The sequence below is a fragment of the Scyliorhinus torazame genome, chromosome 4 (genome assembly GCF_047496885.1).
Source record: "Scyliorhinus torazame isolate Kashiwa2021f chromosome 4, sScyTor2.1, whole genome shotgun sequence".
Lineage (NCBI taxonomy): Eukaryota > Metazoa > Chordata > Chondrichthyes > Carcharhiniformes > Scyliorhinidae > Scyliorhinus > Scyliorhinus torazame.
In genome coordinates this window covers 46,875,123-47,007,731 of record NC_092710.1, presented here as the reverse complement: position 1 = coordinate 47,007,731, position 132,609 = coordinate 46,875,123, and the positions used below count along the sequence as shown (strand labels likewise).

Sequence of the window (132,609 nt, the reverse complement as noted above, 5' to 3'; positions counted from 1 at the left end):
ATGTTCCCCCTCCCTGATGTGCCGCAGTGTGTGCAGCTCGGTCTCCAGCTCATCAATTCTGAGTCGTAATTCCTCGAGCAGCCAACACTGCAGATGTGGTCACTGACGGTCTCAATGGGATCCACCAGTTCCATCATCATACAGCAACAGCACATCACCTGTCCAGCCATATTCAACTAGTTAATTAATTTAAATATTTAAAAAAAAAAACATTTTTTGTCGAACCTCAAGGATAAACCCGAACACCAACAAAAACATAGCCCTCTCTGGCCACTCACCCGAACTCACTCACTCACCTAAACTCAGATGCACTCTGTTCCAATCAGCACTCCGTGACTAAAGGCACTCCTGCCACACCTTTTGTGCACTCACCTCTCCCAACACTGTCCCGGCTCTCTCCTCCAGCGCTTTTTAAATCTCCCGGCTCTCTCCTCCCGTGCTTTTTAAATCTCCCGGCTCTCTCCTCCCGCCCTTTTTAAATCTCCCGGCTCTCTCCTCCGGCGCTGTTTTCGCTGTCCCGGCTCTCTCTGCTCCCGCGCTGTTTTCGCTGTCCCGGCTCTCTCCTCCCGCGCTTTTTAAATCTCCCGGCTCTCTCCTCCGGCGCTGTTTTCGCTGTCCCGGCTCTCTCTGCTCCCGCGCTGTTTTCGCTGTGCAGCGGGACCTGGGTGTCCCTGTGCACCAGTCGCTGAAGGTAAGCATGCAGGTGCAGCAGGTGGTAAAGTGGTATGTTGGCCTTCATTGCGAGGTGTTTCGAGTATAGAAGGAGGGATGTGTTGCTGCAATTATACAGGGCCATGGTGAGGCCACACCTGGAGTATTGCGTGCAGTTTTGGTCTCCTCCTCTGTGGAAGGATGTTCTTGCTCTCGAGGGAGTGCAGCGAAGGTTTACCAGACTGATTCCAGGGATGGCTGGACTATCATATGAGGAGAGATTGACTAGGTTAGGATTATTCTCGCTGGAGTTCAGAAGAATGAGGGGGATCTCATAGAGACTTATAAAATTCTGACAGGACTAGACAGGGTAAATGCGGGGAAGATGTTACCAATGTGGGTGTGTCCAGAGCAAGGGGTCACAGTCTGAGGATTCAGGGTAAACCATTTTGGACAGAGATGAGGAGATATTTTTTCACCCAAAGAGTGGTGAGCCTGTGGAATTCATTACCACAGGAAGTAGTTGATGCTAAAACATTGAATATATTCAAGAGGCGGCTAGATATAGCACTTGGGGTGAATGGGATCAAAGGCTATGGGGAGACAGCAGGATTAGGCTTTTGAGGTGGATGATCAGTCATGATCGCGATGAATGGCGGAGCAGGCTCGAAGGGCAGAAAGACTTCCTCCTGCTCCTATGTTCCACAAAAGGCCACCAGTGAGTCTGCACCGGCCCTTGGAAAGAGCACCCTACTTAAGCCCCACGCCTCCACCCTATCCCCTTTATCCCCGTAACCCAGTATCCCCACCGAAACGGTTTGGATACTGAGGGCAATTTAGGGTGTCCAATCCACCTAACCTGCACATCTTTGGACTGTGGGAGGAAGCCGGAGCACCCGGAGAAAACCCCCACACACACAGAGAACGTGCAGACTCTGCACAGACAGTGACCCAAACCAGAAATCGAACCTGGAACGCTGGAGCTGTGAAGTAACTGTGCTAAGCACTGCGCTAACGTGCTGCCTGAAGGCCATTGTCTGCAGGGGGTAAAAGTCAGACATGTTAGCATGGTGCGTACTCGCAAGCCCAGCCAGGTCCAACAGGCTGTACTACAGACCGTGCCCCCACTTGTCCTGCTCCCCCCACCCCCCCCCCCCCCCCGCCCCCCCCCCCCCCCCCCCCGGCCACTCCTCCAGCACTCTGCGCTCCACAACCCTGGCTCCATCGGTGCCCTGTGCCTTGGGGACCTATGGCCCTGGGGCCCATCACAATGCAGCATGAAGTAGACCGCTTGGACGCTCTCAAACAGCTCCCCATGAACTAAAAATGTCCAGATATCTGGGGGCCATTTTAGCTGCCCTCCTATTTTCTAAAAGAACAAAAATGGCTTCACATCATTCTCTTCAAATTTGGAAAGGAATCTCACAAACTTGATGGTCTCAGAAAGTAGTCCCACGTGAGAGGGATGGTGAGGGGGATGGGGTGGGTATTTCCTCATCGAGAGAGATATTAACTTGCAGCGATGCCGTCTATACTCTCCTTACCTTTGAGTTGCCAGCTCCATTTCCAATATTCGGAAAAAGCAAATTCTCTTTCCTTTTCTTGATCCCTTCCTCTCCCTTCCTTCTCTTTCTCACTTTCCCTCTCTTTAACATTCCCCACGCTCTCATTCCCTCTCATGAGCTTCTTCCTCTCTCTCCACCTCCTCGTAATTGTAGCTGCAATTAAATTAACGAGGCCATAGATTTGGAGTCACCATTGAGCTATTGATCCGAGTGCTCAACGGGAGACGCGAGATCCAGATGTTCCACTGACGACTGGATCAGCCCATTTTGTTTGATTTTACTGGAAAATGTTCACTGCTGGGAGCTGGGACCCCAACCAGAGGCGGTAAACGGGTGAGGGTGTCGGCGGACATCTTTCCCCAGCAAACATTTTCAACTGATCCGTTTTAAGGACACCAAGGTTTCCCCATTTAAATTCTTTCTCTGAAAAAATATTTGGCCATTTTCTTTGCGTTACAATGAGGAATTCGCTGTGCAAATGTGTTTGCTTTGAAATTGGTTCCATTTGAACATACAAAACTGGAGCAGAAGAAGGTGACTGGGCCTCTCAAGACAGCACCAACATTCAATAAGATTATGGATGTTTTGATTGTGTTTCGATTTTTAAATTCCCAACGACTCTCAAAAACCTTTGCTGCCCAACAAGATCAATTTATCTCTGATTTAACAATATTCAGTGACCCCGCTTCCATTGCTTTCTGAGGTAAAGCCTCAAAGTTGGACAACCCATGGACAGAGAAAAATCAATCTTCTCTATCCCATAAGGGTGCCTGGATGTTAAAAACAGCGCCCCCTAGATCTCAGCTCAAAAGAGGAAACATCTTTCCACACAGACCTTGTCGATACCATTCAGGCTTTTATATACTTCAAAATTATGCCAAACTAAATTTATATAAGAGAGCTGAATTTCTGACACAGGCACCATGCCACCTGGATTATACACCCAGGTAGGGCAAGATTTATGATGATCAGTCTTTCAGATCTCAATTTAGCATCTTTGCTCCACCTGCGGGAGTCTGCAGGCAGATTCGGTTTATCACTATGCCTGGTGGCATCGAGCTGCCTGCTCCTGTGCTTACACTGCACCCTTACATGGTGCCACCTTCTTCAACATCTGTTGCCAGTTGAATAGGGGAAGAGGAAGAGGGAGCAAGCTTTCCATCTCCAAATGGTTCAGCGACCAGAGGTTGGCTCCAGGCAATGGAGTATTTGAAAATGAAGAGGAAAGCTCTTTCCATCATTTTACAGGGGACAGGGGTGGCAATTTGTGTCGTAGGCGATTTTGCTATGAGGGGTACTCACTTAGAAAGAATGGACATAAAGTCCTTGCTCTCTGTCTCGGTCTGAAGCCTGAATAAGCAAAACTACACGAAACCCAGGGCAATATGAAGCTACAATTTGAGAAAGGAATCCAGTCCCTCCTACTTTTTGATCAATGATCTTTGTTGCATCACAACATCATCTATCATTGTTCCATTGTCCTGTCAGTTAGAATGATCTACCTGCAGGAGTTGCTGCTTCAGACACTGACCATCCCGACTGACATGGCCAAGGATCTCTGCTCCCCATCCCCAAGACCTCCCCACCCCGTCCTCCCACAGCCACCCCACAAGGAAAATGGGTCCTGGTGGTGACGACCAACCTCCACACCGCTCTGCCAGAGTCTAGGCTTGACCACCCCCCACCTTGCACATCCAGCAAATTCACCATCCCCATCTTCCCCACCCCCCACCTTCTGTGTATTCCACATTCCTCATTCCCAACATTCCCCATCCCTGATGTACCACATTCCATACCTTCTCCTGTCGCCACCTTCCCAATCATGAATGTTCCACAAAGGACACCTTTGCCATCCCAACCACCCCATCCCCTAACTTTCCCACCCTCACCATGCCAATACCCCACTCCACCCCCATGCCACCAATTTCGCACCCACCTGCCCCAACAAAACATTCCCAACCCCACCCCCTTCCTCGTCACCCAACTTTCCCAATGCCCATTTTCCCATCCCCCAACTTAGCCATTCCTCAACTTGCCCCAACCCACATTTTCAATCCTCCACAATCCGCATCCACTACATTTTCCATCCTCCACATTCTCCACCCTCTCACCTTCCCATTTCCCACAAATTCCAGTCCCACCTGCTCCATCCCGCATGTTCATTAAGCCCATCTTCCACATCACCTAGTCAACCTTCCCACTCCACACACCACCTTTCCCAAACCCTATCTTCCCCATCACCCACCTTCCACAAACTCCCATATGCCACATTCCCCATCTTCCCATTCCCCACCTTCCCAATTACCCAGCCAGGCGTTACGAAAGCTCGGGACTCAGATTTAATAAAGTGTTTATTGATGAAATGAATATATTGATAAATAAATAAGAATAATGCATTGTCACAGTAATATTTCTAATATGCGAACAATTTTGTTTTTCTGTGAACCCGCTAAGTTTTACTTTTGGGAAAATGCAAGGAAATGGGAAATCAAGCAGAGGAGGTAAAGGAACGATGGTGTTTGCTGATTTATTTCCAGCACACCAGGAAATCATCTGACTCCTCTCCTGAATCATTCATATTCACCCTTGCCCATCCCTAACAGTTATTTTGTTTTCCCCACTCCTCCTGGCCTTTCCTTTCCGAGCTACCTGCTTTACCCTCTTGCATTTCAGCACTGCCTCACCATCTGATTGGTCTCAGATGTGTTGTTTACTAATTAATTTAATAATTGATATAACTGGGTATTTCAGCATGCTCTTCAATTGCTCTCTGAAGTTAGACTGAGTCAGGACATAAATCAGGGTGTTTGTGCAGCAACTTAAGTTCCGCAACATATAGGCAACATTTTCAAAGATGTAAAATGAATCTGCATCAAAGAGGTCATTTACATCAAAGAAATACAAAACATAAACAAACCACAGGAGGATGAAGCTGCAGGATATGGAGAAGAGTAAAATCATCGTCTTCCTTCTGCTCTCCATCTCCGGGTCACTGTGATTATCCCCCACGCTCTGACCTCTCAGTTGCTTACGGACCCGGCTGGTCACCAAAATGTGTCTGACTGTCAGTACGTTCAGCAGCAAAATTAAAGCGAATGGTATCAGTGGCGTTAGAACTTTTTCAAATTTTCTGAATCCAATCCAAACAGGGTCAGTAAAATAGCTCCGCTTATTTAAACACATCCAAGGTACATTGTCGATAATCCTTCGAGGTTTAAATCGAAAGTAGATGGGGATGTTTTTCACAGTGAACAGAATGTCGATAATTGCTAGGACCACAGCTGCAGTTCTCTTGGTGCAATATTTAGATTTCAGCTTCTGACAACAAATGACGACAAATCGATCAAAAGTGAAAGCGACAGTGAACCAGACAGAACAGTCTGTGGCTATACGGAGCAGGACGTAGCGAACACTACACACAGGGGTGATTCTTAGGAAATTCAATGGGAAATAATAATCATTGATTCGGTTCAGTATGACCTCAGTGATAATGACCAGAAGATCCGCTGTTGCCATAGCCACCAAGTAGCGTGTGGTGCAGGTGGAGAGGCTGCACTTTCCACGGGAAAGAATCAAAATTGACACCAAATTCACTGTAACACATAAAAAGGAAAAGAGAGTGGAATTACAGAAAATATTGCCTATTCCTGAGACCAGGCAGGAAGCATTAGCCAGATAATATGTGTGGCTTACAATTGGGTCATAGCTCAATAAATCCAACCATGACTCTTGCACTGTTTTTCAAGCGGACATGAGAATAATCTTCAGACACTCAGCTTCTAATTATGTGCCGCTGTGGGCACGCTCTGAAATGCAAAGAGCTGATATCTTCAAGCGCCCAGTTGATCCTTCTCCTTTCTTCCAGATGTCAAGATCCCGGTCCAGAACACAACATTGTATTGGTACGGGATGAGAGTGGCAAATTTAAACAAAGAAGTAACCGCATTAACATCAAGGAAAATAACAGCAATTATCGGGTAAACAGTGTTTTAACACAAGGAAAAACTTCAACTCATGCCTCACACCTTCCCGATTTCTCTATTCCAACAAAGCAACACAATAAAGTTAAAATTCTACTGATAAATAAAGTTAGCAGAACATGATTACTTGCTTATTTGTGCAGACCTTTGGAGAGAGATTGCCTTTCAGGAACAAACTGAAAATTCTTCTGTCTTGTCAGAATTCTCCTCCCAAGCTGACCACATTTGGCAAAAGTGCTGTTCAACTTAAAATTTATAGCAGACAGCAAAACTACAGATATACCTAGCCTGCATTCATTATATCCTTGTATCCCACTAAGTTCCATGGCCTGCTTAGCTTGGATTTAGCACCACTCGCCCATAAATTACCGACACTCTGGGGAATCTCCAGCAATCGGATCACAAGTTAATAGCCCATTTATCTGTAAAAAGAAGTGAATGGTCGGGATCAAGCATTTCCCACCATTTGCCACTCTTAATTACAGCTTTAACAGACATACAGTCTGGATATCACAACATAGATTCTGTAATAATATTACTGCAACAAATATATACCTCATCCAGGCTATTAAAACATTACTGCCACAAATATAATTATTATATGTAATATATAACAATTTCTACTTACATCAGACCTTCCCCCTAACTAGCAATATGAAGAGATTGTTTATTTTTTAAAGCCAAACTTGCAACTGCCAGTGTAAAAAAATCATCCGAGCCTATGTTGAAATCATTGCATTCAACTGATCAACAGGACTCTATGCGAATGAATATGCCGCTTCCCAACAATTTCACGCAAAAGCTGCGTTTGTCCAAAAAGACACCTTTTATCAGCAGATTTATGAACTTTCAGTCAGCTCTTACAAAATGTTGTTTAAAACTAATACTATTGGGGAAACGGACAGGCCCCAAATTTTCTTTGAATAGCAGACGGGAACCCAGAGCTCTTTTTCTATTTGTAAAACTGTAAGGAAGGGTACTTCACCCCAGGAATGATAACTCTGACCAATAATTATAATCTATGTCAAAACACATGTTAATTTAAACACAGAATTAACAAGCTTAGCATCAAATAAATAACTTTGTTAACAGGTCTTAAATAAAATTTTAAAACGTGTACTTACTGTCTGCACCTAACTCACTCATTCCAATTAAACAACCCAATACAGTTCAAATATCATTTCTACGTAAAGTTGACAAAATAGGTTACTTGCTTATCTCGGTGTAGACCTTTTGGAGAAAGAGAGACTTTTTGAACAGCAGATCCAATACACTGCATCTTAATAGGCCCTGGCAGAATTTGCATAACTGCTGTTCAACATAAAAGCTGATTACACACTGCAAAACTACAGCAATACAAGGCTCGTCCCATTAATTTCATCATTGCATCCCACTATAATGTCCCGTCACTTAATCAGCTAGCACAAAATACAATCTCTCATAAATGATCTATTACCCAGGGGATTTCCAGAAACAATAACAATGTTTCATTAGCTTTCTGTATGAAAAGACATAAATAGATAGAAACAACGTTTACCTAATGTTTTACTTATCTTAAAATAAGTTTTAACAGAAACACAGTCTGGGTATCATAATCAAGGTTCTTTAATAATATGACTGCAACAGATATTACCTTAACCAGGCTTTGAAGAGCATTCCTGCAACAGATATGAAAAGCAATGGAAATATACCAATTCTGTACATTCCTCACACTTAACCCCTTAACAGAATGAACTAGCAATATGAAAATATGGCTTCATTTTGCATAACATTTTCAATTTTAAACACTACTTATTACTATACACTCACATTGCTCTATATGATACATATCCCCTCATATTTATGCATGAACATTTAAACAGCAGTATAGTACATTTAAGTCTGTCTTTCCCAATTTTGACGTTCCATTCTTCTTTCATCTCAAATGATGATAAAATATCGGCATTCACATTCTCTCTTCCTGCCACATGTATAACTTTCAAGTTAAATTGTTGTAGCAATAAATTCCATCCAATAAGTATTTTGTTTCAATCTTTAAACTTCACCAAATACTTCAATGGATTATGGTTTGTGTAAACAATTATCGCTGATGAATTTGTAGCAACATCAATGCCAAAAGGTTGCAAAGCCAATGCCAAACCCAACGCCTCCTTCTCAATGGTCGAATACATCCTTTGACGAGTATTTGGCTTTTGGGGGGTGGGGGAGCAAACAAGTCTTTCCATAGCTTCTTCATTTCTTGTAACATAACAGCACCAAGGCCCACATCACTGGCATCAATGGCCACCTGAAATTGCTTGTGGTAATTCGGTGTGATTCAAACTGATGCGACAGCTAGCATAGTTTTCAGTTTGTCAGTACCTCCAAATGGTCAGCCATCCAAAGGAATTTCTAGTTCTGTCTTCCAAGGTCAGTCAGTTGTAAGGTGCCTTTTGTGGTGATTCCTTTATTTCCCATTCCTTTTACTTGGTGGTTATCATTTTGATCATGGATATTTTCTGGACATATACCTTTAAGGCGAAAGAGCAAGCAAGGAACTCAAACGTTGTAAAATAATGAACTGTGGAGTTTTTGAACAGCAGAACTCAGACTTTGTGGCACCCGAGAGATCGGAGGTAGGCGGTTCAATTGGTTGGCTGGTAGCCAATGAATTGGCAAAGGGCCATATTCTGCCCGGTGACAGGCAATAATGGGTCCTACCTGAGTGGAATTGTTTTCAGATCACCATAGAAAGGACATTCGGAGCCTGGACGCTGAGTTGAGCAGCTGTGAATGTGTATCTTTCTCTTTCACATTCTCTCTCTCGCTCTCTCTTCCTCCATTAATGCTGCCTAATGAGGATGTCTGTACCTGCGGAGAGCTTCTTTAGACTTGGATGAATCTGTATTGAAAACCATTATGGACTGAAAACAAAAACCTCGAACTGAAGGGCTAGACTGTAGAAAGGAGTACGAGAAGGCTAACGTATGAAAAAGCTGAACTATAATACAACCATTTGAAACAAAGACCCTTATCCTTTTACTTCCATCATTGTATTTACACCTTTTTCCCCTCTGTGTTTGTTTGTCAGTCTTGCGTTTGTGTGTACAGAGAGTGGGGGTGAGATAACGAGGTAGGTTAGTAATTAGATAATAGTTAACCACTTTCATCTACTGCATAGTTAATTATAGTTATTGTTATTAATTTTTCAAAATGTGTTTACATTTACATACCTGATGACTGTCGTCTTTTGTCAGCGAAAGTCCAGAGCCCGCGGATATTTTCGAAGAATTAATTGTCAATTTAAATTGTGCTGCGACTCAGGGTAAAGTGAGGCTGGAATTGACCGCGCACTAGCCCAGGGTGGCGGAACACAGTGGAACAACCATCATGGTGAAATGTGGCGTGGGGTTTCTGCCAAAAGGGACACAATATCAGAAATCTCAGAACTTCTCTTCTCGTCGATGGCATTGTGAAGTGCCCAATCGCTTTAAGTTTCTCATTCCATGCGTTAATCTGACCATGACCAACAATGTGGCTTCATAATGTGATTTAGCTTTGGTAAACAGACGTTGAGTCAGGTTTACCACCAAATCATCCCACTGTGGACAATCGAGCAAATCCTTCAGATGTTCCAAAAGCTCCTTTCGCAGTGACCTGAACACCACCAAACCTGCAGTGTACACTGCACAATTGTGTAGTCCAGTTAGTCTTCACAATGTTGCTCACGCATTATTCATTCCAAATGGCACCAATTTAAACTGATGCAGGCCATTTGGTGATACAAAAGCCAGAATCTCCTTCACCCTTTCTGTTAAAGGTACTGCTCAGTATACTTTTAGTAAATAAACTTTAGTATTACAGTTTGCTTGTCCAACACACAATCGTTTCATTCCATCTGGTTTTGGTACCATCAGAATAGTTGATCTCCAATCATTGTAAATGACTTCAATGATATTCTTAAGCATGCTTGCAATCTCCATTTTTGTATCTGCGCGATCTTTGTATCTGTAGCCATCTAAAATGGCCACCTGCAAAAGATCATGGGAATTGTGGTCAGCTTGAACACAGACAGGAACACAGCCTCTGTGTATTGTGCAAAGAAGCCAGGCCTGACTGAAACTTGTACCCATAAAGAGTCAATCACCATTTCCGCCAGGACAATCAAGTTTGAATCATGGAGTTGCAACAGTAGCAGACAAACCGGCGCCACTTGCCATTAGTTGTAAAGGCTGTTGTGCCTATGACAGTGGTAGCTAGGACCCGCCCAGCCACTGAGGTATCCGCCCCTAATTGGCCAGGATCAATGAGGGTGATCGGAACTCTATCGATCTATTGGATCTGGAGTTCGGACCACCCCAAAGGGCGCGAAAGCCCAGGGGGATAAGAAGAACTGCAAACCGAAAGATCGGCCTCTTTTGGACCAGCCTGTGTGAGACCAATTGCAGCATATCAACTAGCCAAGTTCAAGGACCCACGATCACTACCTGAAGGACGAGCCCGGCCGCGACAAACCTGAAGACTTCCAACCGACCCACGTGGACATAGTTAAAGGCCTGATCTCTTGCACAGAGCCGGTCACCCCGAAGTGAAGTAAAGGTCATCTTAGTGATTAGGTCTAGTTTAGTGCGTAAACTAAATATCATTGCATATAGAAATAAGTCTTGTCTTATTAATAAACTGTCTTTGAACTAGTACACCAGTCGTGTGGTCATTCAGTCAATATAGGAAACAGCTTGTGGTTCACAGAGAAATAAAGAAGACAACACAGTCAAAATGTTGGCAGCACGGTAGCCTTGTGGACAGCGCAATTGCTTCACAGCTCCAGGTTCGATTCCGGCTTGGGTCACTGTCTGTGCGGAATCTGCACATCCTCCCCGTGTGTGCGTGGGTTTCCTCCGGGTGCTCTGGTTTCCTCCCACAGTCCAAAGATGTGCAGATTAGGTGGATTGGCCATGACAAATTGCCCTTAATGTCCAAAATTGCTCTTAGTGTTGGGTGGGGTTACTGGGTTATGGGGATAGGGTGGCGGTGTAGACCTTGGGTAGGGTGCTCTTTCCAAGAGTCGGTGCAGACTCGATGGGCCGAATGGCCTCCTTCAGCACTGTAAATTCTATGATAATATGAATGTTGTCTTTAAAGTCTGATTCCACTTATCAAAGGCCACCTTTCTAAAGCTCCTTCTGATGCTGGATGATGCACTTTATTCCTCAGCTATTAATAACTTCCCTGAATAACGTTGCGATAAAATTGGATCCCTGATCCGACTAGATATCTTTTGTTAGCCCGTATGTGGCTAAAACAAAGTTAAGTCCACTACAACCTTCTTTGCTGCAATATTTTGCAACAGAATTGCTTCCGGAAATCTAGCAACCACACCCATTATTGTCAACAAACATTGATTACTTTTTATCATCTTAACAATTGAGGCCTCAACAAATGTTTCCTCAAATGCAAGAATGGGTATTAAGGTAGCTGGCTTGCTTGTTGTTTAAGATTTTCCAATACCAATCAAGTATGACATGTATGGCAAAGTTCAACTACATCCCGCTGCAGGACAGGCCAATGAAAATGTTTTTGTATATTTACTGGAGTTGTCCTTACTCCTAAATGACCCCCTACAGGAATCTCATGTGCTACCCACAGAACTTCATTTCTATAACGCACTGTTAATACCATGTGATCAAGTGCTGACCTTTTATCATCAACCTGAACATTTAAAGGGCTTCACTTCCTTATTAATATATTATTTATTGTGTAATAACACTCCTGGCTACTCAGATTCTATCTCTGTGTATGCTTTCTGATCAACTTTATCTCTGAATTCCTCTGTTGTAATTCTCCTAATTTTCTGGAACTAAAGATATGCGGAATTTTGCGGTCCACCAGTCCTGCACGTCGCACCCCCGTCGGCAGCAGGATTCCCCATTCCCGTAGCTGGCCAATGGAGTACCCGATTGTGGGCCGACCCTCGCCGTCAGCAAACGTGGTGTGGGTGTGCTACCGGCGGGCCGGAGGATCCGCTGACAGAGAATTCCACAGCTGACCTCCACCCTCCACTTGCTCTTGTTCTTTATCAGTCATCTGGTTAAAGGCTGGACCTGATAAATGAACCTCAATCTCGCTATCCGTACTCCTTGTTTTCTCCGCCTCATGTCTCAACCTGTGATTTTGTGATTTTATTCCCACACAATCTAGTAACACCACTCGGATATGATTCTTGAAACACCTCAGTCGCTTCACTTTCCACTGCCTTTCAACCACAGTAGGCATCACTCGCTATATAATTACCCACGAAGGACTGGACCTGCCTGTAAAAGATAATTACACTGCAGCCACTTCACCAGTTTTACATAATGGAATACGACACACTTCATTGTGATCCCACATTTTACCACTTTATCGGGCAATTTTAATCTGAACTACATACCTCTGTCTCTCACCCATTAAAGATTGACTTCCTCCTGTATGCCTGAAGGTCTTAATCTCTTTACATACCCGCCTTGTCGACATGTGTAAACCCTACCCCACATCTAAAATATTTAAACAAACCAGACACCTTCCTAACATGCACCCTCTGAGCCAGTGTGCAGTATTGTGCACCTCTTGAGAGGTAACCACATTTTTTTCCCATTTTAATAAACCCTGTTAGTTTATCCTGTTTGTCTTCCTAGTTTTTATCTTAAGACATCAACACCGTGACTTGGTGGATCCAAACTTATTACAATGAAAACATTGAACTTTTCTTCAATCTCTTCCACACCCAGACGATTCCTTTCTGACCTGAGCTGAAAAGTCATCAATATCTCCGAGACTTGCTTTGCCTTCACAACCTGCAGTCTTCTCATTTCCCCAGCTCATATCCTTCACAGTTTAAAATTGATGTTGAACTACAAACCTTGATTTATGAACTAATTGACAGTGCTCTGCTACCAGTCGAGTAATTTTAACCCTTTGCTCTTTCACAGCAGTTCTCACTACTCTAGGAAGTGAATCTTCACATTGGTCAACAAATAACTATGTCCCCATGGGTTTCATGCGTTCGGTCAATTTTTAATTCTCTTAACCACATATCAAAATTATTTTGTTTAATTCTTTCAAATTCCATATACATCTGACATGATTCCTTCCATAGATTTCTAAACTTTCATCCATAGGAATCTGGCACTAGTCCATATGCATTTAATTGGCTTTTATCACCTCATCATAATCCCTAGATAGCTCCTCTGCTAACAATGCAAACACTTCACTCGCTCCATCTAACAATTTTGTTTGAACCAACAATACCCACATGGTATTTGGCTAATTTCTCAACGAGACAAAAGACGTTTTTCGACATCTTTCTCGTCAACCGTCGGAAGTTCATGAATATATTCAAACATTTTCACTCGAGGCTTTTGACAAAGAGGGGTCCTGCCTTCCTCTGAACTTGCCTCTGTAGTGATCTCTGTATATGTATATACATAAAGAGTTAATGGTTAGTCAGTACAGTCAACTGATCACTAGAGGACAACACTAATAGGGGGTATAAATACAGGCTCAATCTGTTTCCCCGTTCTCTTTGGGTGTGTTGTGACTAGAGAACAGAAGCGTAGAGGTAGCTCAGAGAACAAGTATAATATTCATAGTTAATCCAATCCTATCTTGTTTAATTTAACTGCTAGTAAAAGTATTGATAAAAGTATTGAAGAATCAAACTCACAAGTTAATTGATTAGTTACTCAATAAATTATTCGCTATCACGAGATGACTTTGAGTATTCATCATCATCAAAGTTAAGAACTTCTCGGCATAAACAAATGTGTAACACGCATTACTTCAAGTAATATAACATGCTACCAGGAGAAGTAATATAATACAACAGCCTCAATGTCCGCATTTAACTGCAAACTTTTCAGTTTGTAATCTATTTGCAGATTCATTTTCCGAACTTCAAAATCTCTCTGCTTGTCTTTTCCCTCTACCGTTGCTGCTCTTTCCTTTACCTTTTCTTCTTCGTTTGCCTCTTTCCTTTTCATCCCTTGCTCATCTTTCCATTTCCACAATAAGTTTCCTCATTTCAATTTTCTTTTGAGGAGCTCAAGCTTTTCCTCCATTTCAAAATGTTTCACTCGTAATTAAATTTTAGCTAGTTCTAGTGATTCCGAATGATGCCTTTGGTGAATTTAAATGCTGAGCTATCACTTTAATTATCTCCAACGTCTGCACCCCTTCAGGTAAAGTCAATTGCAGTTTGACCGCCAAAGCCAAAAGTTTTGTTTTAACCACTCTTTGCAAAACAACTAGAGTAACCTCTTCCACACCCAGGAAACTCGTCCTCACTGAAAGAGTAATCTTACCAGTAAATTCCCACTTAAACTGAGTGATCACTCTGATTAATAAGTATCCTTTATTTCAAACAAGCTTTAATTTAAGAATAGAATTACCCACATTTAGAGCAAAGAAGCTAGTTTTACAATTATCAGTTAAAGAGCTCTTAAACATAAGGGAAATCTCAAACTGATGCCTTACACCATCGCCATATATATTCCAACTAAGCAACCCAAGATGGTTCAAATGCCACTTAGAAGTAAAGTTAACACAACGCTTTCCCTGCTTATTTGTGCAGACCATTGGAGAGAGTTCCCTTTCAGGAAGTCTGAAAATCCTTCTGTCTTATCAGACTCTTGTGCCCAGCCAGACTGCATTTGGCAAGCCTGCTATTCAACTCAAACCTTCTGGCAGACTGAAAAACTGCACACAGATCTGGCTTCTCCCATTGATTATATAATCTGTAGCCCACTAGGTTCCATGACCTGCTTAGCTAGGACTGACCACCACTCCTTGTAAAATTATCTGTACTCCAGTGAATCTCCAGCAATCAAAACACATTTCCATTGGTTGCTTGAATTTTAAATAATCAAGTGGTTGTCATCAATAATGGCCACGCCTTTTACAACACAGAAGCACAGCTTTAGCTGATATAGAGACTGGACACCTTAACATAGATTAGTTAGTCACATTAGTGCCACGAACATAAAATATATTATGTAACAATTTCTGCATTCAGCACGCAGACCAAAACCAAAAAACAGCTTGTAAGCCGTTTTCCAGGCACTTTTTAAAATGCTGTGATTTCCAGGAACAGCAACAACCAGTGTCCTTGAATTCAACAATAATGTTCTTAATCCTTCGTGATGAAAGATTTTCTGTGACTAAAGCAGCCATGAGGAGGTGAATTCCGGAAACCAGCACATGTGCATAATTTCAGAACTTCATTTGTTATAAACCCTTACCTGGAACACCAATTATGGCAAGTATCAAGTAGTATATTTTCCTGACCATCTGAATTGGTCGATGCATTTTCTGTGTGGAGTGAATCTCTTCCGTTGATAAGCAACCAATGTCTCTCAATTAAACTGCATTCATTTTATACTCTCCAGGATCTCTCCAGGGAAGCTGAGGTTAGAAAACGGTTCAAGTTTTTTTTTGTAATTTCCCACAAACAAGTTTCGACAGCTGAATGAATTCCCTTGTAGAAACTCTGTGATGCAATTGTACTCCATCCACCTCCTTACCACAAGAGTGTACAAGTCCCATCACATGTAATAAAAAACAATTGGAAGCTATATTAACCAGCATTAGAATCGTTCCTGTAAACAGCATGATTCCCATATTTAGATTTCATATCATTTCACCCAATGGCCTTTGTCTTTATTATTTTTTACATTATTTTTATTCAAAATTTTTGTCAAATACATAATTTTTGCATAACCGTGCGCAACCATTAACATAACAAAATGAAGTAAAAGTTAATCATATATACAAAGAAAAGAACAATACAACATAACAATTCTCCTCCCCCCCCCTCCCCGGGATGCCGCTGCTGCTGAACATTACTGCTCTCCTAGAAAGTCGAGGAATGGCTGCCACCTCCGAGAGAACCCCCTCAAGGCAAACTTTATTTTCTCGAGACTGAGAAAGCCAGCCATGTCACTAACCCAGGTCTCTACACTCGGGGGCTTCGAGTCCTCCCACATTAAAAGGATGCGTCTCTGGGCTACCAGGGAGGCAAAGGCCAATACGACGGCCTGTTTCGCTTCCTGAACTCCCGGGACGTCTGACACACCAAAGATCGCTATCACTGGACTCGGCACCACCCGCGTGTTTAAGATCTTGGACATTGCCAGAGCAAAACCCTGCCAGAAACTCTCAAGAGCCGGCCATGCCCTGAAGATATGGACATGATCTGCAGGGCTTCCCGCACACCTCGCACATTTATCCTCAACCCCAAAGAGCTTGCTCATCCTGGTTGCCGTCATGTGTGCCCGGTGGACCGCCTTAAACTGGATTAAGCTAAGCCTGGATCATGATGATGAAGAATTAACCCTGTTTAGGGCATCCGTCCACAGGCCCGCATCTAGCTCCCCACCTAGCTTCTTCTCCTATTTACCATTAAGTTCCTCCACTGGGGCTTCCTCCGCCTCCTGAAATTCCTGGTAGATGTCCGACACCTTCCCCTCCCCTACCCAGGTGCCGGAGACCGCCCTATCCTGTATCCTGTGTGGGGGTAGCAGCGGAAATGACACCACCTGTTTTTTTAGAAAGGCGCGTACCTGAAGGTATCTGAAAGCATTTCCAGGGGGCAAACTGAATTTCTCCTCCAGCGCTTTCAGGCTGGGAAAGGTCCCGTCTATGAACAGGTCCCCCATCCTTTTAATGCCTGCCCTATGCCAGCTTTGAAACCCTCCGTCTATCTTGCTCTGGACAAATCTGTGATTGTTGCGTTGCCTTTGTCTTTATTTACCATTCAGTAATGCTAACGTCAGCGTGCCCAGTTTGGGCAGTTCCTTTACACTCTCGCATATGGCGGCTCTCTTTCACCAGTTGAAATTCAATTGGAGAAATCTTCGAGTCCAAGGCAGATTATCGATGGGTAACACACAGCTGCTGTTGGCCATTTGGCACATGTTTCTCTTTCACACTCTCTGGAAGATCAGTTCAGCTAATCTCACTCCCCTTTATCCTCATCATTGGCGGGATTCTCCCCAGGCCGACTGGGAAATCGGGAAAGGAGATTGGGGGGAGAATTGGTCGTGAAGCCAAAATCATGGTGGGTGCCGGGCGCGCACCAATTTGTAATGTCCGGCACCTCAACAGCAGCATCAATGCGTTCTCCTCCGCATGTACAGTAAACGATGTTTCCATATCATTAACGGTGTGGGACTGCGAGGGGCAGGATGGGAGAGGGGGACATGCGGGGGCAGGGTCTTCAATGCAGGCCGGAACCACCGTGTATCCCTTTGGATCTGGTTGAGCACAGAGGTATGCACCATGCTACATGTCTGACCTTCAACCCTGCAGACAATGGGCAATGGGATTCAACCTTGAATGGTGGCCTTGTGCGTAGTCACGGCAGCCCTGGAATGCACAGGCTGTGCTATCTGGTGGTGATTGAGGAGGACGTTTCAGTCGCGAAGCCTGCCCCAGAGGCACGGGAGTCAGTCGCTTAGGATGGAAGGCATTCGCCCAACAGGCCGAGGAGGAGGAGGTGCAAAGGAGGTTCCGCATAAAGCCTCATGTGTACCGGCAGCACATGTGATCCCAGGACCTGCCGGATCGAGCATGCCGTCTAAGACATATCCACCAGATCATGGTGCATCTGGCACCCCGGGGGAATGGGGGAGTACACCCGTTCCCATTGGCCATCAAGGTGATGGTCGCCCGGATCCTTTATGAAACGGGAAACTTCCAAGCGCTGAGTGGGGGCTTATCGGGAATCTCACAGAGCTCGGTGATTGATGGGATACATGTCACCCTACGAGCTCCGGTACAGGACAGGCTGGTCTTCACAAACTGAAAGGGGTTCCTCTCGATGAACGTGCAGCTGGTGTGTGACCATGAGATGTGCATCATGCACCTCTTCACCCGAAACCTGGGCATTATGCACATCTGCGCCCGAAACCCAGGTAGTGCGCGCGGCGCCTTTACCTTGGCGCACTTGGCGGTTCATGAACTCTTTGAGGCGCCCAGACCAAGGTCGCAATGCTCGCAGCCATGGAGGGCAGGGAGTGGAACTCATCCCTCTAGGACTGCGCCATTTCACCCAGGGACTGGGCCACCACATTCTGGGTCTGTGCTACATCGGACAGTGACTGTGCCACCTCCCTCTGGGTCTGTGGCATGGTGGCCAGCACCCGGGCAATGCTGCCCTCAGTCATGGTCCCCCTGTGACTGGGCCATGCCCAGGAGTGCTGCTGCAAAATCCAGGTGGCCCTGGCACATGGCTGCCTGTGAGAGGGTAGCCCTGACCTGGGCCTTGGCCACTGACAGTGCAGAGTGGCCCAGGCCTTGGACATCTTGACCCATGGCCGAAACCTTTGCCCTCAAGGCTTCCATTGCAGATACTGCACGTACGGTGTTGACCTCAGTAGTACGCATGTTCGGCACCACCTCCTGCCCTACAGCAGGTTCACCAGCTCTAACTGCACCTTCAGGCGATGGGTGGTTGCCGACTCCCCTCATGTAGTCCCTGGCTCTGAGACTGCATCTCCACAATAGATGGGACCGCCCTTTCCTGAATGCCGAAACTTGCCCACAAGGCAGCTGGTCCATGGGAAAGGGTCACCGTCCCACCGTCCACCCCTTCGGGGGATCCTCCCTCCACCTGCTGTACTGCTCCACGTGAGTGATGTGCACCAGATCCTGCCACAAGGCCCACTTCACTGAATTGCCCAGCCCAGGTGAGTGTCTCTGGGATGGTGGAGGGTGTTGGAGACAGCTCTGATGGGAAGTCAATTTCATCCCCAGACTGGTGCTCTGGGGTACCTCTGGCTGCAGGTCGAGGGCGCCCACCCGTGCCCGTGTCTGCATCCTCCTCGCTGCTCTCCTGGTATTGGGGTTGGGGACACCAGAAGGGCCCGCATCATCGCCCGGTGATCCTGTAAGACACAATTCGTGACCCATGATTGGAGGGTGATGGTGAGAGGAGGGTGTTGCGGTGGTGAGAGGGTGGTGAGGGGGTGGTGGGAGAGAGGGGTGGTGTGGGGGTGGGGTGGGGTGATGAGGGAGTGGTGTGGGGGTGGGCCGGGGTGCTGTGGGGGTGGTGTGAGGGTGGGGTGGGATGGTGTGGGGGTGGTATGCGGATGGTGTGGGGGTGGGGTGGGGTGGTGTGGTGTGGGGTGGGGTGAGGGAGGGATGGTGTGGGTGTGGGGCGAGGCGGTGTGTGGGTGGTGTGGGTGTGGGGTGGGGTGGTGGTGGGGTGGGTGTGGTGCCCATGCGTGCCATGGGAATCCACCATGCAGCGAGGAGCTCACTTGGTTGCCCGATTCAGATCTCCGTCTCGGTGACTGCCCTCTCTCCGAGCCAACCTACAAAGTCCAGTGCCCGCTGTTCCGCAACTGCTGAGGTCAAGCGGTCCCGCTGCGGTCCCCTCTCTCACTGTGGTTATTCGCCATCTTCTCCTGCGGGAGGGAGGAGACAGAAAGTGGACAGTGTTCGGCAGTCAGACCCGTGCCACACTCGGTGGAGCAGCTGGTGGCGTCCGTGGTCAGGGCACCAGCCATGGTGGCCGATATGGGTGTTGACATTTGTTGCAGTGCGGGGTGCGTGCACACCGCCGGCGGGTGGGGTTTGGTGTGGGGGAGGGGGGTTACAGGTGTTTTGGATGGGCGTTAGTGCCAGGGGCACAATTCTGCCTACTCACCCTGACTGCGCTGAGAAACTGGTGCAGCGTCTTCCAGCATTGCTGTCCAGTCCTGATGGTGGTGCCCACGGCACTCACAGCCTCTGCCACCAACGCCCAGGCCCATTGTATGATGGCAGTTGGCATCCTCCTTCCCACCTTGGGGAACAGGGTGTCCCACCTTTCTTCCATGGCGTCCAGCAGGGACCTGAGCTCTGCATCTATGAATCGGCTTCCGCTCTCTGTGCTGTCGTCTTCCTGGCTGGAATGAGTGCGTGTGGGGATTGGAGAACTAACCTGCGGCTGAAGTTTGTCAGTCTCCTGTTGTGCAAAATCGCTCTATTTACTTATTGAGCCTTCATCACATTGCTGGCAGTCCCTCTGAGCTACAGAGGAAGGGTTCCTGGCCTCATCCTCATGCACACTTCTAAATGGGCCTCCACCAAGACAAGCATCTGCTGGGTGGCACCCTGCGTCTCCTCCTCTTTATTTCCCCTCGGTTAAAATGTTTGTGCAGGAGACAGTCACAAATGCTTCTCTCCATCTCTGGGAGGAAGCCATGGGAGTCACTGGGACGGAATGACAAGATCACGAGGCTGCAAACCTTTCTCCGCCCATTTAAACCTGGGGAATAGGCACAGACACAGATTAATAATGTGAGGATCTACATCTCGTCCAGCCATAACTCCTCTTATTTAGGTGTGATAGTAATTCCACTCCGTGCCCAGGGTAACTCCAGGTAATGAATTGTAACTAGGGGCTGATTCCCGTCTCCAGCTGACATCACAAATGGAGCCGAGGACCAAACAATGAATCTTTGAGACACAAACCCTCGCATATTGATGGACCCTTAACTGCAACAATGAAAGGCCCCTCACATTTGTATTGTCTAAAACATTGATCCTTAGTAACCTAACCTTACATGCCCGCCACATCACATGGGAAACCTTCTACTTTTGGCTTGTTCTACGCCTCACTGACCCAGGGTCTGAGTTTAGGTGGGAACCGGATTAATCGGCAGCACGGGAGCACAGTGGTTAGCACTGTTGCTTCACAGCTCCAGGGTCCCAGGTTCAATTCCCGGCTTGGGTCATTGTCTGCGTGGAGGCTGCACTGTCTTTCTGTGTTTGTGTGGGTTTCCTCCGGGTGCCCCGGTTTCTTCCCACAAGTCCAAATATGTGCAGGTTAGGTGGATTGGCCGTAGGGAGATACGGCAGAGGTGTGGGCTTAAGTAGGGTGCTTTTTCCAAGGTGCAGACCCGACGGGCCAAATCACTGTAAATTCTATGTAATATGTTACTCTCACTGGAAGTGTGTGCACCGTGTTATACAGTCACTTCTAGGATCTCTGCACTGGAGTCATCTGTTCCGATTTTTGGTTTAATGTCGTGACAGAAAAAATGTTCCCTGAACATGCAGAACATGCTCAAGGAATTTGACCACAAAGAGGCAATGTGGGCGTCGAGAAAAGTGGTGTCGAGGCAGAGTCAGGAATGTGTATGTGAAATCTGATCAGGTGTTTCTCAATATCTTCGCCAAGGTTAGCCTGGACAATGAAGAATAACAAGGTGAGCGGGACAACCAGTGGAAAGGGCGGAGGTAGCAGTGCCAGCACTCGATGGTGAATCATTCCAGGATATTCTCTCTGTATCTGACTGTCAAATCCCAAATTTCTTTACCCGTCAGTCTGGCCTCAATAAAAGTCGAGATGGGTTTGCAGGTACAGCATTAGTTATTTTATTTAGCTTGCAAGCTTGATTCATTTCACAGAGGTATAAGACACATCCCGTCTCCTACACCCCGGAAAGCGAATGAACAAAGAGACAAAGGGATCTCTGCAAATCAATTCAAATGGTATCAAGTTTCACATACACGATTCCCATTGGTCATCCTATACCCCTCTTGACCTAGTCAGACATTCTGATTGGCTCACTTCCAATCCCTTCCTCTGGCCCCTATTACCCAGCATCCTTTTCTCCTCCTTTGGTGGACACACCTCCTCCTTGCTTTGCCATGCGGTCTGAAATCATTTGTCTGTGAACTCACCAGAATGAGACTGGCCTATCTCTACATTACAGTAACTAATATCTCTAAAGTAAATATTTTATATCACATTCGTCATTCCCTCCTTTTATCATTCCATGATAACCGAACTATCCAATCCATAGCTACGGTCCCTCACCTAAAAAGATCTGTCACTGAATTTCCAATTCCTGGCGTAGCCCCCCTTCATCTGCTGCACCCTCATGGATTTTGACAGCTAAGATGTTAGGGGCGTTGATCTGTTCCAGTGTAACCCGCATTCTACCCATCACACATTTAAGGATGACTGGACCCACAAAGATGCAGCCGATAGCCACCACTAAATACATGACCATATTTATCAACCAGTCCTTCCAACCTCCAAAACCCCAGTTACCCCAAGCGCCAGGATCCTGCATTCCGTCCAGGTGATCCCGTATGTGATCCATAAATTTAGTGATGTTAGCGGTCAAGTCCTGAGCTCCCATGATACACTTGCCCTGCACTATGGTGCATACCCCACCCTCACGGGCCAGAAGATAGTCAAGAGCATACCGGTTCTGCATTGCAAACAACCGTAGCTGAGACAATTCCTTGGTTATTGCCCCGAGGGCTCCCAAGGTTTCATTTCCCAAGATGGTAAGGCCACAAATGAAATAATTCCTATTGCTGACAGCCAAGGAACCCCCCAGTAGCCCAGTTTACCTAGCTTCGAAACGCCCATTCAGGCCGCCTAGCAATGCGGAAAGCCCTCGTCCCAACAGTGATATGAGAGACATTCCCTCAGACACAAAGGAGCTGGAGGCCGGCGTTCAATGGAATGCAAGTGTTGTTGTAACAAACGCATTGGCCAGACGCCTGGGTGATATGGCACCTCCTGTCTGTACATGTGGGGAACAGACATGTTATATTCGTTTCCACCTCTACCAGCAAACAGCCGTATCCTTCACTGCTGAAACAATTCTCGTACGACCGGGAATCCCTATTGGGAGTGAAGTGGCTAGGTATATATGCCCTCCACCGTTGCCGCCTATCATACTGTGAATGGGAATTATCCCAAGGAAAGGGAAGGCAAATAGCCGGTGGTGCTGAACCCGGATCGTAAGGAAGAGTGACTTGCTCGGGCGGTGGCTCGGAACGCTGACAATGAACCACCGTTTGGGGAGTTCCCCAAAGCGGTGAAACAGAAAATAACCTAGACACAGCTGCGGGGTTCGGGTAGCAGACAACCCGTCCGTGGCCATACAAGCGGTGGTAAATCTGGTAGAAGAGATTCATACTACCCAGGTTTTCCTCAGTTTGGCTTTTAACTAACTTAAGTGTATCTCCCGATAACCTACGTTCTAGCTGTACTTCCCTTCTCACACGCCCCGTCCTCTCTCTCGTCCCTCTCTCTCTCTCACAATCTCTTCCTACGCTCTCCTGACGGTCTGATGTTACCTTTATCGCACCAATCTTAACACATCCAAAATCAAATTTACATGTACTCCAAAAACAAGGCAATGTCCATATAATGTTCCCTTCCCATCGCCGGGACCGGTGCAATTGCTTCATGACTCCTGCATTCTCCTTAACTTTGACGACCTTCCATGAGTCGATACCATGTCTTCGTATATGGGGGCAGCGAAGACCATCACCTTTGCATAACTGAACTGTCCTTGTAGCTTGGTTGGGGTTACAAATGTAGATAATATTCCCCTTTTCTATGTCCGTCGCCAATAACACTCCAAGCGAGGTGAGGCCAAATATCACACAGATGGTGCGTAGCCACACCATCATGCTCCACACCTGTAAAATAGCACTGGAGAAGGGAGGCAGGTTAATCTGTCCAAGAAAATGAGGCCCGTTATCAGAACTCAACTGAGCTGGTCTACTGTACCGGGGAATGATTTCCCGCATCAGAACTTTAACCACAGTAGCAGCTTTATTATCGGTAGTCGGATACGCCTCAACCCATCTGCTGAACCCATCCACAATGACCAAAACATATTTATAACATTGACACCTTTCCAACTCAATGTAATCCATTTGGAGCGTCTCAAAGGGACCACTGGGCAACGGGGTTTGCCCCATCCCACAAGGGATACCTTTGCCGGTGTTATATTGCTGACAAATCAAACACCGATTACTGATACTTTGGGCCAACCCCTGCATTTTAGGGTGCCACCAAGTGTCCAGTTACAAATCACTAGTCCCCCGAGCCCCACAATGAGTGCAAAGTGTACACATTCGATGACCCATAAAGCCAGTACATCAGACATATAAGTCTGATGTGCTGGCGTTGTCCATAAAGAGGAAACAGAATCATATGTACAACCTAACCGTTTCCACATTTGTTTATCACTCTCAGGAGCGTCCTCCTGTAACCTTATGACGTCTTGGATGGTTGGCATTGACTTGTCAGAAGCAGACATATTTATAGTAGATCGTTTAGTCTGACTTAACATTTAAGGCACCATCACTTGCTGAATTTGCGTGGCTGTCCGCGGTGCACAATCTGCTTGTTCATTACCAATGTCAACTGGGGTCTAACCATTTGTGTGGGCAGCGCATTTAATAACGGAAATCTGCGCGGGCATAAGAAGGGCCTGCAGTAAGTCATTAACTAAACCCCGGTGGAATATTTGACCACACATAATCATGTCAGGTTGTTCTGACGAAATGTTACTCAAATCGTCCCTTATTGTGGTAGTTTCCTGAATCAAGGCTAAACAGTCGTGGCCAGGTGCGTCTTCATGGACAGGGGGACCACTAAGAAAACAGGCTGGATTGATAGTGGTACAGTGTTTAAATGTCAGACGTGGATTGTTCAAAAGGTATACTTCATACCTATTCTGACGAGCTGCGGTAAGATGCTGAATCTGCAGTTGCCTCAGTAGTGCGATGACCGAGTGGGAGCTATACACCGTAATATCCTGTTGGAGGGTGAGAGCATGTAACGGCTATGCGATGGCATTGATTGAACGTAAATCCTGTACTAATCGGTACTGGTCTGGTTTGGCTGGTTTAGGCACAGCAAGTATGGGGGTGTTACATTCTGATTGGCAAGGGACCAAAATACCCTGTTACAACAGCTCTCGAATTAATTTGTCTATTGACGGAGCAGCTTGGGATTTCAGGGGGTATTGCCGAATGGAAGGTAGCTTTACATGATCCTTAATCGTTACCTTTATAGGTGTAACATTTGTCTTTCCCACTTGTGATGGGTATTTCGCCCAGACCTGTGGATTGACATATTCCAAAACATCATGTCCCCAGTGATGCTGCAGTCGAGTGTTAATTGTTTCAGGGACCTCAAAATATTTTATGGCAGTGCCGTCCGGCATGACTTGAAGTGCGTACTCTGTTGGATCCGAATGATCCACTGCCCTCCTCACCATTTGCCCCAGATTCCTGGCATGGTACTGGTCGTGGACCTGACGTGTAATATGAGGGCTTACCGAAGCTGACTGTGGGCATAAATGTATGGTATTGCAACAAAATCAGCTGTACCTTCTGTTCCCGTGACTGTGGCTGTACCTTTGACTGGCCATTCGGTCCCAATTAATGGCCGGTATTTGTCCTCCAACTCCCTGTTTTGTCCGGTTCTGTCATAGGCCAGGATAACGTGATGCAATGAATGTTCAATGTCTAACGTCCACCACTGGGGAGTGATAGAAATATAGCACTGTTGTATCATCCTCCATGATTGGACCGTTACCCCTTCGTCTCCGTACTCTAGCTGTAGCTGGAAGATACACAGTAATTCTCGGGCCAACAAATTACAGTCCAATCCAGTAGTCACTACAAACTGATGATCTGCAGACTTATTCTCGTAAGTGACTGTCACAGGTTCAGAAATAGGATACTGACACTCCTGTCCTTGGAACCCTGACAATTGCTGGGTGTGGTCGGATAATGGTAGTCGAAGTTCTGATTGCACAGAAGACATGGCTGCTCCAGTGTCGTTTACAAATGAGTGCTGTTAATCTCCTATCTGCAGAGAGATAATAGGTTCCCGGTCTGATTGGAGAGTCCTTATGACTAAATTAGCTAGTCAATCCTGTGTTGGGAACGGGTTTGCCTGGGAGAAGTCAGTGTATCTCGTCTGTCCTCCCCTTGGTGGGTACCCCCTCCTTTGGGTCGGATAATCTCCTTCTGCTGCCTGTCTTTTAAAGGGGCATTCCTGTTGCCAGTGATCTGCACGGCTGCTATTAAAACATGCATTGCTCCCTCTATATCTGCCCCGTCCTCTTCTCCCAGTAGACCAATGGCCCCTCAGAGGGGGCGGCGGTTGTAAAGCTGTTGGTGCATACGGTGGGCCATAAAAAGGAGCTGAGGGTCCCTTTGGGTGCATTTGATAGCCTCCCCCTCGCTGATCCACCCACCCAAAGTCACAATATTGGGGCTCCTGCTGGTAAACTACCATTTCTGCCGCTTGTTAGGGTCGCAGATCATCCTTTTTCATTACATACTCAGTCTTAACCTTTGTAACTGAGCCTCCTTCCTGGCCTACACCCTCCTTCCAATAAAATCTGACTGCCCTTGCCATCTGGGAAGGGTCGTTCTCTGTCCAATTATGTTATTACATTTCGCAGCAGTAGCCACAGAAGGTGGTAGGCAATGCATTAACATAGCACAATATTGAGGGGAATTCTGACCATTTTGATATGGCAAGTCGCCTGACTGCCCACGGTAGATTTCATTAAAACGCTCCAGAAATTCCTCTGGCTCTTCAGTCTTCTTAGGTTTTAGGTCTAAGATAGCAGAAATATTTATGGGCTTTTGAAATGTGCTACTCAACGCATTCAGGATCTGTGTCCGTCTATCGTCGTCTCACGCATGGGCTTGCTGAAGTGCGGCGTGGCTAGCATAATTCAGGTGATTGGTATCTTCCTAATCGGCAACTGTCTCCGAGTCTCACCAGGGGGCACTCTAGCTATTTCCTCTGGTACTTCCAAGACTTCGACGTCCCTCCCTGTCACTAGAGGGAGTTCTTTCTCTTCAAAATCATCTGTTGCAGCTCCCTTTGTTCTGAAATTTGCGGTTTCTCCTTGGTTTGAAGGGATTTAGGTGGTATGCTTATTTGTTTCTGGTTAGGATCAAGCCTTCTCTTGCTGTCCGAGATCTGGTCCTAGAGCTAACTGGGCTTGGGGAACAGAGCTCCTCTTTCTCTACTAATCGTGAAGATGGTAAATCGGAACCCGCACTATCATCCAACAGGGCTGGAGTTACTGGCAGGATTGGAATATGGGGAGCAGTGACTGGATATAAATTATTATACTCTGGTGGTTCTGGAATTAGTGCAGACAATGCTACAGGTGCAGTCAAAACTTTTACTGACATTTTTTAATTATTGAATTAATCATTTTCTGTCAATTCAAGGCCAGCCATTGAACTACGTAGCTCATCTTTTGTTTGACCGGAGACTTTCCTGTCTCTACTTGCGCATTTTTGTTTTTTTTTCTTGGCAAAACGATTGAAAAGGTTCTAACAGTGTTCTTTTAAAACTTAAAAATGTTTGAAAATTCAAATTGAATTACTGCAACTTGCAAGCTTAGCTCTGATCTCAACTCAGAACTAAATTTACGATTTGCTTAACACAACTTGTATAACATTTACAACTTAATTAATTCTTTATCTTAACAATTTTTCTTTTAACAAGTTTTTCTTACATTCACAAAAATGTTGGCAAAGTCAACTATCATCTCCAGATTTACAGTTTTTAAAATGGTGTCAGTGATCTTCTTTAAGTTTCTATTAATTCACAAATAAAATGAGACAAACATTATTTCAAGTAAGTAAAACTTAAGATTCTGGCAATTTCAATCAATTGCTTTCGAAAATAATAACTTTTATCAAAGAGGTGGAGAAACCCACTGGTTTCCTTTAATTAATTCAAAACGTAACTTTGCTGGTGTTCACTGACTCAAAGGAAAGGTATCCGATTACACTACAGGCTGCTGCTGTTATCTCAAGGCCTGAGTGAGATGCACTGTCTGTCGTCTTTAACTTTGGCTGCTGCTGTTAACCCTTTGAGAGACTTCTGCTTCAACCAATATGCAGCATCCAGTTCTATGGATGTTCTTGTCTTGAAATTTATCCAAGCAATTCCCCACAATCTCAACTAGTCCTCAGAACTGCGTTTTTCGCCACTACAGTCCAAAGGTACAATTTCTTTTTAGCTTAATCAACTATAGATTTAAAACACTCACACATGGAATTGAATCATCTTCAGATTTAAAAACACTCATTGAACTGAACCCTCATCCTGAGGTCACATCAGCCATAAAGACACTTATACTTGACTGAACCTCCATCTACTGAAGTCACATCAGCCATAAAAACACTTATACTTGACTGAACCTCCATCTACTGAAGTCACATCAGCCATAAAAACACTTATACTTGGAATTGAATCATCTTTTAGATGTCCCATCAACCCAAAACCTAACCCAAGCCGAATCAACAATATGAAATCCCATCAATTACATTTCTAATCCCCCGACTGACCTTTGATTTCGTCGAGACGATCTTGCCGTACCAACCACGAGTGACCAGACTAATCAGACGATAAGAAGAGGTGAAAAATCAATGCGCGGTCATTTTCCAGCTGTACATTGTGGGCCCTTTTTCCCCATCCTCCTGTTCATAATCAGTCTAATTCTGATTTCGCAGTTGGTCAGAACCGTCTTGAGAAATCCCGGGTTTTCGGCACCAATTGTCAAATCCCAAATTGCTTTACCCGTCAGTCTGGCCTCAATAAAAGTCGAGATGGATTTGCAGGTACAGCAATAGTTATTTTATTTAGCTTGCAAGCTTGATTCATTTCACAGAGGCATAAGACATATCCAGTCTCCTACACCCTGGAAAGCGAATGAACAAAGAGACAAAGGGATCTCTGCAAATCAATTCAAATGGTATCAAGTTTCACATACACGATTCCCATAGGTCATCCTATACCCCTCCTGACCTAGTCAGACATTCTGATTGGCTCACTTCCAATCCCTTCCTCTGGCCCCTATTACCCAGCATCCTTTTCTCCTCCTTCGGTGGACACACCTCCTCCTTGCTTTGCCATGCGGTCTGAAATCCTTTGTCTGTGAACTCACCAGAATGAGACTGGCCTAGCTCTACATTACAGTAACTAATATCTCTAAAGTAACTATTTTATATCACATTCGTCATGACCACAGAGGTGAGAGTGGGACCAGGCGAGGGCAGTCCCACCCATCTGCGAACTGGAGCCTTGAGTTTAGAGTGGAAGGCGCGCTCCAACCATGTCAAAGACAGGATGAATGACACCATCGCCTTTTCCAAACTTTGTGAAAGGTTATTTCACTGCTGTGTCAAAGGCACAAAACTGAAACCTCAGGCGGATGAGAGGTTTGGGCAGACGAGAAAACATTGAAGGATTCTGGAGAGGGAATGCAGGATGGAGCTGGGCTAGTAGATTAGAACCACAGGACCCAAAAGTGTATTTGGTCGGAGCTACGAGATTTTGGCTAATTGAAAAGGGAGACGGATATAATAAACCATTCATATTATCAGCGAGCCTGCAGTTCGGAACGATCAACAGGTGAATCGGGTTAAGAGGTCACGAGTTGGATAGAATTCGCAGTAATGAGCTTAAAGAATTAAGACCGGAAATAGAGAAAACAGAGGGGAGCTGGTGATACAGGAGCTCCTTGAAGAGAGAGGGAAGTGAATTGAGGGGAATTGCTTAATTACAATGGGAATAAAGGAAGTTCAAAATTGGTAAGTCGTAAACTGTAACTGGGGGATATTGGAATTTTGAGGAATGCAACAATAATGTAATTTGTCAAAGCAAAGTGGATTTAATGGGACAAAGTGACTTATTATGAGAATAGAATAAAAATAACTTGAATGAAGTGCTGTGATGTTTAATTAGGAATAGAGAAGAAGGGAACTTAATGGAACATATTGATTGTTAGGTAAGAAATAGGATAGAGGAGAGTTGTGTAAAAGGTTAAACTATAGGATGTATGCAATGTTTGTAGGTAAATGACGGGGAAGGCATTCAGTGTTTAAGAAGAAATAGATGGTGCAGAATGCCAGAGAAAAACTTACCGTGGAATTGGAAAAGAAAAACTCAAGACTTGAGGCAAAAAACAATAAAAGAGGGTATGGGAAATCTCTCCGCTATCTGGCTGTGATTGAGACGGAAATGTAACAGTTATTACATGAGTAATCAGTCAGTCACAATTGTCGCTGCGGGTCGATAAATCATTGACTGGTGAACACCTTTCTCCAAATTCCCCACTGATCAGAATAAAGATTGATGAAATATACATCAATGACCTCTGTTCATTCCATCGCTTGTCATTTCACTCTGAAACTGACCTTGGCTGCCAGGAGAGCCCACTCGCGTTCTCCTGAGACACATTTTATGCAATAAATTGACACTGTAACAACCCATATTCTGGACTCATCTTCAGAGAGTCTAAATCATGTACATAACATGATTCAGATGTGACACATTCCTTATGTCCACCTGGAACGCTAGTACAGTGGTTAAATTACTGGGGTAATAATTCGGAGTCCTGGAGTGAAAGTTCCACCAGCTGGGGGAATATATTTGACTAAAGAAATAAATCGGGAACAAAATTGAGTCTCAATAATAGTGAGCGTATCATCACAGGAGTATGACAACAAAGGCAGAGATTAGCATTGTTTTACAGGGTGGTGGCTGGGGAAGCTCGAAAATTATGTTACAGTTATACAAAACATTGGGGAGGCCACATTTGGAATACTGTGTCCAATTTTGATCACCACACTACCAGAAGGACGTGGAGGCTTTGGCGAGAGTAGAAAAAAGGCTTACCAGGATGTTGCCTGGTATGGAGGGCATTAGCTATGAGGAGAGATTGAATAAACTGGGATTGTTTTCCCTCGAGAGATGGAGGCTGAGGGGTGACCTGAAAAAAGTTTATAAAATTATTAGTGGTATAGATAGGGTGAACAGTTGGAGACTTTTCCCCAGGGCACAATTGAAAATTACAAGGGGGCACAAGTTCAAGATGAGGGGGGATAGGTTCGGTGGTGATGTGCGGGGGAAGGTTTTTACACAGAGGGCGGTGTTGCCTGCAATGCATTGCCAAGTGAGGTGGTTGAGGCAGATACGTTAGTGACCTTTAAGACTTATCTGGATAGGCACATGAACAGACGGGGTATAGAAGGATACAGGCGGTTAGTCTAGATAGGACACGTGATCGGCGCAGTCTTGGAGGACCGAAGGGCCTGTTCCTGTGCTGTATTGTTCTTTGTTCTTTGTTCTATTAGTTCTTTGATATGAACACTGTTACAAAAGAGTGGGCGTTGGAGACGCTGTTTTTATGGTGATATTTTGGGAAATGTGGATGTACAAAGTGTTTCCTTATAAACAAAAGTGAAGAGGCAGATGCAGCAAACAATTAGAAAGACAAATGGCAAGTTAGCCTTCATCGCAAGAGGATTTGAGTTCAGAAGTACACATATCTTAGTGTAGTAACACAGGGCCTTGGTAAGACCACAGCTGGAGTACTGTGTTCAGTTTTTGGCTCCCTACCTGACAACGGATATAACTACCAAGGAGAGCATGTAGCACAGGCTCAGTACACTGATATCAGGATTGCAGCAACTGTCCTTTGAGGAGAGTTGGTTTGATTGGGCCTGTATTCGAGATAAAATTAATGAGGTTTCCGAAATCAGAATGAAAGAATGAATTGAAACAAACGCAGTCATCACTGTATAGGATAAAGATGTTAAACAGGTACCCTGAGAATTCCAGAGACGGAGTGATAGAGAGAGATTTACACCTGAGGAACAATGTGAACACATTTCAAAAGTCGCAAAACGGGCGTGAGATTTTTCCAGGTTTGAGGAACTTCCGTCTTGCAGATAGATTAGAGAAACTGCATTTGTTTTCTCAGGGAAGGGAAGTTTGAGAGTAAATTGAATTGTGCTGAAAATCAGGATGGGGTCGGGGTTGGAGGACTCACTTTAAAATGGGTAGATAGAGAATAACAGAAAATACTGGGCAATCTCAGCAGGTCTGGCAGCATCTGTGGAGAGAGAAGGGAGTTAACATTTCCAGTCGGGATGACACTTTGTCAAATCTTTTGATTGTCCAGTATTTTCTGTTTTTGTTTCAGATTCCAGCAGCCGCAGTAATTTGCTTTGATCTCAGATAGAGAATAAATGTCAAAGACCATAGGACACAGGTTTCAGACGATTAACAATGTAACCAGGGGCTGGTTTAGCACAGGGCTAAATAGCTGGCTTTTAAAGCAAGCCAGCCGCACGGTTCAATTCCCGTACCAGCCTCCCGAACAGGTGCTGGAATGGGGCGACTAGGGGCTTTTCACAGTAACTTGATTTGAAGCCTACTTGTGACAATAAGCAAATTTCATTTCATTTTTTAATCAACAGTGACATTAAGGAAATTATATTCTAAGTTATCCTTTCACAGGATCTGGACACCGCAGGGGAGGCCAACAATTATTGCCCATCCCGAATTGCGGTTGAGATATTGGTGCGGAAGCAATTTCTTGCACCTCTGCAGTACAAGTGTAACAGGGACACCCATAGTCCAGTTACAGAGGAGTTCCAGAATATTGATCCAGTGACAATGATGGAATGGCGATAGATATCCAAGACAGCATGGTATGTAGCGGTGCTGTTGACGGAATCTTGGTGATTTTCTGCAGTGCATCTTGTAAATGGTTCACACTGCTGCCACTGAGTGTTGATGGTGGAGGGACCGGATGTTAAAGTTGGTGAATGGAGTGCCAGTCCAGCGGGCTGCTTTTTCCTGGGCAGTGTCAATCTTCTTGATTGTTATTGGATCTGCACTCATCCAGGCAAGTGGAGAGTGTGCCAAGACACCCCTGGTGTGTACTTTGCAGATTTTGGCCAGAGCTTGGGGACTCAGGACGTGAGTTACTCACTGCAGAATTCCCAGCATCCAACCTGTTCTTGTAGACTCGATATTTATATCATTAGTCCAGTTCAGTTTTTGGTCTATGGCAACTATCAGGATGTTGATCATGAAATATTCAATGATGGAAACGTTATTATATGTCAAGGTAATATGAGTAGATTATCTCTCGCTCCGTATACTAATTGCCCAGCACTTATGTCATTGTCATTGTTTAAGAAGGGAGGGAGGCAGAAGACGGGAGATTATAGGCCGGTTAGCCTGACTTCGGTCATTGGTAAGATTTTAGAGTCTGTTATTAAAGATGAGACCGTGAAGCAGTTGGAAGTGCATGGTAAAATAGGACTGAGTCAGCACGGCTTCGTCAAAGGGAGGTCGTGTCTGACAAATCTGTTAGAGTTCTTTGAGGTGGTAACAAGGAAGTTAGACAAAGGAGAACCAGTAGACGTGATATATTTAGATTTCCAGAAGGCCTTTGACAAGGTGCCGCACAGGAGACTGTTAAATAAGTTAAGAGCTCATGGTGTTCAGGGTAAGATCCTGGCATAGATAGAGGATTGGCTGACTGGCAGAAGGCAAAGAGTGGGGATAAAGGGGTCTTTTTCAGGGTGGCAGCCGGTGACTAGTGGTGTGCCTCAGGGGTCTGTGCTGGGACCACAACTTTTTACAATATACATTAATGATCTGGAAGAAGGTACTGAAGGCACTTTTGCTACGTTTGCAGATGAGACAAAGATCTGTAGAGGGACAGGTAGTATTGAGGAAGCAAGGGGGCTGCAGAAGGAATTGGACAAGCTAGGAGAGTGGGCAATGAAGTGGAAAATGAAATACAACGTGGAAAAGTGTGAGGTTATGCACTTTGGAAGGAGGAATCTCGGCATAGACTATTTTCTAAATGAGAAAAGCTTCGGAAAGCACAAAGGGACTTGGGAGTCCTTGTTCATGGCTCTCTTAAGGTTAATGTGCAGGTTCAGTCGGCAGTTAAGAAGGCAAATGCAATGTTAGCATTCATGTTGAGAGGGCTAGAATACAAGACCAGGGATGTACTTCTGAGGCTGTATAAGGCTCTAATCAGACCCCATTTAGAGTATTGTGAGCAGTTCTGGACCCCATATATAAGGAAGGATGTGCTGGCCTTGGAAAGGGTCCAGAGGAGGTTCACAAGAATTGTCCCTGGAATGAACAACTTGTCGTATGAGGAACGTTTGGGGACTCTGTGTCTGTACTCATTGGGAGTTTAGAAGGATGTGAGGGGACCTTATTGAAACGTACAAGATACTGCAAGGCCTGAATAGAATGGACATGGAGAGGATGTTTCCACTTGTAGGAAAAACTAGAAGCAGAGGACACCATCTCAGATTAAAGGGACGATCCTTTAAAACAGAGATGAGGAGGAATTTCTTCAGCCAGAGGGTAGTGAATCTGTGAAACTCTTTGCCGCAGAAGGGTGTGGAGGCCAAATCACTGAGTATCTCTAAGTCAGAGATAGATAGGTTTTTGATCAATAAGGGGATCAGGGGTTATGGTGAGAAGACAGGAGAATGGGAATTAGAAAAATATCAGCCACGATTGAATGGTGGATCAGACTTGATGGGCCAAGTGGCCTAATTCTGCTCCTATGTCTTATGGTCTTATGGTCTATGGTGACAAAAATATTGTTTGTACTTGTCAACCCAAGACTGAATACCGTCCAAGTATTGCATCAGATGGTCACGCACTGCTTGCGTATCTGTGGAGCCGCGGGTGATGTGGAACATTGCGCAATTATCAGTGAAAATGCCAATTCTGACCTTATGGTTGAGGGAATGTCATTGGTGAAGCACCTGAAGGCGGTTGGACTGAGACCAATACAGTGAGACTCTCCTGCAGTGAAGCACCGGGTCGCAGAGGTTTGATGTCCAACCACTGCCACCATTTTCCTTTGTAACCGGTCCAACTGGTAGTTTGCTGTTTCTCGTAACCCTCATTGACTTCAGGTTTGCTCGGGCTCCTTGATGCCACATATGGTCAAACACTGCCTTGAGATCAGCTGAGGATCAGGGAGGAAGTTATTGCTGTGTAAGTGCCTTATTGTGGCACTATCGATGACACATTCCATCACTTAACTGATGATCGCGAGTAGAGTGATGAGGCGTAATTAGACTGCTTGGATTTTATCCAGTTTCTGTGGACTGTGCATAACTGGGCAATTTCCCAAAATGCTCGGCAGATGTCAGGGTTGTAGCGTGAGAAACGTGACTAGTGGTGCGACTAGTTCTGGAGACCAAGAATTGCGCAGAATAGTGTCAGGGCCCGTAACTTTTGCAGTATCCCTTGTTTGGATATCACACAGAGTGAATCGAATGGGCTGTGGACTGGCATCTGTGATTAAGGGGACCCCCGGAGGAGGTCGAGTTGGATTATTCACATGAAACCTTTGTTTGATTTTCTTTTGCAAAGGGTTCAGTACCGTCTTTTGCAATGACTGGCTCTGACATCACAGCGCATGGGGATATTGTCGATGCCTCCTCCTCCAGTTCAGTGTTTAATTGTCCACCGCCATTCAAGACTTGATCTTGAATTTAAATCTCAACCATCGTTTGTGGACTGGTTCATCTTTGGACAGTCCATGGTTAGGGTCTGAAATGAACTGCCTGAAAGGGTGGAGAATCCAGGCTTAATCAGGAGAGAACTGGATAAGCAACTGAAGAGAAAATAAAACAAGGAGATTATGAGGAGACTTGAAAATGAGAGGTGGTGTTCGTGCAGCGCGCCGATACGGACAGACGAGTCCCAATACCCAACTGCTGGATTGCAACCATTCTATGATATTTTGGTCTCACTGATGTTTCCCAACAAATTACCATGGTGAAAGAGAGCAATCATGTCCATGAGTATGACTGAACATCACCAATATCAGTAAGACTAGGAACTTAATTTCTGAGGAACATGAAGGGTGCAGGCCATTCACTGGACCAATATGAGAACCAGGGATGGGATGTCTAATGTTTGAAGGAAGACTTCCTTGGTTGTTTAGCACATCTTCCAATGATGATTTGCTATTCTGCATAATCAGACTTGTCCTGACTTGAGGTTCCAATTAACTCTCAGCTTTGATTACATTTCAACCACAGGGAATTAACATAGTTGTCGTCATCTGTTTAAGCAAACTTCAAAAAACACATTTGGAATAATTCTTCAACCTCAATATCCCCGTGGGGATCGTCGGGGTATAAAGTAAGTGGACTTGTAATGCCTAACCTGAGTTTATTTCAGAGATATTGTCTCCTGCACGGAAGAGAAGATTTCCTACGCACAGGAAAATGCACCGTATAATGATACCGGTCAGGAAAATATACTATACGATTCTTGCGATAATTGGTGCACCTGGTAAGTGTCTCTAAATAATAATAATTAAATAAACAAATTGCATTCACCTGAGGAAGAAGCTGTGCTCCAAAAGCTCGTGATTCGAAACAAACCTGTTGGACTCTAACCTGGTGTTGTCAGACTTCTTACTGTGCTGGCCCCAGTCCAACGCCGGCATCTCCACATTATAAATAATGAAGTTGTGTAAACCTTTGTTTGAAATGATTTCTGTTATTACGCTGTGAACGATAATGTCCCAGCGGATTAAATTCTCACAGTTATAAGGCACACACTCAGTAATATAATAACGTTAATTAAATGACCAGAATTACCTGAGCTGTTTTATTCTGTTGTCTCAATTGTTTCTAGTTCACAGGCACTCCACAGTATAAAGTAACTGCATTCAGTGAAATATTCTTTAATGTTGAAACAAATTTTAAGCAGGAAACCCTGTGAGTTGTAAGTATTACTGGGATTATTTATAGTTGTTGAATTTTGGATTCAGTGGGTGAATTATTGCAGTGGAACATTTCACCCTTGTAAACGTGTTATACTGAGAGTATCTGTGAATGCAGAATTATACTGATTTCTGTCACTAACCAGGGGCGTCATTCTCCGACCCCCCAGCGGGTCGGAGAATGGCCGTTGGCCGCCGTGAATCCCGCCCCAGCCGGTTGCCGAAGTCTCCGGTATCAGATATTCGGCGGGGGCGGGAATCGGGAAACTGTCAGCGGCCGGGCGAAATTCTCCCCAAACGGCGCGATGTCCACCGACTGGGGCCCAAAACGGCGCCAATCAGACGGGCATCGCGCCGCCCCAGCGGTGCGGAATGCTCCGCATCTTTGGGGGCCGAGCCCCAACATTGAGGGGCCAGGCCGGCGCCGGAGGGATTTCCGCCCCGCCAGCTGGCGGAAACAGCCTATGTTGCCCGTCATCTGGCGCGGAAATGACATCTCCGGGCGGTGCATGCGCTGGAGTGTCAGCGGCCGCTGACAGTTTCCCATGCATGTACAGTGGGGAGAGCCTCTTCCGCCTCCGCCATGGTGGAGGCCGTGGCGGAGGCGGAAGGGAAAAAGTGCACCCTCGGCACAAGCCCGCCCGCGGATCGGTGGGCCCCGATCGCGGGCCAGGCCACCGTGGGGACACCCCCCGGGGTCAGATCGCCCCGCGCCCCCCCCGGGACCCCGGAGCCCGCCCACGCCGCCTTGTCCCGCCGGTAAATAGCTACTCTAATTTATGCCGGCGGGACAGCCAATTTATTGGCGGGACTTCGGCCCATCCGGGCCGGAGAATCGAGCGGGGGGGCCCGCCAACCGGCGCAGCCCGATTCCCGCCCCCGCCCAATCTCCGGTACCGGAGACTTCGGCAACCGGCGGGGGCGGGATTCACGGCGGCCAACGGCCATTCTCCGACCCGCTGGGGGGTCCGAGAATGACGCCCCTGATCTCAATGACCCTGTGTTACTGTGGCTATTTTTGGGAGCAGAATTGTACAGATTGCGGGTCACTAACAACAGTGCCTCCCTGACCCCATATGTTTCTGGGTTCACCTGTCAGTGTAGAATTGTACTCAGTGTGGGTCACGAACAAGAGTGGATTACATGACCCCGGTTGCCATGTGTTACTGGGAGCAGCTGTCAGTGTAGAATTGTACCGAGTGTGAGACACGAACTATAGTGTAATACCGGTCCCCAGTTAGCATGTGTTACTGGGAGCACCTAAATTTTGTTGACTGTAAGGCACTAATACAAGTGGAATAGGGTGACCCTATTTTGAAATGACACTTTATTTGGAGAGTATCTCTCCAATTAATGGAGCTCCATCTGTGTTTCACCAATACAATAGTTTAAAAACAGGATGAGCTTTTCTGTTGGCTCGTGATGTGTGGCAGTGCACGTATAAAGAGAAATGTCTTGATATTTTCCTATTTCCCATTGTTGATGTAGAATTGTCTTGACTGTGAATCATGAGTAATAGTGGAAGACCTGACCCTACTGATGATGTATTACTGAGATTTACTGTCTGTCTAGAATGTGGGCCACTGATCAGAATGAATACCTGACAGTAGTGACCATTTATTACTGGGAGTTCCTTCAGGGAATAATTCAACTGTGTTTGTCGCTATTCAGAGTGGAATACCTGACTCCAGTGAAAATGTATCATTGGGACTATCTGTCCGTGTAGAATTGGACTGTGTGTGGATCATTAACCAGAGTGGAATATCTGACCGCAGTTAGTGTATGCTACCGGGAGTATCTGTCAATGTTACAAAGCACAGAGTGTGGATCACTAACTGGTGTGTAACACCTCACCACGGTTAGGATATTGTTCCTGCAGAATCTTCCATTGTTCAATTACGTTCGGTGTGGGGAACCATCTTATTCTTACTCTGGGTAGGGTTAATGACAGCACCTTTTGCAACTGAATAATTGCCTTCTTCAGTCCAGAGAGTGGCTGAGTCAGGAATGAACTGTATTAAATTTTAAATGACTTCAACATTATGAAGTTAAAACTCTGATGATTATGAAGTTACAGATGTTACAGCAGAGAAACTCGGCATTTGTGCCAACTGAGTTCCATCTGACTTTGTGCTGCGCACCTGCCTCCTCTGTTCCAGCTCTTCGAATCCCATCAGAATGCATTTCCATCCCTGTCTCCTTCATGCACTGAGCTCACGTCCTTTAAAAGTTTCGATTCTGAACTATTCCGTTTCCCAAGAATTCCCCATTCTCACCACTCGGAACAAACAGTTCCGCCTTTACTTTCTAAATAGACACGCTCACATGTGGAAATAACTTCTACATATGCCCCTCTCAAACCAGTCTATAATTTTAGGGTAATCTATTGGGTCATCACGCAGTCTTCTCCCATCCTTAGAATAGTGCCTCAGTCGGTTCAATATTTCACCACACCTATCATTTCCAATGGTGGCATTATTACTGAAAATACCGTGTGTCCCTGCTTCAATGCCTCGACATTCACTTCATGATTTGTAGACTAGAACCGTATATACTGTGCTAAATGTGCTATAACCTTGGTTTTACATAAGCTAATATGACCTTGTTTCTTTTAATGGTCTTCTTGTAGGCATGCACCCAGTGCTTTGAGCATATTAACATAATCAAAATAAACTCGCTTTCATTTCAATAATTGATGCATTTGCAACCCCGGTATCCTAATAATAGTCAGTGATTCAAATGAGAGTCCACTGTCTAACTGAATGATTTGAGCCAGGGAGGAATGTCTCCTATTCCGGGGACTGATCCGAATCCTGGATGGGTTGCAACCTCGGGAGTGACCGAAGTCCAGAGAAGGGTTTGCCAACCGATCAGTTTCTTTGTTTCATGATTAGAATATTAAACATGCCTCACAGAATCACAGAAAAATACAGTGTAGAAAAGGCCCTTCGGCCCATCGAGTCTGCACCGCCGCATGGTCTGCCCATCCTAATCCCATTTACCAGCACTTGGCTCATAGCCTCGAATGTTAAGAGATGCCAAGTGCTCATCCCGGTAGTTTTGAAGGATGTGAGGCAACCTGCCTCTACTACTCTCCCAGGCAGTGCATTCCAGACCGTCATCACCCTCTGGGTAAAAAGGTTTTTCCTCAAACCCTCCCTGAACCATCTGCTCCTCACCTTGAACTTGTGTCCCCTCGTAACCAAGCCTTCAGCTACGGGGAACAGCTGTTCTCAACCACCCTGTCCATGCGCCTCATAATCTTGTACACCTTGATTAGGTCACCCCTCAGTATTCTCTGCTCTAGTGAACACAATCCAAACCTATCCAACCTCTCTTCATAACTAAAATGTCCCATCCCAGGCAACATCTGTTGAAACGCCTCTTCAGGCGCTCCAGTGCAAACACATACTTACTATAATGCGATGACTAGAACTGCACACAGTATTCCAGCTGTGGCATCACCAATGCTCTACATAACTCCAACATGACTTCCGTGCTTTTACTATCTATGCCTCGATTGATAATTGCAAGTGTACCATATGCCTTTTTCACCACCCTATTAACCTGCCCTTCTGCCTTCAGAGATCTAATTACAAACACGCCAAGGTCTCCTTGTTCCACAGGACTTCCCAGTGTGGTGTCATTCATTGAATATTTCCTTGTCAACTTGCTCCTTCCAAAATGTAACGCCTCACACTTTCCGATAACTTTCCCTCCCTGTGACAACTTGCTCAATAACCTCACAATCTCTCTCCCAGAGTTCCATAGCTGCCTCCTCATTCTCCTGGGTGAAGATAAATGTGAAATATTAATTTAACACACTACCAATCCCTCTGGCTCCACCACAGATTCCCCCCTTGGTCCCGAATGGACCCTACTGTTTCTCTAGTTATCCTCTTCCCTTTGATATACTTAGAGAATATCCTGGGATTTTCCCTACTTTTACCAGCTAGAGATTTCTCATATCCCCTCTTTGCATTCTTAAGCTCAATCCTGCCCTTTCTGTACTCCACGAATGTGTATGTTGATTTGTTTCCCTTGTACTTATGAAGGGCCTCTCTCTTCCTTCTCATTGTATCCTGAATATCTCTGGCCATCCATGCTTCTCTGGGCTTGTTACTCCTTCCTGTTACCCTAAAGGGAACATGTTGGGCCTGTACCCTCCCCATTTCGTCTTTGAAACCCCCCCCCCTCCCCCCCCCCCCCCCCCACTGCTCTTCCATAGATCTCCCCGCCAGTAACTTTTCCCAATCTACCTTGGCCAGATCCGGCCTTATTTTATTAAAGTCTGCTCTTCCCCAATCCAAAAGGATTTTCTGCAATTTGCTTATTTCCTTGTACATAATAAATTGACATTGCACCATGTTGAGGTCGCTATCACAAAAATGCTCCCCCGCCATCACGTCTACCACTCTGTCTGGCTTCATTCCCCAGCATTAGGTCCAGCACTGCAACATCACTTGTTGGACCCTCCACACATAAGTTTTATGAACTCTGCTCCATCTAAGCCCTTAACACAATGACTACGCCAGTTAATGTTGGGAAAGTTGAATTCACCCCCGTATAATTACTCTGTTATTTTTACATCTGCATATTACGCCCATATTTGCTTCTCAATTTCCCTCTGGCTATTCGGGGGTCTATAATAAACACCTAGCAATGTGGCTGTCCCTTTTTTATTCTAAGCTCTACCCACAAAGCTTCAATTAATGCAACCCCCAAGATGCAACCCTAGGCAGCACGGTATCAGAAGTGGATAGCTCTGTGGCTTCGCAGCACCAGGGTCCCAGATTCGATTCCCCACTGGGTCACTTTCTGTACGGAGTCTGCACCTTCTTCCCGTGTCCGTGTAAGTTTACTCCGGTTCCCTCCCACAGTCCGAAGACGTGCAGCTTGGATGGATTGGCCATGATAAATTGCCCTTAGTGACCAAAAAAGGTTCGGGAGGTTATTGGGTTACGGGGATAGGGTGGAAGTGAGGGCTTACGTGGGTCAGTGCAGACTCGATGGGCCGAATGGCCTCCTTCTGCACTGTATGTTCTCTCTCATCTCTCCTTACTGCAGTAATTGTCTTCGTAACTAATAGTGCAAATCCTCCCCCTCTTTTGCCCCCTCCCTTGTCCGTCCTGAAGATTCTGTATCCCGGGAGGTTAAGCTGCCAATCCTGCCCCTCTCTCAACCACGTGTCTGCGATGGCTACTATATCATAATTCCACGTGTCAATCCTCGCCCTTAACTCATCCGTTTTACCTGTAATACTCCGTTAATAAAGCAGAGGCCATTCAGCCTTCTCTTACTCTCCTGCAACTTACTGCCACTGTATTCCCTCTGACTTGATTGTTTTTCTGTGATACACTCTGTCCCTATTCTGGTAACAGTCTGCGTCCCCTTCCCCTGCCACCTGCAAGTGATCTGCTGCATGTCCCAGCTGCTTATCTGTTCAGCCTGGAGGTTTAGATCGGAGACAAGGTGAGGTCATTATTGCGATTTTTTTACCTCTTAAGCAATCCCAAATCCAATGTTTGCGTGACAAAAGCAGTCCTTACTACATGGGCTCAGAAACCAGGAATGTTTATTGGTAATTTTCAGTCTTCTCTCTTTCTCTGACAGCAAATTTAATGGTAATTGTGGTCGTGTCGCAGGGAAAGTGTGGCCTCTCCGCTGGTACCGTTCGTTACCTGGTAGCCATGGCAATGGCAGATCTCCTGTCAATTATCACTGAGGTCATACTCAACCGAATCAATAATTATTATTTCCCAATGGTTTTAATGGAATTCACCCCTGCGTGTCGAGTGCGATATGTCCTGCTCCGTATAGGCATCGACTGTTCTGTATGGTTCACCGTCACCTTCACTTTTGATCGATTTGTCCTTATTTGTTGTCAGAAGCTGAAATCTAAATATTGCACCAAGACAACTGCGGAGGTGATACTAGCAACAACCGGCATTTTTCTCTGTTTAAAAAACATTCCCCTGTACTTCAGATTTGAACCCAGCAGGATAGTTAACAATGTTGAAATCAGATGTTCTAATAAGCCAAGCTACTTTACTGACCCGGTTTGGATTGGATTCAGAATGTTTGATAAGGTTTTAACTCCTTTGCTGCCATTCGGTTTAATTCTGCTGCTCAACGCTCTGACAGTCAGACACATTTTAGTGGCCAGTCGAGCCCGGAAGGCACTAAGGGGTCAGAGGAAGAGAGAGAATGTCAGTGACCCAGAGATGGAGAGCAGAAGGAAATCTATGATATTACTCTTCACTCTATCGGGCAGCTTCATACTCCTGTGGTTTATGTATATTTTATATTTTTTTGATGTCGATGGATATTTAGATAATAGTTCTTCTTATATCTTTGAAAAAGTCTCATACATGCTGCGGAATTTAAATTGCTGCACCAATGCGTTTATTTATGTGTTGACTCAGTCCAAATTTAGAGAACAGGCTGTGAAGTTAGTGAGATATCCGGCTGTGTCAATTATTAAATTAATGAAGAAACAGAAACACTGAGAGGAGCTCAATGGCCCAGTGCTCAAGGGTAACAGAGGAATGCAGGAGGACTGGAAGGAAACCCCCCGAGGAGGGAATACGACAGATCGGGTCACGATGGATAAGCGCTGACATTCAGAGGAGCGGCTGTAAAGGGGCCAGGAGGGCAGACAGCACAGTCTCTGAATATCAGGAAATACTGATGTGGAGATGCTGGCGTTGGACTGGGGTGGGCACAGTAAGAAGTCTGACAACACCAGGTTAAATCCAACAGGTTTGTTTCGAATCACTAGCTTTCAGAGCACTGCTCCTTCAGCAGGTGAGTGAAGAGGTGGGTTCCACAACCCATACATTGACAAAATCACTCGACACCAGCATCCCCCATGACGACGGCATTGCTGCAACAGCCTGAGTCCTCAACACCAACAACTACCAATCTCCAGACGCAATTCTGCAACTCATCCGCTTCATCCTGGATCACAACGTCTTCACCATCGACAACAAGTTCTTCGTCCAGACTCACGGAACAGCCATGGGGATCAGATTTGCATCCCAATACGCCAACATCATCACGCACAAGTTCGAACAAGACCTCCTCACTGCACAGGACCTTCAACACCAGACACATTGATGACATTTTTTTCCTTTGGACCCACAGCGATGAATCACTGAAATGACAACACAATGACATTAATAAGTTCCATCCCACCATCAGACTCATCATGGACTACTCTCCAGAATCAGTTGCATTCTTGGACACATGCTTCTCCATCAAGGACGGTCACCTCAGCACTTCCCGCAAGCCCAAGGACAATCTCACGATGCTCCACTTCTCCAGCTTCCACCCTAAACACATTAAAGAAGCCATCCCCTATGGACAAGCCCTCCATATGCACAGGATCTGTTCAGTCAAGGAGGAACGTAACAGACATCTATAGACACTGAAAGACGCACTCGTAAGAACAGGATATGGTGCACGACTCATCGATCAACAGTTCCAACGTGCCACAGCAAAAAACCGCACCAAGCTCCACAGAAGACAAACATGGGACACAACCGACAGAGTACCGTTCACCGTCCAGTACTTCCCCAGGGCAGAGAAACTACGACATATTCTTCGCAGCCTTTAACATGCCATCAATGGAGACGAACATCTTGACAAGGCCATCCCCATACCCCACTGCTTGCCTTCAGACAACCACACAGCCTCTAACAGGCCAACGTTGTCTACCTCGTACGCTGCAGGAAAGGATGTCCCGAAGCGTGGCACATTGGCGAGACCATGCAGACGCTGCGACAAATAATGATCGGACATCGTGCGACAATCACCAGGCAGAAATGTTCCCTTCCAGTCGGGGAACACTTCAGCAGTCAAGGGTATTTAACCTTTGATCTTCGGGTAAGCGTTCTCCAAGGCGGTCTTCAGGATGCACGACAATGCAGAATCGCCGAGCAGAAACTGATAGCCAGGTTCTGCACTACAGCCTCAACCGAAACCTTGGACTCATGTTGCATTACATTCATCCCCCACCATCTGGCCTGGGCTTGCAAACTCCTACCAACTGTCCTGGCTTGAGACAATTGACACCTGTTTAACCTGCGATGATACTTCTCCCCAGTTGCTCCATCTGAACCTGTAAAGACATAATTACCTGCAAAGACTCGCATTCAAAGTATCGTCTTGCATCATTGACTTTGTCTGTATATGTGGATGTGGAACTCACCTCTTCATTCACCAAAAGCTACTGATTTGAAACAAACCTGTTGGGCTTTAACCTGGACTTCTTGATGCATCAGGAAATACAACAGCAGGCCCGTGCCTCCTCCACCTCCTCTGTCTCGATTCTCAACACCTTCAGTCGTCTCAGAAGAAAGAATAGAGCTTTCACAAATACAACAGGCTGCCCATTGTGGAAACCTTGTGTGAATACATTTTATTTATTTATTATTCTATTTATTTATATGTGCCACTTTCATTCGCCCGCCTGATCATTGCGAACTCTCTCTCTCTCTTTCTATCCCTCCTCTCCCCTGGATAGACAGACAGTGGGTGGAGGGGGGGGGTTATAAGGACCTCAGTGGGGAGCTGAGAACAGTAAGGGATGCGAGGGCAGTGAATGGATTGGCAAACGGTACTGACAACCCTTAGACTTAGCTTGGGGCTTTCTTGACGACTCCATCCCTCTTCCAGGGAACTGTCTGCAGCTGGCGCTGCCTGTTTGCAGACTGTTCATATCTGACATCAGACAAGTTTCTAACCAGATATCCACCACTCTCCTTCTCACTGCCAACACCAATATGTCTCTTCACAGTCCATTGTTCCCACCTTCAACCCTCAGGCTCCACTTTTGCTTTCTGCCTCCTGCTCAATACTCACTCTCCTACTTTATCTCTCACTCAACATCACACTGAATTCTTCTCCCACTACCTTTCCTCACTCTCCAGCATAATCAGTCCCTCTCGCCTCCCTATAATCATTTCCACACATTTTATTTTATTTCGCTCTCCCACTCTCTATTTATCAACCATACTGCTTGCTCCCCTTTCTCTCAGTCTCACCCTCTGTCTCTCCCCTTCCTTGCAATCTGTCCACACCCATTGCGTTTCTTCCAATGCAGGCCCCTGAATGGGTCTAACGAAAATGTGTAGAGACCCTTATTCTGCATCTAATGGGCACTTTAATTGCCCTGGAAATGTTGATGGGACAATCTAAAGGGGCATTTACTCTTCAATTACATCTTGATACACCTGCCCAGGACGTCGTTTTTGGACAGTTTCGGGGACTGCAATCTCTAGAGAACCATTTGATGGGAGTGCTTGACAGGGACAATATCGAGGGAGCTTTGGATGTATCTAGCTCCATGTTCCCTGGGAGGGACATTGTAGAGCTAGCTTTACTTTGTATCGAACCCTGTGTTTGGGGGCATTTGATAAGTGCGGTGCAGAAGGAGATTTATTCTGTGGATAATCGAGTGTAAATACATCCCGTGAGTATTCAATGTCAACACTGCGGACATATTTGTACTCAGCGTTCCATCCAAATTCTTCCCCTTCCAATAAATAACAATAAAACCTAAGGAGCATTCTCTGACCTGTGATATATTTAGTCATGGCTTACTTTTCTGCATGTTATTATCATCACAATCTCAGCTGGGACAGCACGTGACACGTGAACAGGAGAACACATGAACATGATATTTGAGGCATGCACTTTCAGCCACACTTGAACCTGGTTCAGGGGAACCACCTGTGCAAAGTAAAGCTCGCCGTGGACCCCTAGATGTGGGACGAGGAACAACAAATATCTGTGCAGAGCGGAGGGGCGACAGGGAAGGTCATGATGAGGAGGAGAATACACCAAATCCTACAGAATCTTACATACAGGGTCACAGAGTTGCTCACTTGGACAGGGACTGCAGAAGAGCAGAACTAGATTGACATGGGTGAGCAGTATGTTTGCAGTGTACATGACTCACAAAATGCAAATCGGATGCTCAACTTTATTACAAGTATAAAAGATGAGATTTCTTGATGTACATGGCATTGGAGAGAACACAGTGTTTGTCAGCTCCAATTAGATGACACTCAGAATCGTTTCACTTGGCTTTTTCCTGTTATGAAGGTGTTGGTTAGGAGGAGACTTTGCCCATGTTGGGCAATACTCATTAAATCTTTGAAGAATGAGAGGTGATCCTCGTGAAACATGTCCCATTCCGAGGAGGCGTGGCAGGCAAGATTAGGAGAAGATGTTCCTCTCATTTCAGTAATCTGGAGCTTCGTGAACATTAAAAGCGGGGCGAGGTTAAATTTAAGATGGAGCGGAGTGGGAATTGGTTCAACCTGAGGGTCGCTGGTATTTCCATTCCCTTTCCCAGCCAGCAGTGGAAGCTCTGACCAGAGGGACTGTCAGGAAAGTGGAACTAAGATCACAATCAGGCCATCCACGGTTTCGCTGCTCGATGGGCCGAATCGCCTATTGCTGATCCTGTGTATTACTATATTCATGATGCCAATTATTCTTAATTTATTTTAATTTATTCAAGATAATATTCGAGGTTGGAGTACATACTCCCAGTTCAGCCATTTTAACCATTGTGTTATTAAATCAATCTGCACATCACAGCCCGTTTCTAGCATCAGAACCGTGTGAGTTCAAGTCAGCATTGAAGAGCGGCCGCATTGTCAGATCGTAATACTTGGGATAGTTCCACATAACAAGAGGTTTAGTACTGTGAATAACAACTCACAGTCTGAGGCTCAGTGCTGGGGACAGGGCCACACAGACAGAGGCTCAGTGCTGGGGATAGTGCCACACAGTCAGAGGCTCAGTACTGGGGATAGTGTCACACAGTCAGAGGCTCAGTACTGGGCGTAGAGCCACACAGTCAGAGGCTCAGTACTGGGGATAGTGCCACACAGTCAGAGGCTCAGTACTGGGGATAGTGCCACACAGTCAGAGGTTCAGTACTGGGGATAGTGCCACACAGTCAGAGGCTCAGTACTGGGGTTAGTGCCACACAGTCAGAGGCTCAGTACTGGGGATAGAGCCACACAGTCAGAGGCTCAGTACTGGGGATAGGGCCACACAGTCAGAGGCTCAGTACTGGGGATAGTGCCACACAGTCAGAGGCTCAGTACTGGGCATAGTGCCACACAGTCAGAGGCTCAGTACTGGGGATAGTGCCACACAGTCAGAGGCTCAGTACTGGGGATAGTGCCACACAGTCAGAAGCTCACTACTGGGGATAGAGCTACACAGTCAGAGGCTCAGTACTGGGGATAGTGCCACACGGTCAGAGGCTCAGTACTGGGGATAGTGCCACACAGTCAGAGGCTCAGTACTGGGGATAGTGCCACAGTCAGAGGCTCAGTACTGAGGATAGTGCCACACGGTCAGAGGCTCAGTACTGGGGATAGTGCCACACAGTCAGAGGCTCAGTACCGGGGATAGTGCCACACAGTCAGAGGCTCAGTACTGGGCATAGTGCCACACAGTCAGAGGCTCAGTACTGGGGATAGTGCCACACAGTCAGAGGCTCAGTACTGGGGATAGAGCCACACAGTCAGAGGCTCAGTACTGGGGATAGTTACACACAGTCAGAGGCTCAGTACTGGTTTTATTGAAATTTTTTTTCCCTGAGCAACATTTTTCCCGCTTACAAAACAAACGAAACGATAACAATAACAAAACAGAATTTTTTTTTAACTTTTTAACAATAATAATAATAATATACAAGTAACAAAACCTCGTACTCTATTGACCTATACTCAACTAAGCCTCCTCCCCCCCTCCCCTCCCCCTCCCCCTGGGTTGCTGCTGCTGGTCATCTGTCTTCCCTCTAACGTTCCCCTCGGTAGTCGAGAAATGGCTGCCACCGCCTGGTGAACCCTTGAGCCGATCCTCTCAGGGCAAACTTTATCTGCTCCAGTTTAATAAACCCCGCCATATCGTTTATCCAGGCCTCCAGTCCGGGGGGTTTCGCCTCCTTCCACATGAGTAGGATCCTGCGCCAGGCTACGAGGGACGCAAAGGCCACGACATCGGCCTCTTTCGCCTCCTGCACTCCCGGCTCTTCCGCAACTCCAAATAGAGCTAACCCCCAGCCTGGTTTGACCCGGGCCTTCACCACCTGCGAAATCACTCCCGTCACTCCCTTCCAATACCCTTCCAGTGCTGGGCACGCCCAAAACATATGTGCGTGGTTTGCCGGGCTCCCGCCACACCTCCCACATTTGTCCTCCACTCCAAAGAACCTGCTCAATCTTGCCCCCGTTATGTGTGCTCTATGTAGCACCTTAAATTGAATCAGGCTAAGCCTGGCGCATGAGGAAGAGGAATTTACCCTGCTTAGGGCATCAGCCCACATACCCTCCTCTATCTCCTCCCCTAATTCTTCTTCCCACTTTCTTTTTAGTTCGCCCACTGACTCCTCCCCCTCTTCCCTCATCTCTCTATAAATCTCTGACACCTTGCCCTCTCCGACCCACACCCCTGAAAGCACCCTGTCCTGTATCCCCTGTGTCGGGAGCCGCGGAAATTCCCTCGCCTGTTGTCTAGTAAACGCCCTCACCTGCATATATCTCAAGAAATTCCCCCGGGGTAACTTATACTTTTCCTCCAGTGCTCCCAAGCTCGCAAAAGTCCCATCTATGAATAAATCTCCCACCTTCCTAATTCCCAACTGGTACCAGCTCTGAAATCCTCCATCCATTCTTCCTGGGGCGAACCTATGGTTGTTCCTGATAGGGGACCCCACCAGGGCTCCCCGCACCCCTCTCTGCCGCCTCCACTGTCCCCATATGTTCAGTGTTGCCGCCACCACCGGGTTCGTGGTGTACTTTTTCGGTGAGAACGGTAGCGGCGCCGTCACCAGCGCCTCGAGACTCGTCCCTTTACAGGACCTTCTCTCCAGCCTTTTCCATGCCGCTCCCTCACCCTCCATCATCCATCTACGTATCATTGCCACATTGGCGGCCCAATAATAATCTCCCAAGTTCGGTAGTGCCAGTCCTCCTCTGTCCCTCCTGCGCTGCAGGAACCCCCTCCTTACTCTCGGAACTTTCCCTGCCCACACAAAGCTCGTAATGCTCCTATCTATTTTATTAAAAAAGGTCCTGGTGATTAAAATAGGGAGACATTGAAATACAAATAAGAACCTCGGGAGGACCATCATCTTAATTGCCTGCACCCTGCCCGCCAGCGATAAAGGCTGCATGTCCCACCTCTTAAAGTCCTCCTCCATTTGTTCTACCAGCCGTGTCAGATTAAGTCTGTGCAAGGTTCCCCAGCTCCTAGCGATCTGAATCCCCAAGTATCGGAAGTTTCTTTCCACTTTCCTTTGCGGCAAGCCTTCTATCTCTCTACTCTGGTCCCCTGGATTTATCACATATAATTCACTCTTCCCCATGTTTAACCTATACCCCGAAAATTCCCCGAACCTCCTCAAGATTCGCATAACCTCTATCATCCCCCCCACTGGGTCCAACACATATAGCAATAGGTCATCCGCGTATAACGAGACTCGGTGTTCTTCTCCCCCTCAAGTCACCCCTTTCCATTTCCTGGAGTCTCTCAGCGCCATGGCCAGAGGTTCAATTGCCAGCGCAAACAACAATGGAGACAGCGGGCATCCCTGTCTTGTTCCCCTATATAATCGGAAATACTCCGATCTATGTCGACCTGTAACTACGCTTGCCGTTGGTGCCCCATAAAGTAGTCTAACCCAGCGAATAAATCCATTCCCAAACCCAAACCTCCTTAACACTTCCCATAAATACTCCCACTCCACCCTATAAAATGCCTTCTCTGCGTCCATTGCCGCCACTATCTCTGCCTCCCCCTCCACTGAGGGCATCATTATCACCCCTAATAGCCGTCGCACGTTAACATTCAATTGTCTCCCTTTTACGAACCCTGTCTGGTCTTCGTGCACCACCCCTGGGACACAGTCCTCTATCCTCGATGCCAGCACCTTTGCTAGCAGTTTGGCGTCCACGTTCAATAGTGAAATAGGTCTATAGGACCCACACTGCATCGGATCTTTGTCCCTCTTCAAAATTAGCGATATCGTCGCCTCCGACATTGTCGGGGGTAGTGTCCCCCCTTCCCTGGCCTCATTGAACGTCCTCGCCAACAACGGGGCCAGCAAGTCCACATATTTTCTGTAGAATTCCACCGGGAACCCGTCCGGCCCCGGGGCCTTCCCTGCTTGCATGCTTCCCAGTCCCTTAATAACCTCGTCCAGCTCAATCGGCGCCCCCAGGCCTGCCACCGCCTGCTCCTCCACTTTCGGGAACCTCAACTGGTCCAGGAACTGCCGCATCCCCTCCTCTCCCTCTGGGGGTTGAGACCTATACAGTTCTTCATAAAAGGTCTTAAACACCTCATTTATCTTTCCTGCCCTTCGCACAGTGTCTCCCCTTTCATCCCTAATTCCTCCTATCTCCCTCGCTGCTGCCCTCTTTCGCAGTTTGTGCACCAACAGGCGACTAGCCTTTTCCCCATATTCATACCTCCTCCCCTGTGCCTTCCTCCACAGTACCTCCGCCTTTCTGGTGGTCAGAAGGTCAAACTCGGTCTGGAGTCGTCTCCTCTCCCTGTATAGCTCCTCCTCCGGGGTCTCTGCAAATTCCCTGTCCACCCTTAAAATCTCCCCCAGTAATCTATCCCTTTCCTTGGCCTCTGTTTTCCTTTTGTGGGCCCCAATAGAAATCAGCTCTCCTCTGACCACCGCTTTTAGTGCTTCCCAGACCACTCCCACAGGGACCTCGCCGTCGTCATTGACCTCCAGGTATCTCTCGATACACCCCCTCACACTTGCACACACTCCCTCATCCGCCATCAGTCCCACATCTAATCGCCAGAGTGTTCTCTGCTCTCTGTCCTCTCCTACTTCCAGGTCCACCTAATGTGGGGCATGATCCGAAACCGCTATGGCTGAGTATTCAGCTTCTTCCACCCTAGAGATCAACGACCTTCCTAAAACTAAAAAAATCTATCCGGGAGTACACTTTATGGACGTGGGAGAAGAAGGAATACTCCCTAGCCCTGGGTCTAAGAAATCGCCATGGATCCACTCCCCCCATTTGGTCCATAAACCCCTTAAGTACCTTGGCCGCTGCCGGCCTTCTTCCAGTCCTTGAGCTGGATCTATCTAGCCCCGGGTCCAGCACCGTATTAAAGTCCCCTCCTAAAATCAAATTTCCTGCCTCCAGGTCCGGAATACGCCCCAGCATCCATCTCATGAACCCCGCATCGTCCCAATTTGGGGCATACACATTAACCAACACGACCTCCATTCCCTCCAGCCTAGCACTCACCATTACATATCTACCTCCACTATCTGCTACGATGTTCTTTGCTTCAAATGCTACCCGTTTCCCCACCAAAATGGCCACCCCTCTGTTCTTTGCGTCCAGTCCTGAGTGGAACGCCTGTTCCACCCATCCTTTCCTTAGCCTAACTTGGTCTGCCACCTTTAGGTGCGTCTCTTGGAGCATAGCCACGTCTGCCCTCAGTCCTTTCAAATGCGCGAGCACTCGGGCCCCTTTTTATCGGTCCATTCAGGCCTCTCACGTTCCACGTGATCAACCTCACTGGGGGGCTACCTGCCCCCCTCCCGTGTCGACTAGCCATTAACTTCTCTAGGCCAGTCCCATATCCCGCCTCCGCGCTCCCGCTCGCTCCCCCAGCGTCGCATTCCGCCCCCGACCACCCTCTCTTTAGCCATTTCCTTTTGGATTTCCGCAGCAGCAACCCAGTTGTCCCCTTCCCCCCTCCCCCCCCGCCCCCCCAACCCCCGCCCCGCTAGATCCCTATCTAGCTTGATTGCTCCCCCCATATCACTTCCGTAAGTCAGCTGACTTCAACTGACCCCGGCTACTCCTGCACGCTCCTCGACCCCCCCCCCCCCCCCCGGTGTGAGGGAACTCCCAACCGCCTTGCGCCTGTTTTCCCGACTTATTCTTTCTGGCGCGGGAACATCCCTTTACCTGACCCGCCTCTTATGGCGCAGCTCCCTTTCCCCTCCCCCTCTCCTTCCCCATTCTCCGACTATGTCCCGCCTCTCCCCCCTCACCGGCGCCCACATTTCCCCAGTGTCCCCCCCCCTTCCCTGTTTACTTCTCGATTAACTTTCACCATCCCATTAACAAAAACAGTAATAACAACAATAACAGTTCCCTGCAGCATCAGCCCCTCAGTTCCGGTCCAGTTGCTCTTCATTGATGAAGGACCATGCTTCCTCCGCCGTCTCGAAATAATAGTGTCTCTCCTGATGCATGACCCATAGTCTTGCCGGCTGCAGCATCCCAAACTTCACCTTCCTTTTGTGCAAAACCTCTTTGGCTCGGTTGAAGCTCGCCCTCCTTCTCGCCACCTCCGCACTCCAATCCTGGTAGACCCTTACCACCGCATTCTCCCATCTGCTACTCCGCACCTTTTTAGCCCATCTCAGGACCTCTTCTCTGTCCTTAAGGCGGTAGAATCGCACGATTATCGCCCTCAGTGGCTCTCCCGCTTTTGGTCTTCTCGCCGGGATCCGATTTGCCCACTCCACCTCCATGGGGCCCGCAGGGGCCTCAGCACCCATCAGTGAGCTCAGCATCTCACTTGCGTACGCTCCACAGTCCACTCCTTCCACACCCTCCGGGAGACCTAGTATCCTGAGGTTCTTCCTTCGTGCTCCATTTTCAAGGGCCTCAATCCTGTCAGCACACTTTTTATGAAGTGCCTCGTGCGTCTGAGTCTTGACCGCCAGGCCCAGGACCTCGTCCTCAATACCTGACACCTTCTGCTCCACCACGCGAAGTTCAGTCTCCTGGGTCTTTAAAGTCTCCTTAAGCCCCTCAATTGCCTGTAACAACGGGGTCATTACGTCCTTCTTCAGCAGGTCCACGCACTGTCTCACCACCTCGTCCTGCTCAGGCCCCCATGTCACCTGTGGTTTCTCCGCCGCCATTTTGTTCCACTCCCTCTGACCTTCTGGCTGCAGATTCTTCGGGCTGTAGACGCCGCCGCCGGTTTTTCCCTCCGTCGTTCGGGGGGGACTCCCTTCCCTCGCGCCTCGCACCGGGTTTTTCGGCCGCCAAAGTCCCCGTTGGGGCTCTTAAAAGAGCCCGAAGTTCCGTCGGAGCTTGAGCCGCCGAAACGTGCGGCTAGCTCATCCCTGCCGCAACTGGAAGTCGGCTCAATACTGGTTTAAGTTGGTGCTGTGGCTTAGATTGTTAAAGCGCCTGTCTAAGTAAACAGGAGATTCTAAGTTCAAATCTCAGCAGTGCCTTTATACCTTTACGTCAAAACAAGTAACCTGTTATGAAAAGATCCCAATTTAATGGTGAATGCAGAGTTTATTGGCAAAATCTCCATGGCACTAACCTTGAAGGTGCCCTCCCTACTCTTAGACTAGGGAAAGAGTAGGACCAGTCAAGGACAGGGATGGGAAGTTGTGTGTGGAGTCTGAAGAGCTAGGTGAGATACTAAATGAATATTTTTCGTCAGTATTCACTCAGGAAAAAGATAATGTTGTGGAGGAGAATGCTGAGACCCAGGCTAATAGAATAGATGGCATTGAGGTACGTAGGGAAGAGGTGTTGGCAATTCTGGACAGGCTGAAAATAGATAAGTCCCCGGGTCCTGATGGGATTTATCCTAGGATTCTCTGGGAGGCCAGGGAAGAGATTGCTGGACCTTTGGCTTTGATTTTTATGTCATCATTGGCTACAGGAATAGTGCCAGAGGACTGGAGGATAGCAAATGTGGTCCCTTTGTTCAAAAAGGGGAGCAGAGACAACCCCGGCAACTATAGACCAGTGAGCCTCACGTCTGTAGTGGGTAAAGTCTTGGAGGGGACTATAAGAGACAAGATTTATAATCATCTAGATAGGAATAATATGATCAGGGATAGTCAGCATGGCTTTGTGAAGGGTAGGTCATGCCTCACAAACCTTATCGAGTTCTTTGAGAAGGTGACTGAACAGGTAAACGAGGGTAGAGCAGTTGATGTGGTGTATATGGATTTCAGCAAAGCGTTTGATAATGTTCCCCATGGTAGGCTATTGCAGAAAATACAGAGGCTGGGGATTGAGGGTGATTTAGAGATGTGGATCAGAAATTGGCTAGCTGAAAGAAGACAGAGGGTGGTGGATGATGGGAAATGTTCAGAATGGAGTTCAGTTACAAGTGGAGTACCACAAGGATCTGTTCTGGGGCCGTTGCTGTTTGTCATTTTTATCAATGACCTAGAGGAAGGCGCAGAAGGGTGGGTGAGTAAATTTGCAGACGATACTAAAGTTGGTGGTGTTGTCGATAGTGTGGAAGGATGTAGCAGGTTACAGAGGGATTTAAATAAGCTGCAGAGCTGGGCTGAGAGGTGGCAAATGGAGTTTAATGTAGAGAAGTATGAGGTGATTCACTTTGGAAGGAATAACAGGAATGCGGAATATTTGGCTAATGGTAAAGTTCTTGGAAGTGTGGATGAGCAGAGGGATCTAGGTGTCCATGTACATAGATCCCTGAAAGTTGCCACCCAGGTTGATAGGGTTGTGAAGAAGGCCTATGGAGTGTTGGCCTTTATTGGTAGAGGGATTGAGTTCCGGAGTCAGGAGGTCATGTTGCAGCTGTACAGAACTCTGGTACGGCCGCATTTGGAGTATTGCGTACAGTTCTGGTCACCGCATTATAGGAAGGACGTGGAGGCTTTGGAGCGGGTGCAGAGGAGATTTACCAGGATGTTGCCTGGTATGGAGGGAAAATCTTATGAGGAAAGGCTGATGGACTTGAGGTTGTTTTCGTTGGAGAGAAGAAGGTTAAGAGGAGACTTAATAGAGGCATACAAAATGATCAGGGGGTTAGATAGGGTGGACAGTGAGAGCCTTCTCCCGCGGATGGAAATGGCTGGCACGAGGGGACATAGCTTTAAACTGAGGGGTAATAGATATAGGACAGAGGTCAGAGGTAGGTTCTTTACGCAAAGAGTAGTGAGGCCGTGGAATGCCCTACCTGCTACAGTAGTGAACTCGCCAACATTGAGGGCATTTAAAAGTTTATTGGATAAACATATGGATGATAATGGCATAGTGTAGGTTAGATGGCTTTTGTTTCGGTGCAACATCGTGGGCCGAAGGGCCTGTACTGCGCTGTATCGTTCTATGTTCTATGTTCTATGTAATCATTCAATCTTTGCTCACAGACATCGCTGACAAACATGCAAAATGTTCCTACTGGATTTCCTGAGGTCAAACCTGTCGTGCATTCAAAGGAAAATACTGCACATGTTGTGAATCTGCATGAGAAACTAAAAATGATTCGATTCAAGCTCATAAAATTTGAGGATGTCTGCGGAGCCAGACACAAAGATAATGTTTTTACATCAACTGAAAATCTAGCAAAAATTCTTGAAAATTCTGGACGGCTGTTGCAATTTGGCAAACACGACGTTGTCACGGTTCTTCCACTTTCCATAAAGCATCCTGCATTCTTTATTTTTATTTCCGACCGTTCATTGGGAAGCAAACGCCTTGAGCCAAAATCAAAGCCCTGACAAGGACTTGAACCCTGGACCATCAGATTGATACTGATGCTCTACCAACTGAGCTACCAGGGCCCAATGTAAAAATGTTCTCATAGCTCACTTCAAAGTCTCATATTGTATCTTTTGAATTTCCTTCACTGGTCATTCAGCCTCTCCAGCTCATTTCCCTCGCAAGCAGACTGGCAGCCTCCCTTTGGTTTCCTTTCTCAAATTCTTCAACTTGGACTCGCATTTCACCAATGACCTGTGATGTGACAACTGTTGTTACCCAGGGACATGCACTGGGACTTCAAGACATTGAAGATTACGGTTAGTTCGCTGAGATATGAGTGGGAAGCGACAGAGCTACAGATTGTATTTTAAGAGGGGGAATAAAGGGTGTCATCTGTTGTTTGTTGTGGCAGAGTGTGAACGCAAGTAAGCTCATCTAGAAAACTAACAAATTATGCAAATCGCAAATTTCAGGGTGGCAATAGATCTGTCAACACCACATCTTCATGGAAAATGCCCAACAATTTATCCCGCCCGAATCGTTCTTGCTAACATGCAGCAACATATATCGTCCAATAAAAAAGCAAATTACTGCGGATGTGAAATCTGAATTAAAACAGGAAATGATGGAAAATCTCAGTGGGTCTGGCAGCATCTGTGAAGAGAGAACCGAGCTAACGTTTCGAAGTTGGGTCACTCTTCATCAGAGTAAATCATTTAATCATTCAATCTTTGCTCACAGACATCGCTGACAAACATTCAAAATGTTCCTACTGGATTTCCTGAGGTCAATCCTGTCGTGCATTCAAAGGAAAATACTGCACATATTGTGAATCTGCATGAGAAACTAAAAATGCTTGGGTGAAAGCTCATAAAATTTGAGGATGTCTGTGGAGCCAAACACAAAGTTAATGTTTCAAATCCGTGTGATCCTTATTCAGAGCTGAAGCGAGGTTACATGCAATGGAGTGGATGAGGAAAATGGAAGTTGCGTGAAAAATGGGAGATATGGAAGTTTGACGTAAAACAGGGGAAAGCAACATTGAAGGTCAGTACCATTAAATGAGAAGCATTCTTCACAGGCTACATGCTTTGACCTGAATGTACAAAGGTACTGCTGAGATTTGAACTCAGGATCTCCTGTTTACAAGACAAGCGCTTTTACCATCTAAGCCACAGCACCAATCTGCCAGACTTTTTTGCAAGTGTAGAACAGATTTCAATTGTTTTGATTAAACATCAGTATTGTTGATTTCTCCTGCTGACTTTGAGAGTGCAAATTAAAATATTCATTGTCACTGGGCTTTTGAAACTGTAAAGATTGCAGTTATTTCTGAAAGTTATTAATTTAAAAGCAGTTCTGCAGGAAAGGAGCATACAAACAGGAAATATTTTGCGAATTGGTAAGTGATTAAACATGGCCAGAAAACTATAGTGGTATAATGCAGGACAAGACCAGGAGAGAGTTTAAACATCAACTGAAAATCTAGCAAAAATTCTTGAAAATTCTGGACGGCTGTTGCAATTTGGCAAACACGACGTTGTCACGGTTCTTCCACTTTCCATAAAGCATCCTGCATTCTTTATTTTTATTTCTGACCGTTCATTGGGAAGCAAACGCCTTGAGCCAAAATCAAAGCCCTGACAGGGACATGAACCCTGGACCCTCAGATTAAAAGTCTGATGCTCTACCGACTGAGCTACCAAGGCCCATTTCAAACTTTCTCACAGCTCACATCAAAGTCTCATATTGTATCTTTTGAATTTCCTTCACTGGTCATTCAGCCTCTCCAGCTCATTTCCCTCGCAAGCAGACCGGCAGCCTCCCTTCGGCTTTCTTTCTCAAATTCTTCAACTTGAACTCGCATTTTTCCAATGACCTGTGATGTGACAACTGTTGTTACCCAGGGACATGCACTGGGACTTCAAGACATTGAAGATTACGGTTAGTTCGCTGAGATATCAGTGGGAAGCTGCAGAGATACGGATTGTATTTTAAGAGAGGGAATAAAGCGTGTCATCTGTTGTTTGTTGTGGCAGAGAGTGAACGCAAGTAAGCTCATCTAGTAAAGTAGCAAATTATGCAAATCGCAAAGTTTCAGGGTGCAAATAGATCTGTCAACGGCACATCTTCAGAGAAAACGCCCCATCCTTTATGCCGCCCAAATCGTTCTTGCTGACATGCAGCAACATATATCGTCCAATAAAAAGGCAAATTACTGCAGATGTGAAATCTGAAAAAAAACAGGAAATGATGGAAAATCTCAGTGTGTCTGGCAGCATCTGTGAAGAGAGAACCGAGCTAACGTTTCGAGGCTGGGTCACCCTTCATCAGAGTAAATCATTTAATCATTCAATCTTTGCTCACAGAAATCGCTGACAGACATTCAAAATGTTCCTTCTGGATTTCCTGAGGTCAATCCTGTCGTGCATTCAAAGGAAAATACTGCACATGTTGTGAATCTACATGAGAAACTAAAAATGATTAGATTAAAGCTCATAAAATTTGAGGATGTCTGTGGAGCCAGACACAAAGTTAATGTTTCAAATCCGTGTGATCCTTATTCAGAGCTGAAGCGAGGTTACATGCAATGGAGTAGATGAGGAAAATGGAAGTTCCGTGAAAAGTGGGAGATATGGAAGTTTGAATCAAGTTTGACATAAATCAAGGAAAAGCAATCTTGAAGGTCAGCACCACAGAAATGTTGTCAACATTTTCTGTGTTCACCATTAAATGACAAGCATTTTTCACAGGCTACATGCTTTGACCTGAAAGTGTAAGTGTATTGCTGAGATTTGATCTCAGGATCTCCTGTTTACAAGACAGGCACTTTAACCATCTAAGCCACAGCACCAACCTGCATAACATGTTTGCAAGTGTAGAACAGATTTCAATTGTTTTGATTAAACATCAGTATTGTTGATTTCTCCTGCTGACTTTGAGAGTGCAAACTAAAATATTCATCGGCACTGGGCTTTTGAAACTGTAAAAATTGCAGTTATTTCTGAAAGTTATTAATTTAAAAGCAGTTCTGCAGGAAAGAAGTATACAAACAGGAAATATTTTGTGAATTGGGAAGTGATTAAACATGGCCAGAAAACTACAGTGGTATAATGCTGGATAAGACCAGGAGAGAGTTTTTACATTCACTGAAAATCTAGCAAAAATTCTTCAAAATTCTGGACGGCTGTTGCAATTTGGCCAACACGACGTTGTCACGGTTCTTCCACTTTCCATAAAACATCCTGCATTCGTTATTTTTATTTCCAACCGTTCATTGGGAAGCAAACGCCTTGAACCAAAATCAATGCTCTGACAGGGACTTGAACCCTGAACCTTCAGATGAAAAGTCTGATGCTCAACCGACTGAGCTATCAGGCCCCATTTCAACAATTCTCTCATAGCTCACGTCAAAGTCTCATATTGTATCTTTTGAATTTCCTTCACTGGCAATTCAGCCTCTCCAGCTCATTTCCCTCGCAAATGTTGAATCCCAAATTTCTTTAACCGTCAGTCTGGCCTCAATAAAAGTCGAGATGAATTTGCAGTTATAACATTAGTTATTTTATTCAGCTTGCAAGCTACCTAGTCCACAGTGATACAGATAACATGTTGCTCTCTGCAGCCCCGGGAACTAAGTGAATGTCCCAGACAAAGAGATCAGTACTGATACATTCAAATGGCATCAAGTTTCACATACTCGACACCCATAGGTCATCCTATGTCCCTCCTGACTTGTTTGATCTATTCTGATTGGCTCACTTCCAATCCCTTTCTCCGGCCCCTATCAATTCAACATCACTCTCATAGACACACCTCTTCCTGCTTTTTTCCATGCGGTCTAAAATCCTTTGTCTCTACTTGCCAGAATCAAAGTGGCTTATTTCTACATTACATTAACTAATATCTCTAAAGTAACTATTTTATATCACATTCGTCATTCCCTCCTTTTATCATTCCATGATAACCGAACTATCCAATCCATAGCTACGGTTCCTCATCTAAAAAGACCTGTCGCTGCATTTCCAATTCCTGTCTTAGCCCCCCTTCATCTGCTTCACCCTCATGGATTTTAACAGTTAAAATTTTTGGGGCGGTGATCTGATCCAGTGCACCCCGCATTCTACCCATCACACATTTAAGGATGGCCAGGCCCACAAAGATGCAGCCGATAGCTACCACTCGATACATGGCCATATTTATCAACCAGTCCTTCCAACCTCCAAATCCCCAGTTACCCCAAGAGCCAGGATCCTGCATACCGTCCAAGTGATCCCGTATGCGATCCATAAATTTAGTGATGTTAGCAGTCAAGTCTTGAACTCCCACGATACACTTGCCCTGCACTATGGCGCATACCCCACCCTCACGGGCCAGAAGATAGTCAAGAGCATACCGGTTCTGCATTGCAAACAACCGTAGCTGAGACAACTCCTTGGTTATTGCCCCGAGGGCTCCCAAGGTTTCATTTCCCAAGATGGTAAGGCCGCAAATAAAATAATTCCGATCACTGACAGCCAAGGAACCCCCCACACCTCCCAGTGTCAATACGCCCAGAATGCCCCACCCGGCTGAGTGGCCCCGGTTGGGTGCAAGATCCTGAGGTTTTTTCCAGTTCTCGCAAAATTCAGCAGAGACTGCCCAGCGTGCTAACTGATTATGCAGGTTCCACGCCGAAGGGCAGGGGACTGTGGTAGGGACTAGAGTCCCTATAGCAATTCGGCGGGGAAATGGGGGTGACAAAACATTGGTCGCTGTACCATTAAATAAAAAGTAGTATCCTTGCTCCGTGTGCAGGCTAGCATCACAATCAGCATATCGGGTGCGTAAGGACCCTCCAGTAGCCCAGTTTATCCAACTTTGAAACGCCCATTCGGGCCGCCTAGCAATGCGGAAAGCCCTAGTCCCAACAGTGATATGAGAGACATTCGCCCAGCCACAAAGGAGCTGGAGGCCGGCGTTCAATGGAACGCAAGTGTTGTTGTAACAAACGCATTGGCCAGACGCCTGGGTGATATGGCACCTCCTGTCCGTACAGGTGGGAAACAGACATGTTATATTTGTGTCCACCTCTACCAGCAAACAGCCGTATCCTTCACTGCTGAAGCAATTCTCGTACGACCGGGAATCCCTATTGGGAGTGAAGTGGCTAGGTATGTACGCCCTCCACCGTCGCAGCCTATCGTACTGTGAATGGGAATTATCCCGAGGAAGGGGAAGGCAAATAGCCGGTGGTGCTGAATCCGGATCGTAAGGAAGAGTGACCTGATCGGGCAGTGGCTCGGAATGCTGACAATGAACCACCGTTTGGGGAGTGCCCCAAAGCGGTGAAACAGAAAATAACCTAGACACCGCTGCGGGGTTTGGGTAGCAGACAACCCGTCCCTGGCCATACAAGCGGTGGTAAATCTGGTAGAAGAGATTCATACTACCCGGGTTTTCCTCAGTTTGGCCTTTAATTAACTTAAGTGTATCTCCCGGTAACCTACGTTCTAGCTGTACTTCCCTTCTCATACGCCCCGTCCTCTCTCTAGTCCCTTTCACTTTCTCATAGCCTCTTCCTACGCTCTCCTGACGGCCTGATTTTACCTTTATTGCACCACTCTTAACACATCCAAAATCGAATTTACATGTATTCCAAAAACAAGGCAATGTCCATATAATGTTCCCTTCCCATCGCCGGGACCGGTGCAACTGCTTCATGACTCCTGCATTCTCCTTAACTTTGATGACCTTCCATGAGTCGATACCATGTCCTCGTATATGGGGGCAGCGAAGAACATCACCTTTGCAGAGGTGATGTAACCTTGTAGATTGGTTGGGGCTACACAGATACATAATATTCCCCTTTTCCATGTCCATCGCCAATAACACGCCAAGCGAAGTGAGGCCAAATATCATACAGACGATGCGTAGCCACTCCATCATGCTCCACACCTGTAAAATAGCACTGGAGAAGGGAGGCAGTTTAGTATCCGACCTTTTACAGTAGTGGAGATGGACTCAATTTACAGTGATGTAGGTGGACCCAAGCACTTCGCCCCTCCACTTTAACTGCTGTGGGGGTGGTAAGGAGAACTTGGAAGGGCCTGTCCCATCGCGGCTCCGACCCCTTCCTAGTCCAATTTTTGACCATGACATAACTACCGGGCTGGACTGAAAGTGAGCTAGGTACTGGGGGCGATGGCTGGTGAGCCGCGTGGACCTGGCCATGGAGTTCCTTGAGCACTTGCGTGAGGGCTAGAACATAGGTGGTCATCTCTTCAGTCATCTGATGAAACTGAACCAGTCTGGGAACCTGCAGGCTCCAGGGAGTTCTTAGAGGCCTGCCATAAAGAATCTCGGCGGGAGAGAGCCGGGCCGGTCCCGCAGGTGTAACCCGCAGCTGGAAGATGGCAACGGGGAGCAACTTAAGCCATGTCAGTCCCGTGTCTGCTCTTAATTTAGCCAATTTAGTTTTGAGGGTCTGATTGTGTCTCTCAACCAACCCGGCCGCCTGCGGTCTATAAGCACAGTGTAACTGCTGGCGTATGCCCAACTGTGAGCAAAACCCCTTGTTAATTTGTCCAATCTTTTGAATTTCCTTCACTGGTAATTCAGCCTCTCCAGCTCATTTCCCTCGCAAGCAGACCGGCAGCCTCCCTTCGGCTTTCTTTCTCAAATTCTTCAACTTGGACTCGCATTTTACCAATGACCTGTGATGTGACAACTGTTGTTACCCAGGGACATGCACTGGGACTTCAAGACATTGAAGATTATGTTTAGTTCGCTGAGATGTGAGTGGGAAGCTGCAGAGATACAGATTGTATTTTAAGAGCGGGAAGAAAGGGTCTCATCTGGTGTTTGTTGTGGCAGAGTGTGAACGCAAGTAAGCTCATCGAGTAAAGTAGCAAATTATGCAAATAGCAAAGTTTCAGGGTGTAAATAGATCTGTCAACGCCACATCTTCATGGAAAACGCCCCATCCTTTATCCCGCGCAAATCGTTCTTGCTGACATGCAGCAACATATATCGTCCAATAAAAAGGCAAATTACTGCAGATGTGAAATCTGAATTAAAACAGGAAATGATGGAAAATCTCAGTGGGTCTGGCAGCATCTGTGAAGAGAGAACCGAGCTAACGTTTCGAGGCTGGGTCACTCTTCAGCAGAGTAAATCATTTAATCATTCAATCTTTGCTCACAGACATCGCTGACAGACATTCAAAATGTTCTTACTGGATTTCCTGAGGACAATCCTGTCATGCATTCAAAGGAAAATACTGCACATGTTGTGAATCTGCATGAGAAACTAAAAATGATTGGATTAAAGGTCATAAAATTTGAGGATGTCAAACACAAAGTTAATGTTTCAAATCCGTGTGATCCTTATTCAGAGCTGAAGCGAGGTTACATGCAATGGAGTAAATGAGGAAAATGGAAGTTGCGTGAAAAATGGGAGATATGGAAGTTTGAATCAAATTTGACATAAAACAGGGGAATGCAATCTTGAAGGTCAGTACCACAGAAATGTTGTCAACATTTTCTGTGTTCACCATTAAATGAGGAGCATTCTTCACAGGCTACATGCTTTGACCTGAATGTATAAAAGTACTGTTGATATTTGAACTCAGGATTTCCTGTTTATAAGACAAGCACTTTAACCATCTAAGCCACAGCACCAATCTGCGAGATAAGCTTGCAAGTGTGGAACAGATTTCAATTGTTTTGATGAAACATCAGTATTGTTGATTTCTCCTGCTGGCTTTGAGAGTGCAAATTAAAATATTCATCGGCACTGGGCTTTTGACACTGTAAAAATTGCAGTTATTCTGAAAGTTAATAATTTAAAAGCATTTCTGCAAGAAAGAAGTATACAAACAGGAAATATTTTGCGAATTGGTAAGTGATTAAACATGGCCAGAAAACAACAGTGGTATAATGCAGGACAAGACCAGGAGAGAGTTTAAACATCAACTGAAAATCTAGCAAAAATTATTGAAAATTCTGGACGGCTGTTGCAATTTGGCAAACACGACGTTGTCACGGTTCTTCCACTTTCCATAAAGCATCCTGCATTCTTCATTTTTATTTCCGACCGTTCATTGGGAAGCAAACGCCTTGAGCCAAAATCAAACCCCTGACAGGGACTTGAACCCTGAACCATTAGATTAAAAGTCAGATGCTTTACCGACTGAGCTACCAGGGCCCAATATAAAAACGTGCTCATAGCTCACTTCAAAGTCTCATATTGTATCTTTTGAATTTCCTTCACTGGTAATTCGGCCTCTCCAGCTCATTTCCCTCGCAGGTAGACTGGCAGCCTCCCTTCGGCCTTCTTTCTCAAATTCTTCAACTTGGACTCGCATTTTATCAGTGACTTGTGATGTGACAACTGTTGTTACCCAGGGACATGCACTGGGACTTCAAGACATTGAAGATTATGTTTAGTTCGCTGAGATGTGAGTGGGAAGCTGCAGAGATACAGGTTGTATTTTGACAGAGGGAATAAAGCGTGTCATCTGTTGTTTGTTGTGGCAGAGTGTGAACGCAAGTAAGCTCATCGAGAAAACTAACAGATTATGCAAATCGCAAATTTCAGGGTGTAAATAGATCTGTCAACGCCACATCTTCATGGAAAACGCCCCATCCTTTATCCCGCCCAAATCGTTCTTGCTGACATGCAGCAACATATATCGTCCAATAAAAAAGCAAATTACTGCGGATGTGAAATCTGAATTAAAACAGGAAATGATGGAAAATCTCAGTGGGTCTGGCAGCATCTATGAAGAGAGAACCGAGCTAACTTTTCGAAGTTGGGTCTCTCTTCATCAGAGTAACTCATTTAATCATTCAATCTTTGCTCACAGACATCGCAGACAAACATTCAAAATATTCCTACTGGATTTCCTGAGGTGAATCCTGTCGTGCATTCAAAGGAAAATAATGCACATATTGTGAATCTGCATGAGAAACTAAAAATGCTTGGATGAAAGTTCATAAAATTTGAGGATGTCTGTGGAGCCAGACACAAAGTTCATGTTTCAAATCCGTGTGATCCTTATTCAGAGCTGAAGCGAGGTTACATGCAATGGAGTAGATGAGGAAAATGGAAGTTGCGTGAAAAATGGGAGATATGGAAGTTTGAATCAAGTTTGACATAAAACAAGCGAAAACAATCTTGAAGGTCAGTACCACAGAAATGTTGTCAACATTTTCTTTGTTCTCCATTCTTCACAGACTACATGCTTTGACCTGAATGTATAAAAGTACTATTGAGATTTGAACTCAGGATCTCCTGTTTACAAGACAGGCGCTTTAACCATCAAAGCCACAACACCAATCTGTAAGACAGGCTTGCAAGCGTGGAACAGATTTCAATTGTTTTGATTAAACATCAGTATTGTTGATTCCTCCTGCTGATTTTGAGAGTGCAAATAAAAATATTCATCGGCACTGGGCTTTTGAAACGGAAAAATTGCAGTTATTTCTGAAAGTTATTAATTTAAAAAGCAGTTCTGCAGGAAAGAAGTATACAAACAGGAAATATTTTGCGAATTGGGAAATTATTAAACATGGCCAGAAAACTATAGTGGTATAATGCTGGATAAGAACAGGAGAGAGTTTTTACGTTCACTGAAAATCTAGCAAAAATTCTTGAAAATTCTGGACGGCTGTTGCAATTTGGCAAACACGACGTTGTCACGGTTCTTCCACTTTCCATAAAGCATCCTGCATTCTTTATTTTTATTTCCGACCGTTCATTGGGAAGCAAACGCCTTGAGCCAAAATCAAAGCCCTGACAGGAACTTGAACCCTGGACCCACAAATTAAAAGTCTGATGCTCTACCGACTGAGCTACCAGGGCCCATTATCAAAATATTCCCATAGCTCACATCAAAGTCTCATATTGTATCTTTTGAATTTCCTTCACTGGTAATTCGGCCTCTCCAGCTCATTTCCCTCGCAAGCAGACCGGCAGCCTCCCTTCGGCTTTCTTTCTCAAATTCTTCAACTTGGACTCGCATTTTACCAATGACCTGTGATGTGACAACTGTTGTTACCCAGGGACATGCACTGGGACTTCAAGACATTGAAGCTTACGTTTAGTTCGCTGAGATATCAGTGGGAAGCTACAGAGATACAGATTGTATTTTAAGAGAGGGAATAAAGGGTGTCATCTGTTGTTTGTTGTGGTAGAGAGTGAACGCAAGTAAGCTCATCTAGTAAAGTAACAAATTATGCAAATCGCAAAGTTTCAGGGTGTAAATAGATCTGTCAACGCCACAACTTCATGGAAAACGCCCCATCCTTTATCCCGCCCAAATCGTTCTTGCTGACATGCAGCAACATATATCGTCCAATAAAAAGGCAAATTACTGCAGATGTGAAATCTGAATTAAAACAGGAAATGATGGAAAATCTCAGTGGGTCTGGCAGCATCTGTGAAGAGAGAACCGAGCTAACGTTTCGAGGCTGGGTCACTCTTCAGCAGAGTAAATCATTTAATCATTCAATCTTTGCTCACAGACATCGCTGACAAACATTCAAAATGTTCCTACTGGGGACTTCCGGTGATGGCGGGCGGGAGGCGGCCGCACAATGGAGAGCCCCCGCTCGGGAACGGCAATTTCAGGGCTTTAAGCCCAGTCCCAAGGTCCGCGGAGGCGGCAGAAGAAGGGAGAAGGCACGGAGGAGGCACTGAGAAGACACAGGAGGAAAAAAAGAACAAAGAAAAATGTCGAGGGTGAGCAGAAAAACGGCCGAAAAAAAACCAGTTGGAGGTCCGTCGGGGAGTGGAAAGGTCACCACGGGGTCACCAGGAGAAATGGAGGCTGGAGCACCAGGGAAGGCCGCACTGCTTACGGCTGAAGAAATAACCAAGGTGATGGCTGCGGAATTTGAAAAGCAGTTGGCGCAGATTGCGAAATGCATGGAGATGGTGAGGAAGGAGATGAGGGAGGTTTTGAGTGTGCTGGTGGAGGAGGCGGTTTCCCCAGTGAGGACGGAGGTGGCGAGCGCAGTGGCGGAGGTGCGAGAGCAAGGAGAGGCGCTGAAGGAAGTGGAGGAGACGTTATTGCAGCACGGTGATCAACTTGCCTCGGTGGGGAAAGAGATGCGGAAGGTGACGGATACTAACAAGGATCTGCGAGGAAAAATGGAAGACCTGGAAAATAGATCCAGGTGACAGAACTTGAGGATTCTGGAGCTGCCCGAAGGAGTTGAAGGACCGAAGCCGACTGAGTATTTTGCCGCGATGCTGGCAAAACTACTGGGGGAGGGAGAGGACCCCTCCCGATATGAACTGGATCGGGCTCATCGGTCGTGGAGGCCTGTACCAAAGGCGAGTGAGCCGCCAAGGGCAGTGACTCTGTGCTTCCGTAAGTACAGTGTGAAAGAGAAGGTCCGGAGCTGGGCCAAGCAGAAGCGGGTGGTGCAGTGGGCTGGAGCTGGTATGCGTGTATACCAGGACTTTACGGTGGAGCTGGCAAGGAAGCGGGCTGCCTTCAACCGGGTGAAGAGGGCACTGTACGTTAGCAAGGTGCGGTGCGGCATTGTATATCCAGCGAAACTGAGGGTGACTTATAAGCTCAGGGACTTTTATTTTGGAACGGCGGAAGCAGCGGAGGAGTTTGCGAAAGCAGAAGGACTGTGGCAGAACTGACAAACTGAGGAATGGCCATGTGCCGATGTAACCTCATGACTGTATTTTCTTCTTTTTTGTATCACTGCGCGCGAGTGTAGAGATTAAAGGAGCCAAGGTGGTATACATTTGGACGAGGGAAGGGACGGGACTTTCACTCGAAATGAGAGTTCTTTGGGGTGTAGGTGGATATGTGGGGTTTGTGTGCTAAAAGGGGATCTTCGGGCTTTCCTGGGGCCGGGCAATTGGGAAAGGGACCCGGGCAGGGGCCTCCACGCTGGCCGGTTTAAGCCGGCCAGTGAACGGGAGTGAGGTGGGGGGAGGGGCTGCGGCCATCGGAGCCTGGCAGAACAGGGTCCGAGTGGTCGAGCCGGGGTGGAAAGTTGGGGGGAAGGAACCGAGGGTAGGGGGAGGAGTTTTACAAGAGGCAGTGGACGGGAGGAGCTGGAGACCGGGGGCGTCGGTAGGGGGGGCGCGGGGGCGGGGGGTGGGGTGCTGTGGGGGCGGGGGGGGGCTGCTGTGTAACATTAAGGGTGACTATGGGTAATCCCTGATTTATTTCTGTCATTTGTTTATGTAAACATGCGGGTTGAGGATTGGGGGTTGGTGGGTAGATGGGATCGTTGTTGTTATTATGGGGATTGACATACCTTGCTGATTATTGTTTATTGTTGATGGATGTAAATGTGGGAGAAAATGTGAAAAAGGAGGAGAATTTTTTTAAAATGAAAAAAAAAAATGTTCCTACTGGATTTCCTGATGTCAATCCTGTCGTGCATTCAAAGGAAAATACTGCAGATGTTGTGAACCTGCATGAGAAGCTAAATATGATTGGATTAAAGCTCAGAAAATTAGAGGATGTCTGTGGAGCCAGACACAGAGTTAATGTTTCAAATCCGTGTGATCCTAATTCAGAGCTGAAGCGAGGTTACATGCAAAGGATTAGATGAGGAAAATGGAAGTTGCGTGAAAAATGGAAGTTTGAATCAAGTTTGACACAAATCAAGGGGAAGCAATCTTGAGGGTCAGTATCTCAGAACTGCTGTCAACATTTTTTGTGTTCACCATTAAATGAGGAGCATTCGTCACAGGCTACATGCTTTGATCTGAACATATAAAGGTACTGCTGAGATTTGAACTCAGGATCTCCTATTTACGAGACAGTCACTTTAACCATCTAAGCCACAGCACCAAACTGCAAGACAGCTTTGCAAGTGTAGAACAGATTTCAATTGTTTTGATTAAATTTTGTATTGTTGATTTCTCCTGCTGACTTTGAGAGTGCAAACTAAAATATTCATCGGCACTGGGCTTTTGAAACTGAAAAATTGCAGTTATTTCTGAAAGTTATTAATTTAAAAGAAGTTCTGCAGGAAAGAAGTATACAAACAGGAAATATTTTGCGAATTGGGAAGTGATTAAACATGGCCAGAAAACTCCAGTGGTATAATGCAGGACAAGACAAGGAGAGAGTTTTACATTCACTGAAAATCTAGCAAAAATTCTTGAAAATTCTGGACGGCTGTTGCAATTTGGCAAACACGACGTTGTCACGGTTCTTCCACTTTCCGTAAAGCATCCTGCATTCTTTATTTTTACTTCCTACCGTTCATTGGGAAGCAAACGCCTTGAGCCAAAATCAAAACCCTGACAGGGACTTGAACCCTGGACCCTCAGATTAAAAGTCTAATGCTCAACCGACTGAGCTATCAGGGCCGACTTCAAAAATACTTTCATAGCTCACGTCAAAGTCTCATATTGTATCTTTTGAATTTCCTTCACTGGTCATTCAGCCTCTCCAGCTCATTTCCCTCGCAAGCAGACCGGCAGCCTCCCTTCGGCTTTCTTTCTCAAATTCTTCAGCTTGTACTCGCATTTTACCAATGACCTGAGATGTGACAACTGTTGTTACCCAGGGACATGCACTGGGACTTCAAGTCATTGAAGATTACGTTTAGTTCGCTGAGATATCAGTGGGAAGCTGCAGAGATACAGATTGTATTTTGAGAGAGGGAACAAAGCATGTCACCTGTTGTTTGTTGTGGCAGAGTGTGAACGCAAGGAAGCGCATCTAGTAAAGTAGCAAATTCTGCAAATCGCTAAGTTTCAGGGTGTAAATAGATCTGTCAATGCCACATCTTCATGGAAAACGCCCCATCCTTTATCCCGCCCAAATCGTTCTTGCTGACATGCAGCAACATATATCGTCCAATAAAAAGGCAAATTACTGCAGATGTGAATTCTGAATTAAAACAGGAAATGATGGAAAATCTCAGTGGGTCTGGCAGCATCTGTGAAGAGAGAACCGAGCTAACGTTTCGAGGTTGGGTCACTCTTCATCAGAGTAAATCATTTAATCATTCAATCTTTGCTCACAGACATCGCTGACAGACATTCAAAATGTTCCTACTGGATTTCCTGAGGTCAATCCTGTCGTGCATTCAAAGGAAAATACTGCACATGTTGTGACTCTGCATGAGAAACTAAAAATGATTGGATTAAAGCTCATAAAATTTGAGGATGTCTGTGGAGCCAGACACAAAGTTAATTTTTCAAATCCGTGTCATCCTTATTCAGAGCTGAAGCGAGGTTACATGCAATGGAGTAGATGAGGAAAATGGAAGTTGCGTGAAAAGTGGAAGATATGGAAGTTTGAATCAAGGGAAAGCAATCTTGAAGGTCAGTACCAAAGAAATGTTGTCAACATTTTCTGTGTTCACCATTAAATGAGAAGCATTCTTCACAGGCTACATGCTTTGACCTGAATGTATAAAGGTATTACTGAGATTTAAACTCAGGATTTCTTGATTACAAGACAAGCGCTTTAACCATCTAAGCCACAGCACCAATCTGCAAGACAACTTTGCAAGTGTAGAACAGATTTCAATTATTTTGATTGAACATCAGTATTGTTGATTTCTCCTGCTGACTTTGAGAGTGCAAATTAAAATATTAATCGGCACTGGGCTTTTGAAACTGTAAAAATTGCAGTTATTTCTGATAGTTATTAATTTAAAAGCAGTTCTGCAGGAAAGGAGAATACAAACAGGAAATATTTTGCGTATTGGGAAATTATTAAACATGGCCAGAAAACTATAGTGGTATAATGCTGGATAAGACCACGAGAGAGTTTTTACATCAATTGAAAATCTAGCACAATTTTAGAAAATTCTGGACAGCTGTTGCAATTTGGCAAACACGACGTTGTCACGGTTCTTCCACTTTCCATAAAGCATCCTGCATTCTTTATTTATCATTTCCTACCGTTCATTGGGAAGCAAACGCCTTGAGCCAAAATCAAAACCCTGATAGGGACTTGAACCCTGGACCCTCAGATTAAAAGTCTGATGCTCTACCGACTGAGCTATCAATGCCCATTCCAAAAACTTTCTCACAGCTCATTTCAAAGTCTCATGTTCTACCGACTGAGCTACCAGGGCACATTACAAAAATGTTCTCATAGTTCAGTTCAAAGTCTCATATTGTATCTTTTGAATTTCCTTCACTGGTCATTCAGCCTCTCCAGCTCATTTCCCTCGCAAGCAGACCGGCAGCCTCCCTTCGGCTTTCTTTCTCAAATTCTTCAACTTGGACTCGCATTTTACCAATGACCTGTGATGTGACAACTGTTGTTACCCAGGGACATGCACTGGGACTTCAAGACATTGAAGATTACGTTTAGTTCGCTGAGATATCAGTGGGAAGCTACAGAGATACAGATTGTATTTTAAGAGAGGGAATAAAGGGTGTCATCTGTTGTTTGTTGTGGCAGAGTGTGAACGCAAGTAAGCTCATCTAGTAAAGTAGCAATTTATGCAAATCGCAAAGCTTCAGGGTGTAAATAGATCTGTCAACGCCACATCTTACTGGAAATCCTTTATCCCGCCCAAATCGTTCTTGCTGACATGCAGCAACATATCTCGTCCAATAAAAAGGCAAATTACTGCAGATGTGAAATCTGAAAAAAAACAGGAAATGATGGAAATTCTCAGAGGGTCTGCAGCATCTGTGAAGAGAGAACCGAGCTAACGTTTCGAAGTTGGGTCACTCTTCATCGGAGTAAATCATTTAATCATTCAATCTTTGCTCACAGACATCGCTGACAAACATTCAAAATGTTCCTACTGGATTTCCTGAGGTCAATCCTGTCGTGCATTCAAAGGAAAATACTGCACATGTTGTGAATGTGCATGAGAAACTAAAAATGCTTGGATGAAAGCTCATAAAATTTGAGGATGTCTGTGGAGCCAGACACAAAGTTAATGTTTCAAATCCGTGTGATCCTTATTCAGAGCTGAAGCATGGAGTACATGCAATGGAGTAGATGAGGAAAATGGAAGTTGCGTGAAAAATGGGAGATATGGAAGTTTGAATCAAGTTTGACATAAAACAAGCAAAAACAATCTTGAAGGTCAGAACAACAGAAATGTTGTCAACATTTTCTATGTTCACCATTAAATGAAGACCATTCTTCACAGGTTTCATACTTTGACCTGAATGCATAAAGGTACTGCTGAGTATTGAACTCAGGATCTCCTGTTTACAAGACAGGAGTTTGAACCATCTGAGCCACAGCACCAATCTGCAAGCCAGGTTTGCAAGTTTAGAACAGATTTCAATTGTTTTGATTAAACATCCGTCTTGTTGATTTCTCCTGCTGACTTTGAGAGTGCAAATTAAAATATTCATCATCACTGGGCTTTTGAAACTGTAAAGATTGCAGTTATTTCTCAAAGTTATTAATTTAAAAGCAGTTCTGCAGGAAAGAAGTATACAAACAGGAAATATTTTGCGAATTGGCAAGTTATTAAACATGGCCAGAAAACTATAGTGGTATAATGCTGGATAAGACCAGGAGAGAGTTTAAACATCAACTGAAAATCTAGCAAAAATTCTTGAAAATTCTGGACGGCTGTTGCAATTTGGAAAACACGATGTTGTCACGGTTCTTCCACTTTCCAAAAAGCATCCTGCATTCTTTATTTTTATTTCTTACCGTTCATTGGGAAGCAAACGCCTTGAGCCAAAATCAAACCCCTGATAGGGACTTGAATCCTGGACCCTCAGATTAAAAGCCTGATGCTCTACCGACTGAGCTACCAGGGCCCAACGTCAAAACGTTCTCATAGCTCACTTCAAAGTCTCATATTATATATTTTGAATTTCCTTCACTGGTCATTCAGCCTCTCCAGCTCATTTCCCTCGCAAGCAGACCGGCAGCCTCCCTTTGGATTCCTTTCTCAAATTCTTCACTTGGACTCGCATTTTACCAATGACTTGAGATGTGGCAACTGTTGTTGCCCACGGACATGCACTGGGACTTCAGGACATTGAAGATTACGGTTAGTTCGCTGAGATATGAGTGGGAAGCTACAGAGATACAGATTGTATTTTAAGAGAGGGAATAAAGGGTGTCATCTGGTGTTTGTTGTGGCAGAGAGTGAACGCAAGTAAACTCATATAGAAAACTAACAAATGATGCAAATTGCAAATTTCAGGGTGTAAATAGATCTGTCAACACCACATCTTCATGGAAAATGCCCAACAATTTATCCCGCCCAAATCGTTCTTGCGGACATGCAGCAACATATATCGTCCAATAAAAAAGCAAATTACTGCGGATGTGAAATCTGAATTAAAACAGGAAATGATGGAAAATCTCAGTGGGTCTGGCAGCATCTGTGAAGAGAGAACCGAGCTAACGTTTCGAAGTTGGGTCACTCTTCATCAGAGTAAATCATTTAATCATTCAATCTTTGCTCACAGACATCGCTGACAAACATTCAAAATGTTCCTACTGGATTTCCTGAGGTCAATCCTGTTGTGCATTCAAAGGAAAATACTGTACATATTGTGAATCTGCATGAGAAACTAAAAATGCTTGGATGAAAGCTCATAAAATTTGAGGATGTCTGTGGAGCCAAACACAAAGTTAATGTTTCAAATCCGTGTGATCCTTAGTCAGAGCTGAAGCGAGGTTACATGCAATGGAGTAGATGAGGATAATGGAAGTTGCGTGAAAAATGGGAGATATGGAAGTTTGACGTAAAACAGGGGAAAGCAATCTTGAAGGTCAGTACCACAGAAATGTAGTAACCATTAACTGAGAAACATTCATCTCAGGCTACATGCTTTGACCTGAATGTATAAAGGTACTGCTGAGATTTGAACTCAGGATCTCCTGTTTACAAGACAGAGCACTTTAACCATCGAAGCCACAGCACCAATGCGCAAGACAGTTTTGCAAGTGTAGAACAGATTTCAATTATTTTGATTAAACATCAGTATTGTTGATTTCTCCTGCTGACTTTGAGAGTGCAAATTAAAATATTCATCGTCACTGGCCTTTTGAAACTGTAAAGATTGCAGTTATTTCTGAAAGTTATTAATTTAAAAGCAGTTCTGCAGGAAAGAAGTATACAAACAGGAAATATTTTGCGAATTGGTAAGTGATTAAACATGGCCAGAAAACTATAGTGATATAATGCAGGACAAGACAAGGAGAGAGTTTAAACATCAACTGAAAATCGAGCAACAATTCTTGAAAATTCTGGACGGCTGTTGCAATTTGGCAAACACGACGTTGTCACGGTTCTTCCACTTTCCATAAAGCATCCTGCATTCTTTATTTTTATTTCCGGCCGTTAATTGGGAAGCAAACGCCTTGAGCCAAAATCAAAGCCCTGACAGGGACTTGAACCCTGGACCCTCAGATTAAAAGTCTGATGCTCTACCGACTGAGCTATCAGGGCCCATTTCAATAATCCTCTCATAGCTCCCGTCAAAGTCTCATATTGTATCTTTTGAATTTCCTTCACTGGTCATTCAGCCTCTCCAGCTCATTTCCCTCGCAAGCAGACCGGCAGCCTCTCACTAATACGTCCATTTGCTTCCAAATGGGAGTAGATCCTGTCTCGAAGAATTCTCTCCAGTAATTTCCCTACCACTGACGTAAGGCTCACCGGCCTGTAGTTCCCGGGATTATCCTTGCTACCCTTCTTAAACAGAGGAACAACATTGGCTATTCTCCAGTCCTCCGGGACATCCCCTGAAGACAGTGAGGATCCAAAGATTTCTGTCAAGGCCTCAGCAATTTCCTCTCCAGCCTCCTTCAGTATTCTGGGGTAGATCCCATCAGGCCCTGGGGACTTATCTACCTTAATATTTTTTAAGACACCCAACACCTCGTCTTTTTGGATCACAATGTGACCCATGCTATCTACACCCCCTTCTCCAGACTCAACATCTACCAATTCCTTCTCTTTGGTGAATACTGATGCAAAGTATTCATTTAGTACCTCACCCATTTCCTCTGGCTCCACACATAGATTCCCTTGCCTATCCTTCAGTGGGCCAACCCTTTCCCTGGCTACCCTCTTGCTTTTTATGTACGTGTAAAAAGCCTTGGGATTTTCCTTAACCCTATTTGCTAATGACTTTTCGTGACCCCTTCTAGCCCTCCTGACTCGTTGCTTAAGTTCCTTCCTACTTTCCTTATATGACACACAGGCTTCGTCTGTTCCCAGCCTTTTAGCCCTGACAAATGCCTCCTTTTTCTTTTTGACGAGGCCTACAATATCACTCGTCATCCAAGGTTCCCGAAAATTGCCGTATTTATCTTTCTTCCTCACAGGAACATGCCAGTCCTGTATTCCTTTCAACTGACACTTGAAAGCCTCCCACATGTCAGATGTTGATTTGCCCTCAAACATCCGCCCCCAATCTATGTTCTTCAGTTCCCGCCTAATATTGTTATAATTAGCCTTCCCCCAATTTAGCACATTCATCCTCGGACCACTCTTATCCTTGTCCACCAGTACTTTAAAACTTACTGAATTGTGGTCACTGTTACCGAAATGCTCCCCTACTGAAACATCTACCACCTGGCCGGGCTCATTCCCCAATACCAGGTCCAGTACCGCCCCTTCCCTAGTTGGACTGTTTACATATTAGAACATAGAACATAGAACATAGAACAATACAGCGCAGTACAGGCCCTTCGGCCCACGATGTTGCACCGAAACAAAAGCCATCTAACCTACACTATGCCATTATCATCCATATGTTTATCCAATAAACTTTTAAATGCCCTCAATGTTGGCGAGTTCACTACTGTAGCAGGTAGGGCATTCCACGGCCTCACTACTCTTTGCGTAAAGAACCTACCTCTGACCTCTGTCCTATATCTATTACCCCTCAGTTTAAAGTTATGTCCCCTCGTGCCAGCCATATCCATCCGCGGGAGAAGGCTCTCACTATCCACCCTATCCAACCCCCTGATCATTTTGTATGCCTCTATTAAGTCTCCTCTTAACCTTCTTCTCTCCAACGAAAACAACCTCAAGTCCGTCAGCCTTTCCGCATAAGATTTTCCCTCCATACCAGGCAACATCCTGGTAAATCTCCTCTGCACCCGCTCCAAAGCCTCCACGTCCTTCCTATAATGCGGTGACCAGAACTGTACGCAATACTCCAAATGCGGCCGCACCAGAGTTCTGTACAGCTGCAACATGACCTCCCGACTCCGGAACTCAATCCCTCTACCAATAAAGGCCAACACTCCATAGGCCTTCTTCACAACCCTATCAACCTGGGTGGCAATATTGTTTTAAGAAGCCCTCCTGGATGCTCCATACAAACTCCGCCCCATCTAAGCCCCTGGCACTAAGTGAGTCCCAGTCAATATTGGGGAAGTTGAAGTCTCCCATCACCACAACCCTGTTGTTTTTACTCTTTTCCAAAATCTGTCTACCTATCTGCTCCTCTATCTCCCGCTGGCTGTTGGGAGGCCTGTAGTATACCCCCAACATTGTGACTGCACCCTTCTTATTCCTGATCTCTACCCATATAGCCTCACTGCCCTCTGAGGTGTCCTCTCGCAGTATAGCTGTGATATTCTCCCGAACAAGTAGCGCAACTCCACCTCCCCTTTTACATCCCCCTCTATCCTTCCTCAAACATCTAAATCCTGGAACGTTTAGCTGCCAAGCCTGCCCTTCCCTCAACCAGGTCTCTGTAATGGCAACAACATCATAGTTCCAAGTAGTAATCCAAGCTCTAAGTTCATCTGCCTTACCCGTAATGCTCCTTGCATTAAAACATATGCACTTCAGGCCACCAGACCCGCTGTGTTCAGCAACTTCTCCCCGTCTGCTCTGCCTCAGAGCCACACTGTCCCTATTCCCTAGTTCTCCCTCAATGCTCTCACCTTCTGACCTATTGCTCCCGTGCCCACCCCCCTGCCATACTAGTTGAAACCCTCCCGTGTGACACTAGCAAACCTCGCGGCCAGGATATTTATGCCTCTCCGGTTTAGATGCAACCCGTCCTTCTTATACAGGTCACACCTGCCCCGGAAGAGCTCCCAGTGGTCCAGATAATGGAAACCCTCCCTCCTACACCAGCTGTTTAGCCACGTGTTTATCTGCTCTATCTTCCTATTTCTAGCCTCACTGGCACGTGGCACAGGGAGTATCCCGAGATTACAACCCTCGAGGTCCTGTCTTTTAACTTTCTGCCTAGCTCCCTGAACTCCTGCTGCAGGACCTCATGCCCCTTCCTGCCTATGTCGTTAGTACCAATATGTACAACGACCTCTGCCTGTTTGCCCTCCCCCTTGAGGATTCCCTCTACCCGTTCGGAGACATCCTGGACCCTGGCACCAGGGAGGCAACATACCATCCTGGAGTCTCTTTGACGTCCACAGAAGCACCTATCTGTGCCCCTGACTATAGAGTCCCCTATTACTATTACTCTTCTGCGCTTTGACCCTCCCTTCTGAACATCAGAGCCAGCCGTGGTGCCACTGCTCTGGCTGCTGCTGTTTTCCCCTGATAGGCTATCCCCCCCGACAGTATCCAAAGGGGTATATCTGTTCGAGAGGGGGACAATCACAGGGGAGAAAAATGGCCAGAAAACTATAGTGGTATAATGCTGGATAAGAACAGGAGAGAGTTTTTACGTTAACTGAAAATCTAGCAAAAATTCTTGAAAATTCTGGACAGCTGTTGCAATTTGGCAAACACAACGTTGTCACGGTTTTTCCACTTTCCATAAAGCATCCTGCATTCTTTATTTTTATTTCCGACCGTTCATTGGGAAGCAAACGCCTTGAGCCAAATTCATAGCCCTGACAGCAACTTGAACCCTGGACCCTCAGATTAAAAGTCTGATGCTCTACCTACTGAGCTACCAGGGCCCATTATAAAAATATGCTCATAGCTGACTTCAAAGTCTCATATTGTATCTTTTGAATTTCCTTCACTGGTCATTCAACCTCTCCAGCTCATTTCCCTCGCAAGTAGACTGGCAGCCTCCCTTCGGCCTTCTTTCTCAAATTCTTCAACTTGGACTCGCATTTTACCAATGACCTGTGATGTGACAACTGTTGTTACCCAGGGACATGCACTGGGACTTCACAACATTGAAGATTATGTTTAGTTCGCTGAGATGTGAGTGAGAAGCTGCAGAGATACAGGTTGTATTTTGAGAGAGGGAATAAAGCGTGTCATCTGTTGTTTGTTGTGGCAGAGTGTGAACGCAAGTAAGCTCATCTAGTAAAGTAGCAAATTCTGCAAATCGCAAATTTCAGGGTGTAAATAGATCTGTCAACACCACATCTTCATGGAAAATGCCCAACAATTTATCCCGCCCGAATCGTTCTTGCTAAAATGCAGCAACATATATCGTCCAATAAAAAAGCAAATTACTGCGGATGTGAAATCTGAATTAAAACAGGAAATGATGGAAAATCTCAGTAGGTCTGGCAGCATCTGTGAAGGGAGAACCGAGCTAACGTTTCGAAGTTGGGTCACTCTTCATCAGAGTAAATCATTTAATCATTCAATCTTTGCTCATAGACATCGCTGACAAACATTCAAAATATTCCTACTGGATTTCCTGAGGTCAATCCTGTCGTGCATTCAAAGGAAAATACTGCACATATTGTGAATCTGCATGAGAAACTAAAAATGCTTGGATTAAAGTTCATAAAATTTGAGGATGCCTGTGGAGCCAGACACAAAGTTAATGTTTCAAATCCGTGTGATCCTTATTCAGAGCTGAAGCGAGGTTACATGCAATGGAGTAGATGAGGAAAATGGAAGTTGCGTGAAAAATGGGAGATATGGAAGTTTGAATCAAGTTTGACATAAAACAAGCGAAAACAATCTTGAAGGTCAGGACCTCAGAAATGTTGTCAACATTTAATATGTTCACCATTCTTCACAGGAAACATGCTTTGACCTGAATGTATAAAGGCACTATTGAGATTTGATCTCAGGATCTCCTGTTTACAAAACACGCGCTTTAACCAGCTAAGCCACAGCACCAAGCTGCAAGACATGCTTGCAAGTGTGGAACAGATTTCAATTGTTTTGATTAAACATCAGTATTGTTGATTTCTCCTGCTGATTTTAAGAGTGCAAATTAAAATATTCATCGGCACTGGGCTTTTGAAACTGAAAAATTGCAGTTATTTCTGAAAGTTATTAATTTAAAAGCAGTTCTGCAGGAAAGAAGTATACAAACAGGAAATATTTTGCGAATTGGGAAATTTTCAGATTTTCAGTTAATGTAAAAACCCTCTCCTGGTCTTGTCCTGCATTATACCACTGTAGTTTTGTGGTCATGTTTAATTACTTCCAATTCACAAAATATTTCCTGTTTGTTTACTTCTCCCTGCAGAATGCGATAATCTAATAACTTTCAGAAATAACTGCAATTTTTGCAGTTTCAAAAGTCCAGTGCCAATGAAATTTGCACTCTCAAAGTCAGCATGAGAAATCAACAATACTGAGCGGTAATCAAAATAATGGAAATCTGCTCCAAACTTGCAGAGCTGGTGTGCAAGTAGGCGCTGTGGCTTAGATGGTTAAAGCGCCTGTCTAGTAAACAGGAGATCCTGAGTTCAAATCTCAGCAGTGCCTTTATACCTTTACGTCAAAACAAGTCACCTGTTGTGAAAAGCTCCCAATTTAATGGTGAATGCAGAGATTATTTGCAACATCTCCATGGCACTACCCTTGAAGATGCTCTCCCTACTCTTATGTCGAACCTTTCATAGCTCCATTTTTCACGCAACTTCCATTTTCTCATCTTCTCCATCTCATCTACACCATTGCATTTACTCCTCACTTCAGCTCTGATTAAGGATCACACGGATTTGAAATGTTAACTCTGTGTCTGGCTCCACATATATCCTCTGAATTTTTGAGCTTCAATCCTATCATGTTTAGCTTCTCATGCAGATTTGCAACATCCGCAGCATTTTCTTTGAATGCATGACAGGATTTACCTCCGGTAATCCTGAAGGAACATTTTGAATGTTTTTTAGCGACATCTGTGAGCAACGATTGAATGATTAATTGATTTACTGTGACGAAGAGTGACCCGGACTCGAAATGTTAACTCGGTTCTCTCTTCACAGGTGGTGCCAGACCCGCTGAGATTTTCCATCATTTCCTGTTTTTCTTTCAGATTTTACATCCGCAGTAATTTGCTTTTATATTGAACGATTTATGTTGCTGCACGTTTGCAAGAACGACTCGGGCGGTATAAAGGATGGGGTTATTTTCCATGATAATGTGGTGCTGACAGATCTATTTATATCCTGAAACTTTGCGATTTGCATAATTCGCTAGTTTACTCGATGAATTTATTTACGTTCACACACTGCCACAACAAACACCAGATAATACCTTTCATTCCCTCTCTCAAAATACAATCTTTGTCTCTGTAGCTTCCCACTCAGATCTCACCGAACTAAACGTAATCTTCAAAGTCTTGAAGTCCCAGTGCAGGTCCCTGGGTAAACAGTTGTCACATCACAAGTCACTGGTCAAAAGCGAGTACAAGCTGAAGAATTTGAGAAAGGAAGCCAAAAGGAGGCTGCCGGTCTGCTTGCGAGGGAAATGTGCTGGTGAGGCTGAATTACCATTGAAGGAAATTCAAAATATACAATATGAGACATTGAAGTGAGCTATAAGACTGTGTTTGGAATGGGCCCTGGAAGCGCAGTCGGTAGGGCATCTGACTTTTAATCTGAAGGTCGATGGGTTTAAGTCCCTGCCTGGGCTTCAACTTTGTCTCAAGGCGTTTTTGTTCCCAATGAACGACAGGAAAAAAAAATAAAGAATGCAGGGTGATTTTGGGAAAGTGGATGAACCGTGACAACGTCGTGTTTGCCAAATTGCAATTGCCGTCGACAACTTTCAAGAATTTCTGCTAGATTTTCAGTTAATGTAAAAACTCTCTCCTGGTCTTGTCCTGCATTATACCCCTGTAGTTTTGTGGTCATGTTTAATTACTTCCAATTCACAAAATATTTCCTGTTTGTTTACTTCTCCCTGCAGAATGCTATAATCTAATAACTTTCAGAAATAACTGCAATTTTTGCAGTTTCAAAAGTCCAGTGCCAATGAAATTTGCACTCTCAAAGTCAGCATGAGAAATCAACAATACTGAGCGGTAATCAAAATAATGGAAATCTGCTCCAAACTTGCAGAGCTGGTGTGCCAGTAGGTGCTGTGGCTTAGATGGTTAAAGCGCCTGTTTAGTAAACAGGAGATCCTGAGTTCAAATCTCAGCAGCGCCTTTATACCTTTCTGTCAAAACAAGTAACCTGTTATGAAAAGCTCCCAATTTAATGGTGAATGCAGAGTTTATTGGCAACATCTCCATGGCACTAACCTTGAAGATGCTCTCCCTACTCTTATGTCAAACCTTTCATAGCTCCATTTTTCACGCTACTTCCATTTTCTCATCTACTCCATCTCATCTACTCCATTGCATTTACTCATCACTTCAGCTCTGTTTAAGGATCACACGGATTTGAAATGTTAACTCTGTGTCTGGCTCCACATATATCCTCTGAATTTTTGAGCTTCAATCCTATCATGTTTAGCTTCTCATGCAGATTTGCAACATCCGCAGTATTTTCTTTGAATGCATGACAGGATTTACCTCCGGTAATCCTGAAGGAACATTTTGAATGTTTTTTAGCGACATCTGTGAGCAACGATTGAATGATTAATTGATTTACTGTGACGAAGAGTGACCCAGACTCGGAATGTTAACTCGGTTCTCTCTTCACAGGTGGTGCCAGACCCGCTGAGATTTTCCATCATTTCCTGTTTTTCTTTCAGATTTTACATCTGCAGTAATTTGCTTTTATATTGAACGATTTATGTTGCTGCACGTTTGCAAGAACGACTCGGGCGGGATAAAGGATGGGGTTATTTTCCATGATGATGTGGTGCTGACAGGTCTATTTATATCCTGAAACTTTGCGATTTGCATAATTTGCTAGTTTACTCGATGAATTTTGTTACGTTCACACACTGCCACAACAAACACCAGATGATATCTTTTATTCCCTCTCTCAAAATACAATCTTTGTCTCTGTAGCTTCCCACTCAGATCTCACCGAACTAAACGTAATCTTCAAAGTCTTGAAGTCCCAGTGCAGGTCCCTGGGTAAACAGTTGTCACATCACAAGTCACTGGTAAAAAGCGAGTACAAGCTGAAGAATTTGAGAAAGGAAGCCAAAGGGAGGCTGCCGGTCTGCTTGCGAGGGAAATGTGCTGGTGAGGCTGAATTACCATTGAAGGAAATTCAATATATACAATATGAGACATTGAAGTGAGCTATAAGACTGTGTTTGGAATGGGCCCTGGAAGCGCAGTCGGTAGAGCATCTGACTTTTAATCTGAAGGTCGATGGGTTTAAGTCCCTGCCTGGGCTTCAAGTTTGTCTCAAGGCGTTTTTGTTCGAAATGAACGACAGGAAAAAAAAATAAAGAATGCAGGGTGATTTTGGGAAAGTGGATGAACCGTGACAACGTCGTGTTTGCCGAATTGCAATTGCCGTCGACAACTTTCAAGAATTTCTGCTAGATTTTCAGTTAATGTAAAAACTCTCTCCTGGTCTTGTCCTGCATTATACCACTGTAGTTTTGTGGTCATGTTTAATTACTTCCAATTCACAAAATATTTCCTGTTTGTTTACTAGTCCCTGCTATAATCTAATAACTTTCAGAAATAACTGCAATTTTTGCAGTTTCAAAAGTCCAGTGCCAATGAAATTTGCACTCTCAAAGTCAGCATGAGAAATCAACAATACTGAGCGGTAATCAAAATAATGGAAATCTGCTCCAAACTTGCAGAGCTGGTGTGCAAGTAGGTGCTGTGGCTTAGATGGTAAAAGCGCCTGTCTAGTAAACAGGAGATGCTGACTTCAAATCTCAGCAGTGCATTTATTCCTTTACGTCAAAACAAGTAACCTGTTATGAAAAGCTCCCATTTAATGGTGAATGCAGAGTTTATTGGCAAAATCTCATAGGCACTAACTTTGAAGATGCCCTCCCTCCTCTTATGTCAAACCTTTCATAGCTCCATTTTTCACGCAACTTCCATTTTCTCATCTACTCCATCTCATCTACTCCATTGCATTTACTCCTCACTTCAGCTCTGATTAAGGATCACACGGATTTGAAATGTTAACTCTGTGTCTGGCTCCACATATATCCTCTGATTTTCTGAGCTTCAATCCTATCATGTTTAGCTTCTCATGCAGATTCGCAACATCCGCAGTATTTTCTTTGAATGTATGACAGGATTTACCTCCGGTAATCCTGAAGGAACATTTTGATTGTTTTTTAGCGACATCTGTGAGCAACGATTGAATGATTAATTGATTTACTGTGACGAAGAGTGACCCGGACTCGAAATGTTAACTCGGTTCTCTCTTCACAGGTGGTGCCAGACCCGCTGAGATTTTCCATCATTTCCTGTTTTTCTTTCAGATTTTACATCCGCAGTAATTTGCTTTTATATTGAACGATTTATGTTGCTGCACATTTGCAAGAACGACTCGGGCGGTATAAAGGATGGGGTTATTTTCCATGATAATGTGGTGCTGACAGATCTATTTATATCCTGAAACTTTGCGATTTGCATAATTTGCTAGTTTACTAGATGAATTTATTTACGTTCACACACTGCCACAACAAACACCAGATGATATCTTTTATTCCCTCTCTCAAAATACAATCTTTGTCTCTGGAGCTTCCCACTCAGATCTCACCGAACTAAACGTAATCTTCAAAGTCTTGAAGTCCCAGTGCAGGTCCCTGGGTAAACAGTTGTCACATCACAAGTCACTGGTAAAAAGCGAGTACAAGCTGAAGAATTTGAGAAAGGAAGCCAAAGGGAGGCTGCCGGTCTGCTTGCGAGGGAAATGTGCTGGTGAGGCTGAATTATCATTGAAGGAAATTCAAAATATACAATATGAGACTTTGAAGTGAGCTATAAGACTGCGTTTGGAATTGGCCCTGGAAGCGCAGTCGGGAGAGCATCTGACTTTTAATCTGAAGATCGATGGGTTTTTGAGTCCCTGCCTGGGCTTCAACTTTGTCTCAAGCCGTTTTTGTTCCCAATGAACGACAGGAAAAAAGAATAAAGAATGCAGGGTGATTTGGGGAAAGTGGATGAACTGTGACAACGTCGTGTTTGCCAAATTGCAATTGCCGTCGACAACTTTCAACAATTTCTGCTAGATTTTCAGTTAATGTAAAAACTCTCTCCTGGTCTTGTCCTGCATTATACCACTATAGTTTTGTGGTCATGTTTAATTACTTCCAATTCACAAAATATTTCCTGTTTGTTTACTAGTCCCTGCAGAATGCTATAATCTAATAACTTTCAGAATTAACTGCAATTTTTGCAGTTTCAAAAGTCCAGTGCCGATGAAATTTGCACTCTCAAAGTCAGCATGAGAAATCAACAATACTGAGCGGTAATCAAAATAATGGAAATCTGCTCCAAACTTGCAGAGCGAGTCTGCAAGTAGGTGCTGTGGCTTAAATGGTAAAAGCGCCTGTCTAGTAAACAGGAGATCCTGAGTTCAAATCTCAGCAGTGCCTTTATACCTTTACGTCTAAACAAGTAACCTGTTATGAAAAGCTCCCAGTTTAATGGTGGATGCAGAGTTTATTGGCAACATCTCCATGGCACTACCCTTGAAGATGCTCTCCCTACTCTTATGTCAAACCTTTCATAGCTCCATTTTTCACGCTACTTCCATTTTCTCATCTACTCCATCTCATCTACTCCATTGCATTTACTCCTCACTTCAGCTCTGTTTAAGGATCACACGGATTTGAAATGTTAACTCTGTGTCTGGCTCCACATATATCCTCTGAATTTTTGAGCTTCAATCCTATCATGTTTAGCTTCTCATGCAGATTTGCAACATCCGCAGTATTTTCTTTGAATGCATGACAGGATTTACCTCCGGTAATCCTGAAGGAACATTTTGAATGTTTTTTAGCGACATCTGTGAGCAACGATTGAATGATTAATTGATTTACTGTGACGAAGAGTGACCCGGACTCGAAATGTTAACTCGGTTCTCTCTTCACAGGTGGTGCCAGACCCGCTGAGATTTTCCATCATTTCCTGTTTTTCTTTCAGATTTTACATCCGCAGTAATTTGCTTTTATATTGAACGATTTATGTTGCTGCACGTTTGCAAGAACGACTCGGGCGGTATAAAGGATGGGGTTATTTTCCATGATAATGTGGTGCTGACAGATCTATTTATATCCTGAAACTTTGCGATTTGCATAATTTGCTAGTTTACTCGATGAATTTTGTTACGTTCACACACTGCCACAACAAACACCAGATGATATCTTTTATTCCCTCTCTCAAAATACAATCTTTGTCTCTGGAGCTTCCCACTCAGATCTCACCGAACTAAACGTAATCTTCAAAGTCTTGAAGTCCCAGTGCAGGTCCCTGGGTAAACAGTTGTCACATCACAAGTCACTGGTAAAAAGCGAGTACAAGCTGAAGAATTTGAGAAAGGAAGCCAAAGGGAGGCTGCCGGTCTGCTTGCGAGGGAAATGTGCTGGTGAGGCTGAATTACCATTGAAGGAAATTCAATATATACAATATGAGACATTGAAGTGAGCTATAAGACTGTGTTTGGAATGGGCCCTGGAAGCGCAGTCGGTAGAGCATCTGACTTTTAATCTGAAGGTCGATGGGTTTAAGTCCCTGCCTGGGCTTCAAGTTTGTCTCAAGGCGTTTTTGTTCGAAATGAACGACAGGAAAAAAAAATAAAGAATGCAGGGTGATTTTGGGAAAGTGGATGAACCGTGACAACGTCGTGTTTCCCGAATTGCAATTGCCGTCGACAACTTTCAAGAATTTCTGCTAGATTTTCAGTTAATGTAAAAACTCTCTCCTGGTCTTGTCCTGCATTATACCACTGTAGTTTTGTGGTCATGTTTAATTACTTCCAATTCACAAAATATTTCCTGTTTGTTTACTAGTCCCTGCTATAATCTAATAACTTTCAGAAATAACTGCAATTTTTGCAGTTTCAAAAGTCCAGTGCCAATGAAATTTGCACTCTCAAAGTCAGCATGAGAAATCAACAATACTGAGCGGTAATCAAAATAATGGAAATCTGCTCCAAACTTGCAGAGCTGGTGTGCAAGTAGGCGCTGTGGCTTAGATGGTAAAAGCGCCTGTCTAGTAAACAGGAGATGCTGACTTCAAATCTCAGCAGTGCATTTATTCCTTTACGTCAAAACAAGTAACCTGTTATGAAAAGCTCCCATTTAATGGTGAATGCAGAGTTTATTGGCAAAATCTCATAGGCACTAACTTTGAAGATGCCCTCCCTACTCTTATGTCAAACCTTTCATAGCTCCATTTTTCACGCAACTTCCATTTTCTCATCTACTCCATCTCATCTACTCCATTGCATTTACTCCTCACTTCAGCTCTGATTAAGGATCACACGGATTTGAAATGTTAACTCTGTGTCTGGCTCCACATATATCCTCTGAATTTCTGAGCTTCAATCCTATCATGTTTAGCTTCTCATGCAGATTCGCAACATCCGCAGTATTTTCTTTGAATGTATGACAGGATTTAGCTCCGGTAATCCTGAAGGAACATTTTGATTGTTTTTTAGCGACATCTGTGAGCAACGATTGAATGATTAATTGGTTTACTGTGACGAAGAGTGACCCGGACTCGAAATGTTAACTCGGTTCTCTCTTCACAGGTGGTGCCAGACCCGCTGAGATTTTCCATCATTTCCTGTTTTTCTTTCAGATTTTACATCCGCAGTAATTTGCTTTTATATTGAACGATTTATGTTGCTGCACGTTTGCAAGAACGACTCGGGCGCTATAAAGGATGGGGTTATTTTCCATGATAATGTGGTGCTGACAGATCTATTTATATCCTGAAACTTTGCGATTTGCATAATTTGCTAGTTTACTAGATGAATTTATTTACGTTCACACACTGCCACAACAAACACCAGATGATATCTTTTATTCCCTCTCTCAAAATACAATCTTTGTCTCTGGAGCTTCCCACTCAGATCTCACCGAACTAAACGTAATCTTCAAAGTCTTGAAGTCCCAGTGCAGGTCCCTGGGTAAACAGTTGTCACATCACAAGTCACTGGTAAAAAGCGAGTACAAGCTGAAGAATTTGAGAAAGGAAGCCAAAGGGAGGCTGCCGGTCTGCTTGCGAGGGAAATGTGCTGGTGAGGCTGAATTATCATTGAAGGAAATTCAAAATATACAATATGAGACTTTGAAGTGAGCTATAAGACTGCGTTTGGAATGGGCCCTGGAAGCGCAGTCGGTAGAGCATCTGACTTTTAATCTGAAGATTGATGGGTTTAAGTCCCTGCCTGGGCTTCAACTTTGTCTCAAGCCGTTTTTGTTCCCAATGAACGACAGGAAAAAAGAATAAAGAATGCAGGGTGATTTTGGGAAAGTGGATGAACTGTGACAACGTCATGTTTGCCAAATTGCAATTGGCGTCGACAACTTTCAAGAATTTCTGCTAGATTTTCAGTTAATGTAAAAACTCACTCCTGGTCTTGTCCTGCATTGTATCACAATAGTTTTGTGGTCATGTTTAATTACTTCAAATTCACAAGATATTTCCTGTTTGTTTACTTTTCCCTGCAGAATGCGATAATCTAATAACTTTCAGAAATAACAGCAATTTTTGCAGTTTCAAAAGTCCAGTGCCAATTAAATTTGCACTCTCAAAGGCAGCATGAGAAATCAACAATACTGAGCGGTAATCAAAATAATGGAAATCTGCTCCAAACTTGCAGAGCTGATGTGCAAGTAGGCGCTGTGGCTTAGGTGGTTAAAGCGCCTATCTAGTAAACAGAAGATCCTGAGTTCAAATCTCAGCAGTGCCTTTATACCTTTACGTCAAAACAAGTGACCTGTTATGAAAAGCTCCCAATTTAATGGTGAATGCAGAGATTATTGGCAAAATCTCCATGGCACTAACCTTGAAAATGCCCACCATGCTCTAATGTCAAACCTTTCACAGCTCCATTTTTCACGCAACTTCCATTTTCTCATCTACTCCATCTCATCTACTCCATTGCATTTACTCCTCACTTCAGCTCTGATTAAGGATCACACGGATTTGAAATGTTAACGCTGTGTCTGGCTCCACATATATCCTCTCAATTTTTGAGCTTCAATTCGATCATGTTTAGCTTCTCATGCAAATTCGCAACATCCGCAGTATTTTCTTTGAATGCATGACAGGATTTACCTCCGGTAATCCTGAAGGAACATTTTGAATGTTTTTTAGCGACATCTGTGAGCAACGATTGAATGATTAATTGATTTACTGTGACGAAGAGTGACCCGGACTCGAAATGTTAACTCGGTTCTCTCTTCACAGGTGGTGCCAGACCCGCTGAGATTTTCCATCATTTCCTGTTTTTCTTTCAGATTTTAAATCCGCAGTAATTTGCTTTTATATTGAACGATTTATGTTGCTGCACGTTTGCAAGAACGACTCGGGCGGGATAAAGGATGGGGTTATTTTCCATGATGATGTGGTGCTGACAGGTCTATTTATATCCTGAAACTTTGCGATTTGCATAATTTGCTAGTTTACTCGATGAATTTTGTTACGTTCACACACTGCCACAACAAACACCAGATGATATCTTTTATTCCCTCTCTCAAAATACAATCTTTGTCTCTGGAGCTTCTCACTCAGATCTCACCGAACTAAACGTAATCTTCAAAGTCTTGAAGTCCCAGTGCAGGTCCCTGGGTAAACAGTTGTCACATCACAAGTCACTGGTAAAAAGCGAGTACAAGCTGAAGAATTTGAGAAAGGAAGCCAAAGGGAGGCTGCCGGTCTGCTTGCGAGGGAAATGTGCTGGTGAGGCTGAATTACCATTGAAGGAAATTCAATATATACAATATGAGACATTGAAGTGAGCTATAAGACTGTGTTTGGAATGGGCCCTGGAAGCGCAGTCGGTAGAGCATCTGACTTTTAATCTGAAGGTCGATGGGTTTAAGTCCCTGCCTGGGCTTCAAGTTTGTCTCAAGGCGTTTTTGTTCGAAATGAACGACAGGAAAAAAAAATAAAGAATGCAGGGTGATTTTGGGAAAGTGGATGAACCGTGACAACGTCGTGTTTGCCGAATTGCAATTGCCGTCGACAACTTTCAAGAATTTCTGCTAGATTTTCAGTTAATGTAAAAACTCTCTCCTGGTCTTGTCCTGCATTATACCACTGTAGTTTTGTGGTCATGTTTAATTACTTCCAATTCACAAAATATTTCCTGTTTGTTTACTAGTCCCTGCTATAATCTAATAACTTTCAGAAATAACTGCAATTTTTGCAGTTTCAAAAGTCCAGTGCCAATGAAATTTGCACTCTCAAAGTCAGCATGAGAAATCAACAATACTGAGCGGTAATCAAAATAATGGAAATCTGCTCCAAACTTGCAGAGCTGGTGTGCAAGTAGGCGCTGTGGCTTAGATGGTAAAAGCGCCTGTCTAATAAACAGGAGATGCTGACTTTAAATCTCAGCAGTGCATTTATTCCTTTACGTCAAAACAAGTAACCTGTTATGAAAAGCTCCCATTTAATGGTGAATGCAGAGTTTATTGGCAAAATCTCATAGGCACTAACTTTGAAGATGCCCTCCCTACTCTTATGTCAAACCTTTCATAGCTCCATTTTTCACGCTACTTCCATTTTCTCATCTACTCCATCTCATCTACTCCATTGCATTTACTCCTCACTTCAGCTCTGATTAAGGATCACACGGATTTGAAATGTTAACTCTGTGTCTGGCTCCACATATATCCTCTGATTTTCTGAGCTTCAATCCTATCATGTTTAGCTTCTCATGCAGATTCGCAACATCCGCAGTATTTTCTTTGAATGTATGACAGGATTTACCTCCGGTAATCCTGAAGGAACATTTTGAATGTTTTTTAGCGACATCTGTGAGCAACGATTGAATGATTAATTGATTTACTGTGACGAAGAGTGACCCGGACTCGAAATGTTAACTCGGTTCTCTCTTCACAGGTGGTGCCAGACCCGCTGAGATTTTCCATCATTTCCTGTTTTTCTTTCAGATTTTACATCCGCAGTAATTTGCTTTTATATTGAACGATTTATGTTGCTGCACGTTTGCAAGAACGACTCGGGCGGTATAAAGGATGGGGTTATTTTCCATGATAATGTGGTGCTGACAGATCTATTTATATCCTGAAACTTTGCGATTTGCATAATTTGCTAGTTTACTAGATGAATTTATTTACGTTCACACACTGCCACAACAAACACCAGATGATATCTTTTATTCCCTCTCTCAAAATACAATCTTTGTCTCTGGAGCTTCCCACTCAGATCTCACCGAACTAAACGTAATCTTCAAAGTCTTGAAGTCCCAGTGCAGGACCCTGGGTAAACAGTTGTCACATCACAAGTCACTGGTAAAAAGCGAGTACAAGCTGAAGAATTTGAGAAAGGAAGCCAAAGGGAGGCTGCCGGTCTGCTTGCGAGGGAAATGTGCTGGTGAGGCTGAATTATCATTGAAGGAAATTCAAAATATACAATATGAGACTTTGAAGTGAGCTATAAGACTGCGTTTGGAATGGGCCCTGGAAGCGCAGTCGGGAGAGCATCTGACTTTTAATCTGAAGATCGATGGGTTTTTGAGTCCCTGCCTGGGCTTCAACTTTGTCTCAAGCCGTTTTTGTTCCCAATGAACGACAGGAAAAAAGAATAAAGAATGCAGGGTGATTTTGGGAAAGTGGATGAACTGTGACAACGTCGTGTTTGCCAAATTGCAATTGCCGTCGACAACTTTCAACAATTTCTGCTAGATTTTCAGTTAATGTAAAAACTCTCTCCTGGTCTTGTCCTGCATTATACCACTATAGTTTTGTGGTCATGTTTAATTACTTCCAATTCACAAAATATTTCCTGTTTGTTTACTAGTCCCTGCAGAATGCTATAATCTAATAACTTTCAGAATTAACTGCAATTTTTGCAGTTTCAAAAGTCCAGTGCCGATGAAATTTGCACTCTCAAAGTCAGCATGAGAAATCAACAATACTGAGCGGTAATCAAAATAATGGAAATCTGCTCCAAACTTGCAGAGCGAGTCTGCAAGTAGGTGCTGTGGCTTAAATGGTAAAAGCGCCTGTCTAGTAAACAGGAGATCCTGAATTCAAATCTCAGCAGTGCCTTTATACCTTTACGTCTAAACAAGTAACCTGTTACGAAAAGCTCCCAGTTTAATGGTGGATGCGGAGTTTATTGGCAACATCTCCATGGCACTACCCTTGAAGATGCTCTCCCTACTCTTATGTCAAACCTTTCATAGCTCCATTTTTCACGCTACTTCCATTTTCTCATCTACTCCATCTCATCTACTCCATTGCATTTACTCCTCACTTCAGCTCTGTTTAAGGATCACACGGATTTGAAATGTTAACTCTGTGTCTGGCTCCACATATATCCTCTGAATTTTTGAGCTTCAATCCTATCATGTTTAGCTTCTCATGCAGATTTGCAACATCCGCAGTATTTTCTTTGAATGCATGACAGGATTTACCTCCGGTAATCCTGAAGGAACATTTTGAATGTTTTTTAGCGACATCTGTGAGCAACGATTGAATGATTAATTGATTTACTGTGACGAAGAGTGACCCGGACTCGAAATGTTAACTCGGTTCTCTCTTCACAGGTGGTGCCAGACCCGCTGAGATTTTCCATCATTTACTGTTTTTCTTTCAGATTTTACATCCGCAGTAATTTGCTTTTATATTGAACGATTTATGTTGCTGCACGTTTGCAAGAACGACTCGGGCGGTATAAAGGATGGGGTTATTTTCCATGATAATGTGGTGCTGACAGATCTATTTATATCCTGAAACTTTGCGATTTGCATAATTTGCTAGTTTACTCGATGAATTTTGTTACGTTCACACACTGCCACAACAAACACCAGATGATATCTTTTATTCCCTCTCTCAAAATACAATCTTTGTCTCTGTCGCTTCCCACTCAGATCTCACCGAACTAAACGTAATCTTCAAAGTCTTGAAGTCCCAGTGCAGATCCCTGGGTAAACAGTTGTCACATCACAAGTCACTGGTAAAAAGCGAGTACAAGCTGAAGAATTTGAGAAAGGAAGCCAAAGGGAGGCTGCCGGTCTGCTTGCGAGGGAAATGTGCTGGTGAGGCTGAATTACCATTGAAGGAAATTCAATATATACAATATGAGACATTGAAGTGAGCTATAAGACTGTGTTTGGAATGGGCCCTGGAAGCGCAGTCGGTAGAGCATCTGACTTTTAATCTGAAGGTCGATGGGTTTAAGTCCCTGCCTGGGCTTCAAGTTTGTCTCAAGGTGTTTTTGTTCGAAATGAACGACAGGAAAAAAAAATAAAGAATGCAGGGTGATTTTGGGAAAGTGGATGAACCGTGACAACGTCGTGTTTGCCGAATTGCAATTGCCGTCGACAACTTTCAAGAATTTCTGCTAGATTTTCAGTTAATGTAAAAACTCTCTCCTGGTCTTGTCCTGCATTATACCACTGTAGTTTTGTGGTCATGTTTAATTACTTCCAATTCACAAAATATTTCCTGTTTGTTTACTAGTCCCTGCTATAATCTAATAACTTTCAGAAATAACTGCAATTTTTGCAGTTTCAAAAGTCCAGTGCCAATGAAATTTGCACTCTCAAAGTCAGTATGAGAAATCAACAATACTGAGCGGTAATCAAAATAATGGAAATCTGCTCCAAACTTGCAGCGCTGGTGTGCAAGTAGGTGCTGTGGCTTAGATGGTAAAAGCGCCTGTCTAGTAAACAGGAGATGCTGACTTCAAATCTCAACAGTGCATTTATTCCTTTACGTCAAAACAAGTAACCTGTTATGAAAAGCTCCCATTTAATGGTGAATGCAGAGTTTATTGGCAAAATCTCATAGGCACTAACTTTGAAGATGCCCTCCCTCCTCTTATGTCAAACCTTTCATAGCTCCATTTTTCACGCAACTTCCATTTTCTCATCTACTCCATCTCATCTACTCCATTGCATTTACTCCTCACTTCAGCTCTGATTAAGGATCACACGGATTTGAAATGTTAACTCTGTGTCTGGCTCCACATATATCCTCTGAATTTCTGAGCTTCAATCCTATCATGTTTAGCTTCTCATGCAGATTCGCAACATCCGCAGTATTTTCTTTGAATGTATGACAGGATTTACCTCCGGTAATCCTGAAGGAACATTTTGATTGTTTTTTAGCGACATCTGTGAGCAACGATTGAATGATTAATTGGTTTACTGTGACGAAGAGTGACCCGGACTCGAAATGTTAACTCGGTTCTCTCTTCACAGGTGGTGCCAGACCCGCTGAGATTTTCCATCATTTCCTGTTTTTCTTTCAGATTTTACATCCGCAGTAATTTGCTTTTATATTGAACGATTTATGTTGCTGCACGTTTGCAAGAACGACTCGGGCGCTATAAAGGATGGGGTTATTTTCCATGATAATGTGGTGCTGACAGATCTATTTATATCCTGAAACTTTGCGATTTGCATAATTTGCTAGTTTACTAGATGAATTTATTTACGTTCACACACTGCCACAACAAACACCAGATGATATCTTTTATTCCCTCTCTCAAAATACAATCTTTGTCTCTGGAGCTTCCCACTCAGATCTCACCGAACTAAACGTAATCTTCAAAGTCTTGAAGTCCCAGTGCAGGTCCCTGGGTAAACAGTTGTCACATCACAAGTCACTGGTAAAAAGCGAGTACAAGCTGAAGAATTTGAGAAAGGAAGCCAAAGGGAGGCTGCCGGTCTGCTTGCGAGGGAAATGTGCTGGTGAGGCTGAATTATCATTGAAGGAAATTCAAAATATACAATATGAGACTTTGAAGTGAGCTATAAGGCTGCGTTTGGAATTGGCCCTGGAAGCGCAGTCGGTAGAGCATCTGACTTTTAATCTGAAGATCGATGGGTTTAAGTCCCTGCCTGGGCTTCAACTTTGTCTCAAGCCGTTTTTGTTCCCAATGAACGACAGTAAAAAAGAATAAAGAATGCAGGGTGATTTTGGGAAAGTGGATGAACTGTGACAACGTCATGTTTGCCAAATTGCAATTGGCGTCGACAACTTTCAAGAATTTCTGCTAGATTTTCAGTTAATGTAAAAACTCACTCCTGGTCTTGTCCTGCATTGTATCACAATAGTTTTGTGGTCATGTTTAATTACTTCAAATTCACAAGATATTTCCTGTTTGTTTACTTTTCCCTGCAGAATGCGATAATCTAATAACTTTCAGAAATAACAGCAATTTTTGCAGTTTCAAAAGTCCAGTGCCAATTAAATTTGCACTCTCAAAGGCAGCATGAGAAATCAACAATACTGAGCGGTAATCAAAATAATGGAAATCTGCTCCAAACTTGCAGAGCTGATGTGCAAGTAGGCGCTGTGGCTTAGGTGGTTAAAGCGCTTATCTAGTAAACAGGAGATCCTGAGTTCAAATCTCAGCAGTGCAGTTGTACCTTTACGTCAAAACAAGTGACCTGTTATGAAAAGCTCCCAATTTAATGGTGAATGCAGAGTTTATTGGCAAAATCTCCATGGCACTAACCTTGAAAATGCCCACCATACTCTAATGTCAAACCTTTCACAGCTCCATTTTTCACGCAACTTCCATTTTCTCATCTACTCCATCTCATCTACTCCATTGCATTTACTCCTCACTTCAGCTCTGATTAAGGATCACACGGATTTGAAATGTTAACGCTGTGTCTGGCTCCACATATATCCTCTCAATTTTTGAGCTTCAATCCTATCATGTTTAGCTTCTCATGCAGATTCGCAACATCCGCAGTATTTTCTTTGAATGCATGACAGGATTTACCTCCGCTAATCCTGAAGGAACATTTTGAATGTTTTTTAGCGACATCTGTGAGCAACGATTGAATGATTAATTGATTTACTGTGACGAAGAGTGACCCAGACTCGAAATGTTAACTCGGTTCTCTCTTCACACATGGTGCCAGACCCGCTGAGATTTTCCATCATTTCCTGATTTTCTTTCAGATTTTACATCCGCAGTAATTTGCTTTTATATTGAACGATTTATGTTGCTGCACGTTTGCAAGAACGACTCGGGCGGGATAAAGGATGGAGTTATTTTCCATGATGATGTGGTGCTGACAGATCTATTTTTATCCTGAAACTTTGCGATTTGCATAATTTGCTAGTTTACTAGATGAATTTATTTACGTTCAGACTCTGCCATAACAAACACCAGATGATACCTTTTATTCCCTCTCTCAAAATACAATCTTTGTCTCTGTAGCCTCCCACTCAGATCTCACCGAACTAAACGTAATCTTCAAAGTCTTGAAGTCCCAGTGCAGGTCCCTGGGTAAACATTGTCACATCACAAGTCACTGGTAAAAAGCGAGAACAAGCTGAAGAATTTGAGAAAGGAAGCCAAAGGGAGGCTGCCGGTCTGCTTGCGAGGGAAATGTGCTGGTGAGGCTGAATTACCATTGAAGGAAATTCAAAATATACAATATGAGACTTTGAAGTGAGCTATAAGACTGCGTTTGGAATGGGCCCTGGAAGCGCAGTCGGTAGAGCATCTGACTTTTAATCTGAAGATCGATGGGTTTCAGTCCCTGCCTGGGCTTCAACTTTGTCTCAAGGCGTCTTTGTTCCCAATGAATGACAGGAAAAAAGAATAAAGAATGCAGGGTGATTTTGGGAAAGTGGATGAACTGTGACAACGTCGTGTTTGCCAAATTGCAATTGGCGTCGACAACTTTCAAGAATTTCTGCTAGATTTTCAGTTAATGTATAAACTCTCTCCTGGTCTTGTCCTGCATTGTATCACAATAGTTTTGTGGTCATGTTTAATTACTTCCAATTCACAAAATATTTCCTGTTTGTTTACTTCTCCCTGCAGAATGCTATAATCTAATAACTTTCAGAAATAACTGCAATTTTTGCAGTTTCAAAAGTCCAGTGCCAATGAAATTTGCACTCTCAAAGTCAGTATGAGAAATCAACAATACTGAGCGTAATCAAAATAATGGAAATCTGCTCCAAACTTGCAGAGCTGGTGTGCAAGTAGGCGCTGTGGCTTAGATGGTTAAAGCGCCTGTCTAGTAAACAGGAGATCCTGAGTTCAAATCTCAGCAGTGCCTTTATACCTTTCTGTCAAAACCAGGAACGTGTTATGAAAAGCTCCCAATTTAATGGTGAATGCAGAGTTTATTGGCAAAATCTCCATGGCACTTACCTTGAAGATGCCCTCCCTACTCTAATGTCAAACCTTTCATAGCTCCATTTTTCACGCAACTTCCATTTCCTCATCTACTCCATCTCATCTACTCCATTGCATTTACTCCTCACTTCAGCTCTGATTAAGGATCACACGGATTTGAAATGTTAACGCTGTGTCTGTCTCCACATATATCCTCTGAATTTTTGAGCTTCAATCCTATCATGTTTAGCTTCTCATGCAGATTCGCACCATCTGCAGTGTTTTCTTTGAATGCATGACAGGATTTACCTCCGGTAATCCTGAAGGAACTTTTTGAATGTTTTTTAGCGACATCTGTGAGCAACGATTGAATGATTAATTGATTTACTGTGACGAAGAGTGACCCGGACTCGAAATGCTAACTCGGTTCTCTCTTCACAGGTGGTGCCAGACCCGCTGAGATTTTCCATCATTTCCTGTTTTTCTTTCAGATTTTACATCCGCAGTAATTTGCTTTTATATTGAACGATTTATGTTGCTGCACGTTTGCAAGAACGACTCGGGCGGGATAAAGGATGGGGTTATTTTCCATGATGATGTGGTGCTGACAGATCTATTTTTATCCTGAAACTTTGCGATTTGCATAATTTGCTAGTTTACTAGATGAATTTATTTACGTTCACACACTGCGACAACAAACACCAGATGATACCTTTTATTCCCTCTCTCAAAATACAATCTTTGTCTCTGTAGCTTCCCACTCAGATCTCACGTAATCTTCAAAGTCTTGAAGTCCCAGTGCAGGTCCCTGGGTAAACAGTTGTCACATCACAAGTCAGTGGTAAAAAGCGAGAACAAGCTGAAGAATTTGAGAAAGGAAGCCAAAGGGAGGCTGCCGGTCTGCTTGCGAGGGAAATGTGCTGGTGAGGCTGAATTACCATTGAAGGAAATTCAAAATATACAATATGAGACTTTGAAGTGAGCTATAAGACTGCGTTTGGAATGGGCCCTGGAAGCGCAGTCGGTAGAGCATCTGACTTTTAATCTGAAGATCGATGGGTTTAAGTCCCTGCCTGGGCTTCAACTTTGTCTCAAGCCATTTTTGTTCCCAATGAACGACAGGAAAAAAGAATAAAGAATGCAGGGTGATTTTGGGAAAGTGGATGAACTGTGACAATGTCATGTTTGCCAAATTGCAATTGGCGTCGACAACTTTCAAGAATTTCTGCTAGATTTTCAGTTAATGTATAAACTCTCTCCTGGTCTTGTCCTGCATTGTATCACAATAGTTTTGTGGTCATGTTTAATTACTTCAAATTCACAACATATTTCCTGTTTGTTTACTTTTCCCTGCAGAATGCCATAATCTAATAACTTTCAGAAATAACAGCAATTTTTGCAGTTTCAAAAGTCCAGTGCCAATGAAATTAGCACTCTCAAAGTCAGCATGAGAAATCAACAATACTGAGCGGTAATCAAAATAATGGAAATCTGCTCCAAACTTGCAGAGCTGATGTGCAAGTAGGCGCTGTGGCTTAGGTGGTTAAAGCGCCTATCTAATAAACAGGAGATCCTGAGTTCAAATCTCAGCAGTGCAGTTGTACCTTTACGTCAAAACAAGTGACCTGTTATGAAAAGCTCCCAATTTAATGGTGAATGCAGAGGTTATTGGCAAAATCTCCATGGCACTAACCTTGAAAATGCCCACCCTACTCTAATGTCAAACCTTTCACAGCTCCATTTTTCACGCAACTTCCATTTTCTCATCTACTCCATCTCATCTACTCCATTGCATTTACTCCTCACTTCAGCTCTGATTAAGGATCACACGGATTTGAAATGTTAACGCTGTGTCTGGCTCCACATATATCCTCTCAATTTTTGAGCTTCAATTCGATCATGTTTAGCTTCTCATGCAAATTCGCAACATCCGCAGTATTTTCTTTGAATGCATGACAGGATTTACCTCCGGTAATCCTGAAGGAACATTTTGAATGTTTTTTAGCGACATCTGTGAGCAACGATTGAATGATTAATTGATTTACTGTGACGAAGAGTGACCCGGACTCGAAATGTTAACTCGGTTCTCTCTTCACACATGGTGCCAGACCCGCTGAGATTTTCCATCATTTCCTGATTTTCTTTCAGATTTTACATCCGCAGTAATTTGCTTTTATATTGAACGATTTATGTTGCTGCACGTTTGCAAGAACGACTCGGGCGGTATAAAGGATGGGGTTATTTTCCATCATGATGTGGTGCTGACAGATCTATTTTTATCCTGAAACTTTGCGATTTGCATAATTTGCTAGTTTACTAGATGAATTTATTTACGTTCAGACTCTGCCATAACAAACACCAGATGATACCTTTTATTCCCTCTCTCAAAATACAATCTTTGTCTCTGTAGCCTCCCACTCAGATCTCACCGAACTAAACGTAATCTTCAAAGTCTTGAAGTCCCAGTGCAGGTCCCTGGGTAAACAGTTGTCACATCACAAGTCACTGGTAAAAAGCGAGAACAAGCTGAAGAATTTGAGAAAGGAAGCCAAAGGGAGGCTGCCGGTCTGCTTGCGAGGGAAATGTGCTGGTGAGGCTGAATTACCATTGAAGGAAATTCAAAATATACAATATGAGACTTTGAAGTGAGCTATAAGACTGCGTTTGGAATGGGCCCTGGAAGCGCAGTCGGTAGAGCATCTGACTTTTAATCTGAAGATCGATGGGTTTCAGTCCCTGCCTGGGCTTCAACTTTGTCTCAAGGCGTCTTTGTTCCCAATGAATGACAGGAAAAAAGAATAAAGAATGCAGGGTGATTTTGGGAAAGTGGATGAACTGTGACAACGTCGTGTTTGCCAAATTGCAATTGGCGTCGACAACTTTCAAGAATTTCTGCTAGATTTTCAGTTAATGTATAAACTCTCTCCTGGTCTTGTCCTGCATTGTATCACAATAGTTTTGTGGTCATGTTTAATTACTTCCAATTCACAAAATATTTCCTGTTTGTTTACTTCTCCCTGCAGAATGCTATAATCTAATAACTTTCAGAAATAACTGCAATTTTTGCGGTTTCAAAAGTCCAGTGCCAATGAAATTTGCACTCTCAAAGTCAGTATGAGAAATCAACAATACTGAGCGTAATCAAAATAATGGAAATCTGCTCCAAACTTGCAGAGCTGGTGTGCAAGTAGGCGCTGTGGCTTAGATGGTTAAAGCGCCTGTCTAGTAAACAGGAGATCCTGAGTTCAAATCTCAGCAGTGCCTTTATACCTTTCTGTCAAAGCCAGGAACGCGTTATGAAAAGCTCCCAATTTAATGGTGAATGCAGAGTTTATTGACAAAATCTCCATGGCACTTACCTTGAAGATGCCCTCCCTCCTCGAATGTCAAACCTTTCATAGCTCCATTTTTCACGCAACTTCCATTTCCTCATCTACTCCATCTCATCTACTCCATTGCATTTACTCCTCACTTCAGCTCTGATTAAGGATCACACGGATTTGAAATGTTAACGCTGTGTCTGGCTCCACATATATCCTCTGAATTTTTGAGCTTCAATCCTATCATGTTTAGCTTCTCATGCAGATTCGCACCATCTGCAGTATTTTCTTTGAATGCATGACAGGATTTACCTCCGGTAATCCTGAAGGAACATTTTGAATGTTTTTTAGCGACATCTGTGAGCAACGATTGAATGATTAATTGATTTACTGTGACGAAGAGTGACCCGGACTCGAAATGTTAACTCGGTTCTCTCTTCACAGGTGGTGCCAGACCCGCTGAGATTTTCCATCATTTCCTGTTTTTCTTTCAGATTTTACATCCGCAGTAATTTGCTTTTATATTGAACGATTTATGTTGCTGCACGTTTGCAAGAACGACTCGGGCGGGATAAAGGATGGGGTTATTTTCCATGATGATGTGGTGCTGACAGATCTATATATATCCTGAAACTTTGCGATTTGCATAATTTGCTAGTTTACTAGATGAATTTATTTACGTTCACACACTGCGACAACAAACACCAGATGATACCTTTTATTCCCTCTCTCAAAATACAATCTTTGTCTCTGTAGCTTCCCACTCAGATCTCACCGAACTAAACGTAATCTTCAAAGTCTTGAAGTCCCAGTGCAAGTCTCTGGGTAAACAGTTGTCACATCACAAGTCACTTGTAAAAAGCGAGAACAAGCTGAAGAATTTGAGAAAGGAAGCCAAAGGGAGGCTGCCGGTCTGCTTGCGAGGGAAATGTGCTGGTGAGGCTGAATTACCATTGAAGGAAATTCAAAATATACAATATGAGACTTTGAAGTGAGCTATAAGACTGCGTTTGGAATGGGCCCTGGAAGCGCAGTCGGTAGAGCATCTGACTTTTAATCTGAAGATCGATGGGTTTAAGTCCCTGCCTGGGCTTCAACTTTGTCTCAAGCCGTTTTTGTTCCCAATGAACGACAGGAAAAAAGAATAAAGAATGCAGGGTGATTTTGGGAAAGTGGATGAACTGTGACAATGTCATGTTTGCCAAATTGCAATTGGCGTCGACAACTTTCAAGAATTTCTGCTAGATTTTCAGTTAATGTATAAACTCTCTCCTGGTCTTGTCCTGCATTGTATCACAATAGTTTTGTGGTCATGTTTAATTACTTCAAATTCACAACATATTTCCTGTTTGTTTACTTTTCCCTGCAGAATGCTATAATCTAATAACTTTCAGAAATAACTGCAATTTTTGCAGTTTCAAAAGTCCAGTGCCAATGAAATTAGCACTCTCAAAGTCAGCATGAGAAATCAACAATACTGAGCGGTAATCAAAATAATGGAAATCTGCTCCAAACTTGCAGAGCTGATGGGCAAGTAGGCGCTGTGGCTTAGATGGTTAAAGCGCCTGTCTAGTAAACAGGAGATCCTGAGTTCAAATCTCCGCCGTGCATTTATACCTTTACGTCAAAACAAGTGACCTGTTATGAAAAGCTCCCAATTTAATGTTGAATGCAGAGTCTATTGGCCAAATCTCCATGGCACTAACCTTGAAGATGCCCTCCCTACTCTTATGTCAAACCTTTCATAGCTCCATTTTTCACGCAACTTCCATTTTCTCATCTACTCCATCTCATCTACTCCATTGCATTTACTCCTCACTTCAGCTCTGATTAAGGATCACACGGATTTGAAATGTTAACTCTGTGTCTGGCTCCACATATATCCTCTGAATTTTTGAGCTTCAATCCTATCCTGTTTAGCTTCTCATGCAGATTCGCAACATCCGCAGTATTTTCTTTGAATGTATGACAGGATTTACCTCCGGTAATCCTGAAGGAACATTTTGATTGTTTTTTAGCGACATCTGTGAGCAACGATTGAATGATTAATTGATTTACTGTGACGAAGAGTGACACGGACTCGAAATGTTAACTCGGTTCTCTCTTCACAGGTGGTGCCAGACCCGCTGAGATTTTCCATCATTTCCTGTTTTTCTTTCAGATTTTACATCCGCAGTAATTTGCTTTTAAATTGAACGATTTATGTTGCTGCACGTTTGCAAGAACGACTCGGGCGGGATAAAGGATGGGGTTATTTTCCATGATGATGTGGTGCTGACAGATCTATTTATATCCTGAAACTTTGCGATTTGCATAATTTGCTAGATTACTAGATGAATTTATTTACGTTCACACACTGCCACAACAAACACCAGATGATACCTTTTATTCCCTCTCTCAAAATACAATCTTTGTCTCTGTAGCTTCCCACTCAGATCTCACCGAACTAAACGTAATCTTCAAAGTCTTGAAGTCCCAGTGCAGGTCCCTGGGTAAACAGTTGTCACATCACAAGTCACTGGTAAAAAGCGAGTACAAGCTGAAGAATTTGAGACTGGAAGCCAAAGGGAGGCTGCCGGTCTGCTTGCGAGGGAAATGTGCTGGTGAGGCTGAATTACAATTGAAGGAAATTCAAATTATACAATATGAGACTTTGAAGTGAGCTATAAGACTGCGTTTGGAATGGGCCCTGGAAGAGCAGTCGGTAGAGCATCTGACTTTTAATCTGAAGATCGATGGGTTTAAGTCCCTGCCTGGGCTTCAACTTTGTCTCAAGGTGTTTTTGTTCCCAATGAACGACAGGAAAAAAAAGTAAAAAATGCAGGGTGATTTTGGGAAAGTGGATGAACCGTGACAACATCGTGTTTGCCAAATTGCAATTGCCGCCGACAACTTTCAAGAATTTTTGCTAGATTTTCAGTTAATGTCAAAACTCTCTCCTGGTCTTGTCCTGCATTATACCACTATAGTTTTGTGGTTATGTTTAATTACTTCCAATTCACAAAATATTTCCTGTTTGTTTACTAGTCCCTGCAGAATGCTATAATCTAATAACTTTCAGAAATAACAGCAATTTTTGCAGTTTCAAAAGTCCAGTGCCAATGAAATTTGCACTCTCAAAGTCAGCATGAGAAATCAACAATACTGAGCGGTAATCAAAATAATGGAAATCTGCTCCAAACTTGCAGAGCTGGTCTGCCAGTAGGTGCTGTGGCTTAGATGGTTAATGCGCCTGATTTGAACTCAGAACATCCTGAGTTCAAATCTCAGCAGTGCCTTTATACCTTTACGTCAAAACAAGTAACCTGTTATGAAAAGCTCCCAATTTAATGGTGAATGCTGATTTTATTGGCAAAATCTCCATGGCACGAACCTTGAAGATGCTCTCCCTACTCTTATGTCAAACCTTTCATAGCTCCATTTTTCACGCAACTTCCATTTTCTCATCTACTCCATTGCATTTACTCCTCACTTCAGCTCTGATTAAGGATCACACGGATTTGAAATGTTAACTCTGTGTCTGGCTCCACATATATCCTCTGAATTTTTGAGCTTCAATCCTATCCTGTTTCGCTTCTCATGCAGATTCGCAACATCCGCAGTATTTTATTTGAATGCATGACAGGATTTACCTCCGGTAATCCTGAAGGAACATTTTGAATGTTTTTTAGCGACATCTGTGAGCAACGATTGAATGATTAATTGATTTACTGTGACGAAGAGTGACCCGGACTCGAAATGTTAACTCGGTTCTGTCTTCACAGGTGGTGCCAGACCCGCTGAGATTTTCCATCATTTCCTGTTTTTCCTTCAGATTTTACATCCGAGTAATTTGCTTTTATATTGAACGATTTATGTTGCTGCACCTTTGCAAGAACGACTCGGGCGGGATAAAGGATGGGTTTATTTTCCATGATGATGTTGTGCTGACAGATCTATTTATATCCTGAAACTTTGCGATTTGCATGATTTGCTAGATTACTAGATGAATTTATTTACGTTCACACTCTGCCACAACAAACACCAGATGATACCTTTTATTCCCTCTCTCAAAATACAATCTTTGTCTCTGTAGCTTCCCACTCAGATCTCACCGAACTAAACGTAATCTTCAAAGTCTTGAAGTCCCAGTGCAGGTCCCTGGGTAAACAGTTGTCACATCACAAGTCACTGGTAAAAAGCGAGTACAAGCTGAAGTATTTGAGAAAGGAAGCCAAAGGGAGGCTGCCGGTCTGCTTGCGAGGGAAATGTGCTGGTGAGGCTGAATTACAATTGAAGGAAATTCAAATTATACAATATGAGACTTTGAAGTGAGCTATAAGACTGCGTTTGGAATGGGCCCTGGAAGCGCAGTCGGTAGAGCATCTGACTTTTAATCTGAAGATCGATGGGTTTAAGTCCCTGCCTGGGCATCAACTTTGTCTCAAGCCGTTTTTGTTCCCAATGAACGACAGGAAAAAAAAATAAAGAATGCAGGGTGATTTTGGGAAAGTGGATGAACCGTGACAACGTCGTGTTGTCAAATTGCAATTGCCGTCGACAAATTTCAAGAATTTTTGCTAGATATTCAGTTCATGTAAAAACTCTCTCCTGGTCTTGTCCTGCATTATAACACTATAGTTTTGTGGTCATGTTTAATTACTTCCATTTCACAAAATATTTCCTGTTTGTTTACTTCTTCCCTGCAGAATGCTATAATCTAATAACTTTCAGAAATAACTGCAATTTTTACAGTTTCAAAAGTCCAGTGCCGATGAATATTTTAATTTGCACTCTGAAAGTCAGCATGAGAAATCAACAATACTGAGGTGTAATCAAAATAATGGAAATCTGTTCCAAACTTGCAGAGCAAATTTGCAAGTTGGTACTGTGGCTTAGATGGTTAAAGTGCCTGTCTAATAAACAGGCGATCCTGAGATCGAATCTCAGCAATGCCTTTACACCTTTACGTCAAAACAGGTAACCTGTGACGAAAAGCTCCCAATTTATTTGTGAATGCAGAATGTCTTGGCAAAATCTCCATGGCACTAACCTTGAAGGTGTTTTCTCTCCTCTTACGTCAAACCTTTCATAGCTCCATTTTTCACGCAACTTCCATTTTATCATCTAATCCATTGCATTTACTCCTCACTTCAGCTCTGATTAAGGATCACACGGATTTGAAATGTTAACTCTGTGTCTGGCTCCACATATATCCTCTGATTTTTTGAGCTTCAATCCTATCATGTTTAGCTTCTCCTGCAGATTCGCAACATCCGCAGTATTTTCTTTGAATGCATGACAGGATTTACCTCCGGTAATCCTGAAGGAACATTTTGAATGTTTTTTAGCGACATCTGTGAGCAACGATTGAATGATTAATTCATTTACTGTGACGAAGAGTAACCCAGACTCGAAATGTTAACTCGGTTCTCTCTTCACAGGTGGTACCAGACCCGCTGAGATTTTCCATCATTTCCTGTTTTTCTTTCAGATTTTACATCCGCAGTAATTTGCTTTTATATTGAACGATTTATGTTGCTGCACGTTTGCAAGAACGACTCGGGCGAAATAAAGTTTGGGGTTATTTTCCATGATGATGTGGTGCTGACAGATCTATTTATATCCTGAAACTTTGCGATTTGCATAATTTGCTAGTTTACTAGATGAATTTATTTACGTTCACACTCTGCCACAACAAACACCAGATGATACCTTTTATTCCCTCTCTGAAAATACAACCTTTGTCTCTGTAGCTTCCCACTCAGATCTCACCGAACTAAACGTAATCTTCAAAGTTTTGAAGTCTCAGTGCAGGTCCCTGAGTAAACAGTTGTCACATCACAAGTCACTGGTAAAAAGCGAGTATAAGCTGTAGAATTTGAGAAAGGAAGCCAAAGGGAGGCTGCCGGTCTGCTTGCGAGGGAAATGTGCTGGTGAGGCTGAATTACCATTGAAGGAAATTCAAAATATACAATATGAGACTTTGAAGTGAGCTATAAGACTGCGTTTGGAATGGGCCCTGGAAGCGCAGTCGGTAGAGCATCTGACTTTTAATCTGAAGATCGATGGGTTTAAGTCCCTGCCTGGGCTTCAACTTTGTCTCAAGGTGTTTTTGTTCCCAATGAACGACAGGAAAAAAGAATAAAGAATGCAGGGTGCTTTTGGGAAAGTGGATGAACCGTGACAACGTCGTGTTTGCCAAATTGCAACAGCCGTCCAGAATTTTCAAGAATTTTTGCTAGATTTTCAGTGAATGTAAAACTCTCTCCTTGTCTTGTCCTGCATTATACCACTGTAGTTTTCTGGCCATGTTTAATCACTTCCCAATTCACAAAATATTTCCTGTTTGTATACTTCTTTCCTGCAGAACTGCTTTTAAATTAATAACTTTCAGAAATAACTGCAATCTTTACAGTTTCAAAAGCCCAGTGACGATGAATATTTTAGTTTGCACTCTCAAAGTCAGCAGGAGAAATCAACAATACCGATGTTTAATCAAAACAATTGAAATCTGTTCTACACTTGCAAAGTTGTCTTGCAGATTGGTGCTGTGGCTTAGATGGTTAAAGCGCCTGTCTTGTAAACAGGAGATCCTGACTTCAAATTTAAGCAGTGCTTTCATGCCTTTAGGTCCAAGCAAGTAGCCTGTGAAGCAATGCTCCCAATTTAATGATGAATGCAGAAATTGTTGGCAAAATCTCTGTGGCACCGACCTTGAAGTTTGCTTTATGTCAAACTTTATTCAAACCTTCCTTAGCTCCCATTTTTCACGCAACTTACTTTGTCCTTGTGGTGAACGTATTGCTACTACAATTCACCACTGCATTGTATTGTATTATGTTGATGCCCTTGTGGGCTCCGCCCCCTCAGGGGTGGTATATAAATCTGCAGCTTGTAGGCGGCACTCAGTACAGAGCAGTCGCAGGCAGGCACTACTAATCGTCTCGTGTGAATTGATGATCGCATCAATTTAATAAGCTAAGATATCGCAATGGAAGCCACCCTCACACCTGATCGACTGGAACTCGACCCACAGGCAACTGAAGCCAAAGGAATCTTTTCACACTGTCTCCGCTGCTTTGAGGCCTACCTCGCCGCCTCCTCCTCGCCCGCCGTCACTGAGGCACATTAGCTGAGTCTCCTCCACGCCCGGGTGAGCCACAGAATCTCGGTACAAATCGAAGACGCGACCACATACGCAGACACGGTCGCGATCCTGAAAAGACATTACGTGAGGCCGGTGAATGAAGCGTTCGCGCGGCATCTCCTCACCGTACGTTGTCAATGCCCTGGGGAAACGCTGGAGGAATATCTACGCGACCTGAGGGTACTCACTCGAAATTTTAACTGCAAGGACGTCACGGCCTCGCAGCACATGGAACTCGCCATCCGGGACACCTATGTGGCTGGAGTCTGCTCCAACTATGTCAGACAGCGCCTGCTCGAAAAGGGCGCCCTCGGCCTAGACGAGACGGTAAAACTATCCACCTAATTAGAGGAAGCCTTCCATAGCCTAAATGCTTTCCCCTCCGACCACGCGATTTCCTCATGGGCAGCGGAGGCGTGACCATCACCCGGCCCGAGGGTGTCCCAGGTTCCTTGGTTGCGTCTTCGATTAGTCCCGAGGGTGGCCCAGGCCTGTGCCGCGCGGCTGCCCGCCCAACCTGGGGGGTGGCGCCTTCCTATTTCTGCGGCCAGAACCAGCATCCCAGGCAGCGTTGCCCAGCTCGGAACACGACCTGCAGCGACTGCGGCAAGAAAGGACATTTTGCCAAAGTCTGTTTGGCCCGACCCAAAGTTTCAAAATCGCAGGCCCGACTCACAGGTCCGCAGACCCCGCAGCGTGGCTGTGTTCCTGCCGGTACCGCCCCCTTCTGATGTGTCATCCGCCTCGTGCTATCCGTGGGGGCCGCCATTTTTAACACTACCCGACACGTGCGACTCATGGGGCCGCCATCTTGGCCGATATCTTCAACGCCACCCGACACGTACGACCGACGGGGGCCGCCATTTGACCGCCATCTTCAACGCCGCCCGACACGTGCGACCGACGGGGGCCGCCATTTTAGCTGCCATCTTGGGACCACCCCGCTACCACCGACCACGCCAGCTACCCGCAGCTTGGCGCTGTCACTCTCGACCAGTCACGGCCCAAGCACCTCAAGAACTCCATGATGACCGTTTGGGTCAATGGGCACGAAACGCCCTTTCTGTTTGACTCTGGGAGCATGGAGAGCTTTATCCATCCGGACACGGTAAGGCGCTGTTCCCTCCAGATTTCCCCCGCATCCCAAACAATCTCCCTTGCTTCCGGATCACATTCAGTGCAGATCCAGGGGTACTGTGTCACGAACCTCACGATACAGGGCGGCGAGTACGCTAATTTTAAACTATATGTCCTCCCCCATCTCTGCGCTCCTCTCCTGTTAGGACTGGATTTCCAGTGCTACCTCAGAAGCCTGACCCTGAAGTTTGGCGGACCCCTACCCCCTCCCACCGTATGTAGCCTCGCGACCCTTAAGCTCGCCCCTCCCTCGCTCTTTGCGACCCGACTGTAAACCCGTCGCCACCAGGACAGTGTACAGTGCCCAGGACAGGACTTTTATCAAGTCAGAGATCCAGCGGCTCTTGAGGGAGGATATCATCGAGGCCAGTTATAGTCCCCTGGTGGTCGTCAGGACCGGGGAAAAGAACCGGATGGTTGTAGACTACAGCCAGACCATAAATCGGTACACGCAACTCGATGCGTATCGCCTTCCCCGCATAGCGGTCATGGTTAATCAGATTGCACACTATTGGGTTTTCTCCACGGTAGATCTGAAGTCCGCATACCACCAGCTTCCGATCCGCCCGGAAGACCCCCACTACACTGCCTTTGAGGTAGACGGCCGCTTCTTCCACTTCCTCAGGGTCCCCTTCGGCATCACCTAATGGGGTCTCGGTCTTCCAAAGAATGTTGGACCAAATGGTTGACCAGTACTGGCTGCGGGCCACGTTCCCGTACTTGGATAACATCACCATCTGCAGCCATGATCAGCAGGACCACGACGCTAACCTTCAGAAGTTCCTTCAAACTGCCCAAGCCCTCACTCTCACCTACAACAAGGAGAAATGCGTTTTCCGCACCCATCCTCCAGCCATCCTCGGCTATGTCATGGAAAACGGAGTCCGAGGGCCCGACCCCGACCGCATGCGCCCCCTCCTGCAACTCCCCCTTCCCCACTGCCCCAAGGCCCTGAAAAGATGCCTGGGGTTCTTTTCATATTATGCCACGTGGGTCCCCAACTATGCGGACAAAGCCCTTCCACTTATCAAAGCCACCATCTTTCCCCTGACGACTGAGGCCCGCCTGGCCTTCAGCCGCTTCAAGGCCGCGATGCATGCAGTGGACGAGTCCATCCCCTTGCAGGTGGAGAGCGATGCGTCAGATGTCGTCCTGGCCGCTAACCTTAACCAGGCAGGCAGGCCCGTGGCCTTCTTTTCCCGTACCCTCAATGCCTCCGAGATTCGACACTCCTCTGTCGAAAAGGAAGCTCAAGCCATTGTGGAAGCTGTGCGGCATTGGAGGTTCACCCTCGTCACCGACCAACGGTCGGTAGCCTTTATGTTCAACAACACACAGCGGGGCAAGATCAAGAATGATAAAATCTTGTGGTGGGGAATCGTATTCTCCACCTAGAATTACGATATTGTGTATCGTCCGGGGAAGCTCAACGAGCCCCCAGATGCCCTGTCCCACAGCACATGCACAGTGCACAAGATGACCGACTTCGGGCCATCCACAATGACCTCTGTCACCCGGCTTCTCCACTTCATCAAGGCCCGCAACCTGCCCTACTCCACCGAGGAGGTCAGGGCCATGACCAGGGACTGCCAAGTCTGCGCTGAGTGCAAGCCGCACTTCTGTCGGCCAGACAAGGTCCACCTGGTGAAGGCATCCCGCCCCTTTGAGCGCCTCAGCGTCGATTTCAAAGGGCCCCTCCCCTCCACTGACCGCAACGTTTATTTTCTCAACGTCGTTGACGAGTCCTCCTGTTTCCCCTTTGCCATCGCATGTCCCGACATGACCTCGGCCACTGTCATTAAGGCACAGCATCTTCACCCTGTTCGGTTTCCCCACTTACGTCCACAGAGACCGGTGCTCCTCGTTTATGAGCGATGAGCTGCGTCAGTACCTGCTCGGTAAGGGCATTGCCTCGAGCAGGACTACCAGCTACAACCCCCGGGGAAACGGACAGGTGGAGAGGGAGAACGTGACGGTATGGAAGGCTGTCCTTCTGGCCCTACGGTCTAGGAGTCTCCAAGTTTCCCGCTGGCAGGAGATCCACCCCGACACGCTCCGCTCCATTCAGTCGCTCCTCTGCACAGCCACGAACGAGACCCCTCACGACCGTCTGTTTGTCTTCCCCAGGAAATCCACCTCCGGGGTCTCGCTTCCGTCCTGGCTGACAACACCGGGGCCTGTCCTCCTCCGGAAGCACGTGAGGAGCCATAAGTCCGACTCACTGGTCGAGAAGGTCCACCATCGACATGCCAACCCTCAGTACGCCTACATGGCGCACCGCAACGGCCGACAAGATACAGTCTCCCTCCGGGATCTGGCACCCGCCGGTTCCCCAGCGACCATCACCTACGCTCCCCCTACGCCGAACACCGCCCCCGCCCCTACACGGCCTACACACCCCCTACCCCCATCGCCGACCCACCGTGATGAAGCTCCAGGCGACACACTCCCTGAGTCAAAGAGCCCAACACCCGTGTCTGCAGCGACGAGTTTCACACCCGTGCCCGCAGCAAAGCCGGAGCTGAGCCGATCACAGAGAACAATCAAGGCGCCGGACAGACTCGATTGTGAGCCCACTTCACCCCCGTTGGACTTCAAACAGCGGGTGAATGTGGTGAACGTATTGCTACTCCAATTCACCACTGTTCTGTATTGTATTATGTTGATGGCCTTGTGGGCTCCGCCTGTGGTTCTGCCCCCTCGGGGGTGGTATATAAATCTGCAGCCTGTGGCGGACCTCAGGAAATCCAGTAGGAACATTTTGAATGTTTGTCAGCGATGTCTGTGAGCAAAGATTGAATGATTAAATGATTTACTCTGATGAAGAGTGACCCAAACTCGAAACGTTAGCTCGGTTCTCTCTTCACAGATGCTGCCAGACCCACTGAGATTTTCCATCATTTCCTGTTTTTTTTCAGATTTCACATCTGCAGTAATTTGCCTTTTTATTGGACGATATATGTTGCTGCATGTCAGCAAGAACGATTTGGGCAGGATAAAGGATGGGGCGTTTTCCATGAAGATGTGGCGTTGACAGATCTATTTCCACCCTGAAACGTAGCGATCTGCATAATTTGCTACTTTACTGGATGAGCTTACTTGCGTTCACTCTCTGCCACAACAAACACCAGCTGGAGAGGCTGAATTACCAATGAAGGAAATTCAAACGATACAATATGAGACTTCGAAGTGAGCAATGAGAATGCATTCCCGACTGACATGGCCAAGGATCTCGGCTCCCCTCCCTAAGACCTCCCCACCCCGTCCTCCCACAGCCACCCCACAAGGAAAATGGGTCCTGGTGGTGACGACCAACCTCCACACCGCTCTGCCAGAGTCTAGGCTTGACCACACCCCACCTTTCACATCCGGCAAATTCACCATCCCCATCTTCCCCACCCCCCACCTTCTGTGTATTCCACATTCCTCATTCCCAACATTCCCCATCCCTGATGTACCACATTCCATACCTTCTCCTGTCGCCACCTTCCCAATCATGAATGTTCCACATTGGACACCTTCGCCATCCCAACCTCTGTTGATCTGGTTATAAATATGGCGGTCAATATGGCCGCCTTCCTTAATCATTATTATGTTTACATTTAGAGTCGTCAGGTATCTCTCGATACCGCCACAAGGTTCAAACCCGAATACTGATCAAAGAGCCAGTACACCAGTTAGTTAGTTCAATGTCAATACTATTTATTTACACACACAGTAAGATCTACTCATGCACAACAGTACTACAAACTAAACTATCTCTAACGCTAACGCCTATACTTAACTTCGGGCGCCCACTCAGCCAGAGGAACAATGGCCGTTGTTCGGATCTGAGGCTGTTGGGTTCGAACAGATACAGGAGAACAGCTAAGGTCGTCCGTCTGGTAGCGAGCGCTGACCTTGAACTTACTTGCTTCTGGTGATGCTGGTGGATGGGTGTCTCCGCTTTGAGAGCCGAATCCAAGGGAGCAATTCTCTCGTGGGGGTTCCTTCTTATACTTGGAGGGGCTTTGCGCATTTAGGCTGGCCTTAAACTTGGCCCCAATTAGTTGGGCCGCTTCTCGATCATTGTTATCGATCTTGTCCAAGAAAGGGGTGGGTGCCCTGATGGCTGGGCGTGAAAGGGGTGGGTGCCCTGATGGCTGGGCATGAAAGGGGTGGGTGCCCTGATGGCTGGGCCTGTCCTAGGTGGCCGTTGGCCTGGCTTTGTTTGTGTCTTTCTGGTGCCGGAATGTCTGAAAAATGAAAATGAAAATCGCTTATTGTCACAAGTAGGCTTCAAATGAAGTTACTGTGAAAAGCCCCTAGTCGCCACATTCCGGCGCCTTTTCAGGGAGACTGGTACGGGAATTGAACCGTGCTGCTGGTCTGCCTTGGTCTGCTTTAAAAGACAATGATTTAGCCCAGTCTGCTAAACCAGCCCCTGTAACTATGTATCTGTGTACATATCTGTGCACTGTATCTGTGTACTGTAACTGTGGAACTATATCAACTACCTGAGTGTTAGTCCTTTGTTTCTCGGAGACGGGCCATCAATATGCTAATCGACCCAAAGTTTCAATTCCGTCTGGTAACTGCTTCCCAAATATACATTCAGGCACTGTGCATGCTTGCTGTCCAGCAATGTCCACATTCCCCTACATTCTTTGTGTGTGTCCATTTTGTGTTCTGGAAGTGGCCATCCCAGATGGCTACACCTCCCCATCCCCTAACTTTCCCACCCTCACCATGCCAATACCCCACTCCACCCCATGGCACCAATTTCACACCCACCTGCACCAACAACACATTCCCAACCCCACCCCCTTCCTCGTCACCCAACTTTCCCATTGCCCATTTTCCCATCCCCCAACTTAACCATTCCTCAACTTGCCCCAACCCACATTTTCAATCCTCCACAATCCGCATCCACTACATTTCCCATCCTCCACATTCTCCACCCTCTCACCTTCCCATTTCCCACAAATTCCAGTCCCACCTGCCCCATCCCGCATGTTCATTAAGCCCATCTTCCACATCACCTAGTCAACCTTCCCACTCCACACACCACCTTTCCCAAACCCGCTCTTCCCCATCACCCACCTTCCACAAACTCCCATATACCACATTCCCCATCTTCCCATTCCCCACCTTCCCAATTACCCAGCTAGGCGTTAAGAAAGCTCGGGACTCAGATTTAATAAAGCGTTTATTGACTAAATGAATATATTGATAAATAAATAATAATAATGCATTGTCACAGTAATATTCCTAATATGTGAACATTCATATTCACCCTTGCCCATCCCTAACAGTTATTTTGTTTTCCCCACTCCTCCTGGCCTTTCCTTTCCGAGCATCCTGCTTCATCCTCTTGCATTTCAGCACTGCCTCACCATCTGATTGGTCTCAGATGTGTTGTTTATTAATTAATTTAATAATTGATATAACTGGGTATTTCAGCATGCTCTTCAATTGCTCTCTGAAGTTAGACTGAGTCAGGACATAAATCAGGGTGTTTGTGCAGCGACTTAAGTTCCGCAGCATATAGGCAACATTTTCAAAGATGTAACATGAATCTGCATCTAAGAGGTCATTTACATCAAAGAAATACAAAACATAAACAAACCACAGGAGGATGAATCTGCAGGATATGGAGAAGAGTAAAATCATCGACTTCCTTCTGCTCTCCATCTCCGGGTCACTGTGATTATCCCCCACGCTCTGACCTCTCAGTTGCTTACGGACCCGACTGGTCACCAAAATGTGTCTGTCAGTACGTTCAGTAGCAAAATTAAACCGAATGGTATCAGTGGCGTTAAAACCGTTGCAAATTTTCTGAATCCAATCCAAACAGGGTCAGTAAAATAGCTCCGCTTATTTGAACATTGCCATGGTACATTGTCGATAATCCTTCTAGGTTTAAATCAAAAGTAGATGAGGATGTTTTTGAATGTGAACAGAATGCCGATAATTGCTTGGACCACAGCTGCAGTTCTCTTGGTGCAATATTTAGATTTCAGCTTCTGACAACAAATGCGACAAATCGATCAAAAGTGAAAGTGACGGTGAACCAGACAGAACAGTCTGTGGCTATACAGAGCAGGACGTAGCGAACACTACACACAGGGGTGATACTTAGGAAAATCAATGGGAAATAATCAAATTCGGTTTAGTATGACCTCAGTGATAATGACCAGAAGATCCGCTGTTGCCATAGCCACCAAGTAGCGTGTGGTGCAGGTGGAGAGGCCGCACTTTCCACGGGAAATAATCAAAATTGACACCAAATTCACTGTAAAACATAAAAAGGAAAAGAGAGTGGAATTACAGAAAATATTGCCTATTCCTGAGACCAGGCAGGAAGCATTAGCCAGATAATATGTGTGGCTTACAATTGGGTCATAGCTCAATAAATCCAACCATGACTCTTGCACTGGTTTTCAGGCGGACATGAGAATAATCTTCAGACACTCAGCTTCTAATTATGTGCCGCTGTGGGCACGCTCTGAAATGCAAAGAGTTGATATCTTCAAGCACCCAGTTGATCCTTCTCCTTTCTTCCAGATGTCAAGATCCCGGTCCAGAACACAACATTGCATTGGTACGGGATGAGAATGGCAAATTTAAACAAAGAAGTAACCGCATTAACATCAAGGAAAATAACAGCAATTATTGGGTAAACAGTGTTTGAACACAAGGAAAAACTTCAACTCACGCCTCATACCTCCACGATTTCTCCATTCCAACAAAGTAACACAATAAGGTTAAAATTCTACTGATAAATAAAGTTAGCAGAACATGTTTACTTGCTTATTTGTTCAGACCTTTGGAGAGAGATTCCCTTTCAGGAACAAACTGAAAATTCATCGGTCTTGTCAGAATTCTCCTCCCAAGCTGACCACATTTGGCAAAAGTGCTGTTCAACTTAAAATTTCTCGCAGACAGCAAAACTACAGATATACCTAGCCTGCATTCATTATATCCTTGTATCCCACTAAGTTCCATGGCCTGCTTAGCTTGGACTTAGCACCACTGCCCCATGAATTACCGACACTCCGGGGAATCTCCAGCAATCGGAACACAAGTTAAAAGCTCATTTATCTGTAAAAAGAAGAGAATGGTCGGGATCAAGCATTTCCCCACCATTTGCCACTCTTAATTACAGCTTTATCAGACATACAGTCTGGATATCACAACATAGATTATTTAATAATATTACTGCAACAAATATATACCTTATCCAGGCTATTAAAACATTACTGCCACAAATATAATTATTATATGTAATATATAACAAGTTCTACATACATCAGACCTTCCCCCTAACTAGCAATATGAAGAGATTGTTTATTTTTTAAAGCCAAACTTGCAACTGCCGGTTTAAAAAATCATCCTAGCCTATGTTGAAATCATTGCATTCAACTGATCAACAGGACTCTATGCGAATGAATATGCCGCTTCCCAACAATTTCACACAAATGCTGCGTCTGTCCAAAAAGACACCTTTTATCAGCAGATTTCTGAACTTTCAGTCAGCTCTTACAAAATGTCTTTTAAAACTAATACTATTGGGGAAACGGACAGGCCCCAAATTTTCTTTGAATACCAGACGGGAACCCAGAGCTCTTTTTCTATTTGTAAAACAGTAATGAAGGGTACTTCACCCCAGGAATGATAACTCTGACCAATAAGTATATTCTATGTTAAAACACATGTTAATTTAAACACAGAATTAACAAGATTAGCATCAAATAAATAACTTTGTTAACAGGTCTTAAATAAAATAAAAAACGTGTACTTACTGTCTGCACCTAACCCACTCATTCCAATGAAGCAACCCAATACAGTTCAAATATCATTTCTACGTAAAGTTGACAAAATAGGTTACTTGCTTATCTCGGTGTAGACCTTTTGGAGAAAGAGAGACTTTTTCAACAGCAGATTCAATACACTGTGTCTTAATAGGCCCTGGCAGAATTTGCATAACTGCTGTTCAACATAAAAGCTGATTACACACTGCAAAACGACAGCAATACAAGGCTCCTCCCACTAATTTCATCATTTGTATCCCACTATAATGTCCCGTCACTTAATCAGCTAGCACAAAATACAATCTCTCATAAATGATCTATTACCCAGGGGATTTCCAGAAACAATAACAATGTTTCATTAGCTTTCTGTATGAAAAGACATAAATAGATAGAAACAGTGTTTACCTAATGTTTTACTTATCTTAAAATAAGTTTTAACAGAAACACAGTCTGGATATCATAATCAAGGTTCTTTAATAATATGACTGCAACAGATATTACCTTAACCAGGCTTTGAAGAGCATTCCTGCAACAGATATGAAATGCAATAGAAATATACCAATTCTGTACATTCCTCACACTTAACCCCTTAACAGAATGAACTAGCAATATGAAAATATGGCTTCATTTTGCATAACATTTTCAACTTTAAACACTACTCATTACTATGCACTCACATTGCTCTATATGATACATATCCCCTCATAATTATGCATGAACATTTAAACAGCAGTATAGTACATTTAAGTCTGTCTTTCCCAATTTTGACGTTCCATTCTTCTTTCATCTCAAATGATGATAAAATATCGGCATTCACATTCTCTCTTCCTGCCACATGTATACCTTTCAAGTTAAATTGTTGCAGCAATAAATTCCATCGAATTAGTATTTTGTTTCAATTTTTAAATTTCAGCAAATACTTCAATGGATTATGGTTTGTGCAAACAATTATCGCTGATGAATTTGTAGCAACATCAATGCCAAAAGGTTGCAAAGCCAATGCCAAACCCAACGCCTCCTTCTCAATGGTCGAATACATCCTTTGACGAGTATTTGGCTTTTGGGGGGTGGGGGAGCAAACAAGTCTTTCCATAGCTTCTTCATTTTCTTGTAACATAACAGCACCAAGGCCCACATCACTGGCATCAATGGCCACCTGAAATTGCTTGTGGTAATTCGGTGTGATTCAAACTGATGCGACAGCTGGCATAGTTTTCAGTTTGTCAGTACCTCCAAACGGTCAGCCATCCAAAGGAATTTCTAGTTCTTTCTTCCAAGGTCAGTCAGTTGTAAGGTGTCTTTTGTGGTGATTCCTTTATTTCCCATTCCTTTTACTTGGTGGTTATCATTTTGATCATGGATATTTTCTGAACATATACCTTTAAGGCGAAAGAGCAAGCAAGGAACTCAAACGTTGTAAAATAATGAACTGTGGAATTTTTGAACAGCAGAACTCAGACTTTGTGGCACCCGAGAGATCGGAGGTAGGCGGTTCAATTGGTTGGCTGGTAGCCAATGAATTGGCAAAGGGCCATATTCTGCCCGGTGACAGGCAATGATGGGTCCTACCTGAGTGGAATTGTTTCAGATAACCAGGACATTCGGAGCTTGGATGCTGAGTTGAGCAGCTGTGAATGTCTATCTTTCTCTTTCACGCTCTCTCTCTCTCTCTCTTCCTCCATTAATGCTGCCTAATGAAGATGTCTGTACCTGTGGAGAGGTTCTTTAGACTTGGATGAATCTGTAGTGAAAACCATTATGGACTGAAAACACAAACCGCAATCTGAAGGCCTAGACTGGAGAAAGGTGTACGAGAAGGCTAACGTATGAAAAAGCTGAACTATAATACAACCATTTGAAACAAAGACCCTTATCCTTTTACTTCCATCATTGTATTTACACCTTTTTCCCCTCTGTGTTTGTTTGTCAGTCTTGCGTTTGTGTGTACAGAGAGTGGGGGTGAGATAAAGAGGTGGATTAGTAATTAGATAATAGTTAACCACGTTCATCTACTGCATAGTTAATTATAGTTATTGTTATTAATTTTTCAAAATGTGTTTACATTTACAAACCTGATGACTGTCGTCTTTTGTCAGCGACAGTCCAGAGCCCGCGGATATTTTCGAAGAATTAATTGTCAATTTAAATTGTGCTGCGACTCAGGGTAAAGTGAGGCTGGAATTGACCGCGCACTAGCCCAGGGTGGCGGAACACAGTGGAACAACCATCGTGGTGAAATGTGGCGTGGGGTTTCTGCCAAAAGGAACACGTGCCCAGAAATCTCAGAAGTTCTCTTCTCATCGATGGCATTGTGAAGTGCCCAATCGCTTTTAAGTTTCTCATTCCATGCGTTAATCTGACCATGAGCAACAATGTGGCTAAATAATGTGGTTTCATTTTGGTAAACAGACGTTGAATCAGGTTTGCCACCAAATGATTCCACTGTGGACAATCGAGCAAATCCTTCAGATGTTCCAAAAGCTCCTTTCGCAGAGACCTGAACACCACAAAACCTGCAGTGTACACTGCACAATTGTGTAGTCCAGTTAGTCTTCACAATGTTGCTCACGCATTATTCATTCCAAATGGCACCACTTTAAACTGATGCAGGCCATTTGGTGATACAAAAGCCAGAATCTCTATCACCCTGTCTGTTAAAGGTACTTGTCAGTATACGTTTAGTAAATAAACTTTGATATTACTCTTTGCTTGTGCAACACACAATCATTTTGTTCCATCTGGTTTTGGTACCATCACAATAGTTGATCTCCAATCGTTGTAATTGACTTCAATGATATTCTTAAGGGTGCTTGCAATCTCCTTTTGTATCTGAACAATCTTTGTATCGGTAGCTATCTAAAATGGCCACCTGCAAAGGATCATGGGAATTGTGGTCAGCTTGGACACAGACAGGTACACAGCCTCTGTGTATTGTGCAAAGAAGCCAGGCCTGACTGAAACTTATATCCACTAAGAGTCAATCACCATGTCCCCCAGCACACTCAAGTTTGAATCAAGGTGTTACAACGGTAGCAGACTAACTGGCGCCACTTCCTGTTATTTGGAAAGGCCGATGTGCCTATGACAATGGTAGCTAGGACCTGCCCAGCCACCGAGGTATCCGCCCCTAAATGACTAGGGTCAAAGAGTGTGATCGAAACCCTATCGATCTACTGGATCTGCAGTTAGGACCGCCCAAAGGGGGCAAAAGCCCAGGGGGATAAGAAGAACTGCAAACCGAAAGATCGGCCTCTTTTGAACCAGCCTGTGTGTGACCAATTGCAACATATCAACTAGCCAACTTCAAGGACCCGTGATCGCTACCAGAAGGACGAGTCCAGCCGAGATGAACCTGAAGACTTCCAACCGACCCACGTGGACACAGATAAAGGCCTGATCTCTCGCACAGAGCCAGTCACCCCGAAGTGAAGTAAAGGTCATCTTTGGGATTAGGTCTAATTTAGTGCGTAGTCGCGTGTATCATTGCATATAGATGTAAGTCTTGTGTTATTCAGAAAACTGTCTTTGAACTAATACTCCAGTCGTGCGGTCATTCAGTCAATACAGGAAACAGCTTGTGGTTCACAGAGAAATAACGATGTCAACACAGTCAATATGGATGTTGTCTTTAAAGTCTGATTCCACTTTTCAAATGCCACCTTTCTAAAGCTCCTTCTGATGCTGGATGATGCACTTTATTCCTCAGCTATTAATAACTTCCCTGAATAATGTTGCCATAAAATTGGATCCCTGATCCGACGAGATATCTTTTGGTAGCCCGTTTGTGGCAAAAACAAAGTTAAGTCCTCTACAATCTTTTTTGCTGTAATATTTTGCAACAGAATTGCTTCCGGAAATCTAGCAAACACACCCATTATTGTCAACAAACATTGATTTATTTTTAACGTCTTAACAATTGAGGCCTCAACAAATGTTTCCTCAAATGCAAGAATGGGTATTAAGGTAGCTGGCTTGATTGTTGTTTAAGATTTTCCAATACCAATCAAGTATGACATGTATGGCAAAGTTCAACGACATCCCGCTGCAGGACAGGCCAATGAAAATGTTTTTGTATATTTGCTGGAGTTGTCCTTACTCCTAAATGACCCCCTACAGGAATCTCATGTGCTACCCACAGAACTTCATTTCTATAACGCACTGTTAATACCATGTGATCAAGCTCTGACCTTTTATCATCAACCTGAGCATTTAAAGGGCTTCACTTCCTTATTAATACATTATTTATTGTGTAATAACACTCCTGGCTACTCAGATTCTATCTCTGTGTATGCTTTCTGATCAACTTTATCTCTGAATTCCTCTGTTGTAATTCTCCTAATTTTCTGGAACTAAAGATATGCGGAATTTTGCGGTCCACCAGTCCTGCACGTCGCACCCCCGTCGGCAGCAGGATTCCCCATTCCCGTAGCTGGCCAATGGAGTACCCGATTGTGGGCCGACCCTCGCCGTCAGCAAACGTGCGGGTGTGGGTGTGCTACCGGCGGGCCGGAGGATCCGCTGACAGAGAATTCCACAGCTGAACTCCACCCTCCACTTGCTCTTGTTCTTTATCAGTCATCTGGTTAAGGGCTGGACCTGATAAATGAACCTCAATTTCGCTATCCGTACTCCTTGTTTTCTCCGCCTCATGTCTCAACCTGTGACTTTGTGATTTTATTCCCACACAATCTCGTAACACCACTCGGATATGATTCTTGAAACACCTCAGTCGCTTCACTTTCCACTGCCTTTCAACCACAGTAGGCATCACTCGCTATATAATTACCCACAAAGGACTGGACCTGCCTGTAAAAGATAATTACCCTGCAGCCACTTCACCAGTTTTACATAATGGAATACGACACACTTCATTGTGATCCCACATTTTACCACTTTATCGGGCAATTTTAATCTGAACTACATACCTCTGTCTCTCACCCATTAAAGATTGACTTCCTCCTGTATGCCTGAAGGTCTTAATCTCTTTACATACCCGCCTTGTCGACATGTGTAAACCCTACCCCACATCTAAAATATTTAAACAAACCAGACACCTTCCTAACATGCACCCTCTGAGCCAGTGTGCAGTATTGTGCACCTCTTGAGAGGTAACCACATTTTTTTCCCATTTTAATAAACCCTGTTAGTTTATCCTGATGGTCTTCCTAGTTTTTATCTTAAGACATCAACACCGTGACTTTGTGGATCCAAACTTATTACAATGAAAACATTGAACTTTTCTTCAATCTCTTCCACACCCAGACGATTCCTTTCTGACCTGAGCTGAAAAGTCATCAATATCTCCGAGACTTGCTTTGCCTTCACTACCTGCAGTCTTCTCATTTCCCCAGCTCATATCCTTCACAGTTTAAAATTGATGTTGAACTACAAACCTTGATTTATGAACTAATTGACAGTGCTCTGCTGCCAGTCGAGTAATTTTAACCCTTTGCTCTTTCACAGCAGTTCTCACTACTATAGGAAGTGAATCTTCACATTGGTCAACAAATAACTATGTCCCCATGGGTTTCATGCGTTCGGTCAATTTTTAATTCTCTGAACCACATATCAAAATTATTTTGTTTAATTCTTTCAAATTCCATATACGTCTGACATGATTCCTTCCATAGATTTCTAAACTTTCATCCATAGGAATCTGGCACTAGTCCATATGCATTTAATTGGCTTTTATCACCTCATCATAATCCCTAGATAACTCCTCTGCTAACAATGCAAACACTTCACTCGCTCCATCTAACAATTTTGTTTGAACCAACAATACCCACATGGTATTTGGCTAATTTCACAACGAGACAAAAGACGTTTTTCGACATCTTTCTCGTCAACCGTAGGAAGTTCATGAATATATTCAAACATTTTCACTTGAGGCTTTTGACAAAGAGGGGTCCTGCCTTCCTCTGAACTTGCCTCTGTAGTGATCTCTGTATATGTATATACATAAAGGGTTAATGGTTAGTCAGTACAGTCAACTGATCACTAGAGGGCAACACTAATAGGGGGTATAAATACAGGCTCAATCTGTTTCCCCGTTCTCTTTGGGTGTGTTGTGACTAGAGAACAGAAGCGTAGAGGTAGCTCAGAGAACAAGTATAATATTCATAGTTAATCCAATCCTATCTTGTTTAATTTAACTGCTAGTAAAAGTATTGATAAACGTATTGAAGAATCAAACTCACAAGTTAATTGATTAGTTGCTCAATAAATTATTCGCTATCACGAGATGACTTTGAGTATTCATCATCATCAAAGTTAAGAACTTCTCGGCATAAACAAATGTGTAACACACATTACTTCAAGTAATATAACATGCTACCAGGTGAAGTAATATAATACAACAGCCTCAATGTCCGCATTTAGCTGCAAACTTTTCAGTTTGTAATCTATTTGCAGATTCATTTTCCAAAGTTCAAAATCTCTCTGCTTGCCTTTTCCCTCTACCGTTGCTGCTCTTTCCTTTACCTTTTCTTCTTCGTTTGCCTCTTTCCTTTTCATCCCTTGCTCATCTTTCCATTTCCACAATAAGTTTCCTCATTTCAATTTTCTTTTGAGGAGCTCAAGCTTTTCCTCCATTTCAAAATGTTTCACTCGTAATTAAATTTTAGCTAGTTCTAGTGATTCCGAATGATGCCTTTGGTGAATTTAAATGCTGAGCTATCGCTTTAATTATCTCCAACGTCTGCACCCCTTCAGGTGAAGTCAATTGCAGTTTGACCGCCAAAGCCAAAAGTTTTGTTTTAACCACTCTTTGCAAAACAACTAGAGTAACCTCTTCCACAACCAGGAAACTCGTCCTCACTGAAAGAGTAATCTTACCAGTAAATTCCCCCTTAAACTGAGTGATCACTCTGATTAATAAGTATCCTTTATTTCAAACAAACTTTAATTTAAGAATAGAATTACCCACATTTAGAGCAAAGAAGATAGTTTTACAATTATCAGTTAAAGAGCTCTTAAACATAAGGGAAATCTCAAACTGATGCCTTACACCATCGCCATATATATTCCAACTAAGCAACCCGAGATGGTTCAAATGCCACTTAGAAGTAAAGTTAACACAACGCTTTCCCTGCTTATTTGTGCAGACCATTGGAGAGAGTTCCCTTTCAGGAAGTCTGAAAATCCTTCTGTCTTATCAGACTCTTGTGCCCAGCCAGACTGCATTTGGCAAGCCTGCTATTCAACTCAAACCTTCTGGCAGACTGAAAAACTGCACACAGATCTGGCTTCTCCCATTGATTATATAATCTGTAGCCCACTAGGTTCCATGACCTGTTTAGCTAGGACTGACCACCACTCCTTGTAAAATTATCTGTACTCCAGTGAATCTCCAGCAATCAAAACACATTTCCATTGGTTGCTTGAATTTTAAATAATCAAGTGGTTGTCATCAATAATGGCCACGCCTTTTACAACACAGAAGCACAGCTTTAGCTGATATAGAGACTGGACACCTTAACATAGATTAGTTAGTCACATTACTGCCACAAACATAAAATATATTATGTAACAATTTCTGCATTCAGCACGCAGACCGAAACCAAAAAACAGCTTGTAAGCCGTTTTCCAGGCACTTTTTAAAATGCTGTGATTTCCAGGAACAGCAACAACCAGTGTCCTTGAATTAAACAATAATGTTCTTAATCCTTCGTGATGAAAGATTTTCTGTGACTAAAGCAGCCATGAGAAGGTGAATTCCGGAAACCAGCGCATGTGCATAATTTCAGAACTTCATTTGTTATAAACCCTTACCTGGAACACCAATTATGGCAAGTATCAAGTAGTATATTTTCCTGACCATCTGAATTGATCGATGCATTTTCTGTGTGGAGTGAATCTCTTCCGTTGAGAAGCAACCAATGTCTCTCAATTAAACTGCATTCATTTTATACTCTCCAGGATCTCTCCAGGGAAGCTGAGGTTAGAAAACGGTTCAAGTTGTTTTTTTGTAATTTCCCACAAAAAAGTTTTGACAGCTGAATGAATTCCCTTGTAGAAACTCTGTGATGCAATTGTACTCCACCTCCTTACCACAAGAGTGTACAAGTCCCATCACATGTAATAAAAAACAATTGGAAGCTGTATTAACCAGCATTAGAATCGTTCCTGTAAACAGCATGATTCCCATATTTAGATTTCATATCATTTCACCCAATGGCCTTTGTCTTTATTATTTTTTACATTATTTTTATTCAAAATTTTTGTCAAATACATAATTTTTGCATAACCGTGCGCAACCATTAACAGAACAAAATGAAGTAAAAGTTAATCATATATACAAAGAAAAGAACAATACAACATAACAATTCTCCTCCCCCCCCCCCCCCCCCTCCCCGGGATGCTGCTGCTGCTGAACATTACTGCTCTCCGAGAAAGTCGAGGAATGGCTGCCACCTCCGAGAGAACCCTCTCAAGGCAAACTTTATTTTCTCGAGACTGAGAAAGCCAGCCATGTCACTAACCCAGGTCTCTACACTCGGGGGCATTGAGTCCTCCCACATTAAAAGGATCCGTCTCTGGGCTACCAGGGAGGCAAAGGCCAATACGACGGCCTGTTTCGCTTCCTGAACTCCCGGGACGTCTGACACACCAAAGATCGCTATCACTGGACTCGGCACCACCCGCGTGTTTAAGATCTTGGACATTGCCAGAACAAAACCCTGCCAGAAACCCTCAAGAGCCGGGCATGCCCAGAAGATATGGACATGATCTGCAGGGCTTCCCGCACACCTCGCACATTTATCCTCAACCCCAAAGAGCTTGCTCATCCTGGTTGCCGTCATGTGTGCCCGGTGGACCACCTTAAACTGGATTAAGCTAAGCCTGGCACATGATGATGAAGAATTAACCCTGTTTAGGGCATCCGTCCACAGGCCCGCATCTAGCTCCCCACCTAGCTTCTTCTCCTATTTACCGTTAAGTTCCTCCACTGGGGCTTCCTCCGCCTCCTGAAATTCCTGGTAGATGTCCGACACCTTCCCCTCCCCTACCCAGGTGCCGGAGACCGCCCTATCCTGTATCCTGTGTGGGGGTAGCAGCGGAAATGACACCACCTGTGTTTTTAGAAATGCGCGTACCTGAAGGTATCTGAAGGCAGTCGCCCAACAGGCCGAGGGGGAGGAGGTGCAAAGGAGGTTCCGCATAAAGCCTCATGTGTACCGGTAGCACATGTGATCCCAGGACCTGCCGGATCGAGCATGCCGTCTAAGACATATCTACCAGATCATGGTGCATCTGGCACCCCGGGGGAATGGGGGAGTACACCCGCTCCCATTGGCCATCAAGGTGATGGTCGCCCTGATCCTTTATGAAAAGGGGAACTTCCAAGCGCTGAGTGGGGGCTTGTCGGGAATCTCACAGAGCTCGGTGATTGATGGGATACATGTCACCCTACGAGCTCCGGTACAGGACAGGCTGGTCTTCACAAACTGAAAGAGGTTCCTCTCGATGAACGTGCAGCTGCTGTGTGACCATGAGATGTGCATCATGCACCTCTTCACCCGAAACCTGGGCATTATGCACGTCTGCGCCCGAAACCCGGGTAGTGCGCGCAGCACCTTTACCTTGGCGCACTTGGCGGTTCATGAACTCTTTGAGGCGCCCAGACCAAGGTCGCAATGTTCGCAGCCATGGAGGGCAGGGAGTGGAACTCATCCCTCTAGGACTGCGCCATTTCACCCAGGGACTGGGCCATCACATTCTGGGTCTGTGCTACATCGGGCAGTGACGGTGCCACCTCCCTCTGGGTCTGTGGCACGGCGGCCAGCACCCGGGCAATGCTGCCGAGGCCCTCAGTCATGGTCCCCCTGTGACTGGGCCATGCCCAGGAGTGCTGCTGCAAAATCCAGGTGGCCCTGGCACATAGCTGCCTGTGAGAGGGTAGCCCTGTCCTGGGCCTTGGCCACTGACAGTGCAGAGTGGCCCAGGCCTTGGACATCTTGACCCATGGCCGAAACCTTCGCCCTCAAGGCCTCCATTGCAGATGCTGCACGTACGGTGTTGACCTCAGTAGTACGCATGGTCGGCACCATCTCCTGCCCTACAGCTGGTTCACCAGCTCTAACTGCACCTTCAGGCGATGGGTGGTTGCCGACTCCCCTCATGTACTCCCTGGCTCTGAGACTGCATCTCCACAATAGATGGGACCGCCCTATCCTAAAGCCCGAAACTTGCCCACAAGGCAGCTGGTCCCTGGGAAAGGGTCACCATCCCACCGTCCACCCCTTCGGGGGATCCTCCCTCCACCTGCTGTACTGCTCCACGTGAGTGATGTGCACCAGATCCTGCCACAAGGCCCACTTCACTGAATTGCCCAGCCCAGGTGAGTGTCTCTGGGATGGTGGAGGGTGTTGGAGACAGCTCTGATGGGAAGTCAATTTCATCCCCAGACTGGTGCTTTGGGGTACCTCTGGCTGCGGGCCGAGGGCGCCCACCCGTGCCCGTGTCTGCATCCTCCTCGCTGCTCTCCTGGTATTGGGGTTGGAGGACATTTAAACCTGGGGAATAGGCACAGACACAGATTAATAATGTGAGGATCTACATCTCGTCCAGCCATAACTCCTCTTATTTAGGTGTGATAGTAATTCCACTCCGTGCCCAGGGTAACTCCAGGTAATGAATTGTAACTAGGGGCTGATTCCCGTCTCCAGCTGACATCACAAATGGAGCCGAGGACCAAACAATGAATCTTTGAGACACAAACCCTCGCATATTGATGGACCTTAACTGCAACAATGAAAGGCCCCTCACATTTGTATTGTCTAAAACATTGATCCTTAGTAACCTAACCTTACATGCCCGCCACATCACATGGGAAACCTTCCACTTTTGGCTTGTTCTACGCCTCACTGACCCAGGGTCTGAGTTTAGGTGGGAACCGGATTAATCGGCAGCACGGGAGCACAGTGGTTAGCACTGTTGCTTCACAGCTCCAGGGTCCCAGGTTCAATTCCCGGCTTGGGTCATTGTCTGCGTGGAGCCTGCACAGTCTTTCTGTGTTTGTGTGGGTTTCCTCCGGGTGCTCCGGTTTCTTCCCACAAGTCCAAAGATGTGCAGGTTAGGTGGATTGGCCGCAGGGAGATACGGCGGAGGTGTGGGCTTAAGTAGGGTGCTTTTTCCAAGGTGCAGACCCGACGGGCCAAATCACTGTAAATTCTATGTAATATGTTACTCTCACTGGAAGTGTGTGCACCGTGTTATACAGCCACTTCTAGGTTCTCTGCACTAGAGTTATCTGTGCCGATTTTTGGTTTAATGTCATGACAGAAAAAATGCTCTCTGAACATGCAGAACATGCTCAAGGAATTTGACCACAAAGAGGCAATGGAGTAGTCGAGAAAAGTGACGCTGAGGAGTGCCTGCTTTGTGTCCCTGAAATCTGATCAGGTGTTTCTCAATAACTTCGCCAAAGTTAGCCTGGACAATGAAGAATAACAAGGTGAGCGGGACAACCAGTGGAAAGGGCGGAGGTAGCAGTGCCAGCACTCGATGGTGAATCATTCCAGGATATTCTCTCTGTATCTGACTGTCAAATCCCAAATTTCTTTACCCGTCAGTCTGGCCTCAATAAAAGTCGAGATGGATTTGCAGGTACAGCATTAGTTATTTTATTTAGCTTGCAAGCTTGATTCATTTCACAGAGGCATAAGACACATCCAGTCTCCTACACCCCGGAAAGCGAATGACCAAAGAGACAAAGGGATCTCTGCAAATCAATTCAAATGGTATCAAGTTTCACATACACGATTCCCATAGGTCATCCTATACCCCTCCTGACCGAGTCAGACATTCTGATTGGCTCACTTCCAATCCCTTCCTCTGGCCCCTATTACCCAGCATCCTTTTCTCCACCTTTGGTGGACACACCTCCTCCTTGCTTTGCCATGCGGTCTGAAATCCTTTGTCTGTGAACTCACCAGAATGAGACTGGCCTTTCTCTACATTACAGTAACTAATATCTCTAAAGTAACTATTTTATATCACATTCGTCATTCCCTCCTTTTATCATTCCATGATAACCGAACTATCCAATCCATAGCTACGGTCCATCATCTAAAAAGATCTGTCACTGCATTTCCAATTCCTGGCGTAGCCCCCCTTCATCTGCTGCACCCTCATGGATTTTGACAGCTAAGATTTTAGGGGCGTTGATCTGTTCCAGTGTAACCCGCATTCGACCCATCACACATTTAAGGATGGCTGGGCCCACAAAGATGCAGCCGATAGCCACCACTAAATACATGGCCATATTTATCAACCAGTCCTTCCAACCTTCAAATCCCCAGTTACCCCAAGCGCCAGGATCCTGCATTCCGTCCAGGTGATCCCGTATGTGATCCATAAATTTAGTGATGTTAGCGGGCAAGTCCTGAACTCCCATGATACACTTGCCCTGCACTATGGCGCATACCCCACCCTCACGGGCCAGAAGATAGTCAAGAGCATACCGGTTCTGCATTGCAAACAACCGTAGCTGAGACAATTCCTTGGTTATTGCCCCGAGGGCTCCCAAGGTTTCATTTCCCAAGATGGTAAGGCCACAAATAAAATAATTCCTATTGCTGACAGCCAAGGAACCCCCCCAGTAGCCCAGTTTATCGAGCTTCGAAACGCCCATTCGGGCCACCTAGCAATGCGGAAAGCCCTCGTCCCAACAATGATATGAGAGACATTCCCCAGCCACAAAGGAGCTGGAGGCCGGCATTCAATGGAACGCAAGTGTTGTTGCAACAAACGCATTGGCCAGGCGCCTGGGTGATATGGCACCTCCTGTCCGTACAGTTGGGGAACAGACATGTTATATTTGTTTCCATCTCTCCCAGCAAACAGCCGTATCCTTCACTGCTGAAACAATTCTCGTACGACCGGGAATCCCTATTGGGAGTGAAGTGGCTAGGTATATATGCCCTCCACCGTTGCAGCCGATCGTACTGTGAATGGGAATTATCCCGAGGAAGGGGAAGGCAAATAGCCGGTGGTGCTGAACCCGGATCGTAAGGAAGAGTGACTTGCTCGGGCAGTGGCTCGGAATGCTGACAATGAACCACCGTTTGGGGAGAGCCCCAAAGCGGTGAAACAGAAAATAACCTAGACACCGCTGCGGGGCTCGGGTAGCAGACAACCCGTCCCTGGCCATACAAGCGATGGTAAATCTGGTAGAAGTGATTCATACTACCCAGGTTTTCCTCAGTTTGGCCTTTAACTAAATTAAGTGTATCTCCCGGTAACCTACGTTCTAGCTGTACTTCCCTTCTCACACGCCCAGTCCTCTCTCTCGTCCCTCTCTCTCTCTCACAATCTCTTCCTACGCTCTCCTGACGGTCTGATGTTACCTTTATCGCACCAATCTTAACACATCCAAAATCAAATTTACATGTACTCCAAAAACAAGGCAATGTCCATATAATGTTCCCTTCCCATCGCCGGGACCGGTGCAATTGCTTCATGAGTCCTGCATTCTCCTTAACTTTGACGACCTTCCATGAGTCGATACCATGTCCTCGTATATGGGGGCAGCGAAGAACATCACCTTTGCATAGGTGATGTATCCTTGTAGATTGGTTGGGGTTACACAGATACATAATATTCCCCTTTTCCATGTCCATCGCCAATAACACTCCAAGCGAGGTGAGGCCAAATATCACACAGACGGTGCGTAGCCACCCCATCATGCTGCACACCTGTAAAACAGCACTGGAGAAGGGAGGCAGGTTAATCTGTCCAAGAAAATGAGGCCCGTTATCAGAACTCAACTGAGCTGGTCTACTGTACCGGGGAATGATTTCTCGCATCAGAACTTTAACCACAGTAGCAGCTTTATTATCGGTAGTCGGATACGCCTCAACCCATCTGCTGAACCCATCCACAATGACCAAAACATATTTATAACATTGACACCTTTCCAACTCAATGTAATCCAGTTGGAGCGTCTCAAAGGGACCACTGGCAACGGGGTTTGCCCCATCCCACAAGGGATACCTTTTCCAGTGTTATATTGCTGACAAATCAAACACTGATTACTGATACTTTGGGCCAACCCCTGCATTTTAGGGTGCCACCAAGTGTCCAGCAACAAATCACTAATCCCCCGAGCCCCACAATGAGTTGCAAAGTGTACACATTCAATGACCCATAAAGCCAGCGCATCAGACATACAAGTCTGATGTGCAGGCGTGGTCCATAAAGAGGAAACAGAATCATATGTACAACCTAACCGTTTCCACATTTGTTTATCACTCTCAGGAGCGTCCTCCTGTAACCTTATGACGTCTTGGATGGTTGGCATTGACTTGTCAGAAGCAGACATATTTATAGTAGATCGTTTAGTCTGACTTAACATTTTAGGCACCATCACTTGCTGAATTTGCGCGGCTGTCCGCGCTGCACAATCTGCTTGTTCATTACCAATGTCAACTGGGGTCTTACCATTTGTGTGGGCAGCACATTTAATGACGAAAATCTGCGCGGGCATAAAGAGGGCCTGCAGTAAGTCATTAACTAAACCCCGGTGGGATATTTGACCACACATAATCACGTCAGGTTGTTCTGACGAAATGTCACTCAAATCGTCCCTTATTGTGGTAGTTTCCTGAATCAAGGCTAAACAGTCGTGGCCAGGTGCGTCTTCATGGACAGGGGGACCACTAAGAAAACAGGCTGGATTGATAGTGGTACATTGTTTAAATGTCAGACATGGATTGTTCAAAAGGTATACCTCATACCTATTCTGACGAGCTGCGGTAAGATGCTGAGTCTGCAGTTGCCTCAGTAGTGCGATGACCGAGTGGGAGCTATACACCGTAATATCCTGTTGGAGAGTGAGAGCATGTAACGGCTATGCGATGGCATTGATTGAACGTAAATCCTGTACTAATCGGTACTGGTCTGGTTTGGCTGGTTTAGGCACAGCAAGTATGGGGGTGTTACATTCTGATTGGCAAGGGACCAAAATACCCTGTTGCAACAGCTCTTGGGTTAACTTGTCTATAGACGGAGCAGCTTGGGATTTCAGGGGCTATTGCCGAATGGAAGGTAGCTTTACATGATCCTTAATCGTTACCTTTGTAGGTGTAACATTTGTCTTTCCCACTTGTGATGGGTATTTCGCCCAGACCTGTGGATTGACATATTCCAAAACATCATGTCCCCAGTGATGCTGCAGTCGAGTATTAATTGTTTCAGGGACCTCAAAATATTTTATGGCAGTGCCGTCCGGCATGACTTGAAGTGCGTACTCTGTTGGATCCGAATGATCCACTGCCCTCCTGACCATTCGCCCCATATCCCTGGCATGGTACTGGTCGTGGACCTGACGTGTAATATGAGGGCTTACCGAAGCTGACTGTGGCCACAAATGTGGTGGTATTGTAACAAAATCGGCTGTACCTTCTTTTCCCGTGACTGTGGCTGTACCTTTGACTGGCCATTCGGTCCCAATTAATGGCCGGTATTTGTCCTCCAACTCCCTGTTTTGTCCGGTTCTGTCATAGGCCAGGATAACGTGATGCAGTGAATGTTCAATGTCTAACGTCCACCACTGGGGAGTGATAGAAATATAGCACTGTTGTATCATCCTGCATGATTGGACCGTTACCCCTTCGTCTCCGTACTCTAGCTGTAGCTGGAAGATACACAGTAAATCTCGGGCCAACAAATTACAGTCCAATCCAGTAGTCACTACAAACTGATGATCTGCAGACTTATTCTCGTAAGTGACTGTCACAGGTTCAGAAATAGGATACTCACACACCTGTCCTTGGAACCCTGACAATTGCTGGGTGTGGTCGGATAATGGTAGTCGAAGTTCTGATTGCACAGAAGACATGGCTGCTCCAGTGTCGTTTACAAATGAGTGATGTTAATCTCCTATCTGCAGAGAGATAATAGGTTCCCTGTCCGATTGGAGAGTCCTTATGACTAAATTAGCTAGTCAATCCTGTGTTGGGAAAGGGTTTGCCTGGGAGAATTCAGTGTATCCCGTCTGTCCTCCCCTTGGTGGGTACCCCCTCCTTTGGGTCGGATAATCTCCTTCTACTGCCTGTCTTTTAAAGGGGCATTCCTGTTGCCAGTGATCTGCACGGCCGCAATTAAAACATGCATTGCTCCCTCTATATCTGCCCCGTCCTCTTCTCCCAGTAGACCAATGGCCCCTCAGAGGGGGCGGCGGTTGTAAAGCTGTTGGTGCATACGGTGGGCCATAAAAAGGAGCTGAGGGTCCCTTTGGGTGCGTTTGATAGCCTCCCCCTCGCTGATCCACCCACCCAAAGTCACAATATTGGGGCTCCTGCTGGTAAACTAACATTTCTGCCGCTTGTTGGGGTCGCAGATCATCCTTTTTCATTACATACTCAGTCTTAACCTTTGTAACCGAGCCTCCTTCCTGGCCTACACCCTCCTTCCAATAAAATCTGACTGCCCTTGCCATCTGGGAAGGGTCGTTCTCTGTCCAATTATGTTATTACATTTCACAGCAGTAGCCACAGAAGATGGTAGGCAATGCATTAACATAGCACAATATTGAGGGGAATTCTGACCATTTTGATATGGCAAGTCGCCTGACTGCCCATGGTACATTTCATTAAAACGCTCCAGAAATTCCTCTGGCTCTTCAGTCTTCTTAGGTTTTAGGTCTAAGATAGCAGAAATATTTATGGGCTTTTGAAATGTGCTACTCAACGCATTCAGGATCTGTGTCCGTCTATCGTCGTCTCACGCATGGGCTTGCTGAAGTGCGGCGTGGCTAGCATAATTCAGGTGATTGGTATCTTCCTAATCGGCAACTGTCTCCGAGTCTCACCAGGGGGCACTCTAGCTATTTCCTCTGGTTCTTCCAAGACTTCGACGTCCCTCCCTGTCACTAGAGGGAGTTCTTT

General features: G+C 44.8%; 1 protein-coding gene and 14 non-coding genes across 15 annotated transcripts; 8 read left to right on the top strand and 7 right to left on the bottom strand.

The window, feature by feature from the left end:
- Positions 1-4,913: 4,913 nt before the first annotated feature.
- Positions 4,914-14,193, bottom strand: LOC140411326 (probable G-protein coupled receptor 139). Its single transcript, XM_072500447.1, has 3 exons — positions 14,035-14,193; positions 10,038-10,206; positions 4,914-5,950 (listed from the first exon to the last, which is right to left on the bottom strand). Exons 1-3 carry the CDS (start codon positions 14,191-14,193, stop codon positions 4,914-4,916), a joined length of 1,365 nt encoding a protein of 454 aa, XP_072356548.1.
- Positions 14,194-57,201: 43,008 nt separating this feature from the next.
- On the bottom strand, positions 57,202-57,275 carry trnat-ugu (transfer RNA threonine (anticodon UGU)). Its single transcript has one exon. It is a non-coding gene; the product is annotated as a tRNA-Thr (tRNA).
- Positions 57,276-57,729: 454 nt separating this feature from the next.
- Positions 57,730-57,802, bottom strand: trnak-uuu (transfer RNA lysine (anticodon UUU)). The gene has a single exon. It is a non-coding gene; the product is annotated as a tRNA-Lys (tRNA).
- Positions 57,803-59,401: 1,599 nt separating this feature from the next.
- trnak-uuu (transfer RNA lysine (anticodon UUU)) lies at positions 59,402-59,473 on the bottom strand. The gene has a single exon. It is a non-coding gene; the product is annotated as a tRNA-Lys (tRNA).
- Positions 59,474-68,833: 9,360 nt separating this feature from the next.
- trnat-cgu (transfer RNA threonine (anticodon CGU)) lies at positions 68,834-68,907 on the bottom strand. The gene has a single exon. It is a non-coding gene; the product is annotated as a tRNA-Thr (tRNA).
- A 451-nt stretch (positions 68,908-69,358) lies between these two features.
- On the bottom strand, positions 69,359-69,431 carry trnak-uuu (transfer RNA lysine (anticodon UUU)). Its single transcript has one exon. It is a non-coding gene; the product is annotated as a tRNA-Lys (tRNA).
- Positions 69,432-74,394: 4,963 nt separating this feature from the next.
- trnak-uuu (transfer RNA lysine (anticodon UUU)) lies at positions 74,395-74,467 on the bottom strand. Its single transcript has one exon. It is a non-coding gene; the product is annotated as a tRNA-Lys (tRNA).
- A 5,101-nt stretch (positions 74,468-79,568) lies between these two features.
- Positions 79,569-79,642, top strand: trnat-agu (transfer RNA threonine (anticodon AGU)). The gene has a single exon. It is a non-coding gene; the product is annotated as a tRNA-Thr (tRNA).
- Positions 79,643-81,235: 1,593 nt separating this feature from the next.
- trnat-agu (transfer RNA threonine (anticodon AGU)) lies at positions 81,236-81,309 on the top strand. The gene has a single exon. It is a non-coding gene; the product is annotated as a tRNA-Thr (tRNA).
- Positions 81,310-84,563: 3,254 nt separating this feature from the next.
- trnat-agu (transfer RNA threonine (anticodon AGU)) lies at positions 84,564-84,637 on the top strand. Its single transcript has one exon. It is a non-coding gene; the product is annotated as a tRNA-Thr (tRNA).
- Positions 84,638-87,889: 3,252 nt separating this feature from the next.
- On the top strand, positions 87,890-87,963 carry trnat-agu (transfer RNA threonine (anticodon AGU)). Its single transcript has one exon. It is a non-coding gene; the product is annotated as a tRNA-Thr (tRNA).
- A 3,254-nt stretch (positions 87,964-91,217) lies between these two features.
- Positions 91,218-91,291, top strand: trnat-agu (transfer RNA threonine (anticodon AGU)). The gene has a single exon. It is a non-coding gene; the product is annotated as a tRNA-Thr (tRNA).
- A 4,917-nt stretch (positions 91,292-96,208) lies between these two features.
- Positions 96,209-96,282, top strand: trnat-agu (transfer RNA threonine (anticodon AGU)). Its single transcript has one exon. It is a non-coding gene; the product is annotated as a tRNA-Thr (tRNA).
- A 1,583-nt stretch (positions 96,283-97,865) lies between these two features.
- Positions 97,866-97,939, top strand: trnai-aau (transfer RNA isoleucine (anticodon AAU)). Its single transcript has one exon. It is a non-coding gene; the product is annotated as a tRNA-Ile (tRNA).
- Positions 97,940-99,531: 1,592 nt separating this feature from the next.
- Positions 99,532-99,605, top strand: trnat-agu (transfer RNA threonine (anticodon AGU)). The gene has a single exon. It is a non-coding gene; the product is annotated as a tRNA-Thr (tRNA).
- Positions 99,606-132,609: the final 33,004 nt, after the last annotated feature.

Bases quoted from the DNA above. Each gene is read 5' to 3' on its own strand.
- LOC140411326 (XM_072500447.1), bottom strand. From the start codon at position 14,193: ATGAAAAGGAAAGAGGCAAACGAAGAAGAAAAGGTAAAGGAAAGAGCA. The intron at 10,207-14,034 runs GTATTATATTAC...GATCTTTTGCAG, and splicing joins ATGCGGACATTGAGGCTGTT to GTGGCCATTTTAGATGGCTA. The intron at 5,951-10,037 runs GTAATACTAAAG...CTTGAAAAACAG, and splicing joins GTGTGTTGGACAAGCAAACT to TGCAAGAGTCATGGTTGGAT.